This window comes from Rhinatrema bivittatum, chromosome 3 (genome assembly GCF_901001135.1).
Source record: "Rhinatrema bivittatum chromosome 3, aRhiBiv1.1, whole genome shotgun sequence".
Lineage (NCBI taxonomy): Eukaryota > Metazoa > Chordata > Amphibia > Gymnophiona > Rhinatrematidae > Rhinatrema > Rhinatrema bivittatum.
In genome coordinates this window covers 562,528,869-562,652,260 of record NC_042617.1, presented here as the reverse complement: position 1 = coordinate 562,652,260, position 123,392 = coordinate 562,528,869, and the positions used below count along the sequence as shown (strand labels likewise).

The 123,392-nt window shown below is 43.7% G+C and overlaps 1 protein-coding gene across 1 annotated transcript; it reads right to left on the bottom strand.

Annotated features, from left to right (window-relative positions):
- Window positions 1-9,899: 9,899 nt before the first annotated feature.
- On the bottom strand, window positions 9,900-109,975 carry LOC115088655 (mitogen-activated protein kinase kinase kinase 5-like). Its single transcript, XM_029596915.1, has 2 exons — window positions 108,767-109,975; window positions 9,900-10,021 (listed from the first exon to the last, which is right to left on the bottom strand). The coding sequence occupies exons 1-2, from the start codon at window positions 109,170-109,172 to the stop codon at window positions 9,900-9,902; spliced, it is 528 nt and encodes a 175-aa protein (XP_029452775.1). The 5' UTR covers window positions 109,173-109,975.
- Between the last annotated feature and the right edge of the window lie 13,417 nt (window positions 109,976-123,392).

Genomic DNA, 123,392 nt, shown 5'->3' with positions numbered 1-123,392 from the left:
CAATTAAAAACTCATAAAAACTATTAAACATTCTCCAAACACCAATAAAATATTTCAAAAAAGCAGACATCACACAATTAAAATGGCAGTCAAGAAAAATAAACTTAAAGCCACCTTTACTTACCCCCTCCAGCAGCTCTCCTACTCCCCTTCCCTGCAGGCCATGGCACACACCAGAAGCAGCAGTAGAAGCTAAGCTCTATACTTATGGTCCTCTTCCTTAGTGCCCATGTCTCTCACACACACGCCATACCAGTCATGCCCCCATGACCAGTTTCTGTCTCTCACACACCAATCATCTCCCAAACAGTCTTTGGCACACACACCAGTCACCTTCCTGAACAGTTTCTCTCATGCCATACACACACACACACACACACAGCTTCCCACTCCCGTGTTCTTCTTACATATATGGGCTTCTCACTCTCATAATCACTTTCTCTGTCTCTCTCTCTCTCTCACACACACACACACACACACTCACTCACCAGTCTCTCCCTCCCATGCTTGTTCTCTCACATGCACAGGCTTCTCATTCCCATAATCACTTTCTTTCTCTCTCTCACACACACACACACACACTCACACTCTCTCACTCCCATGTTCTCTTTCAGATATACAGGCTTCTCCCTCCCATGCTGTCTCACACACACCCAGGTTTCTCACTCTCATGCTCACTCTCTTCACATGCACAGGCTTCTCATTCCCATAATCACTTTCTCTCTGTTACACACACACCAGTCTCTCTCTCATTTCCATGCTCGCTCTCCACTGCACAGGCTTCTCATTCTCTGAATCACATTCTTTCTCTCACATTCACACACACCAGTCTCATTCTCACACACACAGTCACCTTACCAACCAGTCTCTCGCTCTCATGCATGCACACACACACACACACAGGCTTCCCACTCCCATGCTGTCTCACACACACCCAGGTTTCTCACTCTCATGCTCAATCTCTTCACATGCACAGGCTTCTCATTCCCATAATCACTTTCTCTCTGTTACACACACACCAGTCTCTCTCATTTCCATGCTCACTCTCCACGTGCACAGGCTTCTCATTCCCTGAATCACATTCTCTCACATTCACACACACCAGTCTTTTTCTCTCACACACACCGTCACCTTACCAAGCAGTCTCTCTCTCTCATGCATGCACACTCACCCAGGTTTCTCACTCCCACAACACCAGGCTTCTTCGCTCATGCTTTCCCACATACCCAGACTTCTCACTTCCATGCTTTTTCTCTCTCACACACACACACACACATCAGTCACCTCCCTGACTAATGTCTCACACTCTCACATACACATCAGTCATCTCCCTGAGCAATCACTTTCATTGTCTCTCACATACACACACACATCAGCTCTCTGACCAGTCAATCACACACAGGCTGGCTGGCTGCTTCTCTCTCTCTTCTCACTTCCTCTCCCCCCCCCGGAGCACAAATGGGAGCTGCAGCAGCCCCCGAAGGCCAAGAAAGAAGAATCCCATCGGCCGCGGGAGGCTCATGCTGCTGACTCCTTTCTCGATTACTGGCTGCTTCAATTGCTCGGGGACCGACGCTGCAGCCGACGCGGCACGGCTCTTTCTCCTTCCCGCGCACCGCTCCGTGTATCACTTCCTGTTCCGGGTCACGGGAGGGGGGGTGCAGGCACGGGAAGAAGAAAAGGCCAGCCGCGGGTACCACAGCTTCTAACACTGCTGCCGTTCCCACTGGGCTTGAACGTGCTGACAGCCCAGCGGCAACGGCAGCGGGAGAGACCGGGAGCGCGCGCCGCGGACCGGCAAAAAACTCCCGCGGACCGGGTTGGGGACCCCTGAAAAAGACCACGAAAGGCGGAACTGGTAGGTAGGTAGGAAAGAAACTCGAGCGAAGCACGCTGCCCGATTGGCCGGTGCTGGGCAAGGCTTGCCCAGCACCGGCCAATCGGGCAGCGTGTCTTCGCTCGAGTCACTCCCTCCCCCCCCACCGAACGCTGTAAAAAAAACAGTTCATTCTCCGCTCCCTCGCCCGATTGGCCGGCCAATCGGGGAGCGAGGGAGCGGAGAATGAGGCACGCTGCCTTCCCTTGCAGAGGGAAGGCAGCGTGCCTCATTCTCCGTCTGCTCTCAGCAGTGGGCGGGCCGGTCACAGACCGTAGGCGGGCCGGATTCAGCCCGCGGGCCGCCCCTTGCCCAGGTCTGATGTAAATGATAAAAAAAGTGTTATCTCTTAGAAAAACCAGCACCCAGACCATTTCTGTCCTCCAGCAACCCCCCTGAAAGCCAAGGGCTACCCCACACTATCACGTATATTGGTAGAGTGGGATTTGCTGGAATAAGTCCAGCAGTGATCAAGGACCCATGCTACTAATTTCTGGTTTCTGGGCCTGGCTGCAGCGGCAGCCCTGAGAGTTGAATCTATTCTGTTAAACTGCCTAGGCCTACTCAGATAGAGAGGAATTTTCTAAATCAAAGCCAGAGAAGCTAGTACTTCTCTTTTTTTTTTTTTTTTGGGGGGGGGGGGGGGGGAGTTAGGGTGAAACAAAAAAAAAGGGGAGAATTTTTCTCTCTTTCTCCCTGTTGTGCAAGGTGCCTGCTACACCTGAGAGCTTGCTCAGCCAGCATGGGAATTTATGCCAGGCCCTCACCAGGGAGACAGCAGTGAGCCCAACAACAAGTGCAACAAAAGCATCTGGACTAGCAACAAGCTTCTCTGAGATGTGATGGGGGCTATGCCTGACACTATTTCAATCCCCACCAGTTTTTCCAGCTGGGCAGTGAGAGCAATGTTTGCATTTTTGGACCCTCCCCTTGCATTAAGCCCGCCATTTTGTGGGAGGCTTGTGTGGGATACAAATATCCCCAGGAGCATGCTCAGAGTCAGAGGGCAGGCGAGACTGGAGAGAGAGAGGGTGTGGAGTTGCTGGAGATCCCTGACTAGGCCCCTGAGGCCTGGAGAAGAGAGGGAGAGAAGCAGGAGTGGAATTTTGAGATCATAGCTTCATCCCTTGAGGTTTGATCAGAAGAGGAGGAGTCAGTGATAGATTTGAAGATTTTTGGACTTTCAATTGACCAGTCTGGAAGGTAAGGCTCCCCCCTCTGTATCCGGAAAGGCTGAGTCGCTGATCTTTAAGCCTATGTTGCAATGCAAAAGCAAGGGCAAGGAGATTTATAGAGATTATGATAATCATGGATTCTATTTTTAGATTTTGGTACCATCTATTTCCTAGCTTGTACTGGAGCTGCCCAGTACCCTACTCTCCAATAGGAAGGGATCATTAAGCCTGGATGGTGGTGCAACAGGGACTCAGAAACCACAGCTTTGACTATTATGATTTTTATGCAGTTTGATCTTTCCATACTGGTTGGGACTTTATTTTTTTTCTTCAAGTAAACTTTTACTTTGAACAGCAAGTGGTCTCTGCCCTTTTATTTTTGCTTCTGGCACCTGTGTTTGGTGTTATTTTTCAGCGGTTATTGTGGTTACCCCTGCACCTAAGTGGCGCCCCATAGTACAGAGGCTTGAAGTAGTGGAGTTTTCCTTAGATAAGCCTATGGCCCTGGAAGTTTATCACTCCCCAGCTCCTCGCCAAATGAACCCCGGTAAATTTAATTCCCCAGATGCAGCTATCAACCCAAATGGGGACCCTGCTACCTAAACAGTACAAATTGTGCAAACTACTACAGCCTGACCTAGCCTCCAGCTCCCATGATCCTTAAGATGGCGCCATGAGACAACGCAGACTATTTCAGTGAACTTTGAATGAACCATCTGGCTAGCAGGATAGCAAGACTCCATTTGGACCACCTACTTGGGTAATCTACTGAAAGGCAGCAGTCGAGCTGCCTTCCAGGCTGCAAGCCTAGATGGAAGGTCACCTACGCAGAAGTTAAGCCACCATTCTTGAACGAGAAGGGTGCACACAGATGTGTCCCGCAGCAGTCCCAGCAGGGAATTCTCCAGCTCTGAGAAAGCCCAGAATCTCTTATCGGCTAAAGCAGAGATCACCAACTCCTATCTTCAAGAAGCCCAAACAGGCCTAGTTTTGAGGAGATCCAAAATGAACATTATACGATTGATTTGCATACAGTGGAAACAGTGTTGCAAGTCATCTCTCATGCACATTAATTGTGGAAATCCTGAAAAGCAGGCCTGATTGAAGCTCTTGAGGACTGGAGTTGGCCACCCTGGGCTAAAAGATGTAGCGAGCATGTGACTACCACGAGTTGCAGAAGTGGCTAAGCTGGTTCTCCTGGAAACGTTTTTAGATGGCTTGGACCCACCTATATGATTGTGGCTATACCAGTAACTGAAGCTTACACTGGAAGCCACCCTGGAAGCCACAGGTGCCTTCCATCAAATCTGATCGATGCCAGAGTGCCCCAGGCTGAGAAAGAGGTGGTCAATCTCAAACCCCTGACTCCACGGTCAGAAAGTGAGATGCCCTCCAAGGACCCTAGAGAAGGACCAACTTGGGTTTTGTCACCAACCATGGGCTACAGGCCTATCACCCTGCTTTACTTGCTAAGGAGTTTTACCGGTAGAGGAAGAACCCATGGATGTTAACCCGATGACAATGTATTTTTACAATTTTGTGGATGATCTTTGCTCAGGATTCAGAACTTTCATGGTTTCAGTTGAGATGGATGGATCTCGCACTCAAGCTCTGGTAGTCTCTGCAAGTGTATAGATTCATCTGGAGACAGGTAGTGAAGCGAACACAGATTCACTATGAAAATACAGTGCGGTCAATATTCAAAAGCTATTTAGATAGATAGGGGCGGATTTTAAAAGGGCTATGCACGGAAATCCTCAGGATTTATGCACGTAACCGCTCCTGCACGCACCAAGCCTATTTTGTATAGGCGCGTATGTCCCGGGGCTTTGTGAAAGGGGCCGGGCGGGGGCGGGACAGAGGCCTCCAGCACAGTGGCCGTGCTGGGGGATCGCGCGCCGGCACACAATCTATGCCTGTCCAGAGGCATGCACAATTTATGAAATAAAGATTGGGGGCGGGATTTAGGTACGGCGGGGGGGGGGGGGTTCGGAAGGAAGGAAAGTCCCCTCCGAGGCCTCCGATGCATCAGATCAGCATGAAGAAAGTGCTAGCTCTGCAAATTTTGAATTCCAAAGGGTTGGCACAGGAGAAGGAGCACAGCAGCTGAGTGGGCTCCCTCCTGTTCCCGGTCAGATCATGCATAGTGCTCTTCATGCCTTTCCTGCCAGTGGGATGGGGTCCATCGGCAGTGCTTGAGGCCTGGTTTTTTCCTCCTACCGCCAGCAGCCATGAAGCTTCTTCTTTTCATCCTGCCGCAGGCAGAGTGTGGGGTCTTCTCCAATTTCGTTCATCAAGGGGGGGGGGGGTGAGAAACCCACCGATGTTTAGCTAAATATGTATCAAGAGGCAGGGAGAAACGGCCACCAGGCATTTTGCAGTGCACTTTTTGTCGCTCCAAAATTTTGCTGCCTGAAGCGGCCACCTTAACCGGCTCCATTATAGAACTCTGGGCACCCACAGTTTTTTGGGTGTTGACCCGGAGACCCAGAAGTTCCCTCAGAATTCCAGAGTCTCCGGGCCAGATCTGGAGAGTTCCCAGGTATGATTATAAAGTCATACAGAAAGTTGGTACAAGAGACTACACGAAAGCCCAACCAGATAAACAGTAAAAGATTTAGACCTTCTATGTAAATCTTCTGAAGAAGTGGGTTGCACCAACCTGCAGCCTCATTCAAGGAGATGACTTTGGCCCAGAAGTTATCACATCACAGGAATCACTGCAAATTATTTTTGGCGATCAGATCCTTGCATCCCAGAATACAGACTTATTTATTTATTTATTTTCCTATGCTGATGTTCATCGGACATAATACAGTGGAAACAGAGGATTCTGTTACAGTAGACTTCTTGTTTTACAATGGAACATTGTGTCATTTAAGTTTGGACCAATGCTGTGTGTGTCAAGTTTTTATGTTATCTTAGTTTGATTTTGTAGTTTATATTTGATTTTATGTTTCTGTGGGCTCTTGTTAGTGACTTTTTTCAACTGAATTTTGGATTGATTTATTGGAAATGGGTAATTTTCACTTGTAGTTATTTTGATTTTTATAAATTTTATATTTATTTTATTTCATTGCTGTTTATTAAATCTTGATATATATAGTTTTACTTTTGAAGTAGTACATGTTTTCCCTGTTTTTACAATATTTATTGCTGTACCTTTGAGGTTTTTTGTTTTTTTTTGTTTTGTTTTTTGTTTTTTTTTTTAATTCAACCTGGTCCATCTTAAGACCCAGCAAGAAGAGGCCCTCAAACTGCAAGGCATTTTCTGAGGAGGCAAATAAATATCAGAGCCCAGGGAGGAACAGAGGGGCCCAGAACAGGAGGAGAAAGCACCAGGAATTTTGCCAAAACCCTGTATGTTTACCTGACTTTTGCTTTAGCACTGCTGAAGTAAGCAGCAGCCTTATTTTTGCTACTCCTCTGTTAATGTAAATAATACAAGGATTTTCTGTTGGAAAAGTCAAAGCCCAGACCGGTTCTGTCTTCCAACACCCCTCTCTGAACTCAAAGGCTGTCCCACGCCATCACATCATCTTTTATCAATGCCCTCTCAGATTGAGAAGCCTGCAAGAGGCAACCAGTTCACAGAAGTCTATGTGCTACACTATCCAATGCACTGTCCATAATTCCCTTATCCGGCAGTGCTCACAGAATCGTTAGCATACAGTTTTTTTTCTAATTCTTAATTCATTCCTGAAGGATAAGTGTGTTTCTTTTGGGAAGAAGTCAGAATGCCGCCATGCTGATGGTCACTAGTAAAGCTGTGTTACACTCATTTGCTCTTAAACTATCACAAGCTTAAAGTGACCTGAAGCAAGGCTTTTATCATTACAGCAGAACCAGCAATGCAGGAAACCAACATAGTCTTAACACCACATACCACATCTTTCTACTACTACTACACCACACCACCACCACCACCACCACTACTACTACTACTACTACTACCACTACCACCTGCAACCCTAATGGGGACACAATGGGATTGGAGATTGGGTTCCATGAGGGAATTTTATCTACTCTGGGTAAATACTCATTAAATCGCTACTGGGCAGGCTAGCTGGGCCTTTTTGGACTTTGTCTGCTGTCATTTAAGATGCTATTGTGTCTCACACTGTACAATCTGATGTCAAGAGCACTGCAGGCAACTCTTGCACTAGCAAACATGGTTATTTTTCTGCTATAATTCTGTCCGTGATGCAGCCAAGAGAAAACAATTGTATTGGATGTGAGCTGTCTTCTGCTTTTTTTTTTTTTTTTTAATATGCCTTTTTCAGCCCTGTCTTTGGTGGTAGGTGGCTATGGAATAGCGCACATACATGTACGACAGTACCTCTGTGATTGCCGGCCTCAGTGTCTCATTTAACAAAGCTTTTTTTCTGAATTTGAGAGGCTCTGCCTGAATATCATGCGGTTGCCACAAAAAAAAAAAAAAAAAAAAAAAAAAAGCTACAGCACCTAAATCATTGCGAATGTGAATAGAGTATGAACACAGAGTAAATGGAAGTGTAATATCAGCTCCACCAGGCAAGCCATTCAGACAAAGAAGTTTATGTTCTGGAATCTTCCCCTCCAGAATGAAAACGTATAATCAAGTACTTAATATTTTGGAAACAAAACAAAAGGCTTTGAACACAGGCCCTTCATTCTTTCATTAGGAATACAGTACAAACAACTTTAGACTAGTCTCAGAGATGGGGGGGGGAAAATATTTTTAAAATAAGACCCGTGAATCTAACAGGCCGATAGCATTCCAATCCAAGAAATATTAAAATTTCATGCAAATATCCTCTGAGAAAAAGCAGACATAACAAATAAGCTCGGGAGAATGAAGTGATGGGCCGATTAATCGACCACTTATTAGATGAGCAAACCTGGCCCCCTCTCTGTTTTAAACCGCACCTCCAGCAATTAAAGTCAGGGAGATGTTGACTTCATCTCAGTGCTGCTGCTGCTTTGCATCCGGAACATAATTGCTTGGCGTGAAGAACAATTTTTAACATGTAAATGCTGCCTATTAATGCCTGTCATCAAGGAAGAAATCAAAAACCTGCTGCAGACTGTCACAACAAGTAAACAAGCCCCTTTCAGCCGTATAGGACGGAAGAACAGGGATTCGTAGACAAATAACCTTTTGTGGTAGATGGAGTGTTGGTGGTGCAAGACCGGCTGGATGCAGCCTCGCAACAGGTTTAACTGCAGCTGGCAGGGCCCATTACAAACTCAGCTTTTTACCTAGCAAAATCAGCAGGAAGACAAAACGCAGCTTATTGCCAGTAAAAAAAAACACCAGAACGTAAATACAGCTTCTTGTCAGCAGTTAAAAACAGGAAATCAAAGGATTAGTCAGCCAAAACACGGAGGCTGATATTTAAAAAAAAAAAAAGCCCCCCTAATTTAAGCATCTAAGATAGGTTTTTATTTTTCAGCAAACCTAGGGGTCTATGCATAAGGAGGTCAATTTCAACTGATTTAGGCTCCTACGTTTTTTGAGTTAGGCTACTAAATTGGCCTTTAGAAAGTTTACTAGGGCTAAGGTTCCTACATTTGACTTCTAGTTTCATTAGGGACCTAAATTAAAACCCTAAAAAAGTGGACGGCTACGCGGGTGTAGTCAGCAGCGGGGAAACAAAGTCTAAGAGCTTAGCACTGATTACAGAACTAGGCACCTAATTTAGGACCCTAAATATAGGAAAATGAATAGCCGGCCTGAATTTAGGGGTGAAAATTTAGGGTCATAAATGTATACATTTTTAGCTGAAAACAGAGGATAAGTTTTGGCTGAAAATAGGCTCCTAATTTCGCCACCTAAGATGGTTCCTAAATTAGGATCACAGTTTTGATGTTTTTTGTTTTTATATCAGCCTCATGGATGCCTAAGAGCTGGAATCGGCTGTTGTGAGAGCTTAGTCCTCGTCTCCAGACCGATCCCTCTCTGCCCACTCTTTCGGCATCATGTAACCCACTCACTTCCTTCAGTCAGGCAGCGCCGGTGCGCAGTAGCCGCACGTTCTTACCAGGAGCCCGACCGCCTTGTACTCTGCAAACTGAGGTTAGCAGGGCTTCCCCAATGCTAGGCCTGCTGCTCTCTATCCAGGGCACTGCCTCCTGTGAAACAGGAAAGGGGGAAACCCTGGAAGACGCCCTGATAGCACTGGGGAGCTTCAGTCTGGACACCATCGGTTATCTAGGTGTTTGATAATATGCTGCCATCTCCCCCTTTTTATTTTTTGCACAATCCTGTGTGACAGAAATTTCATGGAAATGATTTAAAATGTTTTAGCATCTCATCTTTTAGACATTAAATTGGTTGCAAATCACATAAAAGGATATTGATTTGTGAGTTCTGTTTTTCTGTCCTTTATACCTGAAATGTTCTCTGTTGTGAACAGAGTCTAGGTTTCCTCCTTGGGATGCTGGTGGGTTTCCCCATTTTGTGGCTCCTTTTTTTGTTTTGCAAAAATTCTATTAACGCTGTGATCATCCGGCGGATGCCAATGAAGGAAGAGGGTCGAGACCTAAGAGTTTCACACACCATTTCTTTTTTTTTTTATGTGCAAATAGGCCGTGCATAGCAAGTCACAAGGCTGGAATTTACACTGTAACTAAATCAAAGGCTTTTCTTTTTTCAATTGAAACATCCATGAACAGTGAGGCTCTGTGCTATGTTCATTTTAAAGTTATGAGGCTTTCCTGCAGTCTGACTGCCTGTATAACAGGTGGTTATGCCAGTGATGTGCACAACTGTAAGGTACAATAGTAATACGAGGCTTCCCGCAGAGCGAGGGAAGTAAGGCTGCAGGCATTCTTGCCCCTCAACCCACCTTCAGCGACTGCAGAGACTATGAATTGGTACACAGAAGAGGATAATGTTGTTGGCCATGCTGAAGCTCTCTCTCACACCCAGGTGGTAGGAACAGGACGGCTGACGGAAGGACATCGCTCATCTCCACCACGGCGATGTCTGCACAGAAAGAGAAAAAGGCAAAGGCCCAGCGTTACAGGGGGGCGGGGCTGAAACCCTTGGCTGCCAACGCACACAAGAGGGAATTTCCCCTTGCCATGTGATTTGCCAATCTTCATTTTACATATTTTATAATCATCAGGAAGTGGTTTCTTTGCAGTTTGTTTCTTGCACATTTCCTTGCTGAGAAAAAAAACAATGCTAACATGCCACGGCAGGGACATGAAACAAGAAAAACAGATATGTGATGGCAGAAGAAGACCGTGCATGCCCTCCGTGCCAACTGCTCAGCTCTACATCTCTATCACTCCACTCCCAGATCCTCTGTGCTTGTCCCACACTTTCCTGAATTTAGATACTGTCCTTGTCTCTATCACTTCCACTGGGAGACCGTTCCATGGATGCACCATCCTCTCTGTAGAGAGAGATTTCCTAGATTTCTCCTGAGTCTACCCTCTTTCACCTCCTTCTAGAGCCTCCTAACCACTGAAAGAGGCTCCACCTCCTGTGCATGAAAACCTTGAGGTATTTAAATGTCTCTGTCATAGTTCCCATATTCCACCTTTGCTCTAGGGTGTACATGTTTAGATATTTAAGTCTATCCTCATATGTTTTTAGAACAAAGACCATCGACCTTTTTTAGCTGGTACCCTATTTATAGCAGATTACATTCAGGTACTGTAGGTATTTCCCTATCCCCACAGGGCTCACAGTCTAAGTTTGTTCCTGAGGCAACAGAGGGTATAATGACTTGCTCAAGGTCATGAGGAGAGACGGTGGGATTTGAATCCCTGGTTCCCCTGGTTCATTGCCTGCTGCTCTAACCACTAGGCTAACCTCTCCATATCCTTTTGGAGGTGCAGTCTCCAGATCTATACAAATGAAGTCTCATCAGAGTCAAACACTGAGGCAGTATCACCTCCTTTTTTCCTGCTCACCAGTGTTCTCCCTATGCACTCAAACCATTCCTTCTGGCTTTTGTCGTCACCTTATCCACCTGCCTGGCCCAGATCATCAGAGACCATTAACCCCAGATCCCAATCTTGTTTCATGTATAGAAACTTTTCACCTAGACTGTACTGCTCCCTTGGGTTTTTGCAGCCCAATTCCATGACTGAATTTTTTTTTTTTTTTTAGCATTAAATCATAGGTGCCAGACTCTAGACGTTGCCTCAAGCTTCGCTAGATCCCTCCTCGTGATTTCCACGCCCTCCTGGGTTGTCTACCCTGCTGCAGATTTTGATATCATCTTCAGAAAGGGAACATCTTTCCCAGTTGGCATTTCACAATATCATTTACAAAAATGTGGAAACCAACCAGTCCAAGAACCGATTCCCGAGGCACACCGTCAATAATGCTCCTCTCCTCAGCGTGAACGCCCATTTACCACTACCCTCTGTCCCCACCCACTCCACCTTCTTTTAACCCAGGGGCCGATATAATAAAAAGCCTTCCATTACGACTACACCCTGAAATTCAGTGCATATAGTTTCTTAGTGCAAGTGCTGAAAAACATTTTAACTTCTGATGCAGCAAGCAAATGGTATGCTACCACATCAGGAGCTTAAACACCGTGCAAACACAAAAATATGCACACAAGCCTGCATTAAAACGTGCACTCAGCCTTTTACATAGACTGAGCACATACCTTAACTCAGGCGACCAAAAAAAAAAAGGAGCCTCTCCGACTCATGGCAAGCAAAAGTCATTGTTTAGTGTGCATGAAAGTCTTTTATACTCTGAAAAACACGATTTGTGCTTATAAACCAAGAGGCAGGAAAGGGGAAAGCAGAGTTCCAGGGTACGGAGACTGAGGGAGAGGACACAGGACTTAAGCCCCTACAGGGCTGCTGTCTCCTTCCCTCCTACTTAAACATTGCAGGAAGCTTCCTCCAAAAGAGAAGAACTCCTCACCACCAAAAAAGGACTTGCCCTTTTTTTTTTGGATGGGGATTCCCGATGTCACTGTCCTCTTTAGGGGGGGAAGCTATGGCCAGCAGTGTTTTGAGGGTAGAAGAGAAGGAGAGGCTGAAACTATTTGGAGGGAGATAGTAGCCCTGCAGAAGTATTTTAAAAAATGGAGGGAGAAGAAGGGGGAATACTTATGCACACACAAATCACGTTTTGTGCGCATAAATCCAGACTGCAGGTCCCCAGCAGCGGAACCCCTGATCAGCCCTACGCGAACACTAGCGCCAGACACTTTACGGCTGACCGGGAGTGAAAAATGCGCAGCGTTAACAGAGCAGGAGTTAAACCAGTGCGCCTCTCTGCATGGGGAAGGTAGTGTTACATAAGAACATGCCATACTGGGTCAGAACATGGGTCCATCAAGCCCAGCATCCTGTTTCCAACAGTGGCCAATCCAAGACACAAGTACCTGGCAATTACCCAATGCCAACATTAATAAGTGGTTTGCATGAAAAGGGGCTGATCTGCAGACACACACACACACACACACACACACTGTTGTGCGCAAACCTTGCTGCATAGGCAGGAAATTGTGTACAAAAAACGTGCGCACAGCCATGGGTTCAAATGTGCCCTCTGTTACATCGATCCCCCCCCAGTCAGTCATTCACTTTATGGCCCTTAGCAAGGGCACTCAGTTTATACAATTCTTCACTGGGAGCCTGAGAGAAGAGCACCACTTATAACGTTATGCTCATAATTACATGTAAATTGGAGAACGAGGCACTGGCTTTATAGGTGAAAGCCTGAATGAGAAACATTTTCTTAAAAGATTAATCTCCTGTTACCAGCAGTATTTATAAGCAGATCAATCCACCACACATCCTAAATCAGTGTTACAATCCTGTATCTCAAACAGAATCCCAAGCAACGCGAGTTTTAAAAATGCAGTATAGAGCCAATGATTCTGCCAAAACATAGGACAGGATTATTCTGGGTGCAAAAATAAAGCAGCCATGTGTCAATTTTGCCAGAAAAATAAAGCTATGTGCCTGTTTCAGTACACAGAAGTAACATTTTTTCACACTCATCCGATCCCGATTTCCCATGCTCTAGGTGAAGCAGTATTGTTCTAACTGCTTGACGAATAGTGTTCTGCTGCTGAATGATCAACAGCCCTATAGGAGTCACAGCCTCTATAAAATTAAAATTTCTATAAAACGTCCTGTTCCGCCAGGACTACCTTTACCTCTTCATTGCCTCCAGGGGCAAGGGCAGGAAGACGTGGACAGGAGGTCCCGCTCCAAAGATGCAAGCGAGGCTGAAACGTGTGGGAGTGGTGGGAAAAGTCTTCCTCCGAACGCGTGCCAGGATGACAGGGGGGCCTCCCCAGGCAGCAGCAGGAGCACTTTCTAACAAGCACCACTCACCTGGAGCTACTGGATCCCATTTCTGCCACCCCCTTAAGGGCACAGAGGTAGGCAGACAGTGAGTATTCACACTGCTCCAAAAGCCATGGTGCCTTTAAGGGAGGGGGAGGCGGCTCCTACAGGATGATGCAACACTGCCGCTCAAGCCAATTGGTGCTCTGGGAAGGAGGCAGAGCCCTCTTCACCACGGGCACCCACAGGAAGATGCCTGTTCTGCCTAGTGGGAAATGCAGGCATGTGTTCCACCATAGGTTTTCCAACCTTTCCAGCTTTCTATCTTTTCTTCTTCTCCGCTTAAACTTATGCTATAGGTTTCTTGAGCAGCTTGATAGTATGCATACGTGATCAGACTCCAGGCTGCCTGCCCACCTTCAAGATGAACAAACAATTGGAAATCAAAGACCACAGTTATAAGGAGACAGGGCACAGGGATCCTAGAGAATCTCAGAGAAATACACAATATTCCAGATGTTGTACAAAAGGCCTGGCTATAATCAATGGTTATTATGATACTATGGTATGAGGGAAAAGGATGCAAGGTACAGGTCAAGGCCAAACAGAAAAAGACACTAGGTGAAGCTTCGGTCTACCCTTCTAAAACCCAATGAAAAGGCAGAGAATGACGGAAGAGACTGATGGAGACTGAAAAGACGTTCTTTTGTTAAGATCCTAGTGAAAGGCTTGAGCTGAGGATGGTCCGTTTAGCTAAAATTGAAGTCTGTACCATTTGTTGCATTAATACCCTGCTATACCACCCAATTGGGGACACAGCGACGTAGCTATCATCACCAACGCAGGACGACTAAAACTCCAACTTAAACTGGTGGGGAAAACAACCTCCAGACCTGCATAAAACTACACAACAAAAAAATGAGTGGGGTTGGCCCCGAGGTTTAGATGCACTAGGTCAGTTCTTCCACTCCCTGGGTTGGCTGGGGTTGCTAAGAAGGCAGTTGGCAGCGTTCGTAGCCCCTGTGGTGTGCGTAGGGAGTCCATGGTCATTGCTTAAAGTTAAACACCGGATTGAGGGCCCATGGCCCCTGATGTAGGACCATTGCTGCAGTGATCAGATTAGGTATTTTGTGGAGGAATATAAAGTAGAGAGAACATTCCCAGATTGCTGCAAATAAAGGCTCACGGCACCAGAACCCAGCCCGGGGGGGGGGGGGGGGAGAAGGGTGTCTTGGGTTTAGTGACAAGAGATGACTCCTCCCTCAACATTTTCCATGTAGGGCCCCATTTAAGATACCACAGAATCCTGGGACCCACAGCTCAATGAAATGCCCTTCAAATCTAAATCTAAATTCAAGGCTGCTCGCAGCTTTACTCATGTGCGATAATATTTGCATTTTAAAATAAACACGTCAACTGTTGTCTCGGTACACTGACTCACACTTACAATTCTCCTGGTTGATCACTCACAGTGGGGTTTTTTTTGCTTCATGACCCGGCTGCAAGTTTTCATGCATGCACTAATGCCCCAGACTGGCTATTTGTGAACTGAGAGTGTAGAATCACCATATAAAGAGCAAAAACTGTAATAAAGTGCTGTATCCAAGGCACACAGAATGCAGCAGTCACCCTCCAGTCCTTTGGGGATCACTCACTGAGTAGATTCTAAAAGAAATGAACAAGTCACATGCATGATATTCAGTCATACGTAAAATCCAGTTTAAACAGAAATAGGACTAATTTGGATATATAATGATAAAAACACGGCCCATCTGTAGTTAATAAAGACATGACTTGAACAGCTCTGACACAGACCGGGTTGCAACGGAAGTAACAAATACATTTTTTAAAATAAGAATCAAAAGTAGGTAATGTCTATTGTATACTAGAATGGTATTCACTCCCAGCCCTCGAGCGCTGCCAACAGGGCAGGATTTCAGGTATGCCTAATGAATATGCATCAGATACATTTGCATGCACCTGCCTCTACTGCATGCAAATCTCTCTCATGCATATTCATTAGGGACAGCCTGACAACCTGACTTGTTGGCAGCCCTTGAGGGCTGGAAGTGAATGCCACTTGACGAGCCACTGCTGACACCAATCTGTGGACATGAGAAACCTTTGACATATTAACTTTTAATCTAAGAATCTTTTGCACTGACACTAGTGCTTTAACATTCTCTTACTAAGGCGTATTAGTTCTAAAAAGACCACTTAAACTACAATGAATAGAGAATTCAGTCCGGAAGCATCAGCTGAACTGAGAAGTTCACGTTATTTCGATATGCAAAACAGGTAGTTTAGTAATGGGAGTCTACCAGTTCTGACTACCTCCGTTTATTTTTTTTAAACACACTATAGAAAAATGTAATGAGTGAGTGACTAGATGATTGCTTTCTCCCCCACATTTTACAATATTCACCCATGTTTTTTAAAATTTCAGCCATCTAGTGTTTGATAATAAAATGAAGCTGGCAAGTCAAAGATAGCCCTTACCACGGCAGAAAAACACCCAAAACCTCGTTTTGTAAAATGATTCCTACACTAAAGAAAAATTATGGCTGAAATCTTATTAACTCAGATGTTCAAAAATAGCCGACTGGTCTTTGGTCTCCCCTGTCATGTTTGTCTCCAAAAACACTCCTAGCAGCACCCTGGCCATACTGACCAGCTCCCTGCAGCAAATCTTAATTCTGCCTCGAGAAGAAGGCAACCCTGCGGCTCTAATGGATGCACTATCTGGGTTTCCATTTTTTTCAAAACATTTTTGCCATAATCCACAAACTGGCAGAAACTCTTGGTTGGTAGGGAAGAGGGGAGGGTGTCCCTGGATTCTTCTTCTCCTAGGGCCACTACTTCAACTTTGGTGGATTTCTGGATGTCCAGTCCTTCCTGTTTGGCCAGCCTCCTTACCAGTGAGGGGTTTTTCCACTGTAAGGCTCGGGAGCCTGCGGCAGCTCCCATCCATCCGAAGCACCAGCACAACAGTAGCATGTCAAAGAGAGTGTGTGTATATCTGTCACAGAGAGATACATACTTTGTCTGTTTCTGACCTGAGAGTGTGTGTGTGTGTGTGGTGTCTTTCTCGCTGACATAGGCACACACATGCTCTCTTAGTGTGAAGGTGTCTTTGTGTCAGAGAGAGAGAGAGAGAGAGAGAGTGTGTGTGTGTGTGTGTGTATGTGCCAATAGATTTTTAGGTTGCAGAAATGTTGTTAGTGTGTCGGAGCATGTGTATGCGTCTGACACTGGGTGGCAGGGTGGTCTCATTTGCAACTGGTTCAAGAGCTGATTGGTTGGCCAGAACAGGCATCTGGGATATAAGCAGACTTGTGGGGGGCCCAACCAATTTGCATGGATGGAACAGGGGCTGCATCTCTGCTCGCCCCTGATCTCGAATGCGCTCGACGCCTTGGCTATTTTGGAAAGATGAAGTTTACTTTGCAGATATTTTGGCTTAATTCTGCCAGGTTCCAGGATTGACTTGGCATGCTTTTGGGAGCTGTTGACACATGTGCATGAGGGCGTCAGACACCCCCCATGGGCCGGTTTTGAAAACATCCCCCAGCCTGATTATTTTCCCGCAATGCGCCCCTGGCTAGACTGCAGGAAGTTTGTGAACGAGATGTGGAGATGGAATGACTGCAGTGAGAAGCCTGAACTGTTCCCAGCAGAGAGAGAGTAGTAGTACGGTGCTCTATTTTCCAAGCAGGAGCCATGCTGATGAAAAATCCTCGTTGTGAGAGCCAGAGCCATCGCTGACCAAAACTGGCTGGTGTCTTGGGCAAGGGGATTTCCCCTTCCAATGGCTCAGCCAGCCGAGGCACACACATAAGAAAATAGTGTTAGACAGATCCCTTTGGTAGCGGTCCTACAAAAATTGTTTTTCATATGTGGTGTAAAAAATTTTGAATAATTGATCCAAAAAACCATATTCTATTGTTGTGTATGCTTATGTGTATTGTACAGGCTCTCTGAGTAGCAGCTCTTCTCCCCCACCCCCAAGGTGACTAGTAGTTCAGTCTTTGGGGGTTGGAGACAGGAAGTGCGGAGTCATCGTGAGTGAGACTACAAGTAGCTGTCAACCACAGGCTGAGACCTACAGAATCAGAAAGTGAGGAAGAAGAGCTCTCAATGTACTTGGACCAGGTTACCCCTATGTGTGCAGGGAACCAAACAAGGGGTGAATCTTATCCACAGGATCACCTGGAAGCTCAGCTGTTTATCCAAATGTGTATCTGTTCTTCATGCTGTAACTATCACTAGAATTCTTGAATTCTAGTGATAGTTACAGCTTGATGGAATCCATTTGTTTACTTCAATAAACAACCCACCTGCACAAATGTAAAAAAAAAAGTTTTTAATGATCTACTAAACATTTTCAAAATAGCAACTTAAATCATGGCACTACAGTTTGTAGGTGTGTTTCACAACAAAAGAGCACGCCAATAGTCAAGGGTTTGCCCATCTGTCTGTTGTCTCTCTCTACACACACATCTGGGTACAGGTGCACACATGTGCTGCAGGGCCCAAAGCCTAGCAGTTATGCATGTCACCCAGCCAAGAACCTGGAATGAGAATGGAAGCATCACTAATGTCCCTGCTGTCCCGCCCCATCTCCCACAGCAGCAGCAGGAGGAGCAAACATCCATATGTTGGATTCATGGACCCTTGGACCGAGGTAGAATTGGCACAACTTGCAAGGAGGAGCCGTGCAGGTTCCATCATGGCAGACCTGGATGAGCAGTGCAGGTTCCCATCATGGCAGACCTGGATGAGCAGAGGCCCAACTGGAGCTTCGCCTTTACCAACCCGCATTCTCCTCGAGTTGAGCCTTTGGGTGCCAGGGCCAGCAGCTCTTAGGTGGGGGCCTCTGCCAAAGGTACAGGGATCTATCGAGGTCACCGGGTAGGAGTGAAGACGAGTCGAGCAAATCTGGACGAGGCAATGGTCAGTAGCAGGTGGCATTCAGGAGTGACCGAGGCAGGCAGCATTCAAGAATGTCCAGGAGTCAGGCCAAGGTCAAATACCAGGTATCTGTCCGATACCTGGAATGCAGAACAGGCGGAATACAGAACAGGCAGGCAGACAAGGACATGTAGAAGAACTGACCAGAAAGACTGACTAAGGAGTCAATGACTGCTGGAACTTAAGACGAATACAAGGACCACTGGAAATGAGACACAGGAACCAGAGAATGAAGACACTGTAGCAACTCACACTACCTAGACAATAGGGAGACCAACTGCTGAGGCCTTTTATAGGCTTCCCCTGTGAGGTCATCAAGAGGCGCCACAGGCCCTTTCCCACCATGAGCCCTTTAAATGAAGAGCCGTCAGGGGAAATGCACTACTGTGCACTGCTTCAAGCAGGCATTTTTGCACTTGTTTCTTATGGTTTTATGACCTACATTTTTTTTTGTTTGGCTAGTTTAATTTGTATAGCTTGATAATTTTAGAATAGGAAATATATATCATATTAGGGTCATGCCTCCCCACCACACTAACTTTTGTTGTTGTTGTTGATGAAGAAAATCTTAGGCGGATCACGTTTTGTTCTATCTTAAGAATCCTGATAGCACCCTTCCTTATCTCTTCTTTCTCATCTCTACAAAGTCATCCTTCTCAGGATATTGGGTGAACTGATACAACCTGAATTACTGCTGCTAAACCTCTCCAACAGACTTGTAGATGTCGCTAATTACCCCTTTCAAAAAATGAAAGGAGGTCTTAAATATTTGGGCAATCGTTTCTTTCAAACTCTTGTCCAGACTGTAACTTACTGTGAAACCTCTATTCTACAAATGCTTCGGGGGTCCCTACTTCAATAGTCTACCCTGTATCTAATGTGGGTGGGGCCCACTGGACACTACTAAAATGGTACTAGCGCCTAGATTGAACTTTGTATTCTCTATGATTCCTGTTTTCTTTTCTATGGATTTTTACAAGCAAGTAAACCATATGCTGCTTGGTTTTTCAAGAAGGTTGTTGCAGTGTTAAGCGATTAAGAAGAAAACCGAATGAAGAATTGATGGAATAGTGTATTGGTGAGCTGAGAGGTGGTGTGGGTATGTGGTTTCCCCCCTGAAGAAGATGTTTCGAAACCTGACATGTCGGGCTAAAACGCTACCATGAATGATTTTTCTCAGCGGCTCAGTTTACAACGAGGATTGAGTACCTTGCGACCTGGCTGAGAACTACTAACATCAGAGATTTGAGCTAAGTACTTTGCTAGTCGTGAAGAACCTATAAATGGGAAGTACTGAAAAATTTTGCTGTCTAAATATTATGGGACTGTGCTAAGTACTTTACATGTTGTAAATGGGAAGTGATTAAATGAGGATTGAGTATCTTGCGACCTGGTTGAGAACTACAAACACTATTAGATTGATTTAAGCACTTTGCGAGTCATGAACATATAAATGGGAAGTAATGAAAAGTTTTGCTTTCTAAACACTACGGGACGGTGCTAAGCACTTGGTGTGTTATAAATGAGAAGTGGTTAACAACTGAAAAAAAACTTGTTTAATGCCTTCTAAAAAAACAATTATGTGGTGAACTGTTCCCATCTTTTAGACAAAAATTTACAATGATTCTTAAAAGTTTTTGAGAAAATAAATAAAGAAATAGCAAGGTGGTCGGTGGTTTGTTTATGATTAAAAACGAAAGTAAGGGTAACCTGGATGGTATTCTTTGATGTTTATGAAACAACCAACAAAAGATTTTTGTCAAGATATAAGATTTTTGAATTGTTTACCTCTGGTTTAGAGACATAAGTTTTAAAGAACAAAAAGGAAAACAAGAAGAAAGAAAAAAACTGATATGTGGGTGTAGGTTTTTGGTGTTTCATTAGTTGCTTGATTTTTTATGGCAAAATAAGCCCCCAAGAATTGCCATTTCTAAATTGGAAGCTGATAAAGGTAATGGTGGGGTTAAGTTTCCTAATTTTTACAACTATCAGACATATTTTGCAGCAAGGATATCATTAGGTGTCTGCCTCGCTGCAACTTTCTGACAATCCCAGATGGTTGAATATAGACCGCTGGCTTGTTTCACGGTATCCCTTTGAAGCCCTTCTTGGAATGACCCCTCCCTCAGATTTGCTTGCTAATCCTATCCTCTGCTCCACTCACACAGCATACGCTGAATCTGACCAGTTGCTAGCCACCTCCTCACCCAAGTGGAAACTTTCTAAACCGGCCTCCCTTTGGTTCCATATTCATATTAAACTTGCTGGTAAGAGTCGGAATTGGAAGGTGTGGCAGGCTTGTGGGATTTGGGTTTTGACCTTCATTCAAAAGGACCACAAACTGATCCCTTTTACTGAATGGATGACTTTTTCCTTTACCCAAGTCTCAGTTTTACTCATAGTTGCAATTACATGAATGTTTGGGTTCTCATCTTTCTTCCCAATTTTGATTGTTTATATTATATTGGAATGGTCCATTTGGCTTCCAGGCTCTACAAATCTATTAAAATTATCAAAATTCCTAGCATGACGAGTTTGCAGAACTTATGGCTTATAGAATCTGAAGGTTCAGCTGATGAGGTTGATTGGCCATACTACTGGAATTTGTCATTGCGAGTTTCGCTATCTTCCAGTTTAAAGCAATCTTATTTTATTGCGCATAGAGTTGGGTGGACCCCATGGAAATTATATAGAGCGGGTTTAGCCTCCATTTCTTGCTGTTGGTCCTGTGCATCTCTAAGGGCCACTTTGTCCCACATGTTATTCTTTTGTCCTAAAATACAAGAATGTTGGCGTACTATATCCCATTTTTTTCACTTACATTGCCTGCTTACATACCGCAGTGTTACACTTTGTGCGGCAGCTTTTCCTTGTTACCTTTCCATTCCACACAGGAAATTTGCATTTCTTTTTTTTTTTTTTTTTTGGGGGGGGGGGGGGGGGGGGGAGAGAGACCACTACATTTCCATTAATCCTATCATTTTGGAAGAATAGTGATTTACTCAATGAACACTACTGATGTAATACAATCAGTATGTGCTGTAAATGTGAGAAGGCAGTGGCCAAATTTCATCGTTTGGCATCTTGGATAGCGATGTGGGAACCTTTGGATGCCTATTTTGAATTTTCTTCTTTACCGTCCCTTAGCAGCAACTGATATCTTTCTGTACGAAGGTAGATTCAGTCACCCTCTTTCTTTCGAGTTTTCCTGACATACCTTCCCTTTTGTTTTCTTTATGGATGTTTTTCATGGGTGTTGTTTTTTCACCCTTCCAGTTGTTTATTTCCTTGTCTTTATTGTACTTAATAAAAATATAAGAGCAAAAAAAAAAAAGAAAGAAAATCTTAGATAAGAACATAAATTATGCTATACTGGGTCAGACCAAGGATCCATCAAGCCCACATATCCTGTTTCCAACAAAGCCAATCAAAATCACAAGCACCTGGCTAGTTACCCCAACAATTAAAAACATCCCAAGCTACTGAAAAGAAATTCAGATCTATTAGTTAAAATTTGTAACCTCTCATTAAAATCATCCATTGAAGACTGGAGGGTGGCCAATGTAACCCCAATATTTAAAAAGTGCTCCAGGGGTGATCCAGGACAATATAGACAGTTAGCCTGACTCAGTGCCGGGAAAATAGTGGAAACTATTCTCAAGATCAAAATTGTAGAGCATTATAGAAAGACATGATTTAATGGAACACAGTCAACATGGATGTACCCAAGGGAAGTCTTGCCTAACAAAATCTGCTTCATTTTTTGAAGGGGTTAATAAACATGTGGTTAAAGGTGTAACCGGTAGATGTAGTGTATTTGGATTTTCCAGAGGGCATTTGACAAAAGTCCCTCATGAGAGGCTACTAAGAAAACTAAAAAGTCATGGGATAGGAGGCGATGTCCTTTTGTGGATTACAAACTGGTTTAAAGACAGGAAACAGAGAGTAGGATTACATGATCAATTTTCTCAGTGGAAAAGGGTAAACAGTGGAGTGCCTCAGGGATCTGTACTTGGACGGGTGCTTTTCAATATATTTATAAATGATCTGGAAAGGAATATGAAGAGTGAGGTTATCAAGTCTGCGGATGATACAAAATTATTCAGAGCAGTTAAATCACAAGTGGATTGTGATACATTACAGGAAGCCCTTACAAGACTGGAAGATTGGGCATCCAAATGGCAGATGAAATTTAATGTGCATAAATGCAAGGTGTTACATATAGGGAAAAATAACCCATGCTGTAGTTGCACGATGTTAGGTTCCATATTAGGAGTTACCACCCAGGAAAAAGATCTAGGCATCATAGTGGATAATGCATTGAAATGTCGGCTCAGTGTGCTGCAGCAGTCAAAAAATCAAACAGAATGTTAGGAATTATTAGGAAGGGAATGGTGAATAAAACAGAAAATGTCATAATGCCTCTGTATCACTCCATGGTGAGACTGCACCTTGAGTACTGTGTACAATTCTGGACATCGCATCTCTAAAAAGATATAGTTGCCCTGGAGAAGGTACAGCGAAGGGCAACCAAGATGCTAAAGGGGATGAAACAGCTCCCCTATGAGGAAAGGCTAAAGTGGTTACGGCTGGTCAAGCCTGGAGAAGAGATGGCTGAGGAGGGATATGATAGAGGTCTTTAAAATCATGAGTGGTCTTGAACGAGTAGATGTGAATCGGTTATTTACTCTTTCAGATAATAGGACTAGGGAGCACTCCATGAAGTTAGCAGGTAGCACATTTAAAACTAATGGGAGAACATTTTTTTCACTCAACTCACAATTAAGCTCTGAAATTTGTTGCCAGAGGATGTGGTTAGTGCAGTTAGTGTAACTGGGTTTAAAAAAGGTTTGGATAACCTCTTGGCCTTTCCTCATAGGGGAGCTGTTCCATGCCCTTTATCATTTTTGGTCGCACTTCTCTGCACGATTCTCTTTTCCAGTTCATATTACACACATGTATCAGCATGGGGACTGCAATCAAACTCTTAGAAGGATCACAAAGGCGGGCATAGGTAAGCATAAGGGGTTTTCTAAAATATTTTAAAAACAAGAATATCTTGTCAAAAATGAAATTATATCTTTATTTTAAAAAAGTAGCATCTTGGTGAGGTGTGCATGTTAAACCGCCAGCTGAATTACTTCAAAATGCTTTTTGCTAGCACTTCTTTAAATAATGTACAAATGAAACAAAAGCCCTTCTTCAGCGCGTTTCTTTCATACTATAGATCTGGCATATATTTCTGCTCCTGACTGTCAAGGACCAATAACCATTTCATTGTCACCACAAGTGGATAGGTTCTTCAAATCCATCATAATATTAAGATTAAACACTCTGAATCAGTCCTCCAGTACCAACATTCTACCCATATAGAAAACTAAATAGCTGATTACTCTGGATATTTGAAAAGAAATTATGTATTTTACAGTGCACTTGAAATATCTACATTTTATTACAGTTACAGCCTTATTCTAAATGGATAATATGCATTTTTTTCCTCTTCAATCTACATTCAATACTCCATAAAAACAAAGCAAAATTAGGTTTGTAGAAATTTGTGCAAATAAATTAAAAAAGAAAAGCCTGAAATATCACATTTATATAAGTATTCAGACCCTTTGCTATGACACTGAAAGGTGAGCTCAGGTGCATCCTGTTTCAAATTGATCATCCTTAAGATGTTTCTCCAACTTGATTGGAGTCTTCCTGTGGTAAATTCAATTGATTGGACATGATTTGGAAAGGCACACACCTGTCGACATAAGGTCCTACAGTTGACAGTGCATGACAGAGCAAAATGAAAGCTATGACATCAAAAGGTATTATCTGTTGACCTCCAGGACGGGATTGTGTTGAAGCACAGAGCTGGAGAAAACTACAAAAAATTGTTGCAGCTTTGAAAGTCCCAAAGAATACAGTGGCCTTAAATGGAAGAAGTTCGGAATCACCAGGACTCTTCCTAGAGCTGGCCGCCTTTCCAAACTGAGCAATCGGGGGAGAAGGGCCTTGGTCAGGGAAGTGACCAAGAACCCAAAGAGCTCCAGAGTTCTGCAGTGGAGATAGTAGAACCTTGTAGGACGACAATTATCTCTGCAGCACTTTACCAATCAGGAGCCTCTCCTCAGTAAAAGGCACATGATAGCTCGCTTGGAGTTTGCCAAAAGACACTTAAAGGACACTCAGAGCATAAGAAACAAGATTCTCTGATCTGATGAAACCAAGATTGAACTCTTTAGCCTGAATGCCAAGCATCATGTCTGGAGGAAACCAGGCACCGCTCACCACCTAGCAAATACTATGCCTACGCTGAAACATGGTAGTGGGGATGTTTTTCAGCTGCAGGTACTGGGAACCTAGTCAGGATTGAGGGAAAGATAATGGAGCAAAGTATAGCAAGATCCTTGATGAAAATCTGCTCCGTAGTGCTCTGAACCTTAGACTGGGGTGATTATTCACTTTCCAACAGGAAACGACCCTAAGTGGAGAGCCAAAACACAGGAGTGGTTTTGGCACAAGTTTGTAAATGTCCTTGAGTGACCCAGCCAGAGCCTGGACTGGACCCGATCAAACATCTCTGTAGAGACCCTGAAAATAGATGTGCATCAACACTTCCCCATCCAACCTGACAGAGCTTGAGAGGATCTGTAGAGAAGAATGGGAGAAAATCCCCAAATCCAAGTGTGCCAAGATTGTAGCATCCTACCAAGAAGACTTAGGCTGTAATTGCTGCAAAAGGTGCCTCAACAAGTACTTGTTGGGTTTGTGGCATATTTGTGGACTCTTGGTTGACAGTGGCGATGACTCCGCCCCACGGGAGGGGCCCCGTGGGGAACCACAACGATTGGCTAGTCTTAGTAAGCAGACACTGAGGAGAGAAAGCTTATTATACTGCTGTTGATAAGGTTGAATCTTGCCCAAGGACGGACAGTACTGTCGTCCAACAATATCACTGTAAGCTCAGACAGTTCTCTGTAGTAGATGGTCTCACCCAGATGTAGCAAAGGTCTTAGTGTTCCGCAGCACAGGATAGGCTGTGAACCTGAAGGATGGAATAGGAGAGTGGAGCGTAGTGATGCTCACAGAGTGGTACATGCTGATAAAACTTCTTCGGTAGTAGAATGAAGAGAAGGACCCATGGTCAGAGGTGCAGGATACCCTGAGCAGAATAGGCCCTCAGAGCGAGTACCTAGGAGCGCCAAGGGTTCCTGAAAAAAGACAGAACCCCGAGGAGCGGGTGTCCATAAGGTTAGGCAGATTGAACCCTGAAGGGCAGGTAGAAGCAAGAGACCCCCGAGGAGCGGGTACCCAGAGCTTCCGAAGGAGCGAGATACCCCGGAGGGTAGAGGAGGAATCCAAGCGAGCAGCTTAGAAGCCGTCAGAGTAGCCAAAACCGAAAGTCCTTGCTAACTCATTGAATTGGAGCGGAGGTTTTTTCTAAATATCCAGAGGTACTGATATCATGCGGTGGGGGGCCGCCCCCGAGGTTCCGTCATGACGTATTCAAAAACGTAGGCAGCGTCGCGCGCGTGTGCCCCAGGAGGGCCTCAGCGAAGAAGCATGCAGACGGGACGCCCATGCTGTCTCGGAGATCGACGAGGGTTTCGGCAACCAGCAGCAGAGGTAGCCATCCTTCCAAGGGAGGAGGAAAAGGGTAGAAGAAGAAGTGAGGCAGAGCTGGTCGCAGCCGTCTGCGACCGACAGATGCAAACAGTACTGAGTAAAGGGTCTGAATAATTATGTAAATGTGAATTTATTTTTTTTTTAATTAATGTGCACAAATTCTACTAAACCTGATTTTGCTTTGTCATTATGGTGGTATTGTGTTGTAGATTGAGTAGGAAAAAATATGCACTATTATCAATTTAGAATAAGGCTGCAATCTAACAAAATGTGGAAAAAGTGAAGGGATTCTGAATACTTTCTGAATGCAATGTAAGTAATTCTAGATTGAAACATAGCCAAATATCTCACAAAGAAGTCCAATGCAGTTTTCCAGCGTGAGAAAAAATTATGCTGTAGGACACACATCTCCATATTTAGCTATTTTACACTGCTTGGGATGTCACAGAATTAGCCACCACAGATAGTTAAATTCAGAAAGACAAAAGGGGTTATTCACATACAACCTTCACATTTTCTAACAAACTATCTTTCTATCAACACACAGACCCTTCTCGGACTCTATGCAGCCATAGCCCATTGCACACCAGAGAGAAAGGAAAATATTCCTTCTATAACCCCAAAATGAGTGATTACTTTAAGTCCTGGGCTCAAGCTCTTAGCAAGAGCCTATTAGCATGATCATGTCCACATCTTTAACTGCAGTACACAGATCAACCCCCGTATCACATTTGCTTGAAAAACTAAAATAAAGCTGAGGATCTGAACCCAGGCTGATTCTAGCTACTCATTTCCCTTCCCTTTATTCACCAGCAACCAGTCCTACTGTCATTATTTCTAGTCCTTTCTCCAGAATTGAGAACAGACTACAGTCATTTGGGCAATCTGCAGTTCCCAAGAGGCCCTCGACAAATGAACTCCTGAACCAACAAGAGTACAACAATCTTAGCCACTTCACTCATTCCTATTGTGCATTGGTGAATGTTCACCTGGTTTCTGCTGCTTTATAGTAATAGTTTATATGGATCTTTTCTTCCCTGTTCTTAGGTTATATTATGTAATTTCATCGCTATCTTCCTCAAAACTGCCTTCACCTTAAATACTGAAGCAAAAAGCCCAACAAGATGATTAAGATTTCATGATTTTGTGTCTATCCTCACCAATTTGGTTATTGAGCCAAGTATTAGTACTTCAGGAACCTTTTGAAGATATTTTTTTTTCCCTATCTTTAGTGATATTTCTTTCATAAGTTCATTTTTGCCTGATTCTGCTGCTCTTTCAATCCCTAATCAATAACCAAACTCGTTGCCTTGTATAAACATACTCTGTAACTCACATACCTCAAGGAAACCTCTTGTTCCGTGGTTTCTTGTGCGGTTGCTGGCCTGAGGCACGCCTGTCTGTTTTGGCTGTCCCTGCGGTCAGCTGCCGTATTTTATTCTTTTATTCTTTTTTTTATTTTTTATTATTGCTCTGTTCCGTCATGTCAATTCTTTTTTTTTTTTTTTTTAAACATATTGCTCCGTTACTCCCGTCATGCGGTTGCGACCCGTTTTGTGAAATTGAATCAGCATTAGAAAGAGACTTCACTTATCTTTTTCCTGTTCTTTTAAATATAATCCGCTGTTTTACGGGTCTGTCTCCGCCTGCCCGACATGGACCATGTTTCGGCAGATCACTGCCTGCTTCAGGGGCCGCGGGAAAGAGCTTATTGTAAAGATCCGAATTCTCGGATTTTCTGTCAAACAACGCTTTAAACCTGGTATTGCTGCGTTTTTCAGTCCATTATGGTGAGCGACTGTCTATGCATTGCAATAATGGAAAAACAGAACCATGACCATTCCTCAACATCAAAAAAATAAAATCAAGAAATCTAATAAATACATAATTATAATAGCAAAACCATACTAATAAAATAATATTTCAAAGACAGAGTGATGTATTCAAGATCCAATAATTAAAACCTCATATGCAATTTTTCTAAATTTCCCAAACAGCAAGAAATCCATAAACTGCTATGACAGTAATTAATAAGCAATAGTAGCTTGTGATCTATCTAATGTTTGGGTACTTGCCAGGTTCTTATGGCCTGGATTGACCACTGTTAGAAACAGGATACTGGGCTAGATGGACCTTTGGTCTGACCCAGTATGGCATATTTTATGTTATGTCCTAATAAAATATTTCTAAAGAGCAGACACAACCACCACCAAAAAAGTAAAATTAATAAGGATTTAAAAAAAAACCAAACAAACCATGCTCTCCTTAGCAGGAACATTCCCAGTCACCCTGAGATTGCTGTGCATTAATGGGAATGGGTGTACAGGACTTTCTCTCTCATATATAGAACCCCCAGCCTACCAGGTGGCTGAGAAGAGGCGGCTCTGGGTCTGCCCAGCGGACCCTAACCAGCCAGGTAGCCAAGATGAAGAGAAGATAAAGCCACAGGCTTTCTGGTGGATCCCAACCTGCTGGGTGACCATGAAAAAGAAGAGGCTGCAGCTGCACAGCAAAGAAGGTAAGGCCGCAGTGGATCCTAACCTTCCAGGTGGCCAAAAGAAGATGAGGCTGCCAGATGGCTAAGATAAAGAGGCGGACGCAGGCCATGGAGAAGACGATGCTGCTGGGCCGCCTGATGGACCCCTAGCCCGTCGCACGACACGGAGGAATGAGGCCACAAGTCGCAAAGATGACTCTAATCTGATGGGCGGCTGAGATAAAGAGGAGGCTATGGGGCTGCCAGCGGATCCCAACCCACTGGCAGCAGAAGTGAGGAGTGGGGCCCAGGTCTACCGACCCTCCCCCAATTAAAGAAGAGAACATAAGAACATAAGAAAATGCCATACTGGGTCAGACCAAGGGTCCATCAAGCCCAGCATCCTGTTTCCAACAGTGGCCCAATCCAGGCCATAAGAACCTGGCAAGTACCCAAAAACTAAGTCTATTCCAGGCTAACCATTGCTAATGGCAGTGGCTATTCTCTAAGTGAACTTAATAGCAGGTAATGGACTTCTCCTCCAAGAACTTATCCAATCCTTTTTTAAACACAGCTATACTAACTGCACGAACCACATCCTCTGGCAACAAATTCCAGAGTTTAATTGTGCGTTGAGTAAAAAAGAACTTTCTCCGATTAGTTTTAAATGTGCCCCATGCTAACTTCATGGAGTGTCCCCTAGTCTTTCTACTATCCGAAAGAGTAAATAACCGGAAAGGTCCTGGTGTGTGCATGAGAGAGAGAGTATTATATGTGTGTGTGTGTGTGTGTGTGTGTGTGTGAGAGAGAGAGAGAGATAGCATGTGTGCGAGCGAGGGAGCATGTATATGTAAAAGCATACATATGTGAGCATGTGCATGAGAAGAGAGTGTGTTTGTGTGAGCATGTATGTGTTCGAGGAAGCTTGCTTGAGCGAGGGAATATATGTATAAGCAAGGGAGCATATAGGAGTGTGTATGTGTGAGTATATATACTGCTGCATAATGAGTTATGCCGGCCCTGGTTATGATTACCAATTGCCTCGCTTACAAAAATAGTAATAGAGATATCAACACACAAGTATACATTCAAATTGCAACCTTCAGTCATTTGGTAAATCTTCTCTCTATATTTTTTTTTTACATGCAAGGAAATATAATAAGATAATAAACTATATAAAATGAAGTGTATGTGTGCATGTTTGCCTATAACCTGAGAATGGCCAATCACATCTATTTTAAACATCAAAATTACTGAATGTCACCCTAAGGAAATTATACATGTGGGGGGATGGCTACTTTTAACTTGATCCTTTTTGGGGCTTCTGTTGACTGGGATCACTTTGCTTTCCCTTCGTTTACAGCCCAAAATGGACTGAAATGGTGCATGAGCTTTGCCTAGATCCAAATGCTCAGAACAGATATGAAAATTTTGCTAGTCTTCTGTCCAGAAATTGTACAAAAAAGATTTCCTTTTAATGAGGTCAAACTCAATAAATGTCAAGTGCATTCTATGGAGTGGCAAAAGAGAGCTTTGCTGCATATTCATGTCTTAGGGTGTCTGAAAGAGAAGTCAACTTGACTATCATCAGTGCTGAGCTACCACAACAAGGGACAAAATCTGGGTCTGTTTGAGACATGTAATATGATTCATGGGCCATGAGGGGCATACAAAACACGATAGGGTACATATTCAAAAGCCATTTTGATGGATAACGGGCATCAGATACTCTAGATACGCCATAGAGCAAGTCTAAAGTTAGCTAGAATATCATACCTGGCTAACTAACTTATCCAGGGAAATTCAGCGCTGAATATCCTGGTTAAGTTAACCATATATGGGTATCCAGCTAACTTAACTAGCCGCTTAATGGCTGAATATTTACGCCTGTGAATCTCCCTGTATAGAGAACAGTATAAAGGTACATGTTCAAAAACCTTTCTATGGGTGTGCTTTACCCACAGAAATGGGTAAAGCACACCCATTTTTCCTAATGTTGTGGTTTCTTGGTTCAACCAAATAGGTACGACTTTGCAAATATAGACTTATGGTGTGGCTTTGCTAATTTTTTTCTTTTAGCATTTATTGAAAAAAGCGGATATTTCACAACAGTATCATGATTAGAATAAGATAAATTCTCATATGAAAAATCTTACAAGTTTCCTTCTCTATTTTCCTGCAGAAATCATCCATTGAATGTATGGGGTTCCAACATCCTACTACTATTACCACAGCACTATTAGAAGTACACAGCACTGTACAAATACACACAAGACAGAGCTTACAGTGTATTCAAGACAGATCCACAGAACAAATAAGAAAATTAAGGAGTTTTGTTTATTCTGGAAAATGATTAAAACCAACAAAAGTATGATCAGAAGTACAGAGGGTTAAAATTTAAAAGCAGCCTCAAAAAGGTGGATTTTTAGGCTGGATTTTAAGAGGGTCAGAAAAGGACTATGACACACCGACCCAGGAAGTACAGGTGTACAGCTCAGCAAGGTGGAAAAGCATGAAGTCTGGAGGTGGCCATGAAGGAAGTGGATTACCTGGTAAGTGGAATTCATAAGGAGGGGTGTAGAGAAAGCTAGAGTGGAGCTGGTAACGAGGAGGGCTGCAGAGTGAATACACCTGTAAGGAAGGAATGGAATGGGAGAAAAAGGTAGTGACGTGAGAAGAGGAGATAAATGGGTACAGCAACACTGATGGAGGAGGAGTCCCACAGCTGAAGTTTGAATGGACTGCACTGGAGGGAGAGCTGCGAGGAGTAGGCTGCAGTAGTCTAAGTGGGAGACGATTCGAGAGTGGATAAGGGATTTTGTGGTATGTCCAGAAAGAAAGGGATTGATTTTGGTGATGTTAGAGAGAAATAAAGATGTTTTCGTAGTGTTTTGGATATGTGTAGAGAAGGAGAGATAGGAAGAAAAAATAACACCGAGGCTGGGGGACCACAGTAAGAGAGAAAGGAGAAGGGGTTTGGGGGGGGGGGGAAGGACAAGAAGTTGCTTTGGCCACATTCTCTCCCGCAATGAGTACCTGTGAGAAAACTGAATCTTGCAAAGCATGCAGGGTATCTGTACACCCAAATCAACAAGCTGATGAAGTATCTTCCTTTTTTTTAGGAAACGTGCAGTCTGCACTGGTCTAAATTCATTCTACTGACTCCATATTATGCCAAAAGCCCCGTCCTCTCGGGCAATATCAAGGGAACACTCGGCTTACCGAGAAGGGAGATGAATTAAGTGGAGAAGGTTTCCTAAGTTTAAAATGCCAAGAAGTTGGTGTCTGTGCAGGGAAAAATGTCCTCCATGTGCAATGCGGCTCACAAGGGACTGAAGGCAACGGGAGTGTGCAAAAGGATTAAAAGATTTTTGCATGAGGGCCTTTAACTCTCATTACATTGTGTTGATTTCCTTCTACTTGTGAGTTCCCCCTCCAGAGGGATGAAACCTGTGTTCCTTCCTTTTCCCCTCACGGCTATAGAAGTGGTTTGGCGCATTTGTGAACGAGGCAATGAGGCGGTGGAAGTGCGGGCATTTTCCAGCTCCTCCCCTTTACTTCAGCTGACATCACGGACGATGCATGCTCTGCTCAATACAAGTGCTGGTGGCATCAGGAGAGTGAGGTCACGTTTCCAAAAGGGGATAACAAGCTTAATGGCTTTAGTAATGATAATATATTAATTATTATTAGAGCAGGGGCCAGTCTCAATACATTTAATGGGGGCTTATCTAGTTCTCTACAACAATACAGTGTTGTTGTTTTTTAAGACGATGCAATTATACTTATTCAGCCAACTAAAATATCTTATTGGCAGTAAATTTGTTCAAGTTCCAGATTTGAGCAAATCTAGCTCAATGTGTCAGAGTTGGGAGAGTAAATGGGAATATTCATACTTTACTTTTTGGGATCCTTCAACAATTTTGTATGACAGCACATGCAACTGGATACCACACGGGCCGATACAGTAAAAGTCGCCCGCTCTCCTGTGCGTGCAATTCTGTATTCAAATGAGGGCCCACGGCAAAAAGAGGGGCTAGGGACACTAGCGCGTCCCTAGCCCCTCTTTTTTGGACAGGAGAGGTGGCTGTCAGGGGTTTGACAGCCAACGCTCAATTTTGCTGGCGTCAGTTCTCAAACCCGCTGACAGCCACGGGTTCGGAAACCGGACGCCGGCAAAATTGAGCATCCGGTTTTCAACCCGCAAGCCACGGGCAGAATGCAAATTTTTTTTTTTAACTTTCAGGACCTCCGACTTAATATCGCCATGATATTAAGTCGGAGGTCCTGAAAGTTAAATTAGGTTCGGGGGGGGTTGGACGCACGTTTTCGACACGCTATTACCCCTTACTGAATAAGGGGTAAAGATAGTGCGTCGAAAACGCATGTCCAATTGTGGGTTAACAGTGCGCTCCGCCGGAACGCACTGAACTGTTTCGGCCTGACAGAGAGTAACACCATCTTTGCTAATTGTGACTTCAATTGATGCTGGATTAAATTAGGACCAGAACTGGAAAGGGTTCAGTATTTGTGAGGTGAGGCTGGGTGGGGGAAGGGGGTAAAAAGGTTACAAAACAATACCTTTTTTTTTTTTTTTTTCTTCCTCCATTCTTTACCTTATCACCAGACCCTAAAGACAAATAGCCTTCAAAGGCTGGGCCCTGAAAATCTTCTCTAACAGAATGCTTTGGTAAACAAAAGTGAGCCCAAGGAATATATACTTCCTAGATATCCTGTAAAAGAAACTAACATTTTATTTTAGCAATCTGATGGTTCTACTGCCGAACCGTAAAAAGCCGGAGCAACGAATATATCGTTAGAATAAATCCATAGGATATAACCTGCCGTGCACGGTTAGCTGGATTCCATTTTTTTCTAGATTTATACTAGCTATTTTCTCTCTTCACCAACTGGTCTATACCGAAAATATTGAGCCAGAAATAGATGCTTTGATCAGATGTCTAAGGAATACATTAACTTCCCTCAGCAACAAATGAGTTACTAATGCCTGCTGACACCTAAATAAGTAATAGCAACCTTCAAAATCCAGCATTTCCTGGCAATTAATTGCTTGCAAGGAGAATTAAGAGCGCCAGGTGACAGGGCAAGTAACAAACGTGTGAAAAACAAGATTTGATCTGTGCTGCAAAGCAAGGCTTAGAGTACACACAGACACACACACACATCTGGTTCTGTTTTTCCTTTAAGAAAGCTCCAATCAATCAATGCCACAGTTGGCGATATTTATCCTGTGAGAACAAATCAATAGTTAGCCAAAAAGGCTTACAGATACATGCTAAAATGAACAAGCCATGTCTGGAGACCTTTCAATCTTTGGATGGGAAATTGAATTCTTTTTATGGAAATAAAAAAGGTGAACAAACAAGTTGTGGGTGAACCCTATTTAGTGAGCTAAATACGTTTGAGATGAGTTTTTAAGTGAGTTAGGCTGCCTTCATCAGGTCAGCGTACTCGAGGTAGACTGAGGAGCAATGACCAGGAGGGGGGCCTGGCACTTAAGAGCTAATCACAAATGTTTTTGTCCACTAAAAAGGGATCACCTGCAACTGGTTTATTCACCTTTAATTCTATAAAACTCAGTGCACCAACATGACAACCAGACTATTTTGATTTATAAAGTCATTTCCTGCTCAGTATAAAAACAGCTTTTCCCAGGTACACACACACGCACAAAACACAAACACTATATGACTTCTGTGTTATTTAAATAGTTACTCAGCCCCTACACTTATGTTTGGATATGCAGGTGCACAGTCCATTTGCACTTCCACACCTGAGTGACGCTGATCTACCCACACTATTAAATCTATATATGCAGTCCATTAGAGGTATTTGCTTTCCCAGTTAAAGTAGGATTAAGGCTGCATTTGATTGATACCGCAAACCTCATCATTGAATTGCTGACCCTATTTCTCAGGCTGCTGTAATAAGGCGTGCTCGGCTGCGTTTTTGTGCATACATCTTTACTCCCAGTTTAACAAGGAGTTTAGCACGCAAAAACAAAATGGGAATAAATATATGCCCACAGCTCAGCACGCCTCCATGCAAATCCCATGTTATGAAGGTATTAGCTATTATTCCCCAATGCAAAGAGGAGCGCTGGTTTATTTTTAGGGTTAGTTTTCAGTTTAAACCAATTTTCAGCCATAAATTCCTGGATTTTTCCCAAAGGTGACATTTGGTTTAAACTGATAGTCACCCTAATTTAAGGCTGATTAAAAAGCTCCCCCAGAGCTATAGGTGCAGCATTTCAAGCCTCCAGCCACTGCGGGCCAATTGATTTTCTCCTGTTTTTTGTGCTTGTCATAATAAACCCCCGATACATTCCCGGGAAAAATAATAATGAACAATAAAAACTGAAAATGAAGGTCCCTACTTGTTTTGTATTTCCTTATTTCCAGGTTAGCATGCTTTTTAGCTTAGTGCATTGGAAGCTAACTTTTTTTTATTTATTTATTATTTTTTTTAGCACAAGTAAAGAAAATGTGCACTGAAGTTCAGCACCCATGTTTTATTTATCCATATTTGATTATTCACCCGATCAGAGTAGCCACCATAGTGAGATACAATAAAATAATATGGAGCAACTCTAGAGAAGGCCTACCTCCCCCCCTTCCTGATACCCACTTTTGGCTGTTTGGCCTTTACTCACGCACCACCCAGCTGCTCCTGGATAGAGCCAGTTTTTCTGCTAAACAGACGATTCTTACACACACTGAAGTGGCCCTCTCACCCCTTCCATGGGTAAATGGGAAACCAAGATGCTCAAACTACAAACAATGGAATACGTATCGGCCAAACCACCATCACGCAGAAGACAGATAAAAATACAAGCCATCTGGAAACCCTATTACGACTCTTTCCCCAGAGATATAAAGCTGTATCCCGCAATTACCTGTCTCCTAAAACCCTTAATGTTCTCGCTGACTATAATAATTGGTCTCACGCGCAAGTCCATTGCTTAATTGAACACCCTGTGCCAAACTAAACAATTCTAGCTACTATGTACTATTAGTAGAGATGTGAATCGGAACTGAAATCCGAACCAATTCTGGTTCCGATTCACATCTCTAACTATTAGTACTGTGGCACCCTGCACCTGGAAAAGATAACATCTGCATAACAACTGCTGTGGCTGCTGTAAATACTACAGCTGTCCATGTTACCCTACTCTCGACAGACTAGGGAGGGGGACAACACAGGAGAGATCTATTAGGAGCTACTTCGTGGATATATATATATATATATATATATATATATATGTTTTTCTTGTTCAATTGCATTTTACTAATGTTTGTATACAAAAACACAATAAAAATAATATAACAAAAAAAAACAAACAAACAATATGCAGTATTTTTACTCACGTCTTATTATATTGGGGCCTATTTTTGCAGTTAAACTGTATCTGGGAGTGAACATGCAGCTATAGATAGTAACTGAGTGGCTAGATACATTTACTGTTTGCAAAGATTTAGCTCATTCTTCTAAAAAAAAAAATGAAAACAAAAACCCCCCCGGAATTGTTGAAGTGATCCCCAGAGAGCTAGTTATCCCATATTCAGGGACAAAAAAACAGTAAACATTACACAGAAAAGGAAGCTCGGCACAAGACACTATGATGGAAAGAGAAGTCAAACAGTGTACGGATGAAGGGAGCAGCTGTGGGACAGAAGTTTTCACAGAGGTTTTCTGAAACTTGTATTATTGCCTTATCTTCTTGTTCACCTCTCTGAACTCCAGAAGAAAGTTGCTAGAACTGCATCCTTTCCAATAAGAGAATTCAAGTCTTTCCCCTACGGCATACAAAGTTGACAGGGAAGGAGCACAGGTGTATTATGGTAGTATGAGGAGGGGTGAGGGGGGGGGGAGAAGTCAGGGAAACCTGCCTCCTCCCCCCGCAAGGGCTCCAGCGATTAAACTGAAACAAGCGCACAGGAGCAAATAACGCCTACTGCATGTACATGTGCTCCAGATCTTGCTTAGGATTTTGTCAGCTTTAACGCGCTTAGGCAAGCGTATTTTAAAGCACGCTCAAGCCAAGGACATTCCCAGTTTCACCAATTAGTCCACCAGTTTTGCCCAGTGTATCTCGAGGTCATCCAGACTGTTCTGCTTCTTCAGCCTGCACTCCACCCAGTCACCCTGGACTCCTCACCCAGTCGTGGTAGGGCCTAAAATGAGATTTCTGCAGACCTGCTGCCAAAGTTCAAATCCTTATTACATGTTAATGTTTTTTTTTTATGTTTTTTTTTTTTTTAAACAAATGCCAATTATTGTGTTCTTGATCATCATAAGCAACGCTACAGGGCCAGCCCAGTGGCTGAGCGATAGCTGCTGCACACTGCTATGCAGACCAACCAGAGTGCGATTCCCGGCTCGGCTCATCCGTTCCCTAGGCCGGCTAGGGCTGGAGATGCTGGCATGGAGGGGAGTCCCAGCCACTGCAGAATGGCAACATCTAGTGGCTGGAGGCAGGATCTACACGGACCAGGTGTGTGGCGCCTGACTGAAGACAGTTACCAACGATAGCTGGGCTGTATTAGGAGGAGGATATAAAATATATGAAGGCTGATGGTGCTGAAGGCCAATTACAAGCTGGTTCTGATTGAGCTGGAAGCCCAAAAGGGCAGGAGGCAATCACTTGCCTCCTGCCAAAAAAGATATAGTTGCGATGGAGAAGGTACAGAGAAGGGCAACCAAAATGATAAAGGGGATGGAACAGCTCCCCTATGAGGAAAGGCTGAAGAGGTTAGGGCTGTTCAGCTTGGAGAAGAGACGGCTGAGGGGGGATATGATAGAGGTGTTTAAAATCATGAGAGGTCTTGAACGAGTAGATGTGACTCGGTTATTTACACTTTCGAATAATAGAAGGACTAGGGGGCATTCCATGAAGTTAGCAAGTAACACATTTAAGACTAATCGGAGAAAATTCTTTTTCACTCAACGCACAATAAAGCTCTGGAATTTGTTGCCAGAGAAGGTAGTTAGTGCAGTTAGTGTAGCTGGGTTCAAAAAGGTTTGGATAAGTTCTTGGAGGAGAAGTCCATTAATGGCTATTAATCAATTATACTTAGGGAATAGCCACTGCTATTAATTGCATCAGTAGCATGGGTTCTTCTTAGTGTTTGGGTAATTGCCAGGTTCTTGTGGCCTGGTTTTTGGCCTCTGTTGGAAACAGGATGCTGGGCTTGATGGACCCTTGGTCTGTCCCAGCATGGCAATTTCTTATGTTCTTATGTTCTTGCTTTTATTCTATGAGCATAAACTAACGTCCATAGGTTAGATGTGCGCTTCATATCCTCTATATTAGCGAACATAGGGCACATTTATAAAAACATAGGAAAACTGGCTACAGAAGAACAGCAAATAAAAAAAAATTGGTTGTCTATTTATTACACACAACCTGAATTACTATCACATTCTTCTGGAAATCATCTCCTAGTATGGATCATGAAGGACACACAGTGGCTGAGATCGCTTCAGTGGAGAAAATTACTTATTTGATCAAAGACAGATGGGGTTATGGACAAATTTGGGGACTCTATTGAAACTGGTGCATTTTCAATGGAGTTAAGCATATTAATGTAAAACATACTATCGTAACAATTTCCAAAAGCTATTTCCCCACATTAAGTGCACTTATACATGAATAACCTACTGACAATTCAATGGCATAATTCGCAGCAATTTTCAAACATCCAGTTGCATGAGTAAAGTGCATTTACACTTGTAAAACCCAGTTTTAAGTGTGTAAATGCTTTTGAAAATCAGACCCTAGGATGTGCTCTTCTCGGGGTGGGTGGATTGCCTTTGTTGGAATACCTCCTCTGCTTTTCTATGAATTTTGCTCTATGGGGCGTTGTCCATCTGCTTTGTGTACCTTTAACGTGTTTTACTTAAAGATTGTTTCTATTGCTCTGTGTGTGTTAAAAATAAAAATTAAGAAAAAAAATAATAATAATAATGTTGGCATGCTGCAGCTTCCTTCAGTTAAGTGGGTATTCGCCATACCTCAAAGACAATAGCATTTCTTGCCGCATTGTGGAACAGCAAAGAACTGGGATGGATAGGTCGTCAAAAGTTCTTCTTCCAAAGTAATTGGCAGCACTTAATATTCTATGCTTTTTATATCAATTTACACCTCAATTAACATTTTCAGAAACTATCAGCAGTAAATGTCAATTAGTTTCAAAATGCTGATGAGGAGTCGCGGCATCTGAAATTTCATGAGGGCCATGACACCATTAAAAAGTTATCAGTTATCTTCCACCTCTCTGACAGCATGGCACCGAGCAGACTGATTCACAGCAACCTGGCCTCCAGGGCCTCTAAAAATGATAAATTACATTTAAAAAGCATGACAAGTCTACTTACCATGGCTCTGCCCAATGCTGAACAGACTGGCAAAACAATTTCCCAATTGTATTTCTACACCCTGGCAAAACATAAGAAGCTCCACATTGGAAAACCAGATTATCCCGCTAAGTTTGGACTTAGCCGGACAAACCCATGGCCTTTGAATTCCCCACCGCACTGACCGCCACTGATTAATCCAGGTAAGTTTTCTGCCAGATAAAAACACTTACCCAGATCAACTGGAAATATTCCGGGTGTGGGGCAAACATCTGGATATCACTGATAGTCAGCATTATCCTGTCTGGTCATGCCGAATAATCTGGATTTTCTCCCAGTGTAGTGTATTCAGTGGAATGCAGAACTGGCTACATTTTGCTGGATATATGAGTAAATGTAACTTCACCCAGATAAATGACTATGCTGCTGAACCTGACCTGAAGAAATGTATGCATACTTAAAAACACTGAAAACATATAATAAATCTGAATCCAGATAAGCACATCAAACTAGAGTTATAGGAGTATTAAGGTTTTTTTTTATAAACTCAGATTCTCCAAACTAAATCATCAATAACATCAAACCGGACATATCAGTTTGGCCTTTTTATTTAACCCATTTTACCAGAAGGACTACAACCAAACTCAGAAGTGAAATTAAATTCTTCTTATTGTCTTCTTCACGATATACAATTGATAACTTGCTAGATTACCTCTTAAAGCAGGATGCAAGTACAGTATTTGTGGTCAAGTTAACAAATCATTGTTAGTTTTATATTGCCATTGCTCTGCTTATTCAAAAACAGTGTTGCTTGTCCCCCTCTCTAAACACACTAAAGCTTCAAAGCCAAGTCACTGCCTCTTCATTTTCTTACTTCCTTTTGCCACCTCTCCTATGGTGTTTCCTTTTTCAGCCGCAGTCCTAGACAAACAGGTTGAACACACGATTGGATGCACATTTTGGACGCACAGCTATTACCCCCAATGCAAAACGAGGGTTAGCGTGTCCAAAACACGCATTCAATAGAGAGCTAAGTTAATAGCACTCATCACATGTAAATTCATGTTGATGAGGCTATTAGCTATTTCTCCCAATGCAAAAAAAAAAAAAACGTTTGCCCGACGCGCACATTTTTACCCTAAAAAAGTAACACCTGCCCGGAGCATGATAGCACTATTAGTAACATAAGGAAAAGAAGATAAGTACATAAAGAAGTGCCATACTGGGTCAGACCCAGGGTCCATCAAGCCCAGCATCCTGTTTCCAACAGTGGCCAATCCTGATTGCAAGAACCTGGCAATATCCCAAACAGTAAATAAATCCCATGCTGCTAACACCCAAGGATAAATGGTGGCTTTCCCCGAGTATATCTGTGATGACTGGTCTAGCAGGAAGAAAGGAAACTCAGGTTTGAGGGTTCCAGGGGATGAAAAAAAAAAAAAAAAGCATGTATGTGTGTGGATAAATAACCCTTTGTGGTCTGGCCCACGGGTAGAATGGAGGGCATTCATGGTACATCTTTTTTAGCTCCTCTTCTCAATCATCCCAGATATTTTTTCAGACTATGCCAAATCTCTTTTTGATCACCTCAAACGTCTTAAACCTTCACAAAATATTCACTAGGCATAGCCCAAAAAGACAGGTACGTGAACTCAGACCTCTCTGCTTTGCTTCCTTGCCCTCTGACTCTTTCTATTGCTAGCCCTCATTGCCTAGATTTGAAGCTCTTGAGGACCAGGTATTGCTACCCTCTGTTCTTATTTTTGCTCATTTTTTGGTGTACCTTGTATTTTTTTTTTTGCCTTTTTAGTTCTATGCTTGAACACAGCTCTGTGCACATTGCAAAGATTCTATAAGTAACAGATAAATCAAGCAATGTTTTGCATGGCACTTCCTTTTAAGATTCTGTCTCTTTCAATAAGCGAGAAAATAAACACGTTTAAAAACTCGCTTGTAATTTTATTTTCATGGCCCAATAGTTTCTTCCTAATCTTATTCTTCCAGCTCAACTGGAACTGGTGTAGGATGAGTGAAATTTTGTGTTGAACCTGGAGGCTGACGGCAAGGTTCAAGATTAAACATTGAAAGGAATAGATATCTAAAGCCTGATGAATGGGATACACCAAAAATGACTGAATAAAAAAGATTGCCTCAAAAGTCAGACAAGACTAAAGAATTGAATACTCAAAAGCTGAACAACGATCCCCTGGAATACACATCTAAAGGCTGATTCACTCACCTCATGGAATACACTGCACAACATAAGACTTATAATCCTGCAATCCTTGCACAAAACTATAAAAAGAGAAGAAGAGAGAAAGAAAAGGACACGGACCAACCAACACACTAACAGATGAAGAAACAAAGAGAAGACAACATAAGGAAACACAAGAGGAACCACAAGTACATTTCTGCATTCAGTAATCAATCAATTTATGATTAAGAAAACAGTGCTCTCTCTCTCTCTCAATTGCATATTTTCCCTTAAGAGATTCCAAAAGAGAGCCTGCAGGTATTTCAAGGATGCTAAGTATTCCAAAAACTGTAATATAGAAAACGGTCAGTTATCTTTGTACAAATGGCTAATGGTGCATCCGATTTATTTAAAGAATTGATTCCAAAATGAAACAAGTCTATTACGTTACATTGATAACCTTGCTTTATTTAGTAAATGCTTAACTCTCTCATGCAACATCTGGCACATGAGCCTCCATTTGCAGCTACCTGGGGATCCTACACCCCCCCCCACCCCTTGTTTTTCATGGCTCTCTCCCAAATCAGCCCAGTCACCCGTCCTTTGCAGGGGTCCATGCTCCATGGCTTTGTGCCCCTTAAGTCTGTCCAGCAGGCGCTGCTGCTGAAAAGTGGCTAAGGGAGTCAGTTGGACCGTTAGATGATCGAGGGGTTAAAGGGGCACTTAGAGAAGATAAGGCCATCGTGGAAAGATTAAATGATTTCTTTTCTTCGGTGTTTACTGAAGAGGATGTTGGGGAGGTACCCATAATGGAGAAGGTTTTCATGGGTAATGATTCAGATGGACTGAATCAAATCACGGTGAACCTAGAAGATGTGGTAGGCTTGATTGACAAACTGAAGAGTAGTAAATCACCTGGACCGGATGGTATACACCCCAGCGTTCTGAAGGAACTAAAAAATGAAATTTCAGACCTATTAGTAAAAATTTGTAACTTATCATTAAAATCATCCATTGTACCTGAAGACTGGAGGATAGCAAATGTAACCCCAATATTTAAAAAGGGCTCCGGGGCAATCCGGGAAACTACAGACCGGTTAGCCTGACTTCAGTGCCAGGAAAAATTGTGGAAAGTGTTCTAAACATCAAAATCACAGAACATATAGAAAGACATGGTTTAATGGAACAAAGTCAGCATGGCTTTACCCAGGGCAAGTCTTGCCTCACAAATCTGCTTCACTTTTTTGAAGGAGTTAATAAACATGAGGATAAAGGTGAACCGGTAGATATAGTATACTTGGATTTTCAGAAGGCGTTTGACAAAGTTCCTCATGAGAGGCTTCTAGGAAAAGTAAAAAGTCATGGGATAGGTGGCGATGTCCTTTCGTGGATTGCAAACTGGCTAAAAGACAGGAAACAGAGAGTAGGATTAAATGGGCAATTTTCTCAGTGGAAGGGAGTGGACAGTGGAGTGCCTCAGGGATCTGTATTGGGACCCTTACTTTTCAATATATTTATAAATGATCTGGAAAGAAATACGACGAGTGAGATAATCAAATTTGCAGATGACACAAAATTGTTCAGAGTAGTTAAATCACAAGCAGATTGTGATAAATTGCAGGAAGACCTTGTGAGACTGGAAAATTGGGCATCCAAATGGCATATGAAATTTAATGTGGATAAGTGCAAGGTGATGCATATAGGGAAAAATAGCCCATGCTATAATTACACAATGTTGGGTTCCATATTAGGTGCTACAACTCAAGAAAGAGATCTAGGTGTCATAGTGGATAACACATTGAAATAGTCGGTACAGTGTGCTGCGGCAGTCAAAAAAGCAAACAGAATGTTGGGAATTATTAGAAAGGGAATGGTGAATAAAACGGAAAATGTCATAATGCCTCTGTATCGCTCCATGGTGAGACCGCACCTTGAATATTGTGTACAATTCTGGTCGCCGCATCTCATAAAAGATATAATTGCGATGGAGAAGGTACAGAGAAGGGCTACCAAAATGATAAGGGGAATGGAACAACTATGAGGAAAGACTAAAGAGGTTAGGACTTTTCAGCTTGGAGAAGAGACGACTGAGGGGGGATATGATAGAGGTGTTTAAAATCATGAGAGGTCTAGAACGGGTAGATGTGAATCGGTTATTTACTCTTTCGGATAGTAGAAAGACTAGGGGGCACTCCATGAAGTTAGCATGGGGCACATTTAAAACTAATCGGAGAAAGTTCTTTTTTACTTAACGCACAATTAAACTCTGGAATTTGTTGCCAGAGGATGTGGTTAGTGCAGTTAGTATAGCTGTGTTTAAAAAAGGATTGGATAAGTTCTTGGAGGAGAAGTCCATTACCTGCTATTAAGTTCACTTAGAGAATAGCCACTTCCATTAGCAATGGTTACATGGAATAGACTTAGTTTTTGGGTACTTGCCAGGTTCTTATGGCCTGGATTGGCCACTGTTGGAAACAGGATGCTGGGCTTCATGGACCCTTGGTCTGACCCAGTATGGCATTTTCTTATGTTCTTATGTGGCTCCCGGACATGAGATGTAAGAGTCCTGCCCCCGGAACTGAACCCAGGTCCTCCCGTAGGGCGGCATATGCAGCACCCACCATTCGACCGCTGGGCCGGCCTGCTTGTACATATTCTCGTAGGAGGTTAAGCAAGTCACTTTCTGTGACTTCCGCAGCACAAACAAGCTAGTTACTATTTTTTTTATTTTTTTTTTAATTATTCTTTTGAGGAAACTCACATAATAAGAAGCACGTGGAATGTCTGCTTGGTTGAAAACGGGTCGTGGTGAAAAGTACAGCAGTGAGCAATCATCAAGACTGTAGACATAACACACCCCCTCCAAAAAAAAAAAGTTTCTTATAAATTTTTTATTCATCCTGACAACATATCAGTCACAACTGTATTTCAACCCTGCTCCCTGCGATGTGTTACTCTAAAGAAAAAATATCAAAAGCACTCTTCAGAATTCATTTGTTAATCAACAGCTATTATAATGTACCTGCACGCAAGCAGAGAAATGCATGGATTCCTATTTAACTGAAAGAAACATCCAACACATATTTAGTCACTGCAAACTGGCAAGAGATTTGGCAGCAAACCAAACCGTTTTGTCTGAATAAAACCAGCAGCAGCGAGTGCCTCACATCCCAGATGCTTAGATTTACAGGCACCACCAGTCTCGGCAGCCCTGCTATTGCCCGTCCTAGACCTTTAAGACCCTGAATATCAAACTGGATGGATTGTTTGCTTTACAAATGGGGGGGGAAAAGAAAATCATCCTGAGATGAGTTTGTAAAGGAATCCAGAATTTACCTTGCTTTTCAATTCTGAGCGCAATTCACTCAAATTCATTTAGGTCTTTGGAAGGCAAAAAAATAAAAAAAAAATCATTAGGTTTTGTGAACCAGTATAAACTGTTAGAAAAGCAAATATTCCATAAACGTCTTGGTTCTTTTTGGAAGACATGGACTTACTTTCCTGCATTATAACTCTCTGCAATGGTCCTCTGTGCAGTCCTTGGGTGGGGCGGCACCTTCACATTACTAGTAACCTGTTGATTTGGTGGATCTCTTCACTATCCGTACTTCTCAGGGCCTACAGTGGTCCGCACCTTATTAATTCTCATTTCAGAGTATGATCAGCACTGTCATATTGGCTATACTTTTATAATGATAATTTCCGGGCTGTGTATTCTCCTTGTGTCAGTTACAGTATCCCTTCCAGAGCTTCTGAGTTTTTGCACTGTTCCCTTTTGGTTTCCCTTGTACCATTTCTCAAGGATCTCCATAACCTGGAATCGGGGAGGGGGGGGGGAGGGAGGATACTGGGGTCTTTGGATTGTGGGGAAATGAAGAACATGGTTTTGTATTCAGATAGCAAACTACTTTGTAACATCAAGTTTTGAAGTGATGTTCAGTTGTGTCATGTACTGATTTCTTGTATACACCTGTTGTTACAGTGTTGATTTTTACATGTTCTGTAAATACTAATAAAATGTTTGAAACAAAAAAAGAAAAGCAAATATTCCTGAGTTATTTGGCACAAAAAAATACTTTATATACAAGAGATATATATATTTCATCGTGATCTGGAACTTCCACTATCTTTTCAACATTGGCTGAAGTTTTTCATATAAAATCCACTTTAAAGGGCCAGTACTGCTTTTTGTTTTCCTGCTGGGGGATCATAGTGCTCATCGTTTAAAAACTGCTTTGGCCTAGAGAAAGGTCTACATTAGCTTATTTAAGATTCATCCCACCCCTCTTTATCCTATTCCGATTCTAACATCCAATGTCCTAAAGCTGCATTGAACTTCACTCCGAAGCTTTCTACTGGGACTCATAAGCAAAGAAGCCTAGTGGACAATCACTTTATGCATAAAAGTTCCTATCCGCTTACATGGCTTTGAAAGTTACCCCCCAAAAGGCCTTCCACAGGCCGGTGTGTGCACAAAAGCTAATTTTCAAAGCCATTTACATGCATAAAATCCTGTTGTATGCACACAAATAGCTGTTCTAAAACGGACCCAGGCTCAGAGCGTATAAACGTGTGCGTGTATACAACATACAATCCAAGAACAACCTTGATTAGAAATCCAAGCATGCAAATTGAAAAAATTAATCGACACAGGAAAGCAAAACATCAGAAAAATAAAACAAATTATGCTCCTTAGAGGCCACAAGGAGCACCCAAAAGGTTCTGAGGAGAACTAAAGAAGAAATAAAATCACAAAATCTGAAACAGAGAGGGCTTTTGTGGGGTTACATCAAAGACAGCACCACTTTTATCATACATCAGGATTCAAGGGGGTTTCCTGGCATCCAGAAATGCCCCAAAGTTGTGCAGGCTCGAAAAAAAAAACCACACTTCACACGGTTTAAATGCAACACACATTTACAAGAAAAATGTATGGTAAGGCCAGCACCACAATCCTCAGACTCCTGGTGCAGTGGGAGAAACCTCTCTACCAGCTCAAGTCCTCTTAGAAGTCTGGAAAGAGGCGCACATTATGACCATAAGATAAAGCAACTCTTAGTACAAAAAAAAAAAGCCACTTCATGACAAAGGCCTTGCCCAGGGGAAAACAAGAGAGAGCAGGAGCTCTCCCCTCTGCTTAACCTCTACAATACTAAATCTTTCCAATCTGCAAGGTTTAAAACTGTTAGCTGAAGGGGGACCTTCATTTCTCCTGTTATTCTGGCAGCCGGGAGAAGGCATTGCTTATAGCTGGAATTGCTTAAGATTAACGTTCGCAATATCCGAGTCAAACATTCCTTAAAAATCTCAACTGGAGTAACAAACAGGACCTTTAGAAAATTCACTGCCCGAATGTTCAGACGCTGCCAGTAATTTTCCAGATTTTCAACCTTGCGTGAGGTCATCAAATTATTAGATGTTGTATCAGAAGCTTGCTTCACACGCTGTTCAAACACTGGTGTTCCAATTTCCCCAGCTGTGTATTCAAAGATGACTCACTGGACGGAATTTTATTGTAACTGTCCAAAGAGGAAATTACCTTTTCCAAAAAAGAGACACCAAGGCGACCCACAGACAGTCCATCATAACGGTACCGGATTTAGCCAGCAATAAACTGGCCATTGCAGGTGAAGACAAAAGAGGCTGCTGAACAGTTGCAAACCCTAGGACACAGATCTTCCCTCTTGGTCATCTGCACTCTTGGTACAGGTCCCGCCACAAGCGGCAGGGACTTATCCCCCAGGTTTAACCGCTGCAGTGGCGTCCAACGACATCATCGAAGGAAACCCAGGCGCTGCTGGCGAACTCAAGCGAAGCGAGGAAGGTTTGGAGCTATCGACGCACCGGTGCTTAATGACGTTTCCAGCTCTGACTGCCAGGCTACCTCCAATCCCTACAGCCGAGGAGGAACTCACCAGGGGCGGCTCAAGGCAATCTGCCTTAGGAGAGAGATGAGATAGTGCCCCCCCCCCCCGCCCTCCTTTTACACACACACACCCCCAACCCATACATGCCTAACACTCATTCACTCCTCTCCCTCTTCCATACACCATGCACTCTCGTTGTCTCTTCTCACCTCGATTCTCATTAGTCACAGGAGCCTCCTCTTTCCCCAGGCCTGTGGGCCATGCACTCCACTTCCTCATCCAGTAGCATCGGCCCGCTCTGCCCTTGTTTTAATTTTCCACGCGCGGCCCGACACTGTCGCTCTCCCTCCTGCATCTTCAGTTTCCCTGCTCGTCTTTCTTGCCGCGCGGCACCGGGCTTCACGTTTTCTACAGAGGGCTCGGGTGCTGATGCTCCTCCTCTTTCAAGCGCGCGCTGCGCCAGGCCCTCTCTCTTTCAGCCTTCTGCAGAGGACACCCAGAGTTTTCGGGTGTTGGCCCGGAGACCTGGCAATTCGTTCAGCATTCCAGATCCGGAGAGTTCCCAGGGATGATTGTGAGGCAGCCACGGCAGGGGCAAGCAGCGTGAGGCAGACGCCACAGCGGCCTTCTGAGGGGTGAATTTTTGGCTGCCTCAGAATTCTGCCACCTGAAGCGGCCCCCTCACCCTGCCTCATTATAGAACCGCCCCTGGAACTCACCGGCGCAGAGCCCACACCCTGTACCAGGTAACCAACCGTCCAGGGTAGAGTGAGATGCAGAGTTAACGACCAAGGGTGCTCCTCTGAGTTTCCCTTTTCATTTTAACATACTAGGACAAGAAAAAAAGTAAAGAGAAGAGAAAAAAAAAAAAAGGCACACACCAAACAGCTAAGCTACCGAAAGCAACCCAGCACGTCCTCTCTTCACACCAGCATTTTGGGTCAACGTACGTGTATAACTCGGGTTCGCACATAGCTTTCCATGCACTGAGATTTGTTTCAGGGGTGGGGAGGAGAGCGGAGTTGACACATCCACACATACATTTTGATTTAAAAAAAAGTTTGGAGTGAATTTTCAAAAGGGTTATATACATAAAAGTACCATATATCGTAGCAATTTTCAAACGTCTATTTGCACACGCAAAGCTTTTTCAAAATTCAGTGAAATTTCAAAGGAGTTGTGTATGTAAAAGTAGCAATTTTCAAAAGCCCACTTTTTAAAAAACAAAATGTATATACTGTACCACAAGCAAGCTATCAGAGTGGTTTACAATAAATAATGTCCATAAAATTGCAAAAACCAAAAAAAAAAACCCAGGAAGGCCTTAACACATTTCTGGAAATTCGGCTGGTTCAGATGTGACTGAACCACATTTGGTAGTGTATTTAAAAGTCGTGGTGCTATACTTGTAAAATCAAAACGCCGCATCTAAATTCAAAACTCGCCAAAGATAATGGATAACCCCTTTGAAGACCCCCAAGGCCCAACCTGGGCGTACCACTCCAGTTTCTCAGACACACTTTGGACCATTACTCCACAAACAGCGAAAAACCACCATTAATACCTTAATTTTTATTCTCTATATCCCAGGCAACCAATGGCGACAAGCTAACAATGGCACAGCACTATCATAAGAACATAAGAAACTGCCATGCTGGGTCAGACCAAGGGTCAATCAAGCCCAGCATCCTGTTTCCAACAGAGGCCAAACCAGGCCATAAGAACCTGGCAATTACCCAAACACCAAGAAGATCCCATGCTACTCTTACCACAAATGAATCTAGATGCTCTATTTTGAATAAATTGAAACTTTTTGATCACAATTGGCATCCCAACCAGAAAAGCATTACACTAATCTAATGAGCTGTGGATGAGAGATGATATAATAACGATTAGGTTTATATTCCATGTTTTGGCACTTCAAAGCGGGTTACATTCAGTGGGCTCTCAATCTAAGTTTCTACCTGAGGCAATGGAGGGTAAAGTGACCTGCCCAAGGTCACAAGGAGAAGCAATGGGATTTAAACTCTTGTTCCCCTGGTTTGTAGCCCACTCCTCTAGGCTACTCTATTTCTTAAAGTCAAATCTTCTAAATAGGGCTTCAGATGTCTAATTCAGAGAAGCAACCTGAGAAGCATACGAAACTAAAGAGAAACCAGGGTATTAATAATACCCCCAAGCTTTTAACATGGTCCAAGATCTCTATAGTACAAGACCTACAAATAATCTCCCTATGCCTAAAATTTCAGTTTGGGTCTTATTGCTAGCATCCATCCAGCAGAAAATCTTTGTCAAATAGCCACTGACCAATTCAATGGTTCCAGCTACATTTGAATCTATGGGCATTAGGTACTGGATGTCATCTGTGTAAATATATGCAGTGACCTGAAGTCCATTTATGCACATAAATACTTTATAAAAATTACCTCATATGAATAAGTTACCCCACCCAAGTTACACCCTGCTATGTAGGTGTCTCAGATTGTGAGTCCTTGGATTGTGGCATGGACCAGGTTCACACCAACAGCAGGCGGGTACACCACTGGCTGGGTCTAAAACGGGGCTTCTCCTATACCAGCCTCTTCCCCCGGGGATTGAGACTTTGGATTTGGAGGCCAGCAGGACTTAGGTGGGAATCCATAGAAAGGAGAACAGTCCTCAGGTCTGGGCAGGCAGTGATCAAGCAGAGTCAGTAACCTGGCATGGGATGAGGCCAGCGGCCATCGGGCAGAGTCAGTATCCAGGCAGCGATCAAGCAGAGTCAGTATCCTGGCATGGGTTGAAGCACAAGGATTTAGTCAGCAAAGCAAGGAAGGCAGAACAGGGATAAGGAGGCTAGGCAAGACAGAAGTATATCAGAACAAGGGGTGAGTCAGGAAACAAGACAAGGCAAGGAGCTGGAACAAGGCAAGGCAGGAGGAAGGTGGGAACTGGAACAAGGCTGGATCAGGAGCAAACAGGAAAGAAGGCGGCGGGATCCAAGTAGCAATGAACACAACACAGGAGCACCTGGTGCTGAGGCATTAGTAGTGGTCGCGATGGCATTTAAACCCCTGTACAGGTGATGTCTTCAGGAAAAGTCAGGGAGGCTTTTCTCACTGCAGCCCTTTAAATCACAACAGAGCGCATGTGCCTAGAGAGGACCAAGCCAGCATCGATGGTGCATCATCTGAGGACTGGGCCTGTCCTGGAAGTAGGGGTGTGCCAGCTGCGGGATGGATACAGAGGTCGGCGCAACGTTACAGTAGGCCATTATAAATGTATTTTAGCACTGTGCACATAGTTAATGAGCTGCTTTACATGATTTTTACATTGCAGTAACTCATTAACTTTGAATTTGCATGAAATTTTGCAAAAGTAACTAAACATGTGTAAGTTTAGAAAATGCAAAACCAAAAAATGTTGCCAAGTCCACTTCGCATATAAAGGGAAACTTGTGCACTTAAGCCCAGCTTAGGGGCACAAGTTGCCATTTTTATGTGCAAAGCAAACTGAGAAATTCAGCACACTTAACACATCGGCCTCTCAGTTTAGCTTATATTCACAGCTTTATGCACAAACTCTCAATTCATGCACTTTCTACATGTATGGAAATCCCTTTACTTATGCGCATCTCCGATCACCTCAAACGCATAGTACACATCCATGAGTATTAGATCTCGGGACAGTAATTAAGTCACAGTACCGGCTCTCAACATTCCTACATTAGCATGAAGGACTCATTTGTATTGAATTATTTTATAAGGTTTATGTTATGTTATGTTCCGTTTCAATGTTAATATTCCACCTCTGTTCTTTGTATCGCCCTGAGCAAACGTTACATTGTAAACCATTGTGATATGTATATTTTACGGGAACATCGGTATAGAAAAGCCAAAAATAAATAAATAAATACATTTCTTAGTTAGCACCACTATATGCAGTCTGTTTTCAAGAACATGACGACTTACAGCTATAGTGACATTTTCAGGATCCTCTATGACTGCTATGACACCACTATATTAAGGCTGAGCCCCCATTATGAGAACCTCCATGGCCAGCATCATCAGGACAGAGCTCTGCTGGGTAAGTGTAAGAGAAGGAATCCTTGTATGGAGTGATACGAGGGAAATGGCTACGGATTTTTCAGTAGCGTTATGTCCTGCTTGTTGTGCGTTTGCATTAGTTGATAACGGGTCCCATTCTTACATCCATCTGCTACCTCAAAGGATGCTATAGTTCCTGAGAGTAGTCAAGTGCAAATTCAGCTTCCTGAAAACCTACTTTTCACTACAGGTGTTCTGCCCATGATTTCTGCCAAGATATGTAATGTGCATGAAACCTTTATACTGAAATTAACCCCCTCCAAAAAACGAGATACTACCCTAACTCCTGCATTGTTTCCTTATAAACAAACATTTTTTCTTGCACAATAAGATGAAAGATTTATAAATGTATTTGTCCTTGTTCCTATGGAGTTGGGCTGGATAACATTTTTCAATGAAGCGATAGCATGAGTGAGGTGTAGCAAAGTGTTTTCAAAGGCATCACAGACTGAGTGGAGGAAGAGCTTGGAGGAAGCTCTTCCTCCACCCAACACTAGATGTTGACGACACCAGGAGAGTGTAATGGATCTGGTGACGGTGGCCCCTTTGTGCAGAGGAGTGGTTGTGGCAACCAAGCAGGCAAATCTGCTAGGTCCACGCTGTCAGCTGGCAGACATGCCCTGTGGTGGGACTGACAGGAGCTCCCCCTATACCAGCCACTTCTCCCTCAGATAGAGCTCTTAGCTTCTGGCGGCCGGCAGGTCTTAGGTGGATCCTTAGGGCGGTAGAAAGAACGAGTCCAAGGCCAGGCGAAAGTCAGGGCACGCAGCAAGAACCAGTAGACAGGCCAGAAGTCGGGGCAGACAGCAGACAAGGCGAGGTCAGGTCCAAAGCAAGGGTCAGATCCAGGCAGCACATGAGAATGGTCAAAGTCCAGAGCCGAGGTCAGAATCCAGGAAATCAGGCCAAGGAAAGACAAGATAATACAAGACAAGACAAAATCAGTGCAGTGGGCAGGACCAAGCAAGGCGAGGATGAGGATTGGGGAAGGTGAGGGTATAGCAAGGCAAGGACTCAGGAATGAGGCAAGAGACAGGAAGAAGACTGGCGTTATGGTTTCAAGGTGTTTGAGTGGATTCTTGGGTACTGCGGAGATGGCCACTCCCACAGGGAGGAGCCCTGTGAGGAACCGCAGTACTAGGCTAGACTCTATACACACAGACACAGAGAATTTGTGTTTATTATACAGCTTGATGGTACTGCCCAGGGGGTGGCAGCAGTGAGGTAACCCAGTAGAGTAGTCCAGGGGTCCTCGTCAGAGGAGACCCGTCCCACACTCCAATGATGGTAGGCTGCGCTGGGTAGAAGAGAGAGTCCCGGATGTAGACTCGCAGCACTGAAGCTGGAGGTGAGACAAGCTGACAAGGTTAGTTTACTCACTGAATAGATAGCTGTATTTGCTGAAGATCCTGGCAGGCAGAAGTAGTAGGAGTGAGTACCCGGTATCCCAGATGGGCACCTAAAAGAAAGCATAGGGCCCCCGAGGAGCGGGTACCCAGGTTAGAGGAGAATGGCCCCGGAGGGCAGAGAGAACTTCCAGCGGCAGAGTAGCATAGACCGCAGGCAATCCAATCCTTGCTAACTCAGTTTGTTAGCAAACGAAGGGCAGGCTAAATACCCGGATGGCGTGACGTCACTCGGAGGGGCCGTCCCAGAGGTTCCCATCATGACGTGGATAAAGACGTGGGTGGCGTGCACGCGCGCACCCTAGGAGGCCCTCAGGAAAATCATGGCGAACACCGTCGCCATAGCCGTTCCGGGGACACTGGAGAGCGCGGCATGACGACACGGCAGCAGCCATCTTCCCAAGGCTAATGGAGAGAGAAGGAAGAAAGGTGAGGCACAGAGGTCGAAGCCGTCTGAGACCGGAATATTGTGTGGTACCTCTATGAGATTTGGCCACTAGATGCTACTATCCCTGTACTTAGAACACCCTTGGATAGGAGCCATCCATACACTCTTCCGACCCTCCCACCTACAGTTTCTGATTGGATGACTCAATGCTATTTAGCCCGGCCATTTTAAAACTCATGGGGTTCAGTTAGAAAGAGCAGCTGCAGAGTAAACATGTAACTTTTTACACACTCTGGTAGAGCCTCCCAGCCTTGCCCAAAGGGGGTTTTCTTTCAGAAGAGACATCTCACCGTGCACTCCCTGCCAAAGGGTCCTTCTTAAAATTTACAGTGAGATAGACTTAAGCCTGATACCCCTGGGGCAAGGGGCTCTCTCTTCAGGAAACCAAAGACCTGGGAGCCTACTCTACTCACTAGGTAGGCAAGCACCAGCGATGGATCCTGCTGCGAGAAACAGTGAGAGCAGAGAAGTTATCCAGATCAAGATTTTAAGTATTGTTTGGAACCAGAGTAGTGGAGAGGTTTTGTATCCCCCTTCCCCACTGGGATTCAGCGCAGGATTAATAGCCTGGTCCCTAGATTATTCCACACGAGAAATCACCTGAAATAACAGCTGAGGAATAAAGTAACAGCACAACCAAAGGAAGAAAGTACAAGAGCAGGAGATCCCATCCAAATTTCCACCTAAGGAATCAGGACAGGCTGGGTGACCACAGGAAAGAAGATCTCTAAAGGTAGGGCGACAAAAATAAGAGGTATGAAGCGGCTGCCCTATGAGGAAAGGCTAAAGAAGTTAGGGCTGTTCAGTTTGGAGAAGAGACGACTGAGGGGGGGATATGATAAAGGTGAAGACTAAAACTGTGAAGGCTTTCAGAGCGGCATGGGATAAACACTGTGGATCCCTAAAAGGCTAGAGAATGGGAATAAATAAAAAAGCAAAACCGGCACAGAACGGCAGTTACTGCCCTTAAGAGAAACATGGGGGTAACCTGCACGGAGCGGCAGGTACTACCCTTAGGAGAAACTTGGGGGTAACCTGCACGGAGCGGCAGGTACTACCTTGGGAAGCTTGCTGGGCAGATGGACCATTTTGGTCTTTTTCTGCCATCATTACTATGTTACTATGTCTACAACATCATGAAAGGACTTTAACATGTTGATGTAAATCAATTAACAACTCTCTCAGATAATAGGACCACCATGGGGCACTCCATGAAGTTAGCAAGCAGCTCATTTTAAACAAATCGAAGAAAATTCTCTCTCAATCAGCATATAGTTAAGCTCTGGAATTCATTGCCAGAGGATGTGGTTACAGCAGTTCATGTAACTGGATTTAAAAAAGGTTTGGATAAGATCTTACAGGAAAAATTCATAAACTGCTATTAATTAATAAGCAATAGTAGCTTGAGATTTGTTTGGGTACATGTCAAGTACTTGTGACTTGGATTGGCCACTGTTAGGATACTGAGCTTGATGGGCCCTTGGTCTGACCTAGTAAGGCATATTTTATGTTCCTATGTTTTGAGTTCTGCAGTTAAAAGGTTAATCCTCTCACTAGGATTCCATGGGACAACCACTGGGAGAGTGAGCACATTTAAAATCACCATGGGCTCTCTACCCAGACACCTAATAAGGACACCTACCTACACAGAAAGAAGCCCAGTAACTACAGTCAAATGTACACTCATCATTTTGGACAAATGGACTTTAACTTTATTAATCAGTAAACTTTAATTTAACACCCAGACCTGGTCCTGTCTAGTTCTTACAGCCTCTCACCCCATGAGAAGCATCTAAAGGACAGCGTACACACTTGTGACCTTCTTCCATCATCTGGGCCATAAGTGAGAGCTTCCCCCCCTAAAGTCAGCATGGGAGCGAATGGTTAGCCGGAGCAGCCCCAGAAGATATAAATAAGATTGGGAGACCCTGGGACTTGAAACACCCCATTAAGAGTTATAACTGGAACACAGCATATACAGGAATACAGAAACAAGGCAACACACAGAAGACCTGTGGCTGAGGCATCGTAGAGCTGTTCTGGGTTCGTTTATGTAGGGAGAACCAGTGGTGCCATCACGGTTTTCCCACCGCGGGCCCTTTAAGAAGCCAGCAATCTGACGCACATGCACTTAGGGGGGGTAGCCAGTGCAGAGCGGCAGTGTTCAGCATTGGGCGGCGCAAATGCCACGTGGTAGAGCCAGCAGAGCTGGGAGTTAGCGATGCCAATCGCGGGTGGGCCCTAAGAAAAGGATAAACGATGCTGGTCCATAATGTAATGAAGCATTTACTACACTATTCAGCAAGCACGCCATTGTAAAAACCAGCATAAAGGGGGTTTGTTCAATCTTCATGAGATATGCAGGGCTTGGGAAACATTCTTTTAACAATGGTAAATATAAAGTAGTCAAAACTAAGTTGACAAAATTCTTCTGCTGGAATTTTTTTCTGAGTCACATATTAGCACGAATTCAACTTCATGAAGATAAGTTTATTTTAAAATTTACCATTTCATTTTACATCAATACAGAATACAAAGTAAAGAAGACTCCTGTCACAGGCTTAGAAGAGTGGTCCCTGGGACTGCTGACTGACGGGGACAAGAAGCACAGGTGAGGTCAGACAGGCAAAGTCAAGGCAGGTGGAGACTGTTCAGAAGCAGGAAACATAAGGATCAGGGCAAGAAGCCAGACGGAAGCAAGGTCAGGAATCAGACCCGGGTCTCAACGGTCGTCGGGATCAGGAACAGCCAGACGCAGGGGAACAAAGAATCAGGACCTGTTGCTCTGGCACCTGCTCCGAGGAATGAGCTTCCTTAAATGTGTGTTCAGACAGTGCTGATGTCATCAGTTTGCACCATAGGAAATCCTAGGCACTGGTCCTCTAAAGCTGGCGAGTTGCTATGGGCCCTTACTCAGAACAGCAGAAGTGTAGCACCCCATTACAACTCTTTCACCCTCCCCAATCCATGCACCCTCACGCTCTGGACTCAAAGTCCCAAAATGAAAAAGAGGTGAGGAAAAGATTAAGATTAGAGAAAAACATGGAAGAGAAAGAAAATAATGCATCTCAAATCTTCATATACTCAAAAAAAAAAGATGGTTTCATCATGCATACATGTAACTTATCTTTTAAATCATGTGCTAATTTTTCCATAATTGATAATATCCCGTATCTTCTGAACCCATTCCAATCCCATGGGTACTTTAACATGGAATAAAAATGAAAGCTTTGTACAGAGATCAAGTGTCCCTTTGAAAGTGAATATTTACAACATATTCCTGATCCTCCCAGCCAGTGAAGGTGGAAAGTGCCATGGTTAGACTCTTGGGGCCTATGGCTACCTGACTACCCTCTAGGACAGTCATCATCAGAATGATATAGTGGCATGCCAGTCCTATCAACTCTCCAGGCAAGCAAAATACTGCAGTTTAAAGAAGCAAGGGAATGTTTGTAAATGTTTTCTCCTTAATGGACGTATCTTACTAAAAGCTTTGTTTACAGGTAAATGGCAGAGCAATTCAGAAGACGTTTTATTGCAGTAAATTATTCCTGGGTACTTTCTCCAGGGTTCCTATTAAGACAGATCCTGCTTAAAAACCTCTTTCAACACGCTGGATTCCTCCTCACAAAAAACAAAACAAAACCCCTTTCAGAATATCTGTTCCTTAGATTTCCTCACCTCTGATCTCACCTCATTGCATTCCATGCTTTCACACTTAACACAGCAGGGTGATCAACAACAATCTGTAAATAACCACGTAATGATTTTCTGCCTTACAGCGGCAGTTCAACACATCGAAAAACGATGGCTTTTTACAATAAATTACATATAATCTGAAATGCGTGTGGTTAGAGAGGCATATGTCCCTACGCTCAGGCTCTCTATACTTAGAACACATGGGAAATAGTGCAGGCCAGAGGTTCCCAAACCTGTCCTGGGGCACCCCCAGCCAATGAATATGTATGAGATATAATTTGCATGCCATGGATGTCGGACCTGGTTCAGAATAGGAACATCTCGCAAGATAAAGTATTTCTGTTTCCTTCATGTTCAACAAAAGTTTACGTTTAGTAAGCCATTCTTTTTTGACTGTTAAACAGTTACAAACCTCGTTAAGGGCCTCTTGATAGGAGCCTTTGACAGGAATGAAAAAATTGGATGTCATCCGAATAGAGTCTGTAGTTGACATCCAGATTTGCTAGTATTTGACAAACAGGTGACATATAAATATTAAGCGACGGTGCCGATAGTGCCAAACCCTGCAGTTACGCCTGTTTTATGTAGGAAGCTATAAATTGTTCTGAAAATCAGGGAGAAATATTCTCCAAATTCTTTGTTCCAGAGTAGAAGCAAACCATTGCTAACCTATTCCTATTAGCTTTAGGCGATTCAGTAAAAGAAGGGTGGTCTATAGGGTCAAAGACCAGAGATAGATCTAATAGGACAAGAAAGAATTCAGCGCCACTGTCAAAGCCTCTGTGAGCAACATGAAAGAAAAGGCGTCTTCACGGGCTGTAACACCTTTCACCGCAGCACAATAAGAATTATCCAAAGATGTTCTTATATATGCATGTTCATGACTGCGTAGGTCACATCTGAAGAAAGGGCCTACATGAAATTTGTTACGTATGGATCTCCATCTTATGATTTGCACAAAAAAAAAACCCTTCAAGTCACTGTTTAATCCCTTTCTCTTTCAGCAGGCCTTTTCATGATGTATCAGAATAGTCTCTCATTTTAAGTTTTTCCTGCGTACTGGGCTTGTTTTGCTTTTATTTGGTTTTCGGTATATGCGTTACTTTGTTCGTCTTCTAGAACCTTGCATCAGACGACTAATAAATAACATTTTAAAAAAATCAAAAGAAGATCATGTACAGCATCACTACTACTTTATACCCTGTGCTGCCGCATGCACTTCCTGTTTTGAAGTAAAAGAGAATTCCAGGAATTCAACATCAAGCAGCTTTTGTCTCTGCGATTTCCCTGAATGCGATATTTCATACACATCAGCTCTGGAGAATGCGTCTGTTTGTCCATTAAAAGGTACCACAACCCACAAAGAACCTAGGGCAAAACTGCAAGTCTTATTTGTGGGTCAAAGAACATTTGAAAAAAAGCCTCAACTGGCCTAATGGCCTAAGATGTAAGAGACCAGAGGTTTGTGGGTCCAGGACTGGTTTCTGCGACTTCCTCTCTCCTCACCTCCCCCAGAGCCAAGAAACCAAAAGAAAAGAAATCTTCAGAAACCAAAAGAAACCTCTGTTCATAGAAAATGCTTTGCCTTAGAAAACCTCCACAAAACAAATGCATATTCCTTTTTCTTAGGTTCAAAACATGCACTAATGGCATAAGACAAAACAGATCTACAATGTGAGGTCTAGAAACACAGTGCTTTCCCCCTATTCCACTATTAGCAGGCAGTATGACAACTATCATATAACACAGCAGTGGAAACTTATTTTCTGATTTATTTTAAGCCAGAAGACGTGCAAGCTGTACATGAAGGATGGGAAGGCAATTAGTATTGTGTAAACCGCTAACCCTAGTTTGCTTCATCATAGTGGGGCTTATTTGCCAGGCTGGTAATTTTCTGCAGTTCTACAGAAAAAGGAGATATTCTGCAGCAATTTTTTTGAAACATTTTCATATTTTAAAAATTTTTTAAATTTATTTCAATTAAAAAAACCCTTTTTATTCAAATGATATACTTTTTTTTTTCCTGCAGCAGCAAGCAGCCCAAAAGGCCTTTAAAGCAGTCTGAATTATACTTTTTGATGTCATCAGCACATTGGGCAGACAGAGCAGTTATGACTGTCTTAACAAGGTACAAATCTATATTTTCTCTATGAAAAAACTAAAGCAGAGGACATTACAGCACTACACACTTGAAAGGATAGTAGGATGAGGAAAAGATAATGTACATTTAAGCAGTGTTTAATATGTTTATTCATCATATCCAACTAAGTTTAAACACTTAAATGAATGTGAAAAGGTCCATTCAGCTCTTATTGGGCATTTATTATTGAACAGTATGTTATGCAACCTTCCATCTCCACCACTAACACGCCAATGACTCACTATCTCTCACTATCATTAAACCAACAGTTTGTGCTGTCCAAAAAAAAAAAAAGAAAAAAAAAACGCCTCCTCCATATGTAAAGTGCTGATAACTAAATCTAAAATGTAAGGCACAGCTGTCATAACTACTTTCTTGTTTACAAGAAAATAGGGTAACTAGAAAGAGTTGGTTGTTAAAATCTAAAGAACAATACAAAACCATGTTCCACAGGCTGATTGTCAAGGCAACACCTTCTCTGCTTCTTTAGTATCCATAGAATTGGGCTAAACTTTCAATTCCCCAGCTTTCATAGACAGACAGATGAACAAGTTAAGATAGCTACCTACTGCAAAAAAAAAAAAAAAAAGAATTGACAATTGTCATTTTTAGATTTTTTTGTCTAATACTTAATTTTAAGAACATAAGAAATTGCCATGCTGGGTCAGACCAAGGGTCCATCAAGCCCAACATCCTGTTTCCAACAGAGGCCAAACCAGGCCACAAGAACCTGGCAATTATCCAAACACCAAGAAGATCCCATGCTACTGATGCAATTAATAGCAGTGGCTATTCACCAAGTAAACTTGATTAATAGCTGTTAATGGACTTCCCCTCCAAGAACTTATCCAAAACTTTTTGGACCCCCAGCTACGCTAATTGCACTAACCACATCCTCTGGCAACAAATTCCAGAGCTTTATTGTGCGTTGAGTGAAAAAGAATGTTCTCCGATTAGTCTTAAATGTGCTATTTGCTAACTTCATGGAATGCCCCCTAGTCCTTCTATTATTCGAAAGTGTAAATAACCAATTCACATCTACTCATTCAAGACCTCTCATGATCTTAAAGACCTGTATCATACCCCCCCCCCCCCCTCAGCAGTTACTTCTCCAAGCTGAACAGCCCTAACCTCTTCAGCCTTTCCTCAGAGGGGAGCTGTTCCAACCTTTGTATCATTTTAGTTGCCCTTCTCTGTACCTTCTCCATCGCAACTATATCTTTTTTGAGATGCGGCAACCAGACTTGTACACAGTATTCAAAGTGCGGTCTCACCATGGAGCGATATAGAGGCATTGTGACATTTTCCGTTTTATTAACCATTCCCTTCCTAATAATTCCTAACATTCTGTTTACTCTTTTGACTGCTGCAGCACACTGAGCTGACGATTTTAAAGTATTATCCACTATGATGCCTAGATCTTTTTCCTGGGTAATAGCTCCTACTATGGAACCTAACATCGTGTAACCACAGCAAGGGTCATTTTTCCCTATGTGCAACACCTTGCACTTGTCCACATTAAATTTCATCTGCCATTTGGATGCCCAATCTTCCAGTCTTGCAAGGTCCTCCTGTAATTTATCACAATCCGCTTGTGTTTTAAACTATGAATAATTTTGTATCATCTGCAAATTTGATTATCTCACTAGTCTTATTCCTTTCCAAATCATTTATATATATATACTGAAAAGCACCAATCCAAGTACAGATCCCTGAGACACTCCACTGTTTATCCTTTTCCACTGAGGAAATTGACCATTTAATCCTACTCTCTGTTTCCTGTCTTTTAACCAGTTTGTAATCCACGAAAGGACATCGCCTCCTATCCCATGACTTTTTAGTTTTCTTAGAAGCTACACTACATCTACTGGTTCACCTTTATCCATATGTTTATTAACCACTTCAAAAAAAATGAAGCAGATGTTAGGCAAGACTTCCCTTGGGTATATCCATGTTGACTGTGTTCCCCTGCAGTGGGTACATGTTTGTATCTGTTCATATTGTAGTTTAACTGTATTTAGTGCAGTCCTCCCTTCTGAGGATTCTTGATACAGAAACACTTTTTGTAACCCATGATAAAAGTCTATGAACCTTTGCCCTTAAGAGAAGCTCCCTCCCCCCTCCACTTTCTCTCACTATCGAAAGAGCTTGAATGCCCCTCAATCTAACTTGAGTCTTCCTAGGTGCCTTATAGACTCAAGGGACTGCCCTTCATGCTCCCCCTGTGTCACATGGTTCTTAGGCTCGCTGCCATTGGACCTTGCCCCCAGCTTGTGGAGCTGTTTCCTTTAGCAGCTCTCGACGAGAGTTCAGTTCACCCCACGCTTCCTTCTGAGCCAGCAGCGCTCTGTAAAACTGCCTGAAACGATCGAGTTTTTTACCTTTTCTCTTACTGCCTTTGCCTGAAGACTAAATCAGCCTCACATCCCTCAAGCTCCCTACCTCTACCATAACTAACTCCTGCAACACAAGAGACCTCCTTCTCCCTCCTGCTACCCTGTCTCCAGTTACCAAAGATCTTTGCCTTGGGGCTTATGTTTGAGATGCAACAATTGTAAGTAGAGTTTACCTGTACAATAAATAATTTCAAACTTAATCTTTGTCTTGAGGACTGATTGGAGAAAAAGGTTTAGCTGCCTGGATGGCAAACTCAGATGTCTGCCTGACCCAGAACAGACAGAGCCCAAAATAGGATGCACCTGTTTCTCCCATTGATTTTTTTGGCAAATGCAGCATCACTGAGCTGCATCAACCAAAATAAATGGAACTTTTCCCCCCATACACATCCCTCACATACACGTGTATGGAAACTCATAACTAGCAGCAAGCAAGGAATGCTCTGCAGAATTAGAAGACTGATGAAATCTGGTGGTGTGCAGAATGAAGGAAGGAATTTTCAGCGAGATTAAAATAATTTTATGCTTTGAAGAAATTACTGACTGAAGATGCTAACCTAAATTGATAGGTCTTTCGACTCTTCAAGTGCCATGCACCAGGGACTTCGTTCTCTACCTCATGCCCACATTAAGTTATTTCCCTTTACTTCCAGGGATGCAAATTTCCAGTCCTCAAGGGCCACAAACAGGTATGGTGTTCATGATCTCCACAATGAATATTCATTACCTCTGCTTATCCTAAAAAAAAAAAAAAAAAAAAAAAAAAGTTTTTTAAGTTTTAAGTGGAAAAGCCCACTCTTCAGCAGGAAGTTCATCTTAAAGGACACAAAAAGAGCTCTTCTCTTCAGGGTACTAAAATGTGGAAATGAGTCAAGTTTTCAGATAAAATGTAGGGAAATAAATATTTTTGATTCTACTTTCATTGTGGATATCCTGCTTGTGGTCTTCATGGACTGGTGCCAGGCACCCCTTATGCTGAAATATGTCAATGATGCAGATACAGAGTCAACACACACCCAGAGCAAGTCTCAGTATATGCACAAGCTGCTGTGTGTTATTGCCTACATGTTTTCATGTGAACTACTTCTTCTGCCTCTCTTAGCAATCACTGAATAGGACAATGATTAATGCTAAAAAGATGTTAAGTATGTGAGTGAATCAAGTTCAGATTCTTACTGACAGCGGTGTCTGCCACACCAAGTGTCAAAACACAATATGGCCAAAAGACATAATAGGTCAAGTACACTGTACAATAGCAACAAATTATCAGCATTGCCTACCAACCTGATTAGTCAATTCAGCCTTTTCAAGCAAACTGTGCTCTGTGTGGCCACTTACGTGTTCTTTGGGCCTTTACTGCCTGTGGCTTTTAGTATTTTTTTTCCAAGAATGGTTGCAACCAAATGTGCTCTCATTCTCATTCGAGAATGCTTGTATTAAAAAGGAGAGGACTTTCCAATTATGAGTCAACTCCTGCAGCTCTGGTTAGGATTTCACGTTAACCAAGAGCTATGAAAAATGACCTCCTCCACCTCATCCAGTGAGCATTCTTTATCGACGTAATCCCGAAACGCTGACTAGCTGGAGACATTGTGTGATCTTGGGGCAGGTATATAATACAGGTAATATGCAAATCGCAAGAAGGGTGGGGATTTTAAATAGACAGAGGGATTAATAATTCCCCAAGACAAGAACTAAAAGGTACGCGGTGGAACAATCGGAAGGTAAGCTGAAAACAAGAAGTATGCACTTAATGATTTATTTTCACTGCTTTGGACAGGGTGTTTATGGGTTACCAAAGGAAGCATTTTTTTCACACCACGCAGAATTCACTTGTGGAATTCATTGCTGCAGGATGTTAAAGCAGGAAATAATACACCAGATTCAACAAGAGGCTGAACAAATACAGTCCATGAAACACAGATAAATAAAAGGCTATTCAGTGTAACAATCAGGGACGTTATCTAAAGTTCAGCGCATCTCTGTAAAGAGAACTAGAAGCTGGACTGGAATGATAGCAAATTAGACAACTGTGCATGTGCCCTGTTTCCTAAATGCATCCTTTCAGCACCAGAAAGCAGAAGACTGCGCTAAATGAACGTTTCGTCTGACCCAGATAACACCCTGGCTCTCAGAAGGTATTATGCCAGGGTTCCTCTCCACAGGAGGACTAGCTACTGTTCCAAGTCTCTGCTAGTTTAGGCATTACTTAAAACAAATGGCACCACAGACTGTGTTATTCCAAGGAGTTATTTTTTACTCAAATATACTCAGACTTAAGGATAACCTGACAACACTCCACACGATTCACAATCATCTTCATAAACAATTTCTTCCAATTCTCAGTGCAATTCCGCATTCAGAGACAGGGGGTACCACTGTGGTTCTTCGCTTCTTTGTCCCCATTGCCATCATGTAGCAGCTGGGTCTATTTACTGTGTCCCTGTGGAAAAAACGCTGTCAGCACTCTGTAAGGCTGGACATCTCTCTGCGGTTTCACCTTCGCTTGCTATACCCCTGGAAATTACTTTCCATGCAGTTACTTTCACACTGCTAGCTGCTCCCAGAAATGTTTCTCCAAAAATCCCAATGGTTGGAGATCTTCGCTACCACGCCTCCTAACTTGTAGACCTGCAGGTGAGGTTCCTCAAGTCCTTGTACTGTGCTGGCATTTAACTTTCTGACTTGACTAGTCAGAGTAGTTCCTTTCTTCTCCAACTATTAGGAACTGACCAGGGCATAGAAGGTACCTGTATCTGAAGAACCAGGAATCAGACGCATGAGTACAGAATCCAGGGAGTCAGCAGATAGGAAGTGAAGAACCGAAAGTACCACAACGCTGTTAAGCCAGCAACCTTCTCTGGCTTCAGTTGATCTTATCTACTTCTAGTCCCATCAGAATTCTCCCCTTCCTGAATCCATCTCCTCTTCATTGTCCCTTATTGGTTAGAAAAGTGTGACCAGCTGTAGGTACACACTTTAAAGAGCTTACACTTTGAGTTAACTTGCTGTGCCTGGCCAAAATGGCCTTAATGCAAGACCGCGCGGCATACACTATTCAGTTTATAAGTGCTGGTTCCAGTGAACTTACACTTTGAACTTTTACTTCAAAGCACAGCCAGCATTCGCGGTATTTCCATTCTGTAAAATTTCAAGCCAGCATGGACAGCGACAGGATATGGAAGTCCTAGCAGCATTCAGAAAACTTGGGAGACAAAACACTCAGGAGCTTCATAGATGCCTCGCACACAACTTGAACATTCAGGGAGTGGAAATGCTTCCTGTTGTGATAGGACATTTATCTCTCGGGCGAGCAGTGGGGGTGCAAATCGACTGAACCCATTCTGTTCAGCATGCCAGCTTCGTCTCCTGCCACCGTGTACACTACTAGGAGTACCTTCATGCAATCCCCGACTCGCTTCTTCAAAACTACCTGGCTGAAATGCTTTGAAACGATGGCTGGTCCATTTCGCCTACTACCGCCACTGTATTTTGGAATGAACCAGTGGGAAAATAATGCATAGCACAGAGTGGCTTGACCAAGCATGTCCACACTCGGCTATCATTTCTAAATACTTTCTAGAAAGAGAGAACTGCCCTTGTGCTCCTCTGTACCTTGGGAACACATCCGTCTTCAACTCCAGCCGTGTAGTCCATGGGCGAAACATCCACTGCCTTCAAAATATTCCCTTCTGCGAACCGCTCGAGTCAGAGTAGCCTGATCCTCTCGCCGCCTCCTCCTCGCTTCTTTTCATCGTTTCTCCTCTCAACTCTCTCTCTTCTTTATTCTTCAGCTTGTGCTACTCGAACTGTTGTATTTATCCGCAAGTGGAATGCCAGCAACATGAAAAAACGCACTTATATCGTGCGGGCACACAGAGAAGCAGCTAGACACTACCACGCGGGGCACAGCTACAGAATAACATGGCCACCAGAAATGTGTGTTCTCTTTCACTCAACCTCTGACCCAGGAGTTTAATTTCTGGCGTTATAAAAATGTGTGCTAATCAGTCGGACCTTTCACTGCTGAGTAATAGCTTCTACCTTCACACTAACAGGGGATCTGCATGTAGCCAAGCTAATCTCATGTTTTAGCACAGATGGTTTTCCCATTCTAAAATCCCTATTAAATCCCTGGGTTACCGTAAGTTATCACTGAAAAATCCACACTAAAACGAGAGAGTTAAAACCACATTAAGGTCAGACACAATGTGATCTCTGATAAGCCACCTTTTCATCTTGTGGTCAATACGGGAGCCCAGTTAAAAATAAGGTGTACACCTTCATCTGGTCTTCCATATATAATTAAAATTATTAGACAATGCAGTAAACATCTGAGAGCAGACTGCTGCTCCTGCTGCTCTTAAGAGCGGCTGCCTAGGTAATGCAGTTCCGAACACTGTATTTTTTCCATTCACACCCTTCTTTCCTTCAGAGTTGATTCTCTTCAGGGCTCTAAAAATATTGCCAGAAGGGGCAGTTGATCTCAAAACACTTTTGTGGCCATCTACGAGGTGCTGGTGTGGAAAGATCAACCCCTCTGGAGTCGAAATCTGACCGGGGAACAAACTGCTGACACAAACTGACCTCAGAGAAAGGGGAGAACCTGCCTGAATTCAGATCCAGCTCCGGCTGAGTCAGGATGACTTTGCACAATCTGAACTTTTCCACAGGCAAAACATCTGGCAGAACTCTTGCTGGGCCCTTCAGTTTTGCTTTTTTTAAATATTTATTCAGCAGCAAAATACATATGAAAAAGTTGGATACATCTCAGCACACTGTTCCCATCATGCAGACATCGACCCAAATTCCAACAATACAATACAATGCTGCCTTTTATTTATTTTATTTTTTTTATGTGAACAACCCACATGCACACCATAATCGATACAACCTTACCCATTCAAACCTCATTCACCCCCACATCAAGCCAGCTTCACACACCCCTCTCCAAATTCAAACATTCACATTTGCAATCCACAATTCCGAGCTAACCTTCAGAGCAACAAATCTCCTACCTAAACCCTTCCCCAATCATGGTCATATCCCCAATTCAGTCATCACTCGTGCCAGTTCTGCCAGCAATTTTAGAGAGTCCGTTTTCCTAAACTGAGCACAACCACAGTTTAGGAAAATGGACACTCGTTAATTGAGCATCCCTTTTCCTAACCTGACCACCAGCGAGGGCTCCATGCAGGGAAGCAGCAGTCGATGGCCTTCAGCGATGAAGAGCATCTAACGTAATCCTAAAAGGGTGGCAAGAAATATGCTAAGAATTATCTGAGCAGCTGGTCCAACCTAGATTCCCTCCCTGCCATTCATCTGCCCACCCCACACGAAAGCCTTCCCCAACAGAACCCCCAGGGAGAATTCGGACTGCAAGTGGGACAGTCTGGTGAGTGATTACGTGGTACCTACATTTCACCGTTCACGTCATGGGTGACCCAAAGCACCTTACAAAACCACAGCAGGCTCCACCACAGCTAAGACGACTGGAGGGTACACAGTTCAGGTAATGCTGGCTGGGTGAGATAGTTATAAGACCAGAGGAACTTACAATAATCCTAAACTGAAGATATCAAGTTTTAGCCAGACCAGAAAGTGAGGAGCAAGAGGGGCAAGCCATAACATGGGCAAGGAAACAGAGAACCTGAAAGAGAACTACGACCTTGAAAAAGACAATGAATGACAACCTGAAAAGAAACTAAGTCACTGAAAGGAAGCTGGAAAAAGACCTGAAAGGGAACTAGTTAATGTGAAAGATAGAAATATGCATATTTTAAGCTCAAAGGTGACTGGAGGAAGCTACATACTAAGTCACTGAAAGGAAGCTGGAAAAAGACCTGAAAGGGAACTAGTTAATGTGAAAGATAGAAATATGCATATTTTAAGCTCAAAGGTGACTGGAGGAAGCTACATACTAAAGACGTTTGGGGAGATATTCAGAGCACCCCGAGGCACTAAAGAAATCATGCAATAATACAATCAAAATTGTCTAGGTACAGACAGGCAAAACAGGGACCACTTTTAAAAAACTTTTTTTTTTGGGATATTGATTTTGTAGTTCCTGTGACTTAATATTACCAAAGGTTTTGAGCTCCTCCAAAATTAGCACCCGCTCCAGGAAGGCATTAATTTTGGTGAGCAAAAATGTGCGTCTTAGGTGCACGTTATTTTTTTTGCATGGAGGGAGAATAGATAGTAGCCTCATCAACATGCGTTTGCATGTAACGAGCGCCATTACCCATGTGCACAACTGGCCGCACGTTTTGGACGTGCTAACCCCTGTTTTGCATTCCAAAATGCACATCCAATCACAGGTTGAGCCGTGCGCGGCAGCCAGCGCATCGGCCTGCTTGTGTGTTAGATCCTTCACTAGACATCTGGTGTTTACAAAGTCCTAGCCATTGAGAAACAGAATTTTTAGCCTCCCCAATTTGCTGAACAGAGTCTGCAAAACCATATTCCTTCTGGACATCTTCTTTAGACCATGAAAAAACAGTGTCCGTGTAATGCCTTGCTTGAAAAATAAAAATAAAGTAAAAAAAAGTTCCTGGGAGGTCAAACTGTAGTTGTAAAGAGTGAAAGGAACAGCAAGTTTAGCATCATAAGAGTGAAAAATAGCCTTTAATCAACAAGCGACCACACATGAACACTATATTCCAAACCTGGTAGAACGTTTTTATTTCCCCTCAAAGGGCAACAGCATAGTGGGACTGATTTTCCTACCACTCCAAGCCCGTGTCACCGCACAAAATAACACGTTCTGTTTAACCTCCCTGACCAGTTTGGCCTCTGTAGAGTGTACGCGAAACATACCTTCTAACATATTCGGCCTGTATGCCACTCCCCAAGAAAGCACAGCGGACAAGCAGCATTGTATTGCTCCAAATCTGGAAAATCAAGACCTTTTTGCTCCTTATTATCGAGCGATTTATTTATTTTTTTATATCCCATTCTAGCCCTTCTACCCCTCCAGATGAAACTGAGAAAAGCAGATTTAAGGGAGGCAAGATCTGCATTAGATGGCCAACATGGAAGCATATGTAAGCTATAAAGAAATTCTGGCAGGATCATTTTCAGCAGTGTACCTTCCCGTGAAGCAGACAGGTAAGTCCTCCAGATCTGCAATTGTTCTTTTTTCCATGATCACCCGAATATTAAGAGAGTACGATTGAGTAAGGAACCCTAGGTATCCAAACCTCCAAATATTTCAATCTGTCTTCTGCCCCATTTGAAAGGAAATACACCCACACATTTCGGTGGAATATCAGGGTCTAAGGCAAGCACTTCTGACTTTTCACAATTAATCTTTACCCCACAAAGGTTTGAAATTTGGCAAAAAGCTCTTGAATCACAGGCACACTAGTTCTAGGTTCACTAACAAAAAGCGGCTTATCGTCTGCGAAAAGAGAAACAAACAAAAAAAAAAAAAAGCTGAACCCACTTGTATACCCCTAAACACATCTGCATTCCTCAATTTAAGTGGCATTGATTCTTTGGCCAGAACAAACAATAAAGGACATCCCTGCCTCACTCCCCGACTCAGCAAAACTTGTCCGAGACCAAACCATTATTAATTAAGCGGCACTTGGGAAACTATACAATATACATAGCTACTGTATGATGTCTCCTTGACAGCCCTAATTATTCATGACCCAAAATAAGTAATCCCAAGACTTTTTCAGCGGCTAGGCTCAGCGCAAGGGCAGTACGAGTCTTCTGTTGAGTAGAATTCGGAATCGGTCTATGTCCATTTTACACCATATCTACCTTGTAGAAACCCAGCCTGGTCCTCTGCAAACAGACTAAGCAACACTGAATTAAGCCTAGCAGCCAGTATAGATGCCATGATGTTCATGTCCACATTTTTAGCGATGTGGGCCTATAAGAATACACATCTATTTATTTATTATGTATTTATTTAGCATTTTTAGATACCGAACATTTGTTTTTCACTTCATCTCGGTTTACATTGTAAGTAGGACCAAGTTTTAATCCTGGTCCAATAAAACAAGTAAAAATAAAATGAAGAAACTAAAATTGTGTAATAATCATATAAAAGATAAAACATATTAAAACTTGTAAATTATCAAAGTAATAAAATAAAATATTATAAAATAGCCCAATAAAAATACTAAAAATAGATATAAATCATCTTAGTAGACAAAAATTGCAAAATAATAAAATACAAAGTATTTGGGGTTTGTTTGTTGGTTTGTTTGGGTTTTTTGGGGGTTTTTTTTTTTTAATAAAAAACCTACTTAGGACAAATCACTAAAAGTAAACATTTCTTATCTGAGAAGTAACTAAAATAATGGGGGAGTCCGAAAATAACAAAGGATTAACCTGATTGAAAATAGGTCTGCTCAAACAACCATGTTTTTAGCATTTTTTTTTTTAAAGACTGTATGTTTGCTTCTTGTCGAATATCTAAAGGATCTTTGCCCTTTTCAGGTAGGGCTATTATCAAAGATTGCTTCATTACTTCAAGGAGAGTATCAATTTTCAACCAAGAATTATATAATTTCGCTATAGGACTCAAAAGCAAATATTTTAGTACTTTATCGTATTCAGGTCCTAGCTCATCCCCGAAGCTTCTCCCCAATTTCAACCTCTGGATAGTTGCAAAAACTTCCAAATCGCTTATCAGCTTATTAATAACTTCTATCTTATCCAGGAGTGGAGCTTCGGCAATCTAATACCCTGGAAAAATTTACCTCTACTTTCTTCATCTCTACCTTGACCACTATACAATTTCTTATAAAATTCCACACATTTTTCTGAAATTTGTTGTACAGTATGCTGAATCTTGCCTGTCTCATCTTTAATACCAAAACAGCAGATCTTTGATCTTTTACCTTTACTAAATTTGCTAGAAGTTTACTGGCGAGATTACTTAATTTGTATAGTTTATACTTAGAAAGTAAAGGATTTCCTGGCTTTCTGGAACAAAGTGTTAAGCTCAGTCCGTGCAGAATCCCAGATCTGTTTATCCTCTGCAGATAACATATTCATATGTTGGCTTTGGGTTTGTTTAGCAAGTAGTGTAAGCCTTGAAAATTCAGCATTACGAATTTTAGACTTCTTGGCTACATAAGCAATCACATGGCAATGCATAACCACCTTGTTCGTCTTCTACAATAAGGACGATATCTGATCTTTATCATTACATTCCATGAATTCCCGCCATTTCTCCTGCAAGAAAATATGAAATTCCTGGTCTTGATATAAAATTGGCTCCATCTGCCAATTATATGCTTTTTGAGAATTTTCTCTCATTTCTAACCCCATCGGAACAGGTGCATGATCCAAAAGTGATATCGTGCCACTCCTTGCTTCAGCAACCTTAGAGAATAATTCTTGAGAGATCAATATGTAATCTAAGTGAGAATAGCACTTGTGGGGATTAGAATAGAATGTATAATGTAGATAGATCTTTATTTACTAAATTGACCCTCAAATTTCCTTGTTCCAATTTATAGTCTCTTGCTGGATTACAATCTATACAAATGCCAGCTAACACATTAAACCCCCCCCCCCCCCCCCAATAAAAAGAATGATCTTATATGTGGGAAACTGCAGCAATTTGCTTATGATCGTAGAGAAAAAGATCTGGTAAGTGCACATTAGAAGCATAAATATTACATAACGCTACCTTTTGGCCACATATTTGCCCAGTACCAATACAAACCTGCCTTCCTCATCTGTAAATTGATGTTCCAATACAAACGATAACTGTTTATGCACCAGAATAGCCACCCCTCATTGTCTACTGGAATAGGAAGAAAAACATCACCCAACCCATTCCCTTTTAAGATGTGTTTCCTGAATCATTACTATGTGAGCTTTTTGTTTGAGAAACAGGGATAATTTCTTCCGCTTTACTGGGGAATGAATACCATCAAGCACTGAGTACAAACATTCACCTTATCCCATAGAGAGAATGAACAGCCTACTCAGCCTACCTAGATACGTCATCCAATACCCCCCAAAAAACTTTAGGTGCCTCCCAGCTATAACATCCAAGCAGTAAAAGTAGCATTCAGTTGGCTCAGATGTCCAAAACAAAATATTAGTAACAGGATAAACATCACTTGTCTCCCTATTTTTCCTCTCAAGGCTGCGCATACATCCATCCATGCATTCCAACACCTATATCCCACATTCATACAAACATCGTTCACTCCAACACCTTCCTTTCCCTGCCCCTCCAAGGGACCACAAACCCCATTTCTGCTAATACTCAAAGCGGTTTCTGCCCATATAAGTTCCCTTCAGACCCAGTAGTCTTACAAGCAAAAACAGCATGCTAATACATTACACAAAGCACTAGAAATATTCACCAAATAAGTAACTTGACAAAACTTCCTCACAGTGTGAGACAACATAGCCCAAAATAACCAAGCAGGCCATAACCACTGACTTTGAGGAACCTGTATTCAGCAATTTGAGGCATTCCTCACTGTAAAAATGACCCTGATCAGCCCTCTGCATCCTTCAGGCCATCGACATATACCGTGGCTTGTCTGTAAAAAAAACAAAACCTCTCATATTATTGTGATAGATCTTCAGTTTGGCAGGATAAACAAGAGCAAACTTAATTCCTTTCTTATGCCACGCTATGCACAGAGACGCCATTTTCTTGCATTGGACAACTGTGTGTGTGTGGAAAAAATCGTCGAATAGCAAAAGCAGTTTCCCATTATATTCCACACAATCTCTTTTTTTCCCGGTAAGCCTGCACAAATCTTGTTTAGTGAGTGCAGTTGAGAATTTGCGCCTCTACTGGTCTAGGCTTTCCCAACTTCTCCCTGTGATATCCAACTTGATGGGCTCTTTCACACACTGGCAAAAACTCCTCCTCTACAAAGCCTAATAAGCAGGGTAGCCATTTTTTCACCAGCTCCAGCAGTCCTGTAACAGAAACAGATTCAGGTAGGCCTACAATTCGCAGATTATTTCTTCTATTACAATTCTTTCGATCATCAACCTGCTCCGCCAATGGCATATTTTTGGTTTACAACTCGGCAATTTTTAGCTCCACTTGAACCAGCCAGTCTTCTTGCTCCGATATCTGCAGGTGAAATATGCAAGAGAATCCAGGCTCTCTGATATCCTCCATGGCAGTTTATAATTTAGTAAGCCGTAGCCGAAACTGCTTTGGGAATTTGCTGTAGCATTTCCTGCAACATCGCTACACGCAATTTCTCCTCTGTGTCACCCGCCACGTGCTGCGCTTCTCCGGCCTTAAAATTTCTCACAGACAATCCGTTGGAGATTGCCGCTCATACCTCGATACTACCAACCCCATAACACTCCAAATTGATTTCCTCGCAATCAGCACTCGAACTCAAGCAGGGAAGCCAGGTTAAGAGGTGTGCAAGGAGGTTTTTCAGGAGTATGGAGGGAAGCAGTCAGGAGCTTCCTCTACCTGTGTCCGCTCAGCACGCAGCCCATTAACAGGATTCCGGGCCCGTCAGTTCTTGTCTGCTTCTAGTACTGTTAACCAGGTGTCCAGCAAGTCTAATGCACTCAACTACTTACCAGAGCAGCCTAACTTAACAATTCACAATGCATTTTCTTACATTATACATAGCCAGTCTCTGGGAAAGTATGTGGGGGATGGGATGGTTAAACTTTTAAGACCGTATTTGAATCTTTCATTGCAATTTAAGATTTTACCTTTTTTTTTTTTTTTTTTCACTTAACAAAATAGCAGTTCTCTCTATTTTAAGCAAAAGGGGAAAACACTTGACAATTTGTTTGGGGGGGGAATGGAAAATATCCTTCCTAACTCTCCCTTTACACATACCCTACCCGCTAAAAAACTTTAAACGAGAACAAGGTTCCATAACTGGCTGCTTTCAACTATTTCTTTGAAGCTTCCTTCACTCCCAGCTAACTGAACGGACATTACTGCCTTGTGTGCACCTGAAATATCCAATATTAAATGTCTGCTGTTCCTGCTCCAAAGCATCTTACAGCAAAAAGAGTTCATAGCGCTGCACTATAGATTAGTGTTCTGCTCACCCTGGTCCTAGGAGGTCCACGCCCACGCTCCTCTTCCAAAGTTTCAAGAGTTCGGTTATTCAGAATGATTGAGTTGGCTCCGCACATGCTCGATCTAAGAACCAAATCGAGACACAAATATCTGGCTACCCTGAAAGCTAGATCTGTTGGGTGGGGGGGAGAGTGTAGTCTCTAGGGACAGAGCGGAGAAAGAGTTCACTGGGTGGACGGGACGGGGAGGGGTGAGGGGGAATTTTCTTGCAAACTTCAGGTCCTGTAGTTGTAGAATGCAGGCAATTATTTCACTTATTTTAGAAAGCAGAATATAGGCGGCTTCAGTTAGCCCCGCTGTTACGGAGCTCGGGCAGCCTGTTCAGTAGCTCTGGCTCCAATCTATGCTGATGGTCTATTAGAAATGCTGCCAAGTGGGAGACCTGGTTTTGATTCCAGATCAGAGATGCTGATCTGAAACATATTAAATGAGGCAGCAGATCATTTATTTTTATAGGGCGCTGGTTTTATTCACCGAAAGAAAATGACAAAAAAAAAAGTCAAATGTAGACTGATTTACCGAAAAAGCAGTGAAATAGCCTATTTCATAGTCTCTGCATTTTTAATTTTATTTTTGGGTCCAGCATTTACTTTAGAAAAACAAAATGCCAACTCAATCAAGTAAGAAGACTGTATTTGTCTTATCTCCTTAAAACGAGTGCAAAACTCTTGAGTTCTTTAAAAAGAAAAGGTTAAGTTTGGACTTCAGCCGTGGTGGGGAATGAGCTGAGCTGGTGGGCCCACATTCATACATTTTCACTAAAGAACACAGACAAGTGGCATTTATGTTCATAAAATGACAGTGCCATATCGTCAAACAGCCCGATTCTCAGGGGTTGAAAACTGACCTACATACATCCACATCACGTCTACATTCTGTAACAAAAGCTTTAAATTCAACACCACTCTCGGGCAAACCCAATGCTCAGGTTACTTCTTTTTTTTTTCAGTTCTAGATGGAGGCGGTTTTCAGGAGGGTGGGGGGGGGGGGGGGAAGAGAGAGGACAGCATTTCTTGATGGCTGTGCATGCATCTTACCTATAGAAACTGATCTTTGGGCTGCGTGCCAGGAACTTGCTTACCTGCAATTAGCAGGTGAAATATGAAAAAAAAAAAAAAAATAGGCTAAAAGACTGATCCAAGCACAGTATGTACAAGATACTTGTTCTCACGAGGCTTTTCAGCAGAAGCATATCACATACCTACACACACACTAATAATAATAATAAATGGATCCTTAGTTCCAAAGTGTGAGGGGAGAACACGTGCCTCAAAATACACTGCAAATATGAACAAAAGACCCCAGGCCGACGTGCTCAGGACTTGCACCGTACCAGGGTGATATGCTCCTGGCTCTCCGCCCCCACCCGCTCTTCTTCCCTGCTTCCTCTTCCCTCCTCAGCCCCCGCTGAAATTTAAGCCACGGTAGGAACCAAGTCTTACCGGGGCTCACCATGGAGATGGGCATAAAGGCATCGGCACAGCCATTTCAGTCTTATGGACTGCACCGAGCACACCTGAACTGCTCCGATCTCCAGCATTTTACAGTACGGAAGCTCCTAACTCACTTTCACAATGTCCCGATTCAAGGATGCCTCACCTAGGCAGAAGATGCGTGACTGTGTGTTCAAAGCTGGGATTGGGGCAAACAGCATCTACCCTGCCCAAATGCCACTCGCCCCCTACCAGGTGGGACATAATTCCAGTGAGGGCAAAATACCCCATCTTATCTTTTCCCCGAACACCCATGCATGTAGCCCTCAATACAGACCCACTTCAACACACCAACGTCTTGGGCATTAGCCAAATACCTCAATGACCCCTTATGACCACCACCACTTTGATCCTTCAATACACTGGGGTCCCCGGCAAGCACATGAACCACAGCAGCAGCAACACTTCTCTAAGCAATGAGAACTGCATTGTGCGAACACCAGTCTAAACTGGCTCTGTCCCCGGGCGTCTGTGCGTCTTATGGAGCAAATTAGGGGAGTGCATAACTTTTTTTTTTCTCCCCATTTTGTTTTCAGGTCTGGGGAGGGCCATTTTGGTCCACTCCCCAGATCAGAAAACTTTTCTTTCTCTGGGAACCCCCCCATCCCAACCCTTTAAATTAATTAACCCCCCACCTCCTGACCCCCCTCCTGACCCCCCTCCAAGACCTGCCAAATTAATTTACTACAACCCCCCCACCCTCCTGACCCCCCTCCCAAGACCTGCCAAAAGTCCCTGGTGGTCCAGGAGCGATCTCCTGGGCTTGGGCTGTCGGCTGCCAGTAATCAAAATGGCGCCGACGGCCCTTTGCCCTTACTATGTCACTGGGGCCAACCAATGGCAGAGGTAGTCCCTGTGACATAGTAAGGGCAAAGGGCCGTCGGCTGCCAGTAATCAAAATGGCGCAGACGACCTTTTGCCCTTACTATGTCACTGGGGCCGACCAATGGCAGCGGTAGTAAGGGCAAAGGGTCGTCGGCAGCAGTAGTAAGCAAAGGGTCGTCGGCGCCATTTTGATTACTGGCAGCCGACGGCCCTTTGCCCTTACTATGTCACAGGGACTACCGTTGCCATTGGTCGGCCCCAGTGACATAGTAAGGGCAAAGGGCCATCGGCGCCATTTTGATTACTGGCAGCCGACGGCCCAAGCCCAGGAGATCACTCCCGGACAGCTCCTGGACCCCCGATGGACCACCAGGGACTTTTGGCAGGTCTTGGGGGGGTCAGGAGGGTGGGGGGTTATAGTAAATTAAGTTGGCAGGTCTTGGGGGAGTCAGGAGGGTGGGGGGGGGGGGTTGTTAGATTTTTTTTTTATTTTTTTTTATATTCGCTCCATAAGACTCACATACATTTTCCCCCCACTTTGGGGGGGAAAAAAGTGCGTCTTATGGAGCGAAAAATACGGTAAGTCTTTGAGCTTTTGTGACGTTTTCATATTAATTTTGTAATGACAAATTTTTTTGCTGTTTTGCAATTTTACTGTTGTATCATTTTATGCAGACAACTAATTTTGATTTATTCATCTTATTATCCTATATGACTGTATTCTTGCCTTGAGCTTTTGCTTGGAAAGGGGGGAGGGTGATAAAGTTGATTGATTGAATTGGCTAAATGCCTCAGAGTAGCTGAATTGATGAAAGTATTCATGCTGGGCTGCCTAGCTTTTGCCTCTGATTCTTGCTCTCTTGTGGAAGAGATGACTATAATCCGCGATCCTGGTCCGACAATAATTTTGGTAATTTAGGTTGGTTAGTGTGATGTGCTATCCACAGAATCCTGTTAAATCATCGGTAGCAGGAAGGGGGCCACAGGGGAGCTTGAGGGCCTGTGCCACTTCACTTTTGGCTTGAGCCCTCACTACCAATTGAACATAAGAAGTGCCATGCTGGGTCAAACAAGGGTCGGTCCATCGAGCCCAGTATTCTGTCTCTGGCAATGGCCAAACCCAAAAAGTAGATTCAATTTCTTGTTGCTCATTTCCCTAAGACAAGTGGTGAACCTTCCTGTATCACCTGGTTAATAGCTATTAATGGGGTTTTTTTCCCCCCAGGAACTTGTACAAAACCTTTTTTAAACTCATGCTAGTTGCCTTAACCACATCCTCCATTAAATTCCATAGCTCAATTGTGCAATGAGTGAAAAAATACTACTTTCTCCAACTTGTTTTAAATCTGCTACCTAATTAGCTTCAAAGAGTGTCTCCTAGTCTTAGTGTTATTTGAAAGGGTAAATAATTGTTCCCTATTTACCCGTTCTACCCCATTCGTGACTTCCATTATATCCCCCTCAGTCATCTCCTCTCCAAGCTTAAGAACCCTAACCTTTTATAGCCTCTCTTCATAAGGGAGCTGTTCCAACCCCTTAACCATTTTAGTTGCCTCTCTCTGTACCTTTTCAAATTCCACTGTATCCTTTTCAAGATATGGTCACCAGTACTACACACAATACTCAAGATGTGGCCACACCATTGATCTATACAGAGGCATTATGATGTTCTCCATTGCTTTCCGAATAATTCCTAGCATTGTTTTCTTTTTTGGGACTATTCATCTTTCTCCACCGGGAAAACTGACCAGCAAGTCCTACTCTGTCTCCTGTCTTTTAAATATTTACCAATCCACACTGAGACAATGCCTCCTATCCAATGGCTTTAGTTTTCTGAGGAGTCTCATGAGGGACTTTATCAAGTCTTCTAGAAATCCGAATACACTACATAAATCGGGTCTCCTTTATCCATGTTCTTGTTTACACCTTTACAAAATTCTAATACGTTAGTAAAGCACGACTTCTCTTTCCTAAATCCATGATGGCTATTTCCCATTAAGCCATGTTTATCCATATGACCAGTAATTTTGTTCTTGGATTAAAACTTCCACCATTTTATCAGGTACAGACATCAGGTTCACTGGTCTGTAGTTGCTTGGATCACCCCTGCAACCCCTTTTTGAAAACTGATGTTACATCGGCTACCCTCCTCAGGTATAGAGGCAGATTTGAATGCAGAAGACCTATTACTAGTAATCTGTAACTTATTTCATAATTATTTTAGAACTCTGGGTTGAATGCCATCCAATCTCAGTAATTTTCTATTATTTAACAGCAGCAGGGTAATGTCCCATCCTGAAGGTTGTAGAATCGTAGGTTTTGAAAAGTAAATGGGCAGATCAGTTTTAGGGATGTGCATTCGTCCAGGATGAATTAGGCAATTTCAATGATATTGCCTAATTCGTCCTGGTTCGGGGAGCCTGAAACCCAAAAGGAATTTTTTCTGAAATTTCGGGAAAAATTCATTTTCAGGTTTAGTGTGCACTAACTCCCCATTAGTGTGCACTAAAATGAAATTTGGGTCTCCCCAAATTTTAAAGGCCCAAACCGCGGGAAATATGAAACTTCCCACGGCGGGCCAAAAAACGAAGCCCGAACCAATAGCTTCGCACATCCCTAATCAGTTTATGGACGGCATGTTTAGGAGGGCAACAAATTAGGACTGAGTAGGCATCCATCCGCTCATTCCCCAGCTTTTTACCAAAATGACTACTCATCTCTCAGACTTCACCAGGACCTTTTTAATAACAAACTTCATAAAGTTTTTGAAGCTATACATTTACAACCTCATTTAACAGCTGCATTCCTTGGGGAATGCCCAGATTTGTGAAGGAGTATCTGAACCAACAGTTATTTGTTTCTTCAAAGATAAGTTTAGAATTCTTATCTTGGACCGAGGACCTTCAAGTGATGAAGAATATAATTTTCTTCAGTATTTTTTGATCATCATCGATTATGCTGGAATGCGAGTGGTAGGAGGTCCCAAGTGACTTGACTATGTCGCATAGTCAAGTCACCTGGGACCATACAATGCTCTAGATTAACAATATGGAGGACATGACTCAAAGACATTTTCCAAACGTCTAATATACCACAAATAGCTAAATAGTAGACCGAGAAGGAAGAGATTTTAAAAACTAGTAGTATGGCTGCTAAAATGCGTAACACTTATGTCAAAAAGATATTAAAAAAAAATTATACTAGAGCAACCAGAGAACCCCAGGTGTAATACCAAAAAAGATACAAAAGCAGCCTAAGCAATAAGCACATTTCGATCCTTTTGAAGGACTGTACACAGTATATCAAATGAGGTCTCACCAGAGACCTATACAGAGCCAATTTCATCTCCTTTTTTCCTGCCGATGTTTCTTCCTCCTCTGCACTCAAGCACCTTTCTGGCCTTTGCTGTACCTTATCCACCTTATGATCATGAGATACGATTACTCCCATGTGCCGCTGTTCTTTCATGCATAGAAATATTTCACCCCCTACGCTGTACCTCTTCCTTTTTTTTTTCAGTCTAAATGTAAGGCTAAAAGGTAGAGTCATGCAGCTTAGCTGCCAGTCTAGATTGTTTCCTGAATTTCACTAGTAGCTTCCTCATATTTTCCCCACACTTTCCTGGCTGTCTGCCCTGTTGCAGATTTTGGTATCATTGGCCAAAAGATAGATATTTCCACAAATTACTGCTTATAATCCAATATTAATATAGAAATAAATGCTAAACACACTTCTCCTTTTCTTTCTACACACACAACTCGCTTAACAAAAATGTGTTTCTTCACAGGTTTCTCTCTGTACTCTACAGTTTTTTCTATTTAAATCTCTGTATAACTTCTTATACAGTATTTTTTTCTCTTGCAGGTTCAAACACTCTTCCAAGTAAGTCACTTAAGCCCAGTACACCATTTATTACCCTGTTTCACTTTTTGAACATCAGCATCAGATAAGCACTTAAAACTCACATCTGCTTCTGTATAAACTGTTTGACTGATTGTGGTGTACAAGTCTTTCCTAGAAACTCTCACAGTTTGCATTCCAGGTCCTCTAATTCACCTCTCCAGACAAGGCAAGCATCGTTCAAGTGTGTTTCCCCAACTTATTAAAGTCTTATAATTAAAATTTATAATGAGCTGTGATCCTTTTGAACGTGTTTTTAGCTCCTCTAGCAGGTCTCATGCAAAGCTTCAGATTTTCTAGTTACTGCCATTACAGATCCCCTAGCAAAGATCAGCGATTGACTGAACCAGCTCCCTGGTTCAAATCATCACTGTTAAAATTAAACCCCTCAAAATCTGAAGCTGTGTGGTTCACTAGGAAAAACATTCACAAATCATCTCTCTCTCTTCCCCCACTACAGTAATAAATCCCATTCAGATCAAAGAATGAATCACTATCGGGCCGATTCAGTAAAGTCTGCGGGACTTTACTGAATCGGCCCGATACAGGAGAGTGGCCTGTATGCCCGCTCTCCCGGCGCGCGTACAGGCCACTCTCCTGTGCACGCAATTCTGTATTTAAATGAGGTCCGGCAGTAAAAACGGGCAAAAGGAGGGGCTAGGGACACTAGCGCGTCCCTAGCCCCTCCTTTTGGACCGGAGCGGCAGCTGTCAGCGGGTTTGACAGCCAACGCTCAATTTTGCCGGCGTCTGTTCTCGAGCCCGCTGACAGCCATGGGCTCTGAAACCGGATGCCGGCAAAGTTGAGCGTCCGATTTTCGACCCGACAGCCACCTTCAAAATTTTTTTTTTTTTTTTGGAAAGTTTCGGGACCTCCGACTTAATATCGCCATGATATTAAGTTGGAGGGTGCACAGAAAAGCAGTTTTTACTGCTTTTCTGTGCACTTTCCCGGTGCCCGAAGAAATTAGCGCCTACCTTTGGGTAGGCGCTAATTTCTGAAAGCAAAATGTGCGACTTGGCTGCACATTTTGTTTTCTGAATTGCGCGGGAATACCTAATAAGGCCATCAACATGCATTTGCATGTTGCGGGCGCTATTAGGTTCGACGGATTGGACACGCGTTTTCGGCCCCTTACTGAATAAGGGGTAAGGGAAAACGCGCGTCCAGTGGCGGGTTAACAGTGCGCTCTGTTGGAGCGCACTGTACTGTATCGGCCTGAACATTAGGGGTACGGTTAGACTCCTTACTTAATTTTTCACCATGTCTCCAACACTGTACAATCTTTGTACTTTTTTCTACAGTTCCTACGTCGACTTGATTCGTTTCCCAACCCAAATGATCTAAAAACCCCGATGCATTCTCTTAGTTGCCTTGATAGCTGCAACGCCTTACATCACATCAAACAGGGAGGCTTCAAAAGACAGCAACTAAGCTCATTTCTGGTAAAACAGAAACATGCTCGTGTCTCCCCACTGTTGCAAGAAACTAACTGGCTTCCAGTTCAGCTTATCATCTATCAATATGGTATTTAGATGTAAACAAAAAAGTGTTACTTGAAACTATTTTGTTCACTCTGTTTTAAATCTCTTTCCTCCTACTCCAACTTCTTCCAAGTTGGCACAGAATGTCTCAGGCTGCAACTGCTAAACAGTTTGTATTTTTATATGGAAGGGAGTAGCTGTGTACTGTCCCTTTAAGAGACTGCCAAAAGGGAATAGCAGATCACAGGCTGCGATGCAGCAGTTGCAGGGTTTTTTTCAGGAGACTACAAGGGGTGTCAGTAACAGCCAGCTGGCTCCATAGTAAAATGAAGTCTTATGGGAACTGAAACTAAGTTTTACTTTGTGGCAGCCACAGGGTACTAAGGAAAGTAGCTGCATTGTTTCCTCTGGGAGCGTATATGGGGATACACCATGACTGAAAAAAGACGCAATGTTTTCAGAGCCCATAGGGAAAGCACAGGACATTTTTCATGTGTGCATAGACTCTGGAGCACAGACAACGTGAGATAGCAGCAGCCTGGGTGAGAGGATGGAGATCTGTTCCTGAGACCAGCTGAGAGGAGTAAACCGGTAAATACAGAGGCATGGTGAGAATGTCAGCATGTAGGAGATAAAAGAGTCAAGTAAGTGTTGGAAAAGGTGTACATGTGCTGGGGATCATGTGACCCGAGTCAGAGCTATAAAAGATAAACAGATCTGGGAGCATACGGCACAGTAAACACTGAACAGACTGTGAAAAAGGGAGGCAGAATGCATGTTGAGACTCACCAGCTTGTGAAATGTGTGTGAGGCTGGTTCTTAATGAGAAATTACAGGGAGAAATTTGTAAAAAAAACTGTGCCAGGGATATCCTCGGAAGAGAAGGCATTTCAGGACAGTAAAATTCCCGTAGACAGGGGAGACCTAAAGGAAGTCTTGAATTAAAACTCTAGACTCCTAAGTGCAATGGTACTGTGGTTGCCGTAGTCTTTAAAATAGAAGCTTTGGCCGATGTGTGGAGAAAACAGATATACAGACCCAAAGAACTCTCTGTGTGAATCAGTACTGTGATTGTGGTAAGAAATTTCAAAATGTAGAAAAGCTCTATGTTTCAGCGAACAAGAAACAGGGTGCAGTGCTCGACAGCATGAATGCAGCACGAAATCAACGCTAGGGACAAGTGATTTTATTTTCACATAGATTCTCAGTTACATATTAGGTATCCTGGCCAATGAGCAACTCAAGAACTAGACTACGGAAGACTGATTCCCTTTATGAGTATTATTAAGCACAGGGAGCTCAAATGTGACTAGAAGAAGCCTGAGCAACATGATCAGTAAAGAGTAAGAGCCTGCACTATGGGACCAATACATATCATCATGACCACCTGCTGAAAGGCCCCAGTGGACAATAATCATAAGCCCATGTGCTACACACACGTTTGCAAAAAACATGGTATTACAGAATTATTATGATCAGAGTAAGTAGAGAAAATGATTTATTATTTATTTTATTGATTGCAATGTCATACAAATTTAAATCAAAGAGACCTACAGGTTAAAAAATATAAACAGAAACAATCATTTAAAAAATATATAAGTAAAAACAAAAAAGGTTATAAATAAAGAAAATAAACAGGAAGTCATAAAATGAATTTAAAAACCAGAATCTCAGTAAATTAAGTTATAAACAGAAAATTGAATAAAACAATATACATGTCAAATAGCAGAATAACCAATAAAACAGTTAAAATAAAAAACAGCAAAATACTAAAAATCTTTGGATTACAATAAAAAAAAACCAATCGTGAACCTGCCTAGACTATTCAAAAGCAGGAAAAGAAAAAACAACAACACTATAGAGATTATAAAACTGGGGGAGCCTAGTGAGTTGGGTAGACCTTGTGAAAAAGAAGCTTTTGAAGCTTTCCTAATTTGAGATTATTCTTTTCAAGTCGAGTAGTTAAGGGAAAGGAGTTCCATAAACTGGGAGCTAAGTAGGAAAAGCTAATTTCTCTCGTAGCTCTAGCCTAATTTCCTTAGGTAATGACAAAATTAAGAGATCTTGTTGAGACAGAAACATAGAAATGATGGCAGAAAAGGACCAAGAAGGCCCATCCAATCTGCTCAGCAAGCTTATGGTAAGTATCTGCCACGCCATACAAGACACCCCCATACTTATCGGTTTCCCAGACCAAAGTCAGGGCCCTTGCTGGTTGAGTCCAATTCTGGGTCACCTCTTGCCCTTGAAGCAAATAGCAATGTTGGAGTTGCATCAAAGTTTCAAGCTTATTGGTTAAGGGTAGTAACAGCCACATCAGCAAGTTACCCCCATGCATTCTTTTCTTCATTTCCACCCTCAAGCCTTTAGGGATCCACAGTATTTATCCCATGCCCCTTTGAAATTTTTCATTGCTATTGTCTTCACCTCCTCTCCTGGAAGGGCATTCCAGGCATCCACCACCCTCTCCGTGAAGAAATATTTCCTGATGTTGGTTCTGAGTTGTCCTCCCTGGAGTTGGATGATTGAAGAAGCCAGCATGGACAATGAGGAACAATAAGACTGGTGAGATATGAGGGAGTGCCCCACCGCAGGGCCTTGAAGGCTCGACAGCCAATCTTAAATTGTATGCAAAGTGCAACTGGAAGCCAGTGTAATTCGTGCAACAGTGGGGTGACATGAACAGGTTTCCGTTTTACTAAAAATGAGTTTAGTTGCTGTCTTTTGAGCCAATGGAAGCCTCCTTGTTTGATGTAATCTAAGGCCAAGAAGTAATCAAGGCGACTAAGAATAGAGAATGCATCAGGGTTTTCAGATCATTATGATTGAGAAAGGACCCCAGTTGACAAAGGAACAGTAGAGAAACGTTTAAAGATTGTACGGTACTGGAGACATGCTGAAAAATCAAGTAAGGAGTCTAAATGTACCCCTAATATAGCAACTGTTTCTTTGATATGAATGGGATTTACTACTGTAGTGGGGGAAGAGAAATGATTAAGAATGTCTTTCCTAGAGAACCACATAGCTTCAGATTGAGGGGTTTAATTTTAACAGTGATGATTTTAAACCAGGTATCTACCTCAATCAGTTTTTGAACTTTGCTAGGGGATCTGTAATGGAAGTGTCTGGACATCGTCATAAGAACATAAGAAATGCCATACTGGGTCAAACCAAGGGTCCACCAAGCCCAGTATCCTGTTTCCAACAGTGTCCAATTCAAGTCACAAGTACCTGGCAAGTGCCCAAACATTAGATAATAAGCAATAGTAGCTTGTGATCTAATTACCATCCGCATAAAAATAACTAGAAAATCTGAAGCTCTGCATGAGAGTTGCTAGAGGAGCTAAAAACCCGTTCAAAAGGATCGCAGCTCATTATAAATTGTATGTTTGGGAAACAGACTTGAACAATGCTTGCCTTATCTAGAAAGGGGAAATCAGGAGACCTGGAATACTAAGGGGTAGATTTTCAAGGGTGCGCGAGCACAGATGGATGCAGCAATTTTATAACATGCATGTTATAAAATTGGCAGGCCGCGCACGCAGGGAGGAGAATTATGCAATTCTCGCACAGCTACACATTGTGGCCTGGGTGGGAACTTCCCTACCCTAACCTCCCTTCCCCAACCCATAATCGTACCTTTTTTTTTTCCATCCTTGGTTTTCAACTTACTTCAAGGCCCGACCTGAAGTAAGTTGCACGCGCCGGCAGCCGGACAGCATGTGAGGCTCCCAGCCAGCGATCAATGCTGCTGTCCCAGCACCCCCCCCTCCCCCCGGCACGCCCCTTGGAAGAGGCCTGGCTCTTGTGCGCGTAACAGGGGTTATGTGCGCAGCCGGGCCCCTTCTAAAATGCATGCAGTGCACGCAAGGCCCAGCCACGCAAATAACCCCAAGCATCTTTTTTTAAATCGACCCGTAAGTGAATTGCTTCTTCTAATCCAATATTAACATACAGACATAAAACGCAACACGTTTCTCCTTTTCTTTCTACATATTCACCTTGTTTAAGAAAAATGTGTTTCTTCACAGGCAAGTTTCTCTTTGTACTCCTTTACAAATTGTTCTATTTGTCTATTAGAGCTACAGAGTTAACTCCTTATATTTTTTCTTTTGCAGGTTAATCACATAAGCCCGATTCAACATTTATTACCCTGTTTCACTTTTTGAACTTCTGTTTTGTGTTACCAAAAGTAAACATCAGCATCAGATAAGCACTTAAAACTCACAACTATTTTTCTACACCCTGACTGATTGTAGTGTACAATTCTTTCCTAAAAACTCTTTTGTGGAAGGAATATCAGGAGATGTTTAACTTTTGGCCAAAGATACCAGAATCTGCACCAGGGCAGACAGCCAGGAAAATGTGGAAAACATGAGGAGGGATCTAGCGAAATTCGAGAAACTGTCTAGACTCTGGCAGCTAAGATGTAATGCTAAAATATGCAGCGTCATGCATTTAGACTGAAAAAACAAAAAAACCACCAAGGGAGAGGTACAGTATAGGAGGTGAAAGGTTTTTAAGCACGAAAGAAGAGTGGGTTTCGGGGGTGATTGTGTCCGATGATCTTAAGGTGGCTGAACCGGTGGATAAGGTAACAGCAAAATCCACAAACAAGCTTAAGTGCATAGGAGGAGGCATGGTCAGCCGAAAAAAAGGAGGCAATACTGCCTCTGTATAAGTCCCTGGCGAGACCACACCTTCAAAAGAATATAAACAGGATGGCGTCAGTTCAGAGAGCGGCTACTAAAGTGGTCAATAGTCTTCATTCTAAAACCTGTGGGGACTGACTTAAACAGGAACACCCTACAGGAAAGGTGAGAGAGGGGACAGAGACATTGAAATATTTCAAAGGTTTCCATGCACTGGAGGTAGGCTTCGTTCAAAGGCTAGAGAAGGCTCTAGAACAGTGGTTCTCAACCCTGTCCTGGGGACCCCCCCAGCCAGTCGGGTTTTCAGGATATCCACAATGAATATGCATGAGAGAAAAATTGCATGCACTGCCTCCATAACATGCAATGTATGGAACGGCCTCCCAGGGAGATGGTGGAGACAAGGACAGTATCAATTCAAGAAAGCATGAGATAAACACAGGATCTCTGAGGGAGTGGGAGGTATCCTAAAGTTGAATAGTTGGTGTAGATGATCAGACTAGAGAGAGTCTGTACCATCTTTTTCTGCATTTCTAATTTGTCTCGATTTACCTTTTTTTTCCCCTGAATTAACGTCTATTTCCTGCACTGAACAATACCATCCCTGCAGGAGAGTTAAATACAATTCTTTACTTCTTCAGACTATCATCTGGTCCATCACATATTTTCTAACCTGTCTGGCGCAGCATAACATTTCTTTACTTTCTTGCATCCCAGACCTCGCCTCCCAAATCCCGGGAAGCCCGTGTGGATTTACTCATCCTTTAATAGACCTGGCAGAGAGCTGGGACTGCAGAGACTGTGGAGCGGGCCTTCTCCTCCTGTGAGCCCTTGGGGAATGCAGCAAGGTCACTCGCCACCAGAAACCTCACTTTTGCCGTCACGATCCAAGCAAACAGCGGGAGAAAGCCACAGCGTCGGGCGTATGCACCCACGAGCCGCCCCCAAAAATTCACAGCACATAGTTTTAAACGGGGGAACTGGTTAGCGCAGCTAACCCATTACTTCAGTCGACAAGAACATGCCTTAATTGGTAAAAACTTTATTTCCTAGGGTCCAAAATAAACCACTGTTTAATGTGTGTGGCCATTTTAAAAATGATCTAGAAGCTATAAGGACGTCAATCCCGAAAATAAATACAGCAAGGAAAGGTGGTCCCACAGACTGGAAGGGCAATCCTTTACCAGTCTCTTCACGTGACCCAAAAGGTAGTAAAAAAAAAAAAAATTGCTTGGTGGACAGTGAGAGAAACTACAGAAAATGTAGCTGTTTATTTTATTTTTTTTTCAAAAGTTAAAAATAAAAAAAGACAGGAAGTAGCAAAGGATGTTTTTCTCAATTTCATTTTTTACAAATAATACAGCAATTACACAGTATCACTGTATTTTGCCTCACTCAAAGTTTCCCTGGGACTGTGCTACTGCTAATCACAAATCAGAATTCCTCTAAATAATCCACACGCACTCACACGTGGCACTAAACACCAGCAGAACACTGAACTATAAATCCAGGAGACCGTGGCACGCAGCTTGAGATATAAAAACTGGATTTCATTCACACAAGGAACTTCACAACCCCCCCCACACACACACATCCCTCGGAGGAAGCAATCATATGACTAAGAAGTGACTGGAGCATCTGCTATATTCAAATCAACAGCACTGCATCTCCACTCCCTGATCGCCTGGGCTTTCAGCATCCAGGGAAGCATTTTTAAATTGACAGTCTAAGTTTGTCTCTTTGGCTTGAATACTACCATTTTGATTGCTTCATTGCTCTCAGAGCCGTCACTTCGGAAAAGCATGGAAATTTTCTTTCTGGCATGAATGAGGACTCGATTACATTTCTGTTTAAATTGCGTGACTTGCATGAGAGCGAGGATGTGCAGTGAGCGTCGAGGGCAATCACCAGAGATGCTTCAGCTTAAGTTCCCAACTGCAGTGCTTTTGGAAAGTTGTTGAATGTTGCCCATTTTCTTGTTAAAGGTCCAGTGTTTTGGCATAGTTCTTCTCCACACGACCAGTGAAGATGCCACAGAGCGTTAGGCAAGGGTATAAGATTCTCTTCATTCCTATTTCCTTATAAAAGGCTTGCATATATTTTTGAGAATTGTATGTAAGAACAAGTCTGGGAAAGATGTGGATTTTTTTTTATTGTTAAAAATATTATTAATAATAATAATAATAATAATATCATCTTTATGACTGAGCAGGATTTATAAAATGTTGCAATTGTGCCAAGTTTCCCACATGAAAGTATTTGGACTACACCACTGATATATGGCCCACGGCTGTCACCTAGAAACCAGTTACTGAGCATTCCACCCACATTACAAACCTCTGCACATTACACAATTATCCTCTGCTCAAACATCACCACGCTCATTTGATTATCAAGCTCTTTTTTGGCTACTTGTCTTCAGCATTCATTAGCTAGCATTCTCATCTCAAACATACCCTAAAAGCTAATTTAAAATAAGCAAGCTACTTTTTAAATTAAAAGTCCACTACCACTATTTATCACTTCTGTAGAGCTACTTGACGTCCCTTCTCTGTAGAGTTTGCAATCTAATCAAGACAAATATTTAGGGCAAAAGAGATTTGGGGAATTTCATTTACTGAGAAAATAGTTAAAATCAAAAATAGGCTGCAAGCAAGAAACCAAGGGTTAAGATTTAAAAGGAGCCTCAAAAAGATGGGGTTTTAGACTGAATTGGAAAAGGCTAAGGGAAGGTGCATGATGCACCAACTGAGGTGTGTTATGTTTGTTTATAATTTTATGAATGTGTATTGTTATCCATGTTGAACATTTTGAGCCAAGGTGAAAAGCACGAAGTAGGGAATATGCAGTAGAAGAACATGGCTAGGAGATATCTGCCTGATGAATGAAGGGGAGAAGACAAGTAGTGAGCTGCAGAGTGGAGGCTCTTGTAAGTAAGAGGGCTTGAACAATATGTGGGCACAGATAGGAAGGCAAAGTAGTGACGTAAGAAGAGGCGTTATATAAGTATAGCAACTTCAGTTAAAGGTAAGTCACGTGTATGTATTTTGGATAGATTGTAGTCAAGAGAAGTGGTTCACTGAGACCTGTAAGATGCAAGTTGCAATAGTCAAGTGGGAGGTGATGAGAGAGTGGATAAAGGGGGGTCCTGGTAGTGTGTTAAGAAAGAAAGGGAGAAAATCTTGGTGATGTTATCAAGAAAGAAACAAGACAGTGTAGTAGTTTTGGATATGTCTAGAGAAGGAGAAAGAGGAGGTCACAGATGAGGATATTGGGAAAGAGGTCAAGGATGAGGATATTGGGAAGATGACAGTGTTATCCATAGAGATGGAGAAAAGGGGAAGAAGGGAGGAAGATAAGGCATGTTGTCCTGGCCATGTGAGTTTAAGGTGCTGGTAGGACATCTAAGCAGCAATGTCAGAAAAGCAGGCTGAGATTTAGAACTGGATTCCTGATGACATTTCTCATGCAAAGAGGTTAATCTGAGCACCATCAGCATAAAGATATTATTGAAAACATTGAGAGGAAATCATTGCACCAATTAATACAGAGAGAGAAGAGGACCCATGACAAGTCCCTGAGGCACATTCACAGTGGGATGGCGGTAGAGGAGGATCCACCAGAGGATTCACTAAAAGTGTGCTGGGGGAGGTGAGAAGTAAACCAAGACGGAGCCCCAAAAATCAAGTGAGGACAAAACTATGAAGGATCAAGTGTCAAAAGCAGCAGAAAGGTCAAAGAGGATAAGGATCAAGCACAAACTTTTGGTTTTAGCCTTAAACAGGTTACTGGAGACTTTGGCAAAAGCTGTAGAGGACAAAAACCAGACTAGAGAAGATCAAGAATGAAATGAAATAAAGTCAAGGCAGCGGAGATGAACCGCACGATTGGTAGTTTGGGATGCAAATTGGAGAAGGGAGACAGGATGATAGCTAGCAGGGCAGGAAGGATCCAGTGAGGGCTTTTTGAGGAGTGAGGTCATTACAGCATGTCTGAAGGCAGCGGCAACAATTGCAGTGGAAAGTGATTGAGGATGTGACAGATGGAGATGACTGCAGGGAAACAGACCTGAGGAGCTGGGTGGGATTGGGGGTCAGAGGAACAAGTAACAAATCTGAAAGAGCAAAGAAAATGGGAAGATTCTTCCTGTGATTTCAGAAGAAAGAGGAGGAGAAGAAGATGGCAGGAGCCAGAGGAAGTGGAAAAGAATAGGGTGGGGGAGGGGAATTCAAGACAAATTTTCTGAACCAGGTCAGAGAAGTAGTCAGTCAGTCTGGACAGAGATTAGTGGGAAGCAAAGGCAATTTGAGGAGGGAATTGAATGTGGCAAAGAGAGAGTGAGTGTTGAGGGTAAGAGAATTTGTCAGATGGATATAATAGTCTTGCTTGGCATGTGAAACAGCAGACTGGAAGGAGGTCAGCATGAATGTGAAATGTATGGCCATCAGCATGGGCATGGAAGTTTAGCCAGAGACTCTGCAGAGCCAGTTCAGGAATGTAGGAAGCAAATCTGGGGGCAAGACGAGAATGAGGTTTGGTGCACCTTAGAGGAAAAATAAGGGAAGGGTCAAGAGCGTCTAAAGCAGAAGAGAGTAAAGTGTTGCAAGAACCTGCCTCATCAACCGACTAAGACAGGGTAGTGGAGGAGAGGAGAGAAGAGACAGTAGTGAAAAGGATACAAGGAGAGTCCTGAAGGTCTTGGTGGTGGCTGGATGAGGCCGTGGAATAGGGAGGTTTAATATGAAACTTATTAGATGATGGTCTGAGAGGGGATGAACTGAGAAGGCGAAGTCTGAGAGACAGCCAGTGGAAGAAAGGACTAGGGAAAGGCAGTAGAGCAGAACTGGAGGTAAAGGCCAGGAGTTTTGAAGTATAAAAGAGTCAGAGGGGTCATCGGCATGGAGATTAAAGCCCTCAAGAATAAGGAAAGGGAAGAAAGGTTCAAGGAAGAAGGAGAGCAAAGAATCAAAGTCAATGAGAGAAGGGGAGGGCAGATAAGTAGGGGAGTGAATAGGTAGATGGAGTGGACTTCAAATGAAGAGAAGGCATGGAACTGAGGCAGAAGAAGGGGGTTGAAACCTACAAGAGGGAGGAGAGCAGCAGTCGTCCAACACCACCACCCCAGCCTCTTTATGGGAGAAACGAACCTCATGGCAGAGATCAGCAACCGAAGCACGGGTCTCAGGGGAAAACAGAGTCTCATTCCAGGTGAGAAGATGAAGAGCAACAGAGGTCATGAATGTAAGCAAGACTGTTGGAAAGAGAGCAGGCTTCTCACGAGGAACACGAGAAAGGAAGAGAAAGGGGAGGGAGGAGGGGAAGAGGAATTAGACTGGAGGAGAACCAGTTTGATGTGCACAGATGGGGTGAAAGTTCCCTTGGAGGGCCAGAATTATGATCGAAATCCCTAGCTGAGACCAGGAGAATCCCAAGAGGAGACGTGGAGACGTGATGACGGCAGCGAGCATGAGTTGTTTTCAAGGAGAACGGAGATAGATGAAAGACAGGAAGAAAACTTTGAAGCTCAAGAGCAGTGAACAGGGAAGAAGACTGAATGGTTGGTGAAGTGACAAATGTAGAGAATGGGGACGGTCGACGTGATATTAGTAGTGGTTTACAGCAGGGAATAAGATTAGGGAGGATTAACATCAGAAAGAGTAGGTATAGTCAAGACATAGGAACTAAAGAGAGGGAAGGACCTGCTGACCCGAGGCAGTGCTATGGCATACACTTCCTGGCCAGCTGGCGTATCTTCTGAAGCAGCTGGGAGAAATATGCAGATGTCCTGCATCCACCTCAGTACCTGGTCGGCAGCTCGAACAGTCGGGGGGGGGGGGGGGGGGGAGAGGAGAGAACAACTTAGGCCAGAGATGGATTATGGTGTCGTCCGAAGTCGATCAGCAAGACAGCTGGGGGAGACATATAGATATTCTGCAGCCCCCATCACCACCACCCCCCCCCTAAGAAAAATACACACTGGTCGGAATGAAGAATCGTTTGTATTAAAGTGACCTGCCACTGATAACATCTCCACATTCAAGTCCTTTGCGTTGTCTTGGTTTGGCTATCCTGCAACTTCCACCATGTATCTTTTCAAGGGATCAGCTAAAATTGCTTTTATAAATACTCAGTTACTGCACACAGAAACAGAATATATTTAAAAAAAAAAAAAAAAAAACCTTAAAATCTGTTCTATATGTGGGATGTGCTGTAGTTTATATACAATTATGGATGTTATTTGTTCACATATTTTTAATGCAAACTGCTAAACTTAATAATGTACCCTATTGGGTTTACAATTTCATAATACATCTGGGTCCTTGGAATAGAAGCCCAAAATAGAATTGAATATGTAACTAATGTCATTCCAAAATAAGGATGATTCACCCATGAAAGCAGGTTTGGCTGAGCATACGTTTCAGGAAGCACTCTTGAACTTTGCATTCCATTTAATTTGTTCAGTAATGGAGAATTCATTTTAATCAGTTGTGACCAGGAAGTACAGTCGTAAATAGCCAGCTTGAACGCTATTTTTCTGCAAAGTGACTTATCTTTAGAGGCTCACGTTAAGCAATTGTAAAGAATTGTTTAAATGTATTAGTCACTTTTCTGCTCTCCAACCGAAAACATACCCCAGCTTCACTCACCGCCATTTTAGAAACAGAGAAGCGAAGAACATAACATAGTGACAGATAAAGGCCACACAGCCCATCCAGTCTCCTCAACATTATAGTCCCTTCCTCTCCCCCTCTGCGCATGTCCCATTCTTTCTTCAACTCAGATATAGTCCTTGTCTCCATCACCTCCACTGAGAAGCTGGTTCCATTCATCCACCAACTTTCTGTAAAGAAATATTTCCTTAGATTACCCCTCTCACCCTCATCCCATAGGCTCCTCTCTGTTGAAAGAGGCCTGACTCCTGTACATTTGTTCCCTATTTAAATATGACTCCTTTCTCTCCTCCAGGGTGCACATGCTTAGATCTTTAATAGACTATGTCCATATGTTTCATTAGGAAGATCGCTGGCCATTTTACTCCATCCAGTTAAAATACTTTTGAAGGTGAAATCTCCAGCATTGTACAAAGTACGCCAAGTGAGATCTCACCAGACTTTTACAGATTTATTAGCCCCTCCTTTTTTTTTTCCTGCTGGCTATTCCTCTGCACCCAAGCATCATTCTGCCTTTTGCTGTAGCCCTTGTCTGTTTCACTACCTTAAGATCATCATATATGAATCACCCACAGATCCAGTTTTGCATACAGAATATTAGCAGTACAGTACAGGGGTTATCTTGGATTTTTGCAACCCAAATATATAGCCCTGCATTTTTTTTTTGCATGAAATTTTAGCTGCCAAAATTTCTAGACCATTCTCCAAACTTCACTAGATCTCTGCTATTTTCCTTACCTTCCAGGGTGTTTGCACTGTTGCCTTTTTTTTTTTTTTTTTTGCAGATTTTGGTATCATTCACAAAAAGAAAGCCTCTTGATAGCTCTTCTGCAAAATTGCTGACGAAAATGTTGATGAGAACTGGCCCAAGGACCAATCCCTGTGGCACATTACCAGTAACCTCCTTTTTGTCGACATGAACTCAGTTTACCACTACCTTTTGTTGCCTCCCACTCAACCAGTTTCTAACCCAGTAAGCCACTTTAGAGCAGGTATCTGGGTGCTCAGTTTGTCTGGAAGTTGTCTATGCAGAACTGTGTCAAACACGTTGCTGAAATCAGGAGTGCATTGTATCTAATACTCTCCCCCCCTGGTCACCCAGTCAAACAAAATTGATTAGATCTGTCTGACAAGACCCTACCTCCGGTGAAACCACCCTGCCTCGGATCCTGTAGTCCATTTGATTCCGGAAACTGCCCGGTCCTTCGTATTAGCAGAGAATCCACAAATGTAACCACCACTAAGATCAGACTAATTGGTCCGTAGTTCTCAGACTCCTCCCTACTTCCACTCCTGTGACGAGGAACAACATCCGTCTGTCTCCATTCCTTTGAAACCACTTCAGACTCTAAAGCAGCACTGAAAAAGGTCAGATAGTGGAGCTGCCTTGGATGTATGTATCTCATCCGGCCCCATTGCTTTGTCAACCTTTCGTTTTGCCAGCTCCTCGCAAACCCGGTCTTCTGACATCTGATTGCCTCCCTTCCATTCCTATTTCTGGCAGTTCTGTGGTCCTCCTCATTCAACACTGAACAGAAAAACCTGCCGAGTAATTCTGCTTTCTATCCATCGGCCTTTACATATTGCCCTGGTCTCCTGCGAGTCTTACAATCCCACTTTTGCACTTCTTTCTGGCACCGATATGATTAAGCTTTCTCCATTAGCCTTTTTTGCTGCTTAAGGAATAAAAGGTTAGCATTAGTAAACTGCAAGAGACCACAGAAAGAGGAAGACCAGCGACAATATCTGGAAAAGCTAAGAGAAGCTGGGAAAGCAGTGAAGAGAACAAAGATGCAAATAGGAGAAAACATTGCTAATACAGTAAGAGAGAGCAACAAGACTTTTTTTTTTTTTTTTTTTAGATATATTAGTACCTTTATTTACCTAACGTGTGGGTTAAAATTGTGTGCTAAAAGTCAGCACGCAATCTCTTAAAGCCCTTTATTTATTTTTAGCTCCGGATGCAGGAAGCTCATGGTATGCTAATGCATCGGGAGGTTAGGAAGTGCGCTCAAACCCAAAGTTAAAAATATGCATTCAGCACAGGCTGAACGCATCATTTTAAACTTGGGGGCATTGGGGGGGGGGTGTCTCTCAGCCATGATCTGTGCATATAAAATATGACATGCACACAAGAATGCTCTGTGCACATAAATCCTCATTCAGTTTGGGTGTTAGAATTCCAGCTTCTGCCCCTAGACAGACACAAGCGCTAGAAACTTTACTCCACCTCTGACCAGGAGTAACATTTCCAGGGTTAAGGACACCTGAGCTAAGCCAGTGCACCTCTTTGCACTGGGGGGGGGGAGGTATTTAATAGTTAATGCCTTCAGTAGCACGGGATTTCTACGTGAGGGCATTAAACAGGATGCACAGTTTTACACATTTTTGTGCGCAAAATTCCTTGTTGCATTAGGAGTAATATTTGCACACAAACAACGTGCGCACAACTGGAGGGTAAAACCGTGAGCTCTGCCGAACGCACATTAATACATCTGCCTCGGAAAGATTTAATCACCCTTATATCATCTCCTTTTAGTTTTGCCCGCTGCTCTTCTCCTTCCCCAGTTTCTGACTCCTTAATGTACTCCCCCCATCTTAACAAAGTTAGTTTTCCTGAAGTCCCAGACCCTTGCATTTGAATGAAACACCACTGGGATCCAGTGCTTAAATACTGGATCCCAGGTGATTACCCCCCTCCCCCCACTAAGACGTCAGAAGCACTCTTCCCATTTGTGAGAACAGGTCCAGGGTCGGCCCCTTTCACGTTGGTTCTGCTATCAGTTCTCCCTGCTTTAGAAGGTATCGCAGCCAGGATTTCCCCCAAGCACATTTTTATGAGGTGTCACAGCTATCATGCCTCCTCTCATCTAGTCCTGCCACAGCAGCAAAAGTGATCCTGCCACTAAGGGCCACAGAACCTCGTTCCTTCCATAAATCGAGTATATGCTGGTCCCCACCACAATTAAGCAATGGTTGGGATTCCCTCCCCCCCTAAGAGGGCTGCAAACATTTTCTCTGCAGCATCCCTGGCCTCTGAATCTGGATCCAGGTCTCCCACAAATCAGCATACTGAGAGAGTGACCCCGAGTTTATCAGACCAGCTCTTCCCACCAGAACACCTAACTTTAGCTAACCCCGCACCTAAACGTTTGACTAAAAGCGAGTTCAAGTTTAGCCATCCGAAATCTGACTGGCTAGCTAAATTAGACCACTGACTCCTAGGGAGATGGAACACATTCTAGACATGGAAATGGCCTATTACTAACACAAGGGAAAGTTGACATTGTAAGGTCTGGTAAAACAGTCTGTTGACCATAATTACAGTCTTCCCTCAGTGCCCACCTAATAACTACAGATGCATGAAGTGTCTCTGCTCTAAACCTATAATAAAGTGATTTGGTAACCTGGATTAATTGCATCTTTTTTTTCACTTTGCTAAAACTGCTGCTTCAAAAGGAATGCAATTCTGTGCCAAAAAAGTCAGTGCTATAACATGAACAGGTTAGCTTCATATATTCTCTTCACCTGCCAAAGCATTTGCAAAATTGACTGATTTCCATTTCTTACCTGCACTGCTTCAATTAAGAGGGCCTTCGCTGTCCTGAAGCCGCAGGATCAGATATGCTCCTCTTTCTTAAAGTCAACAATTACTTTTCTCTAGAGAAAGAAGTTCATTGTTTACACTAGGACTTTCTAACTCCGTCTGACCCTACAGCCAAATCGAGTTTTCAGGATTACCACAATGACGATGCATGAGATGTATTTGTACGTGTGTACATATACGTGCAAGACGTCTGCCATGGGCCAGACTAGCCAGCTGCCTGGGGCAGAATAAGCGGCAGAGGCCACATTAGAGGCAGCACCAGGGGCAATGACAGCTACTCCAGTGGCAGTGCTGAAGCTGGATGGGCAGTGAGGAAAAGGGGAGAAAACACATGGATCGCCATGAAAGAAAAAAAAAATATGCACATAAGAAGTTTGTACTTGCGCACATGGTATTTTAAAAACATCAAAAGTGCACATATTTTCAGTATTGTGCACACACTTATGCACGAAAAGAAGGGGCATTCTGGGGTGAGGGTCAAGAGTTTCACACACGCATGTTGCTAGTCTATAAAAAAGATTTACGTGTGCACATTTGTTAGCTTATTCACATAATTTTACATCTGATAAGGTTCTTGCTCAATCGTTATTTAATATTGGTTGGGAGAGCGTTCAGAATGAAGAATTAGGAGCATCTCGCTGACTGGGGGAAAAGGACTGGGTGAACTGGTGGAGGTTTCAACAAACGGATATTTTTAGCTATGCACGCATGTTTCACAATAGCCCAACTTACGCGCATAAACGAAGTTCTGCGCAAGCAAGTTGTGATTTATTTTGTGCATAAAATATACACAGGTGTTTTTAAAATAGCTAATGTATGCATTTTCAATGCATTGCTGGTATTCGCATGTAATCATACATACGTGCATAGGTTCTGGGGTAGACACTCATTTTATAATCCTTGCATTCTTGATATGTGCAGTTTATAAAATACTATCCTAGCTCTCCGCGCGCCCACATACGCGTGTACACAGGGGCCACGCAGAGCCGTCTGAAAGTTACCCTCTTAGATTGTAAGCCTTCTAGCTTCAGGGAAAAAGCTGCAGTACCCAAATACAATCCACTTTAAAGTGGCTGACCAGTCACAAAAAGCACAACATACATAATAATAATAGTTATAATAATGGAGCTCACAAATATTTTTTTTTTTAAAAAGGATTCTTTGGGTTTTAGCATATGAAAAAGAAAATCTGAAATGTTATTGTGCTACAGATGATACTGGTTCACATACTGGCGTGTGAAATTGTCGCAGTTACTAATTTGTTCTTTATATTTAGCGCAGGCCTTCCCCAACCCGTCCTGGGGACTCCACGGCCAGTCGGTTTTCAGGATACCCACAATGAACATGCACGAGCTAGATATGTAAGACTTCTGCACTTTAACTGAAACTCGCCACCACCGTTTCCTCTGCCACCGCGGGCTCTTCCCTCGGATATCTAGCACATCCCATATGTGGCAGGAAACAGCCAAAGCTCCTCCCGCCCTCTGTCCCGACTTCCACTCAACGCCCTCGCCATAGGGCCTGCCTCGGACCTGAAGCTGCTGGTAAATGCCGTTTCTTAAAAGCAGCCTCAGCCCTCAAAAAGATATTTAAATAGAACAAAAAAATCCTAGCCACATTTACTTATTTTGTATATTTGTTACCTACTAATCCACAAGATTGCCCATGGGGGAGTACTACATAAAAAAAAAAAAGCACACACACACACCATAAAATAAGGCATGGAATGGCAAACAAAACACAGGACAGAATACAAAATAAAATCCTGGCACAAATCTGAGATATAGAAAGATAACGCCGTAAGTGCTGCCAGAAGGCAGTGCCCCTTGCAATGCATCCTTGGAGGAGAACTAGTCACCCTTCCCCAGTGCTTCTGCAGCTAAATCCAGCCCTAATGAGAGGGGTTTAGAACTGGTCTCTGATCCCAGAGACAGCAATCAACATCACCCAAGATAAATGTGCATGGAGTTTGTTAGATTTAAGTAGCAGTGGGAGTTAATTTGCACGCACATATTTTAAGATCTTCACCAATTTTCACGCTAACAAAATTTGCATCGTCCTCTGGATTGCAATAAATTTGTGGCAATGCAAGAAAAAAAAAAAGGCTGATTTTAGCAATCTGAGTTCTTAAGTAAATTCCAAACAAAAAACCATTTAAAGAAAGAATTCCCTGGTTAGAGTATTTGCCATAAGCATCTGCATAAAAAAAAAAAAAAAAAAAAAAAAAAAAGAGGACTGGCAAAGTGTCAGCAGTTTCATCTGAGAATACAGCATCCCCTCCGCACAGACGATGAATAATGGCAGAACACCCTACGCGGTCTGACCTGGTAAGCAGTAATTATGTATGGTTTTATAAAAACCAAATGAAGCAGTGTCCTTTACACAGTTATGCACATGCAAAATTTCTCGTATACGACGTAGAAATCAGAAAATGGAAGTACATCAGTCATAAAAAAAAAAAAAAAAAATTAATAACAAAATAGAAACCTTTTAAAAATAATAATAAATAAAACCTAGCAGCATTACATCTCTGGGGTGTTGAAGGAAAATCCTGCATTCTCTCCAAGTAACCAAAACACCTCAGACAAAATTCCTGGTCTATCTTAAGGCTGTCAGATTTAAGAGTAATACAATTTGTATCAATGTATTCAATTTGGGGTAGATTTTATAAATTTACGCGCGCGCATACTTTTGTTCGCTCACCAGGCGCTAACGAAAGTACGCTGGATTTTATAAGATACGCGCGTAGCCGTGCGTATCTTATACAATCCGGGGTCGGCGCGCGCAAGTGGGTGCACATTTGTGCAACCTACGCGCGCCGAGTCCGGCGCGCACTGCCTGTTACCTCCGAGGCCGCTCCGAAATCGGAGCGGCCTCGGAGGGAACTTTCCTTCCGCCTCCCCTCCCTATCTAAACCCCCCCCTACCTTTGTCGGCAGATTTATGCCTACCCGAGGCAGGTGTAAATCTGCGCGCGCCAGCAGGCTGCTGGCGCGCCATCACCCAACCCAGGGGCTGGTCTGGAGGCTTCGGCCACGCCCCCAGGCCAGCGCCACGCCCCCGGACCCGGCCCGAACCGCCCCTTTTACGAAGCCCCAGGACTTACGCGTGTCCCGGGGCTATGCACGTGCCGGCGGCCTATGCAAAATAGGCGTGCCGGCGCGCGAGTGCCCTGCGTGCATAAATCCGGCCGGATTTACGTGCGCAGGGCTTTTAAAATCCGGCCCTTTAAATTCTGAAGGGCTGTCGGGAATTTGTTTTGGAGTTCAGTAGATAATGCACTAGATATAATCGCTGTGTATGTCGTGTGGTGCTATAAAAAATGTTAAGTAGTAGTGGTTCAAATCTCGTGTCTGTAGAAAAAATAAAACAGGTGTTTTTTTTCTTTCCATCTTAAATTTCACAATTTTATATACAAGTAACATGCAAGCCTTTTCAATTTTACATTTATTAAAAAATAAATAAAATAAAGCAAAGTGGTGGAGAGGGCTTACCAATAGCATAAGTAACGTGACAGTGTGTCTGATGTTGGGAAGATAAGGCATTGGTGTACAACTACAGGGGCCTATGTACCGAGAAAGGCGCCCTAAGACTTTCAGACACATTTCTTAGTGTGCACGTTACTAAGGCTGTAAAACCGTGCACATGTGCTAGGAAAACTGGATGAAGCACAAGGTGTACAGGTACTGCAGAGCGCACGCTTAATGCCCAGGCCCCATAATTCCCCCCCACGTTCACCTGCGTGCCTACAGTTCAGAGCGCACCATAAACGGAGGCTGAGCCAGTGGCAGATAAGGGACTCTCCTGCTGCCAGCTCAGCAGTGGGGGGTGAGGAGGGGGAACGGGCCCTGCAAGGATATCTTTATAGAAGGGAAGCTGCAATGTTGGGGGCAGAGGGAAATATCTTTTTGGTGGGGGGATTATGAATTGTTGAAGTAGGAAAGACTGATGAGGAGAGACTGAAGGATCTGAATATGTACATCCTGGAAGAGAGGAGGTGCAGGGGAGATACGATGCGGACCTTCAGATATTTGAAAGGCTTTAATGATGCACAAATGTCAAACCTTTTCCGTTGGAAAGAAATCAGTAGAACTAGGGGTCATGAAATGAAACTCCAGGGAGGACGATTCAGAACCAATGTCAGGAAATATTTCTTCATGGAAAGGGAGGTAAATGCCTGGAGTGCCCTTCCGGAGGAGGTGGTGAAGACGAAAACAGTGAAGGAATTCAAAGGTGCATGGGATAAACACTGCAGATCCCTGAAGGCTAGAGGATGGAATTAAAGAGTGCATGGGGGTAACTGGGGGTAACTTGCTGCTGTGGCAGTTGTAACCCTTAAAAAAAATAACAGTATCAAGGCTTAATGCAACTCCATCATTGCTCTCTGCTTCAACGGCAGAGATTAGAGAAAATTGGCTTCAGACAGCATCCGAGGGCCCTGACTTTTACGGTCTGGGAAACCTGCACGGTGCAGCAGATACTGGCATAAGCTTGCTGGGCAGCAAATCTTCAGCCGGCCTGCTGCTCTCCCCAGGTTTCTGTCACCCTAGGCACAGGTCTAGTCTGTGCCTACTGACAAAGCCAGGCTTGAGTTTTGCCCATCACTGAGGTGCAGTTAAAGATTTGCAAAACCCAGTTTGCAAAGCTACTTTTGAATGTTATTTCTATTATGTACTCGTAGTTAATGAGCCGAATATCACAATTCTGCATCGCAGTCCTTCATTAACTATGAGGTTTTATCAAACCCTACATCTGTAAAATTACACATATAATATAGCTTTTAAAAAGTACCAACAAAATTTTGCATGCGAAAAAGGCCCACTGAGTCCCTAAAATTATTAACAATGTACATTAATTGGCCTTGGGAAACTTTTTCTCGATTTCGTACATCAGCCTCAGAGGGCTAATGACTAAACAAGATCACTGGCATGCTATGCAAATATTTAAATTTTTTAATGCTTGCAAGTGCTTCCCCCACCCGGTTAGAGGAAATGCACATAACGCATTAATTAATTAATTGATGCACTTTTATTGCCTTTGGGGCCTATTACATAGGCCCCAAAGTGTGCCAGCAAAGAAACTGAAGCAACAAAAGGAGCTGGCTCGACGGGATGGCCTATTGTGGTTTCCAGGCCCGGCACAACCGGATGTGCATAGCGTGCATTTGCACAGAGCATCACGCCTTGGATGGCGGCCCGGCCAGTGGCAGCAGGAAAGGCCGCAGGCTGTCGGCGGAGCCTAACCAGCAGGCGGCGAGCACCAACGATGGAAGGAGAGGCCCAGTTTCCGGGTACGGGCATGCACGTGCGCGCCCATGTGCAGCTTCTGCTCCCTCCTCCCCTCAAGCAGGAAGATCGGTGGGCCGTACGGCCCGAAGATAGGCCCGCGGCGCCATGGTGGAGCTCAACCCGTCTCATGCTCCGAAGAGAGCAGGTGGCCTACAGGGCCGAGGGGGGCTCATCCCGCCATGGCCTGATAACAGGAGACCATGTGTGTGAGTGAGCTTGTATGTATGTGTATGTATCTGCGTGAGATTCTATGTGTGTGTTTGTGACTGTGTGAGAGCTTCTATGTGAGAATTTCTGTGAGAGAGCTTTATGTCGATGTGTGCTTGCGAGAGCCTGTGTGTCACATAGAGGCTCTCACAGACATGCACACACACACACACACATATATAAATGTATCTGTGAGGGAGAGGCAGCCTGTGTATGTTAGAGAAAGAATGTGTTACTGTGCGTGTGTGTGAGAGAGAGAAGATAAAATATGTGTGGTCCTTCCTCCCCCAATCCCAGGGCGACTGCAAATCAGATCCCAAGTATGGCGAGCAGATTTTAAATTCTTATTAGTTTTAAATTATTGGGTGTAATTTGATGAGTCTGTCATTTTGAAATATTTTTGGGAGGGGGGAAACATTTTTTAATTGGATTTTTTAGACAGATTTTTGAAATATTTTTGGGGTGTTTGGGAAATTTGATATTCTATTAATTAACTGGTTTGAAATATTCTTTTTATGAATATGCCTTTACTATTATGATTAATGTTTTATATTTCTTGATTTTATTTAATGTTTTATGAAGAATGGGAATGTTTCTGTTTTTCCATTGTTGCTCTGTATATAGAGGCTGGATTGTTGCAGGTTCCAGTTCAGTTCTTCTCAGCAGGTTTCTGTTTATACTTTCTGATCTCTTTATTCTGTATTTGGTCAGGGTCTCTGTGTTCTGCATATGTGACCGAGGTGAGGTATTTTGCTGGCATGTAATTTCTGTGTTGGGATCTATAGGAGCCTGGTTTCCTAATAAGAACTTTTATTGGTGTTCTAGGGCCTGGTGTAATATGCACAGTGTTGCCTTTTCATATATAAGGTTGTTAGGGCTGTTTTGGTATGGGAGGTTTACTGTATTGTAATGGAAATTCTGTTTGTTCTTGACTTTGAGGGCCAAGCACACATCTAATACGCATTATAAAAAGTCTAATTCCATAGGAGCTCCAAGTGTCTTTTTTGCAGAGAGTTTTCTAGTTGGCATCACAATAGTGCATGTAAATATAATATGCATGTTGTAAGTAATATTTTTGCCTCAGAAGACTGTTCCCCTGAATGTTCTTTTTCATGCAAAATTTGTTATAAATGCATAATTTGTGTGTCTGTAAAGGGTGTGGGAGGGTAGGGGTGACATGTGTGCAAGGCTGAAAGGTTTGCCTAGCATACCTAATACACTTCCTTATCCATGGGATCTGTGCGGGGCGGCTTATCAGTTTTTAAAAATACAGATTGCAAAACAGAGCTGAGCTTTATCTGATAGGCCCAGGACGGAGGTGGGGGACAGCACCGTAATTTCTCGCAGAGGACAGCAAAAACTAGCTCCGGCCCTGGTGGTTTTAAATTGGCAGATGTCTAGGATTGCACCAAAGAGAAAAATACAAGCAAAAAGCAAGCCATTCAAGCAGAGATACAGAGCATGTTCCTTTCTCAGAACATGCTCAGATATTTGCTTCAATTTAAATATGTTGCACATCCGCTAATATTGCTCCTCTCTGAACAGAGCAGAGCAGCTTCCATCGCTTCATTCTGCCACGAACCCAGAACCAGAGGTAGCTGGAAAATGCCAGCCCAAGGATGACTTAAATAATTTTATTCTTTCCTAGAGGAACAGGCCTGTCACAAATCACTTCAAAAATGTAAAGGATCCATTTGAAGAAAATAGGAAAAAGCAGCAGCAGTCAATTTAAGTGTAAAACATTGATAAGGTAGGCTAAGAGAGAATTTGAAATGAAGTTGTCCATAGAGGCAAAAACTCATAATAAAAAGTTTTTTAAAATATATCCGAAGCAAGAAACCTCTGAGTGAGTCGGTTGGACCGTTAGATGACAGAGGGGTTAAAGGGGCTCTTAGGGAAGATACAGCCATTGCAGAAAAACTAAATTAATTCTTTGTTTCTGTGTTTACTAATGAAGATGTTTGGGAGATACCAGTTCCGGAGATGATTTTCAAGGGTGATGAGTCAGATGAACTGAACCAAATCACTGTGAACCTGGAAGAAGTAGTATGCCAGATTGACAAACTGAAGAGTAGCAAATCACCTGGACCGGATGGTATGCATCCTAGGGTACTGAAGGAACTAAAAAATGAAATTTCAGATCTATTAGTTAAAATTTGCAACCTATCATTAAAATCATCCATTGTGCCTGAAGACTGGAGAGTGCCCAGTGTAACCCCAATATTTAAAAAGGGCTCCAGGGGCGATCCTGGAAACTACAGACCAGCGAGGCTGACTTCAGTGCTGGGAAAAATAGTGGAAACTATTCTAAAGATCAAAATCACAGAGCATATAGAAATGCATGGTTTAATGGAATAGTCAGCATGAATTTACGCTAGGGCAGTCTTGCTTCACAAATCTGCTTCATTTTTTTGAAGGGGGTTAATAAACATGTGGATAAAGTGAATCAGTAGATGTAGTGTATTTGGATTTTCAGAAGGCATTTGACAAAGTCCCTCATAAGAGGCTTCTATGGAAACTAAAATGTCATGGGATAGGAGGCAATGTCCTTCAGTGGATTAGAAACCAGGAGTAGGATTAAATGGTCAATTTTCTCAGTGAAAAAGGATAAATAGAAGAATGCCTCAGATCTTCCCTGCTTCAACGGCAGGGGAGAAGATAAACAACCAATAAGGGCTGTATAACATAATCTGGGTAAAAACAAATAAGCATGGGTGTAGCTTGCTTATTGCGGCGGTTACTACCCCTACTACCTCTAACTAATCAAGCTAGATATTTCACTTGGATGCAGCTCCATCACCGCTCTCTACATTAATGGCGGGGGTGGAAGGGAATTAGAACCAAGAGCTAAGAGAAACAGATAAGTATGGGAGAAGAAATGAGGGAAGCTTGCTGGGCAGACTGGATGGGCCATTTGGTCTTCTTCTGCCGTCATTTCTATGTTTCTATCTGTACTTGGACCTGTGCTTTTCAATATATTTATAAATGATCTGGAAAGGAATACAATGAATGAAGTAATCAGATTTGCAGATGATACAAAATTATTCAGAGTAGTTAAATCACAAGTGGATTGTGATAAATTACAGGAGGACTTTTCGAGACTGGAAGACTAGGCATCCAAATGGCAGATGAAATTTAGTGTGGACAAGTGCAAGGTATTGCATATAGGGAAAAATAACGCATGCTGTAATTACATGATGTTAGGTTCCATATTAGGAGTTACCACACAGGAAAAAGATCTAGGTATCATAGTGGATAATAAACTGAAATAGCTCAGTGTGCTGGGGCAGTCAAAAAAGCAAACGTTAGGAATTATTAGGAAGGTAATGGTGAATAAAACAGAAAATGTCATAATGCCTCAGTATCGCTCCATGATAGAGGTGATTAAAATCATAAGAGGTCTAGAACGGGCAGATGTGAATCGGTTTTTTACTCTTTCGGATAATAGAAGGACTAGGGGGCACTCCGTGAAGTTAGCATGTGACACATTTAAAACTAATTGGAGAAAGTTCTTTTTCACTCAGCGCACAATTAAGCTCTATAATTTGTTGCCAGAGGATGTGGTTAGTGCAGTTAGTGAAGCTGGATTTAAAAAAAGGTTTGGATAAATTCATTAACTGCTATTAATCAAGTTGACTTAGGGATTAATCACTGCTATTACTGGTATCAGTAGCATAAGACGTACTTGGTATTTGGGTACTTGCCAGGTACTTGTAGCCTGGATTAGCCACTGTTGGAAACAGGATGCTGGGCTTGCTGGCAGTATGGCAATTTCTCATGTTCTTACAACTGTACCTACCCTCTCCTCCCTTTGCTGCTCCTGTACATCCACAGCAATTTCTGTGGAGCTTCCCTGCATCATGCTTTGCTTTCAGCGGGCCGCGCCTTACAAACCTCATGGGTCCGCCACCCTCCAATTCCCCCACCACTGCCGCCTGTGAGATGGGTGCAAAAGCACCTAGCACCATCTGCTCCATGCCCAGCGTTTGTGAAATACATCAAAACCCAAACTGACTTATTTAGCGAGTGTATAGATAGTTCAAGGTAAGTGTTAAGAGTGATCTTTAATTTTCCTTCCACAGGGAGATAATCCCTCATAATTTTAATATATAGCTCCCTGCCTTGATCCATCTCTTCCCTTTTCTCTCCCATGCAGCCTGGCAGCAGAGAGCTGCCTTGGGGTGCCATGTGCCAAATTTGGATGCCTATGATTTTTTCCAGTCCTGCGTTCTCCTGTCACAGAAACAAGTTTAGCTAAGCTTTGCCAGTCCACCTCATAGCTAAAATGGTCAAGATAAACAAAGGGAGACGTGCAAAGGCTCAGAGGAGATGACAAGCCCAGAGAGTAAAAGAATGAGAAGACTTTCTTCCAAAGAGAGAAAGAAGAAGAAAAATAAAAGAGGAGAAATGTTAGCAACAATGAAGGCCACAAGAATACAGAAATGTTAAATAAAATTCTTTTGATAACACACATACAATAGAAGAAGATGTGCCTAAGGCAGGAAACAAGGCAATAACCAACTCCTTGGGCAATATTTACCCTCCTCCCATCTTCAGAATAAGGATCAAAGATGCATTCCTTCTAGAAATCCTTCCACTTTACTGGGATTCACTTTTAATTTGTGAGACAACCTATAAGTAATAGAATCCAGAATCTATATAGGCAACACCTTGGATGTTGCTGGCGTATAAAAAAAACAAAACATTTAAATCCAAGGTCTTGAATTAAGACAAGAGGAGCTAAATAAAGATTAAGACAGGTGATAAAACTGATCCTTCAGAGAGCACACAAACTAGATCATGTGGGCAATAACACGTCAGATCCCCACTTTACCAGATAAGATATGTTTTCCCCAAAAATGATGTAATCCAGTCTAGTGCAATGCACAGGCTAAGGGATATTCAGTGTATCAACAGCTTATGGTTGATTGATCGTATCATTCAGTACAAATAAAAAAATAAAAAATGTGAATGCCTTTTCCCCTTTATCTGAACTCATTCAAAGCTACTAAAGCAGATTCTGTGTTAAGACCACGAAAGAAACATGACTGCCTAGGATGAAATGCCAAGGTTTCGTAAAAAAAAAAAAAAAAAAAGTGTGACAGCTGATCACATGCCTTTTCTTTCAAAAGTTCTAAAAAAGGTAGTAAGTTAGATACTGATCTAAAATAATTGATATAATTTAGATTTAAAGAATGTTTTGGGTGGGTGTTTTGTTGTTTTTTTAACAAGATGAATTGTTTCTGTGTTACAGGAATATTTCTTGGCTTTAAGCTTGTGTTCACCATAGAAATGACATTGAACTCTGGCTGTTTCACAAATTTAGTACGCATCAGATCTAGAAAGAAGAAGAGAAATCCACCAAACCTAATGTTTTAGCAATACCCACTGGTGACATTAAACTAAAAAAGGAAAGAACAAGCAACACAGAAGAGGGAATCCCCGAGGACTTTTCTTTTTCCAAGATTAATCAGAGACTCTTGAGAAGGAAGTTCACTCTGAATTTTTTTTTTTAATCTTCCACTGAAAACATTCAGAAAATCCTCAACTGAGAAAAGAAATTCCTCTGCATTCGCCTCATTGAGCTTAGAAAAATGTTTGTAAAAAGTTTAAACAATTGTCTGGCTCTATTTTCAGACAGAAAGACAGGTGAATTTTCAAAAGTCACTTATGCAGGTAAAACCTATGGGCAATTCAATGGCATAGCAAGTTTCAAAACCCCACTTTTTACAGGTAAAGTGCATTTATACGTGCATTTTACATGTGTAAATGCTTTTGAAAATCAGGCCCAAAGGCATTTGGAGAGAAAACGTTTCCTAGCATGTTGGATTTCTTTCTGATAAAATGTAATATTGTACCACATTATGCCTTATTCTGCTCATTCTTCTATCAGTGCCAGATTCTTTCCTGACATATGACTCTTAAATAACCTATGGCCCGAGTGAAACCATAAGTAACTTCTCCTGTATCCCCTTTGACTCTGTATAACAAGGGCCACTTTGTCAAAAGCTTTGTCTGAGAATAGCAAAAGACATTTGTATGTACAATTCTCTGTCTCTGACTTGGGGCTCATGGGGCATCATCAGGCCCTGAAAAGTTTTATTTTTTTATATATAATTTCTTGGCTTGACTCTTATTGCAGTAAAAAAAAAAAAAGAAAAAGAAAAACCCATAAAAAGGAGCATAAGATACTTATCCATGACTCATAAATGCCTGAAATGCTTCCCTGTTTCAAATTCTCTGCTTCAGGGGTAACAGCAGCTTAGAGCTTCCGTCCATCCTGATAACTTTTGGAGACTTTTATGGAATAAAGTTAGACTAACAGTAGCCCCTGTCCCCAGACATGTGCGAGCAGGGCCCCAGACCCGAGTTCCTGGGTGCAGTAGTCCTGGACGCTTGTTTTCCCCAAGTCTAGGGTGGACCACCCCCATCTGAGAACCCCAAGTCCAGGATCGCACCAACACAGCACTATATCTTGTTTTACTGTTCAATGTAAAGCGCCATGCCGTGCGTTTGTTCTGCGTTACAATGTGAACCGATATGATATCCTGGATGAATGTCGGTATATAAAAATTTTAAATAAATAAATATAGACTAACATTAGCCCCAGAAATGCGAGTTAACTTTACTCCATCTACATTTCCAAGCCTTAAAACAAAAACAAAACAAAAAAAACCCAGAGTGAAGCATTGGAGTATGGAGTCTGAGACCTTGAGCCAGAGACCTGCTGACTCTGGGAACCCCCCAGCCAAAGAACTCTCTGCTCTAGAAGCCCCCAAGTCAGAGTCAGAACTGTTGTGATATGCAACTGCCTATTGTTATGTGAGCTCTTTGAAGAAGGCACCTATAGTAGCACAGTTGTCACCACTGTGCTTTATATATATATATATAGTACAACTGTATATCACTGTCACTGCATGCTTCTCTGGTTTTGCCTAAGACCTGGGAGAACAGCTGGCAGCAGAACTGCTGCCCAGGCAGGCACAAACTGCATGACCGCAGCCTGACCGCAGGTTGGGGGGGATGTCTGCAAAAATCATGATTTTTTTTCATACAAAACAAATGAGTTATGCACATGTCTTAGGCACAAAACATGTGCATATTAATTTCTGTGCATAAAGTTATTTATGCACACTATATGTGCTTTTTTTGGGTTAGTGTATTTTTCAACTCCCAGTGCATCTGAAGTTAACTCAGTGTTTACAGTCATGTAACAAACGTGTTTGCTAAAATTGGGCTCACTTTTTTGTTGTAATAACGTTTTTTTTGACATCGTGCCCCACATGCTTCAAACCAGTGCCTAAAAAAAAAAAATGCACGGGTCTACATCCATCAACCAACGTCTGCAACTTCCACAGCTCGCCATCGCGGAGGGCTAATCGTGTATTAAAAGGGGGGTTCATTTCTCTCCCCCCCCCCATTCCGTGTCTTATTTTGTATGCTTTTGTTCTTTAGGTAAGACAAGTGCACACCGCTCTGGGCAAGTGCTGATTGCAAAGGGCGGTTAAGCAAGCATGAGATCACTGAACAACTCAACGTCCTGGGCGGGGGTCATGCCCCCCCCCCGGGACGCCAGCTCTCACCTGCATTGTAGAAGCGGTCCAGCACGCCCGTCTCGCCGAAGTCCAGCTTGCTGAAGTGCAGCGGCTCCAGGGCGGCCGCCACGCTCTCGCACGCCTCGCGCAGGCACTGCAGCGCCGCCGCCTCGCACGCCTGCAGCCCCGCCGGGCTCCCCTCGTTGATCACATAGGCCACCGTCGTCCGCCTGCTGCAGCTGCCGCCGCCGCCCGGGGCAGCGCCGCTGCCGACCCCCTTGGGCTTGATCCCCCCACCGGTCCCCGCCTGGCAGGCGACGGCGCCCCCGCTGCCGTCCTCGTGCCAGAAGCTGCCCGCCTTGGGGAGCTGCGCGGGGCCCGGCCGCGCGCCCCCGCTCTCCTCGCCGGGGGAGCCGGGCACGGAGAAGGTGATGCCCTCGCTGCTGTCGCTCATCTTGGCGCAGCCTCGGTGAGGAGGGAGACTTGTTGCTGCTGCTGCTGCCGGGCTCGGTCCTGCAGGTGCGAGAGGGGGTGGGGGGGGGGGATCCGTGTCCGCGCTGGCGGGGCAGGAAAGGCAGCGCCCGCCCTTTAGCCGCAGGACGAGCGCGCAGTCCGCATTCCACGGCTTTCGGCTTCCTTTTCCTTCCTCCCGATCGCTTTGCTCCGAAGCCGAAACTCGTGCACGAAACAGAGCAGCGTCCCAAGTGTCTTTGGTTTGTTTGCAAGTGTTTCTAGTGCACCGTTTGCACGCTGCTGATCAGCCCTGGTGACTTTGGGGAGGTCTGTTTGTTTTTTGTTTTTTTCAATTTTTGGATTACTGTTCGCCACTGATCTCCCATCCACGTATTGCTGGCATCTGCCCGCCGCAACAGCCCCTTAGTCCTCGGTTTGGCACTGCCGCGACTTCCTAGTAGCTCCTGCGTTTAAATCCTCGGTGTGCTGGCAGTTTCTCTCAGGAGCGCACACACACATCCCGTGCAACACCTTCTCTAGTGCTCAGCCGGAATTGCAGGAAGTGTCAGGCTCACCTGCTTTCAGTTCCTTCTTTCGCATTCTGTTTGCTTTCTCGTCCAATTAACAGCATAAATTAAAAAAGAAGAAGAAGGCAGTCCCTTTTGCTTTCTTTCGGCAATAGCCGAGGGCTTTCCGATTTGCTGCAGCACCAGCCTCTCCGCGATTACAACACTCCCCGCTTTCGGTCCTTAGTGTACGAGACTCTCTGGTTAGACGCCCTGGTCCGGCCCCCGGGGGGCGGGCCCTGTCTGCGTGTGATCGAGTAGCCGCCGCGCAGACTTACTGGGAGGGAGGTGCTCCCGCACAAGCTGGGGGAAAAGGAAAACAAAAAAATCTTACAACTGTCTGTCCACTTCCCCCTCCCACTGCTCTTAACCATCTCCGTGCTGACAAGGACATAACATTACCCCCACTCCCTTTCTCTTCCCTAATAAGCCGCTGGGACATCTGTTCAAAACCGAAAATGTATTCATGCCACAGAAGCTAAACCCATTAACTCTGATCTTGCCACACGGAACCAAAACCAGCGGAAGATACAGGCCACAGCTTTCGATAAAAGTATTAACCTAACCAAAACCCCCATATCTGTGTTAATGCAGCACTCACCACCACCCCTTTTCCACCATTATTATATTAATGTATTTCTCTTTTAACTGATTGTAAACCTTTGTGAAGGCCACGCTGATGTGACGGTATAGAAAAATAATAAAACCATAAACCATTATTTATTCATTATTTATATCCACCTCTTATCTTCTCACCAAGCCACCCCGTGCAAGATGTTCGGGGATGGGGCTGCCGTACTGTGCTGCTCCCCATTCCCCAGGGCAGCCGGATTCCGGCCTTGGGGTTATTTATTCCTGCCTTATATTGCATTTTCCTACTTGGGGGCTGTTCGCCATGTACTAAACGCTAATACCCACCAGCAGCCCAGGTGCCCTCTAATGGCACCTGAGTGCCCCTATTTTCATTTTCGGCTGGTGAGCTGCCACCAGAGGAGGGACCCCACCCCTACCTCTATCCAGGATGTTTGTAAACTTCAATTGCCACCTGAAAATCTAAATTGAAAATGTCCAAAGCCATGTCGTTTAGTGGATCCCATCCCTCCTAACTAAATTTTCCCATTGGGATGCTATGTTCCCATGCTCTTATTTCTGCCTCATTCAGTTCCCTCACATGACTGCTTTTCTTTGTTCACTTCTTGTTGCGCCCGTCGGTCGCAGACGGCTGCGACCTCTCATGCTCACCTCTTTTTTTGCTGCACCATCAAATCTAGGACAAGTGGCAGCCTCCGCCAGTCACTGCCGACCTCCCTGGTGTTCCCGGGACGGCGTGGGCACTGCCGACCGCCATCTTGCTTCTGGAGTCACATAGGCGTGCGCACGCATGGGCCAGCTATGTACACGTCATGGCGGGAACCTCAGGGGCGTCCCCGCCGGATGATGTAGTCTCACTACCTGTACTTAAGTAGACCGGCCCTATGCACTGACGTTAGTGTAATGGTTCGGCTCCCGTGGTGGGAGGAGTTAGCAATTTGTTATGGTTCTCCATGAGGAGTTAGCAATCTTTTATGAACTGGCTCCTGTGGAAGGAGGAGTTAGCAATCTGATATGCTCAGCTCCTGTAGAGGGAGTAGTTAAACTGTTAAGGTATAGACTGCGGAGAAGCAATCTGTTATGGTTCTCCATGAGGAGTTAGCAATCTTTTATGAACTGGCTCCTGTAGAGGGAGTAGTTAACAAACTGTTAAGGTATAGACTGCGGAGAAGCAATCTGTTATGAATCTGTTGCTGAAGACTCCTGATGGAGAAGGAGTAGCCATCTGTTACCAGCGGAGTGCTTGGAGAGGGCACTCGGCTGTAGAGGAATGTAGATAGGTGGATCTTTGGGCCGATGGCAGATGACTGTGCCCCCAGGAGGATATCCTGAGAGGGACCACCGGCTAGGCTTGGATATGGAGACAGACACAGATAGTTCTTTTATTAGACAGGTTAGTAGAACCACCAGAGGTGGCAGTAGTGAGCAGATATGCCCAGCAGGGCTGAAGTCCCTCAGGTACTGGAACAGCGATCCCAGGGTGGCTGAGCTGTAGAGAAACTATAGATAGTGAGTAGACAGGGTATGCTGTGTTCATAGCCAGAACTGGATGACAACACTCACATAAGGTCTTAAGGAAGCTCAGTAGCTGGAAAGGGTTAAGCCCTCGAGGAGCGAGTACCTGGTTCCAGGGAAAGCTCTGAGAGAGCGATGGTAACTCACGAATGTCTGTATCTGCGATAGCTTCCAGGCAGTAGAGAATCTTCAGAGTGTTCAGGAACATGGGCCCTCGAGGAGCGAGTACCGGTTCTTATCTGTAATCCTAAATAAAGAAAAGAGAGCGAGGCCCTGGAGGAGTGGGTACCCTTGGTAAGTCCGAGGAGGCAGAGTAGCTTGGGAGTAAAGCTGAAGCAATCCCCAGCAATCCCCCTTGCTAACTCGATTCGATAGCGAATACTGAGACCTTTTATATTGGAAGCGAATGATGTCATCCCAGGGGGACGCCCCTGAGGTTCGCACCCTTGCTGGCACATCAATTGGAGCGCACATGCGCGCATGCGCCCTACGTCATCAGGCAACATGGTGGATCCACAGCGTTGTGCCTGTCCGGGGATGCCGGAGAGAGACAGCAAGAAGATGCCGCAGCAGCTAACCGTCCATCAGACCCGTAGGGAGTTGCCACAGAAGTAAAGAGGGCGGAGTGAGGGCGTTGAGCAGCGACGGACGCAAGGAGTTTCCTCGTTGCTGAATCCACTTCACTTGGACTACCCGTTCCAGTTCCTGGCTTGCTGTGTGAACGCCCTGAATACACCCTCTCCTTGGGGGCTCTTCCGCGTTCCTAGGCTATCTGCTTCTCGGAGGGCCTTCCTGCCTTTGAACTCCTGTATGTTCTACTTCTCAGGACTTCCCTTGGACCCACGTCTCATGAGTACTTTCTTCGTACTTCAACTCTACCAAGCCTTGCTGGGATTCCCTGTGGTGTACCCCGTGTCTCGAGCCGCTACCGCGTCCTCCTCGGCAGGATTCGCCTCACCATACCCTGCGCTGCAGATTGCTGCCTCAACTTCTTCAGGAACCTTCTGAGCTTCCGTACCTCTGACTACCTCAGCATCTCCATTGTTGTTCAGTCATCCTCGGTGTACCCCGCGCTGCGGGCCACTACCGGATCTGCACACGTGAGGTAATTACTTCACTTCTGAGAAGGCTGCCTGCCAAACCTTGCTCCGCGGGGCCACTACCGGATATTTACATTTGAGGTATCGCCCTGGGCACACCCCTTGCTCAAGAACTGTATCTCAACCGCAGTCCCCGCTCCACGGGTTCTGCTCAAGAATTGTTCTTTAACTGCAGTTCCCCGTTTCCTGTGGGCGGAGTCATCGCTCACCTCGTCCCAGGGTTCACATCCATACCAAAACATAACACTTCTTTTTCCGTCTTTCTCCATTCCTTTGTGCTCTTGGCCCCCTACCATACTAATCCTTTTACTGTTATTATCAAGCTGATTGCTTTTTGTGATACCAAATCATTGCCCCCAACTCTTTGATGATAGTATCAGGCTTAGGTTGCACCCTGGCCATCTGCAAATGCTAAGGAATTAGCTTGTTCCTCTTAGTCCTCTCCACCCCATCCATTTTACAACTGCCTTTTCTTGAGGTATGTTCAATCCTTCCCCACCTGATCCCATCCACGCTCTTGCATAACCTACAATGACCAATTTTTGGCCAGTGTTCAAAGCTGTCCTTTGTTCTGCCGCAATAAGATTATTAAGCTAAGATAAGACGTTAATTTCCAGTATTTCTCACCCCTCACAAACATTTTGAACCCGTCCTGTTCCCAGCATCTGATTTGTTGCATCTGCCTATGTTCCTTACCCAAATCCTTGGCCAGCTGACGTGGCCCCAATCCCAAAATAACGTGTCCTATAACCTTTGGTGTCCCTGCTTGCTATCTCAAGGCAGCTTGACATCAGTTTCTGGAACTGGAACCGTGGAAGTGCTGTCCCAACCTTGTGTTTAAAATTGGACCCTCCCCCCCCGGAGGCCTCAATTTGTACTCCTCCAGCACCAGAACCGGGCATAATATTTTGTCCCATTTCTGTCATAATATTACTTTGCATCCTCCTTTCTTTCTTTCTGTTTAAGGATCATCACAGCCACACCTCTACCTAATCTTTCCCCCAATGCACATCTCCTGCTAGCGCCAGGCCATGGAATTTTTAAGCTAGTTTATACCACAACCACTGTTCCCTCTAAGCCCTGCCCATGTGTGCGCATTCACAGATTGTGAACCCTGCACACAGAGCACAACATAGCACGCACAGAAAACCCCAATATTATTTGCATTATACTGGCTTGTAGTGCACAAATTTGAACTTGACTTAGGAAAAAGTTGCACAATAAGAAAATTTGAGGGAACCTTGGATACAATAACTCTAGCCCCAAAGTACCTGATTAGGAATGCTGCTCCAAATAATTCAACCTGATAGCTATTTCATACTATCTCAAGTACGGATGTGCATTCGTTTGCGACGCAATAGAAAATATAGACGATATTTCCTATTTCGGCGCGGTTCGGGGGTCCCTGAAAATGATAGGAAAACCCCAAGAAAGTTTTCAGGGGGGGGGGAGAGAAAGGGCACATTAAAAAAAACCTAAACCCACCCCAACCCTTCAGATTTAACTAATTACAATCTCCTACCCTCTCAACTCCCCCCAAAACTTGCCTAAAGTCCCTGGTGGTCCAGCGGGGGTCCCGGGAGTGATCTCCCCCTCTCGGGCCATCGGCTACCACTAATCAAAATGGCGCCGATGGCCCTTTGCCCTTACCATGTGTCAGGGGCTATCAGTGCCATTGGCCGGCCCCTGTCACATAATAGGAGCAATGACCTCTGCCTGCCTGACCTCCGCCTGGTAATCCGACTCCGACTGATCTCCGCCTGCCCAGACCTCCAATCTGTTCCTTCGTCTTTTCCCTGCCTGCTGCCTGTCCTGACCTCTGGCCTGTTCCTGACTCCACCTGTTCTCCATCCACCTTGACTCCAGCCAGCCCGACGCCGTCTCAGCCTCTTCCTCGGGACTCACTCCATGAGTAGCCCCCGCCTAAATCCTGCTGGTCCCAGTACCCAAGGGCTCAACCTGCAGGGAACGAGGGCTGGTATAGGTGAAGCCTCTGTGAGGCCATCATAAGAACATAAGAAATTGCCATACTGGGTCAGACCAAGGGTCCATCAGGCCCAGCATCCTGTTTCCAACAGAGGCCAAACCAGGCCACAAGAACCTGGCAATTACCCAAACACTAAGAAGATCCCATGCTACTGATGCAATTAATAGCAGTGGCTATTCCCTAAGTAAACTTAGGGAAGTTTTTCCTCCAAGAACTTATCCAAACCTTTTTTGAACCCAGCTACACTAACTGCACTAACCACATCCTCTGGCAAAAAAATCCAGAGCTTTATTGTGCGTTGAGTGAAAAAGAATTTTCTCCGATTAGTCTTAAATGTGCTACTTGCTAACTTCATGGAATGCCCCCTAGTCCTTCTATTATCCAAAAGTGTAAATAATCGATTCACATCTACTCGTTCCAGACCTCTCATGATTTTAAACACCTCTATCATATCCCCCCCTCAGCCATCTCTTCTCCAGGCTGAACAGCCCTAACCTCTTCAGCCTTTCCTCACAGGGGAGCTGTTCCATCCCCTTTATCATTTTGGTTGCCCTTCTCTGTACCTTCTCCATTGCAACTATGTCTTTTCTGAGATACGGCAACCAGAATTGTACACAGTATTCAAGGTGCGGTCTCTGTACCTGTTCTGCCTTCCATCGATAAGAACCACCAGGGGCCCTCTCTTAGTGGGAGTACCAACCTTGTCGCAGCTCAAGGGTCCACTTCCCTTACAAAAGAATTCTGTGGTGAATAGTGTCAAAAGCTGCAGACACATTGAGTAAAACTAGAAAAAATTGGGATCCTCCTTCAAAGCCACAATGAAATACATCATAAAGTGATAACAGCAGGGTCTCAGTATTATGGTTTGGGCAAAATCTATATTGATGAATATCTAATACAGCAAATTTATCCATAAAATCTTGTAACTGTTTTAAAACAGTATGTTGAATGGTGTCAGCTAGAGTTTGTTGTAAACTGTGAAGTTTGGGTGGACCCTTGGACACTGTGGCAGCTGACCATGCCCACGGCTGGAAATCCCGTGAGGGGTCATAGGTCAGGCTAGCTCAGGACATACAAACACAGAGTTTGATCTTTTATTAAACTGTGTAAGGAAACCACCAAAGGTGGCAGTAGTGAGCAGCTGGAATTGCCAGGCAGGGCTGGTATCCCTCAGGTGCTGGAACAGCGACTCCTCCGGTAGCAATGCTGAAGTGGAGAGAACCGAGAGAATGAGTACAGTGGAGAATATACAAGACCCCAGTATGGAGATCCCCAGGGTAGGGAGAGCAGACCCTCAAGGAGCGAGTATCTGAACCCTGAAAGCTAGGAGGCTTGCAGATGATGTACTCACGCAGCGGTTCCACGGTTCCACTGGGGCTGGAGCGGAGGCAGGCCCTCGAGGAGCGAGTGCCTGGTTCCAGGGAACAGCTCTGAGGTGAAGATGGTAGTACTCACTGATGTTGAAGATTAGCGAATCCTTCCAGGCAGAAGAGAAGGCAGGAGTAGGCAGTGAGTCAGGGAACATGGACCCTCAAGGAGCGAGTACCGGTTTCCTGACAATGACCTGGAAAGCAAGTGAGGCCCCCGAGGAACGGGTACTCCATTAGCTTTAGAGAGTCCAATAGAGATTGGAGAAGTAGAGTAGCTGGGTACGGAGAGCGAATCCCATCTGTAGAATTCCCGTAGGATAACCCTTGCTAACTCAAAAGGCTAGCAAACATTGTAGGCTTTAAATATCTGGGCATCGTGACGTTATCAAGGGGGGACACCCCGGAGGTTCGCGCCAAGTAGGAAATAAAAAGAAGGGCTGCGCGGCACGCGCGCCCTATGGTACAAGCGGTGCATGGCGGGAGGCAGCGCCCAAGCCGGTCCGGGGACGCCGGAGAGGATGGCAGGCAGATGCCGCGGTAGCCAGGCGTCCATCCACAGCATGAGGAGGAGCAAACAAAGAGAGGTAGGCGGAGTGAAGTCGTCGGAAAGGGACGGTTGCAACAGAGTTTTAGTTGAAGGTCCTGAAATGCTTTATGTATGGGAATGAACATTCCTTGTTTAGGTGTATGTATACATTTTAGCACTCCTGGAAACCCTTCCTTGGGGACTTTTCTTCCTCTAAATTGAAAGGCATGACATCTGCCATCTTCTAGTGAAAATCTGGGTAGGACATATCTTCTGGAGGCATCGTACTTCTTGTTGGCTGTGATGATGGGTCAGATGGTAATCCTACAGATTCTCCAAAGATTGAAAGGAATGTGTCTCAAAAGACAAAACTGACTCCTCTTCAGAATCCGAGATTACTACTGGCAGATGTTGCTGAACTATAAGAATTCCCTTCTTGTGTCTTTTGGTATCTCTGATAGGAAGGAATTGTTGATTGAGTCTGTAGATCAGTTGTAAACTACATTAGTTGTAACATTACTAGTGATAGAGTTGTAGATAGTATATTTTTCATATAGTTATAAATAAAATCAAAGCACAGCTTTTGTGTAAATGGGTGACACAAACAGGTGAATTTTCAAAAGGGATTTACACATGTAAATGTAACTACTATCATAGCAATTTTCAAAAGCCATTTACACATGTAAAGTGCACTTACGGGAGCAAATGCTATGGATAATTTTGTTGTGTTGGGGGTGTTTTCGTGTGCCCATGGGCCTCAGCCCGACCCCAGACGGATCCAGGACCGAACCGAGGGTTGGCGACGTGTCCCAGGATTGTAGAGACACGGTCTTACCTTCTGCCGGGCCTGAAAGCTCCCAGCGCCAACAACAAGATGATGTTGGTAGGAGAACTGTCCTCCGTCCGTTCCGAGCCCTTTCGGACCTGCCGCTTGGAGGATGAGGGCAGACGGAAGCCTTGGCACGAAGACATGACACCAAGGTTGATGCGACGGTATCACAGACGAGGGTTGAAGCGAAGACATGACACCAAGGCTATTGAAGACATGACACCAAGGCTGATGCAACGGCATCAGAGGCAAGACGAGGAACTTGACGAAGTCCAGACGAGACGAGAAGCTGGGCAGGAAGACATTGGCACTGTCTCTCAGAGCGCCCTACTCAGCCCACCTTCACGGGCGGACCCAATGGGCTGGTCGCGGACCACCCTGTCCCACTACGCGCCCTACACAGCCCAAGGAGGCTGGTCACGGACCACGAGGAGAGCGGGACAAGCGCAGAGAAGAATCCAGCTGAAGCAGAACTTCGACGACGGAGCCAGATGTCATCCGAAGCACCACAAAGGCTGGCAGGACAAGACGGCTCAGGAGCACAGGACACCAGTCCACTGCCGGCATCTCCCATGATGAAGCTGCGTCACCCGGAGATACACGGCCGGCAGAACAGAAGGCTCCGGAGCAAGAACGAACACCAAGGAAGGCTAGAACACCAGGAAGCGAGACATCAGGAGATGAGACACCAGGACACCTGGACGGGGACCTCAGGCAATCAAGACATGACATGACGAGACGAGACGAGGAGCTCCACGAAGAAGACAGAAGACCTGACGGAGCTCTTGCAGGCAGGAGCCTCCAGAACTGAAGTCACTCCGATGCAAGGCCAAGAACAATGGCAAGACCAGCCCTTTTATAGGGCTGCAACAGAAAACAGTCACTAGGTGGGGCCCAGGGCATATCCGGCCGTGGGCCCTTTAAATGTAGAAGAGAGACGCAGCCGCGCGCCTAGAAGGAAGGAAGCAGAACTGTGCAGGACCGCCGTCCACGGTCCTGCACCGACGTCAGCACGTAGGGAGCAGGGCTGGGCCAGGACGCAGGCCCCGATGATGGCAGCAGCTCCAGCCGCTGCAGGAGGCCCCGGGGGTGACTCCAGCCGCCAAGGCAGGCTGGGGCTTGAGGCCTCCGGCCACGAAGATAAAGAAGACCTCGGCGGCGGCTCCGTGCCGCGAAGATGGCGCAGGTAGCATGGAAATGTCCGCAGTTCCAACCGTGGTGAAGGCCCGACTTTGGCGGCTCCATGCCGCGATGGAAGGCAAGATAGTCCGCGGCTCCAACTGCGAGGGAGGCCCGACGGTGGCGACCAGCCGCGTCAAGAAGGCAGCAGCATGGGGTAAAGTGCCTGCTCGCGGGGAGACCCGCGGGCAGCAAATCCTAACAAATTTAATGTAAGATACCACACTTAAATGCACCTGAATTCTTATGTATTTCAGAGGGATTCCAAAACTAATACATACTTTTAACCACAAAATCACCTCATCAAATGATGTTTTCTTCAATTTAAACTTTCAAAATGTCGAATTCAATCTCCCAAATGGGTATCTTATGAAAATATTTTATAACATTTTTTTTTGAAAAAACACAAAAAATTTTTTAGCTGAAGAGGAAAGTTTCATACCAACTTTTATCTCCAACTGGTTGATATCTCTTAAATTGTAATCATGAACCAACCTCCACCTGCCAATGTGTTTTTCTGTGAAATTTTATGTGCGTGGATTAAAAATCTGCCATTTCAATGCAAAATTGCAAAAATATATTCTTTCAAAGAGTTAAGCTGTAACTGCACAATTGTTCCTTACAAACAGTTCTCGTCAACTTGTTTATTTATTTAAATATATGCCAACTTATCTGCACAGCCATTCCAGTTCCCAACGTGGCCGCGTTTCAAATCCTTCACAGATCTTTCCTCAGGGGATATGGATATTTTTCACACAAAGTCGGAATCTTCCTTGTACAAAACAAACTTTTACTCATGCTGACACTCCGGTTCGGCAGTTCTACTTCAATTACAAAATCTTGTTTCACGGAGGCACAACCATCTGTTTCTGCTTATGCAAGCCCAAAAACTCAAACGCTGGCGCCATTTTTAAAAAACAATCGTTCTCGTTCTTCAACCAATCTCCAAGTTCTATAATCTGATGTCATCACGTTCATCATGGGAGTTCACTATCACGTCCGTCCATCCACTTCCTCTGACAGCATCCAGTCTCCTATCCGGTCCATTCACCCAACATTAGAATATAATAACTATGGTTTATACGTTCCCCACAATCATTCAATCAAACAATGGCACTCCAGTCTAACTCTTCATTAAGACCATCTGGTGCCTGCGTTCCCAAGGTAAAAATCCAAAAAGCTTCTCTGTGATACAGTGTGTCTATCCGATTATCTCCACAGGATGACAGCTGAATCTGATCCAATACAGTCCAAAGTAATTGAGAGAAGTTGTGCTTGAACTGAACACAATGTGATATTATAGGTGCTGTTAAAGTTTTAGTGTGTAATTTAGACTTTTGCTCATTAACTCTAATCCTTATTTTCCGTGTGGTTCTGCCTATATATATTTTCGGTAACGGACAGATCAACGCATACACCACAAAGTCTGAGTGACATGTGGTCTTAACGTGATGATGTCAGATTATAGAACTTGGAGATTGGTTGAAGACGAGAACGATTGGGAGGAGAGATGCCAGCAGCCCTGACGGCCTTTTCTAGTGTACTGCGTGCAGAATGGGAGGAGAGGTGCCAGCAGCACTGATGGCCTTTTCTAGTGTACTTACAGAATGGGAGGAGAGGTGCCAGCAGCCATGATGGCCTTTTCTAGTATACTGCTAGCAGAATGGGAGGAGAGGTGCTGGTGGCCCTGACGGCCTTTTCTAGTGTACTGCGTGCAGAATGGGAGGAGAGGTGCCAGCAGCCATGACGGCCTTTTCTAGTGTACTGCGTGCAGAATGGGAGGAGAGGTGCCAGCAGCCATGACGGCCTTTTCTAGTATACTGCGTGCAGAATGGGAGGAGAGGTGCCAGCAGCCATGACGGCCTTTTCTAGTATACTGCGTGCAGAATGGGAGGAGAGGTGCCAGCAGCCCTGATGGTATTTTCTAGTGTACTGCGTGCAGAATGGGAGGAGAGGTGCCAGCAGCCCTGATGGTATTTTCTAGTGTACTGCATGCAGAATGGGAGGAGAGGTGCCAGCGGCCCTGATGGGTTCAAAAAAGGTTTGGATAAGTTCTTGGAGGAGAAGTCCATTAATGGCTATTAATCAATTATACTTAGGGAATAGCCACTGCTATTAATTGCATCAGTATCATGGGTTCTTCTTAGTGTTTGGGTAATTGCCAGGTTCTTGTGGCCTGGTTTTTGGCCTCTGTTGGAAACAGGATGCTGGGCTTGATGGACCCTTGGTCTGTCACAGCATGGCAATTTCTTATGTTCTTATGTTCTTATGGTATTTTCTAGTGTACTGCGTGCAGAATGGGAGGAGAGATGCCAGCGGCCCCGATGGCCTTTTCTAGTGTACTGCGTGCAGAATGGGAGGAGAGGTGCCGGTGGCCCTGACGGCCTTTTCTAGTGTACTGCATGCAGAATGAGAGGAGAGGTGCCGGCGGCCCCGACGGCCTTTTCTAGTGTACTGCATGCAGAATGAGAGGAGAGGTGCCGGGGGCCCCGACGGCCTTTTCTAGTGTACTGCGTGCAGAATGGGAGGAGAGATGCCAGCGGCCCCGACGGCCTTTTCTAGTGTACTGCGTGCAGAATGGGAGGAGAGGTGCCGGCGGCCCTGATGGCCTTTTCTAGTGTACTGCGTGCAGAATGGGAGGAGAGGTGCCGGCAGCCCTGATGGTATTTTCTAGTGTACTGCATGCAGAATGGGAGGAGAGGTGCCGGTGGCTCTGATGGTATTTTCTAGTGTACTGCGTGCAGAATGGGAGGAGAGGTGCCGGTGGCCCTGATGGTATTTTCTAGTGTACTGCGTGCAGAATGGGAGGAGAGGTGCCGGCAGCCCTGATGGTATTTTCTAGTGTACTGCGTGCAGAATGGGAGGAGAGGTGCCGGTGGCCCTGATGGCCTTTTCTAGTGTACTGCGTGCAGAATGGGAGGAGAGGTGCCGGCGGCCCCGATGGCCTTTTCTAGTGTACTGCGTGCAGAATGGGAGGAGAGGTGCCGGCGGCACCGACGGCCTTTTCTAGTGTACTGTGCGTCCCTAGCGCCTCCTTTTGGACAGAAGCGGCGGCTGTCAGCGGGTTTGACAGCCGACACTCAATTTTACCGGCATCGGTTCTCGAACCCACTGACAGCCATGGGTTCAGAAAACGGACGCCGGCATAATTGAGCGTCCATCTTCCAACCTGCAGGCCGCGGACAGATTTTTTATTTTTTAATTTTTTTTACTTTTGGGGCCTCCGACTTACTATCGCTATGATATTAAGTCGGAGGCAGTGACCCCCAGGGTTTTCAGAGCAGACAGACTCACAGCTCAGTAACTCTTCTAGGCTATGAGTCTGTCACTCACTGTCACCCAAGGTTTGTAGGGCTGGCATAGACACAGCCCAGAAGCTCTAGGCTGCAAGTCTCTCACCCAAGGGTTTCAAGGTACACAGAGTCAGACAGACCCAGACATTTCAAGTGTCCGAGTGTTGGAGTTACAGCCCCAAGAGGCTTAGATGAGGCATTTTCAGTAGTGTTAGAGAGATGATGCTCCTTTCAAAGTACAGATGTGAGAAAGAGCTCTTCTACTCTACAAACTTTGAAATGTGGACTGGAGATTTAAAAAACTTGGAAGGAATTTTGAAACATTGTAAAGAAACGTTGGAGAATGGTGGAGACAGATGTCTTTCTACACCAGGAACAATAGTGTCTGACTGCCCCTTTCCCTTTTGGTATTAATATAAACAACATAAACAACTTTCATTCTTCTTGCCAGTCATAATGAATTTCTGGAAAACCAAGCAGAGGAGGATTCACGTTAATAAAAAACAATTGTTCAACTCTGGAGACAATTGAGAGCTGTATGGGCTTATCATGTTCCCTGTTAAAGAAAATACCCTTTCATTTGGCATACTAATTGGTGGGCAGAAAATTATTGAGCTACTTTGGCAAGGTTGGGTCAGACTAAAGCCTTGTGTGCCCAACAAACCAAGGGATCTGTGGCCATGTTCACAATTGGCTCAGACAGGTAACAGTTGACAAAAATTTCTGAAAGCATCTCCTGAGCATAGTGAGCATAGTGTTCATCACTTCTGCTACCAACTGCTACCAACTGCTACCAACTGCTGAGGCTATCGCCTTTGACATGGGAGGCATTTCATCAAAGACAGGTTGAGATTGGAGGTGTCTCAAGGGAAAGGATGAGAACACAACTAATGGGGAGCAGCTAATGCTACTAGAGCTAGATGTGGTACCTAATTCTTCTTCACTGCCCCTGACTTTCATTGTCAATACCTTTTCAACTGTCACAATCAACTTATTTTTCCAATGTGTAAGAGCATTGTACTTGAGTGCAATACTGTCTTTTAGACGTGGGTCACACATAGTAGCTAACATATAGCTATCCCACTGGGTGAGAGTTTTTAACCTTTTAACAACTTATTCCTTTAAACATTTCACAAGTACCAACACCTCCTTTGTCAAATCGGCTGTTGCAGAAATTCCTCTAATACCTGTTCCAGATAGTGTACTACAGGAATTACACCACCCAAAGTGGCTGTAGGTAAACTCAGTGCATCAGATAATGCTTT

Coding starts and splice junctions, on each gene's coding strand:
- LOC115088655 (XM_029596915.1), bottom strand. CDS start 109,172: ATGAGCGACAGCAGCGAGGGCATCACCTTCTCCGTGCCCGGCTCCCCC. Junction 10,022..108,766: donor GGACCGCTTCTACAATGCAG/GTGAGAGCTGGC, acceptor CTTTCTGTGCAG/ACATCGCCGTGGTGGAGATG.